Below are 137,677 nucleotides of genomic sequence, written 5' to 3'. Positions count from 1 at the left end.
TCGTTTCTCCTTGAAGTATTGGAGATGTTTCTGAAATGTGCCTCCTCTCTCAGAGGTGATGGTTGGGATGGGCTTTACTCCAGAGGAGATCAAGGACGCTTTGCTCAACCAGAAATACAACGAGGTCACCGCCACCTACCTTTTGCTGGGCCTTAAGAACGAGGTGAGCCGGACTGGCCTGGTCTACAGGGGGCGCAATCACGTACTGTACCATCTTTTTACCTCATCTTTCTGAATTTCTACTACTATAATAATACGCTTTACCAGCGTTTGCCGTCGGTGTGTGGAGAGGCTGACTCCTGGTTTGTTGCTGTGTGTCGTTTTAAAGGATGGGAGTGAGTCTCGTTCAGCCAGCAGCCTGTCTCTGGCCAGGGTGCGGCCCAGCCCCATCACCAACGGACCAACAAGCACCCCTCCGCCACCGGCTCCTCGTCCTCCTCATCGTCCTCAGCACAGCAAGACCCCGCGCAGCGCCTCCACGTACCACCGGCAGCGGAGACACAGCGACTTCTGTGAGCGGCGGTGGGGGGGGGGGGGGGGGGGGGGGGGGGGGGGGGGTGGAGCGCCGGTCCGGCGTCAGAAAGCGCCGCGTCGAGTCTGCGCGCGAGGGGCCCCGCTCGCTTCTTTACTTACGTTCGGTCTCGCGTTGCGTCGCCTCCCCGCAGGTGGGCCCTCCATGCCGGTCATGCACCCCAAGAGGAGCCCCACCAGTACGGGGGAGAGGGAGCTGAGGGAGGGGCGCATGCCCCCGCGGAAGGCCAGCTGCAGTGTGATGGGTAGTCGGAGTCTGCCCCCCTCCAGCCCCATGGTTAGCAGCGCCAACAACCCCAACAAGTCGGAGATCCCCGACCGCCGCAAGGAAATGACCGCGACCACGGTAAGACGGGAGGGGAAGTGAGGTCCGACGAGAGGTTCCGACGTTGTTATGGGACCGTGACGGGTTATGGGAGTGTCGCGATTCCGCTATGTTTGGGTTTCCAGCCTCAAGCCTGACCGGTTTGCCCGCTTTTCAGAACAACATCCCTGGCAGCGCCATGACCCGCAGGAACACGTACGTGTGCACCGACCGGTCCAGCACCGACCGACACTCCTTGCTGCAGAACGGCAAAGAGAACAGGTGACGGCACCTCTCCTCGAATTGGGAATTCAGTTTGGGTTTTCTTTAAGATTCAAGATGTTTTTTATTATTTGTCACATACATGATTATACATGGTACAATATGCAGTCAAATGTATTGTTGTACCTGCAACCACTTAAATACATAAAATGATACTAAAAGAGACTGTATAAAAATAGAAAGAAATTAAATTACAAGAAATAAAATAGAATAAAAGGGTTAGGTTTCTTGTCAAAGCGCTTGGCTGACGTTGCCTTCCTCTCTCTCGCTCTTCCCTCCCTCCAGCTCCCTGACCCACCGGCTGCCCCCGGCCTCCCCCTCCACCCTGAGCATCTCCGGGGCGGGGGCCTCCTCCTCCGGGGAGCGCTGTCGCCTGACCCGCGGCTCCACCATCCGGAGCACCTTCCACGGGGGCCAGCTGAGGGACCGGGGCCCCCCCGTCTACTCGGCCCCCCCCACCTCCCCGACCCTGTCCCACGACGCCAGCTCGCTCCCCCACGCCCGCAGCCGCGCCACCTCCAACCTCTTCACCAAGCTCACCTCCAAACTCACACGCAGGTAGGTGCTGTGCTCCCCCCCCCCCTCCCTCCCCCGCCTTCTTTTTTTTCCTTTCGCAGGCTAAGGGCCGGTTCCGGAAGTTTCTCCGGGCCTCCGGAGCTGTGGGTGTGAGAGTGGACGGCAGGCTCAAGGGCTCTGGCCCGCGCCTTCCTCCTGTCTCCTGGATGTCCCGACTTCCCTTAGCCTCAGTCGTAATCACATATGTCTAATCTAATGAAAAATCTCTCTGCCTTATCCTCGCCTATCAGCCTCTGCTGCGCTCTTCTGCACCGCCCCCCCCCCCCCTCCTCCTCCGCGATTCAATTATATTCTCTCTCTCTCTCCCCCTTTGTCTTTTCTCTTCCTGTCTTCATCTCGTCCCCCTTCCTCTAACTTTCTCCCCACTAGGGTCAATCTTGACCCTTCTAAGCGCCAAGGCTCAAACAAATCAGTCTCGGGCTGTACTCTTCCACAGGGATCAAAAACAGTTAGTAAGTTCCAATGTCTCTAGCTTCTCTCTGCCTGCCTGCTTGTCTGCCTGCCTGCCTGTCTATCTGTCTGTCTGCCTGCCTGTCTTGCTTGCCGGATATATAGATCTGTCTGTCTGCCTGTCTGCCCTGTTATGCAGTCATATTCTTATGAAGTCTACATTGCTGGCTATTACTTTGCATACATGTACAATACCATTGAGACCGTTCTCACCCTGCTCATGTACCTCATGCGTTTTTTCTTTTCATATCGAATGACAGGCGGCCATTTCTATTTTGCGTGTACTGTAATGCACAGTGAGGTGTGTGTGGTGGGTGTCGTAAAACCAGTACATGTAAATGCTGCTGTCCTTTCAATGTGGGTTAGTATGAAGACACACGGTATTAAAAAGTGCACGTGGCCATCTTAACGTGAGTGAGGCTGGATGTTGTTGTTTTTTTTCGTTTGTATTCCCTTTTTTTTTTTACTACTTTTGAATGGCATCACTGTTTGTGCACATTGGTAATAGGTGATGACTCACTGTGCATTATGTGCGAACAATGCCGCCTTTATCATGCTGTTTCCTCTTGTCCACAGGGTCACAAATGAACCTGAGGGAGTCAGCAGATCTGCGCTCACAAGGTCAGCACCACTGACTGCGGCAACATCACATGACCTTCAGATTCAGAACATTGCCACCCAGGCCCTCAGCCGATCAATAGGGGTTTTTATAGTGACCAAACAACCACAACTATACCTTTGATCTAATGGATGAGGGGCAATCTGGACAGTGTGCCGGATGTAGCCAAATATTCGGGATAAAATGTGACTCTATGGGTCGAGTTAGAGCGAGAATGGTCTAAAGGAAGCAAAGGCTTCATCCAGCAACTCTTTAGCATATCAGCGGTCGGGGGGGGGGGGAGGGGGAGGCGGGGGCAGGCAGTTTCCCTGCCTCCAGATCCACCTCAGTAACAGCACACGTCTCCATCAAGGTTGACGATTTCCACAGCATTGCCACTGTCGCTGTCTAAACCCGTGCTTTCATGTAACGTCGCCCCTTTTCCCCTCTCCGTCCCCCTCTCCGTCCCCCCGCCCCCCTCCCCCCCAGTCGCCATTTACCTGGGCATCAAAAAGAGGCCGAGCCCCGGGCCGTCGGACGTGGCCGGGATCTGAGAGGAGGCGGGCGGCGGGACCCTGCGGAGGTGGTGCTGGCTCTGCGGGAGGCGGCGCGGGGCTGCGGCTGCCAGGTCCGCCACGCCGGCCCCTTCCTGCTCTCCTGCACCCGCGGGGCGGCGGGGGGCCGCGTGGCCTTCGAGGCCGAGGTGTGCCACCTCTCCACGGGCGCCTCCGAGACGTCCAACGGGGTGCGCTACACGCGACTCTGGGGGGCACCGCTAGCTTTCCGGGACATCGCCACTCAAATCTCGAAGGACCTCGAACTTTGATTTTGGGGGGGGGAGTGTGTGGAGGAGGATGAGAGAGAAAAAAAAATTATTCACGGAGCAAAGTGGGGGCATAGGGCTGGACCCGTCAGAAAACAATTCCCCCCCCACTTTGTCTTTTCGGTGGCTATAACCTCCCTTCCCCCACCCCTTGTCTGGCCCCCACCTTCCATTTCCCCCCCCTACGCCACAAGGACTCCAGCCCCTTCCCCTAGCCCCCCTACTCTGTCCTCTTACCCCCCCCCCACACTCACACACACACACACACACACCGGACCTGGAGAAGGAGGGAATCCAGCGTGGTCTTTCTTTTACGTTCCACGAGCCATAATGACAATTACTTTGAATTAGTGGTAGTCATTCTTGTTTTTTACCATCTCCACCTCCACCTCTACGTAAAAACATTGCTGTGTCTCGGTATGGTTTGTCGGAGCCACTCTGTGTCCTGTGCCACTGTGCGCGCTCGTTCCTTTCCCTCCCTCTTTGACATTGATACCGATGAAGTGATTATCCAATGACTTTTTGGGTCACCTGTGGACAATATGCACAAATGTGGAGGCGGTCATCGGTTCAACAGGCACCACGAAAGGTTGCTTTGTTTAGGTTTTTGTGCACACCTTAGGATGGATCGGATTGGATTATTGCCAATGAAGACAGTGTTGACAGGGCTTTGAGCCAGCCAATCAGAACCAAACTCTTACCCTGGTTTAGCTGTGACACGATCGACTAGACAAGCTGGGCGGGGTTTGCCATGAGCGCCTGTCTATTTTCCTACTAATGTGTTTGACAAATATGAAATGGAAAATGTAGATGGTTGATTAGTGCATTACGTTAGTTAAGATACACTTTGGTGCAAGAATTTATCTTATCCTTCATTTGCTATCAGCTCCAACAGTACCAGTGCAGATATTATTGCAGTCAATTCATAATTACTGATACTACATTTTTCATATGCATACCATGTTAGCAACCTGTAGTTTTACAGGTCTAGTCATTAGAATTGAATCCATGTTGCAAGGGCTGCCCATATCTTAGGAAAGAGCACATTGGCCGAATCCCATTACAGAAACCCTCTGATTGGCTGGGCTCAATGTCTGTGTTAGCCGTGGTCATTCTCAATAAACATATCAGACCATCTTTATTAGCATTTGTATTTCAGCCCAGTCCAGCCTTCCATGGGAAGGTTATGCCCCTTGATTCTTTAATCAGCAGAGATGCAGTCATGGAAAAACCTGCATCGTTGTCAGCGTAGACCGTCGTATTTGAAAGTCCAGTTGCTAAACTCTTGCTGGGTGGTGACCGAAAGGGTAACTGTTCGATTTTTGCAACTCTACAAGCAGCTCGTTGCAGAACATTCCCCTTGAATGCCACTTGGCTATGCCAAAATGCAAATCTGTCATACTTCACGGCAAAACTGGGAATAAGTCGTCATCTTTCCAGCGCAATGCGATGAAGTTCACTGCAACTTCGGTTCGGTTCCACCCCGTGCCATGTGACTAGTCTTCATCCCACTACATCTGAGGTGACGCCAACAGTGTCTCGATGGGGCTACGTGTCTCCACAACTCCACTCCAGAGGATACTCCCACTGTTCCACACGAAACACACACATACACACACTGTGGCCTGCTCTGGTGCCCTGGAGGGCTTTGGTAGCGGTGGATCCAATGAAAATGGGCTGTCTGGTCTGTTATGGATTCTTGTGGGTGGTGAGGGAGGTAGTGCACAGAAACAGAGTCAAACTGTTGAAAAGTCACCGAAGGCAGTGTAGACAGTGCTTTTTCCTGTTTGTCCAGCTGCCTTTGAAGCTGACCGTCCCCTATGCCTTCATACAGTACATGTTCAATGTAACAACAAAACAAAACAAAAGACAAAAAAAAAAAACGAAACAATACGAATTTCTATTCCCTCTCCCTAATTTGAGTGAATTATGTACTGTGATATTTAATGTAGGCTACAAAAGTCCACAATTTATGGCTGGTGATTTACTGTTATTGCTCTATCTCAGTTGTGGCTTTGCTCATGGTGATCCTTCACGTCTACGCCGTCCTCACCCCCTCCACTCGACAGCGACCACGCCTCCAGACCACCGTCACGCGCCCCATTTCGAATCTCCCGTCCGATACGCCCCCCCCCCCCCCCCCCCCTTCACCATGAGCGTTTCGCTTTCTCACGCCTGTTAGTTTGAGATTTATCCCATTTTCGCTTGAAAAACACTCTCGACTGTCAGTCACCCCCCGCTCACGACGTCACGCCATCGGACCATCTTTCTGAGCTCGCCTGGGTGTCGCTTGGTCCGCTCTGCCCCTCTCGGCAACGCTCTTTAACCCTTGTGCTGCCTTCGGGTCACATGACCCAAAGGTTCATAACGAACCATCGTTGTATTTAGACAATTTTACCCAATACAAAAACAAATAAAAATAATTTTCTTTTAACCTTCGCAATGTGGGGGGTCTGAGACAGCCCAACGGTTAAAAGAAAATGCTTCACTTTGTTTTTGTATGCGGTAAAGTTGTCGCAATACGACTGTGGGTCACAATGACTGATGGGTCAGAATGACCCGAAGATAACACAAGGGCTAACTGTACCCGACATCCCTGAAAGGGAGCAGAGACAGACCCAAACACACACCGGGAGTCTCAGTCCTAGTCCTACTCCCTGGACGTTCTCATTGTGGTGTATATTAGCATTAGGTAATATAGACCTCAATGCACTTTGCTTTGACTTGAATCAGCTCCTTCCAGTGGAATCTTGGTTAATACCCAAATTAGCCACTGGAGGGTGTCAATGTCTTAAATGTGAAACACTTCAATTTGTGGATATTTGCACAGGTACTTTATTTATTTTTTAGAATAATAATATTGTTAAAAAACAGGATTTATATCAGTCAGTTTATGGCTGTATATAAAATATATGAATATAGTATATATCTTAGAGCTCAAGGTTTATTTATAGCTAGATCAAGGGATGTAATTCTAGTTTAAAGCAGTTTCTGTCAATGACAATGGGCAACAATACCGACCTGCAATCCTGCATGACTTCAGAGTTTGGGTTTAAGGGGAAAAAATGAAAATTATTCTCACCAATGCGTGGATGCTTTATGAAGTAAAGGTGCAGTCCGTTTTTTTGGACATGAATACTAACACAATGAATGTGTATCGGGTCTTTCTCCCTCACGTATACAGATGGCAATTCAAATGATTTAACCCCATCTTGTGTTCCACAGAAACTTGATCTATTCAGAAAATGACTTACATATTTAACTCTTAAGAAAAAAAGGTATTTGGGATGTTTCTAAATGACGTTCAAAGACTTGTATTTGAAAATCTAGCCAAATCTTTACCTTTCAAAGTGATTAATGAAAAAAACTCATTGGAATTCTCACCAATCCTGATAGACTCTGATATCAAAAAGCCTTGGGTTGCATTCAAGCCATAGAGATGTTGGTTTGGGTTTTTACTGATAGCAAGTGAGCATCTAATCACTGAGTATTTCAATAAAGATCGCTGAGGTAAAGGGAAAACGTGTTTTTAGCTCCTACCCTTGGAATAAATGAATTGGCATTGTCTCCAAATGGACCATAGAAGTCTTATCAGACGCACAGGAAGATTGTTCAGTATGTTCATAGTACGTATATGGAGAGCCATTGTGTCAGTGGTATCTAAATGGTTGTTGGTTACAGTATTCTTACAGGGGGCTCAGTATTAAAGTTATGTGCACTGTTATCCTGGAGCAGAATTTTGGAACCTTTGATGTAATATGCAATAGAGGCCAATGAGACTGAAGTAGACAGACTTTGACCCGGTGGCTTACTGCTACGCCCTTAGACCCCTCAGAATCAACCTGTAATGTGAGATTGATTGGTTTTGGTATACAGATATGTGAGAACATGGAGCTAATGATTAATAAAATTCACAGATGTTGCAAGTGTTTCTCCATTTTATTTCCTGTCCAGTCAATAATTCCATCAGCTTTCTGTAATTCAGCCAACAGCACATTGGAAGATAAACTGTACTAGTACCTTCAAATATCAGCAATAACCATGCCCTGTGAACGATAATCAGTAAGAAAACCATTGATTTCTTTGTAATGGTTGCTATTTTTCTGCATTATATGAAATATTCTGCTGCGATGGATAATGTTAATATGATTAAAACTCTTAGCCCATGTGTATCACCGATGCAAGAACAAGAGAGACCATGTTGTTTTATGGGGGCCAGTTTATTGAATCAAGTTCAATGATAACTTTTTACAACCAAAATGCAGGTGATGCGTGAAAAGTCGGAAGGAAGAAAAGATGAGGAAAAAAAAGAAGAATGACACGGGAGAGAGAGAGAGAGAGAAAAAAAATTGGGAAGGAAGAAAAAGAGGTGAAACAGGCGAGAGTCTCTGGTCGAGCCATTTCCTCTGCGCGCGGGTTGGTTTCGCTTGATTGCACTTTATTGAACGATACAAAAAGAAAACAAGACCAAATGTCCCTCTCTACTTCTGGGCGGGGATCATGCCGTCGATGGCCTCGCCCTTCTCCAGCTTCTTCTCCATCTCCACCATCAGCTTGACACCATCAACCACCATCTGGACCTGGTCCACCTCGGAGGAACCCAGACGATCGGCGTTGGAGATGTCGAACACTCCACCCACGGAGGCGGTGTCCACACCACCTAGGCGGAAGAGGGGAGAGGGGGGGATGAACTCATGCCTTCTAGAACTGTGTGTGTGGGTAGGCGCGTGTGTGTGTGTGTGAGCGTGCGCCAACCTGTTCCGCGCTTCTGCAGACGCAGCCTGCCGAGGATCTCGTTGAACTTGGCGTGTGTGCTGAGTTTGGGCAGCTTGACGTGGACTCCGCCGCGCAGGCCGGTTCCCAGGTTGGAGGGGCAGGTGAGCACGTAGCCCAGATGCTCGTTCCACATGAAGCCGTGGTTGTGCTTCTTGAAGATCTCCTCAATCTGCCGGGACGAGACCCAACAACCTCTCGTCAACGCTCTGAACACACGTCACGGTGTCTGTCCGCTGGTGTCTGGCGGCGTTTTTTTGCGCCCCCCCCCCCTCCCCCCCGCGCGCGAGAGGGATCGTTTCCTGCTCACCTTGGTCAGGCCGACGCAGAAACGTCTGAAAACCTCCTTCATGTTGCCGCCCTGCTCCATGGAGATGACGCGCAGGTGGTCCTCCTCGTTCACCCAGACCAAGAAAGATTTGTTGTCGTTGTGCCTTGATGCCAGAGGACATGGAAAGGTCGTTAGCGCCGAAAACACAGAAGCGCCACGTCTGAAATATTGGTGCGAAGAGTCGGACGATCCGATTTCGCTGTGCTCACCAGATTCCTCTTGCGTCGGGCCAGTCACGGGCCATGCCAGCGCCCAGCAGCAGGGGAGAGACGGGCTTGTCGAACAAGAAGTGGTCAGCGATCAGCTGTTCCTGCTCGGCATCTGTCATGGCCTTCAGGGGGTAGTACTTTCCCTTGAACTCACCATCCAGGCTGGCGAGAGCTGGGGAGAAAACGCAACGACAACAAAAGCATCACATCTTTTCCTGGTCTTCCCCCACCTCTTGTTTTGGTGGCCATTTTGTTCTACAAGGCCAAGAAACCCATTTCAGAATTCACTCGTAGACGCTGGATTCGTTCCCCCTCCCCCCCCCCCCCCTCGTGCGTGGATGTCTGACTGTAGGTGGACGCGGCGCTCACCCTCGACGGACAGCTTCTCCACCATTCTGCGCTCGCCGCGGCTGTTGTGGGGGGGGAGGGTGTAGCCCTTGATGCTGCGGCCGGTACGCACGCGGCTGCTCAGGACGTAGTTGGGGTCCAGGTCGTCACCGCCCTACGCAGAGGGGAAAGAAAACGTTCTTGTACGACCTGCCGCACAGGGAAAACCATCCACATTCCATCCAAACGAATCGGTCTGGTCTGGGTGACTTCTGCTAATCTGTCTGCGTTGGTGGGCGTCTGCTAAATGGGCGTCTGCTAAATGACTACAAAATGACAAAATGGATTTTGGCATGTTTCTTAAAGGGGGGGGGCCCGTCTCTGGAACCTACCTTCAGGTTCTCGAAGTTCAGGTCGGTCTTGTGCTTGTCGGTGGGCTTGTATCCACTGTGACGGTCGGAGATGATGGGGTCCAGCAGGTCCTTGAAGATCTCGTAGGACTCCTCGTCACCAGCCACGCAGCCGACGGTCATGATGAAGGGGTGACCTGAGGACAGGAGGACGGGAGGAGGGGAAGAGGGCCGTGGGGGAGATGACGTTGAGATGTCAAACGGTGTCAAACGAGCAAGACGACTGAGATGTAATGTCGCGCTGTAATGTCGAATGCACGCGCGCCGAATTGGACGGCTCGACCCCAAAAACGCGGCACTTTGTTTGACAGAGCGCTGCTGTGTTCGCCCGACTGCCAATGTAAAGGCCACAGCTTGGCTGTCGCCGCTTGGCTCGGGGTTCGTTCTACACCCCGGTCAGTCACAGCTAGGGCCTGATAGAGAGGGATTTCTCGGTGACTGTCCTGAAACCTCTCCGAGCGTCTCACCAGGGTTGTCGACTCCGGTCTGGATGATGTCATCCAAAGTGAAGCCGCTGGAGGTCTGCTTGTCCCTCAGCTTGGCGTACATGTCCTTTGTCAGCACCTTGGCCATGTGATTGTTGTGCTTGGTGAGGTCAGGATACTCCTCCTCAACTTTGAAGTTGAGCTTGAAGTTGTTGTGGGTGTTACCGAAAGGCATGATTGCGTTTCTAACACTGCGGAGACGGGGAGAAAAACACACAAGAGGGAATTAACTGTGAGCTGATCGAGAATTCGAGATGAGTTTTTTGGGGGGTTCGTTTATTTGGTAACGTATGTCCCTTTGGACCTAGAACACGGAAACAGTCATTAGTCTCTGGGAGCTTCTGCAGTGTACGTGCAGGCCTCGGGACAACATTCGAAAAGGTTTCGAGGGATACTCCTTGAAACAGCTGCAACAGAACAGGATGAATACTCGTCCCTCAGCCTCGAAACACTTGCGTCACTCAGATTCCAAGCCCACTGGATCAAATGTCCGTTGGGAATAGATAAACCAGGCAGAGACACGTGGTGCTGGTATTTTTAACACCCGCTGCCCTGCTCCCTACCATACCTCCCACAGATCACACATATAGTATTTCCGGGCCCTATCTTCCACCCGCTTTGGGTACACACCCTCCGCCCCCCCCCCCCCCCTCCCACCAGTAAATGTGTTCCCCATCGCTGTCGACATGAATCTGCTGTGTGCGTTCACATACCCTGTGAATGGGTCAAATAGCCCTCTCTAAAGACCTCCATCTTCAACAGAAATCAGTCTAGCCCTCCTATCAGCTTCCGATGCTTCCGTCATCCATCACCTCAACCGCTTTGATTGGAGGACTCTCTCCATTGCTCCCTTCAGCTTCAACGACAGACAAACCATTGGTCACCTTTCTCCACATGCAACGTCCTTGCCGTTTGGGAATTATTTACACCTGCAGTCGTGTTCACGTTAATAAGTTTTTTTCAGCTTAATGCATTGGCAGGGTATGTCGTTTGTCAACCATGTTTTTTTTTAAGGTTTGGCATTTCAGTTCTGTTAAAGTCGGTGTTGGTTTTCGGAAATCCATCGCATGATTTTAACAAACCATTGACCTGCAAAGTAATGGCTTTACTTGCAGAGTAATCCTCAGACTATCAAAGAGCCACTTCTGCATAATGTATTTTGAATTCAGGAGAACTACATTCCTTAAGGTTTCATGCATAATTGTCCCAGTGGCTTTGATGTCCAACACCCATTTAAAGAGAGCAACACTTCCCTAACTCAAGACAACCAACCCCTGAGACCAATCCCAGTGGGATTGAGAAACACCTGTCTGTACATCTCCGTGTCTGCGGGAGTGAACCTTCAGTGAGTCGTGAAACCTCCTGAATCAGCCCGATCAGAACGGATTCATGCCATAAGGTCAAAGAGGCCAAGTCAGTCTAACATTTCACATTGCACAGGTCTCACATGTGTTAACAGTTACGGTCCTGTTCTTCTCCCCTATAGATCTTGCCGTAATCCAACTAAGCGCATCGATGTTACATAATATACAGTGTACAATATGCGATAACAGTATCAAGTGTCGTTTTTTGACACTTATGCAGAATCCCTTGCGTTTTCACTTCATCTATACATCTTCCCCCTCCTTCCAAACACACATTATTATTGGAGTTCAATTCAAGAAAAAGTTCAAACAAATATGTTTTACCTGCACACAAGACAAGAATTGAATTAACAGTCCTTGGGTTCAGATCCTGTTCACCAGAGGCAATTTAGAGGTCACCCAGCTTTGTCGGTCTTCGCTCTCTGCTTATATACTGGACAGACACGCAGCCATTGGCTCGCGTTTTAACACTCACTGGGCCCTCATTGGCCAGGGGCTGTTTCTGATACTTGGTTTGGTTTACGAAAGGCCAGGATTTACATCTCAGTCATCCAAGATGGAGCCTGCAGCTGCACCCTCACCTCTCTCACCCCTCTCACCCCCTTGCCCCATACATAGCTCCTGTGGAGAGACGCGAGGGCGTTTTCAGAGAGGGGAGGGGGGGGTGTTAGGGAATGGGGGGAGTAGAGTAACAGCCTGAAAAAAGCTGAGCAAGACTTTTGCCAAATGCAACTGAGAACAGGGGTTCATGTTTGGCCCCAAGGGTTGGAAAAAGTTAGTATTCTCTCAATGAATACTTTGCCGACATGCAGTCTCTTTCATTTATATGTATAGTTATTTAAGGCAACTGAATCAAAGGTCTTAAAGATGTCCAAACGAATTATCCGGCAGACCAGGTCAAACAAAAGCAAAAACAAAAGATTTGTTAAAAGACATCGGTTTCTCATAATTGTGTCTCAAGTTTGGCGCTTTCTCTTCATTATTGGGTTGTTGTCAAAGCAAGTCTAAAGCATTGTATTGTACTGTGTTGCTACTCGTCCAGTTTCCATGCCGTGTCTCTTTAAACAACGAAAACATACTGATCTCTTGGCCATGGAACAAATATGTATGTATGCGTGTGTGTTTGGGGGGGGGGGGCGTGTTATTAGAATGTTTTGGGAGAGGGGGCTGGCTGTGCCATGATGATCCAGATTTGACAGACTCCTCCCTTAGAAAACGGTAACAACCCCCTAAAAAAGCCCCAGTCATTTCTGCGCCTTGACAGACAGTACAGGAACAGCAGCCAGCGAACCATCAAGCTGTTCTACAATAAGACAAGCAACCATTGTCTTTGAATGACTTTGGAAAGGACAAGTGCCAGACCTTCATCACAGGTCACCTTAGAAGAACTAGACCAGATTTGGGAAAAATGATGTCATGCTGCTTTAACAAGAGCTGTCAAAGCCCTTGATGAGAAAGAAGACTTAATCCAAATCTCTACCATCGATCAAACAGCACTACATTCTTCTGGCTTTCCTTGATGACGGACTCTCCGTGTCTGTGACTATCCTTTCCTTCATTGGTGGATAACATAAAAATGCAGATTTCACGTTCAAGAAAGCGCCACGACAGCACCCGAATGGATGGCAGAGTAGGGCCGTATTGAAGACAGTTTCATTGCCATTTTGTTTGGATCAAGTCTTCTTTCATAGCACATGACCTCCTGATATTTTCACCTATCGTATATTGCTTATCTTGCACCCGTGGTCTGGCACTTATAGGTTAACCTATGGGTAGAGTGGCCTGCATGCCTGTTCTGTGTCTGCAAAGTCACTCTCAAAACACAATCGAAATCATGATAATAAAGACTATGTTCATTTAGCAGACAGGCTTATCCAAAGCGCTGTATGGACCAGTGCAAGACAGAATTGAACGACAGTATTGAAAACATCATCATTCGTGGCAATTCCATGGCTAAAGCGTTCACTGTCATCAACCCTTTGACCCTTTTGGTGTTCAATTCCCACGTGTTGTGAAAAGCGTATTTTGGATCAGGTAGTAAGATTCAAGATTCAAGATATTTATTGTCATGTGTACAGTTAACAAAGTTACTCTGGACAATGACATTCTTATATTGCAATGTCCTCCTTCCACATAATTACAATAAAACACTAAAAAGAGAGAAAATATCAAAATATATAGTCAGAATAAAATAAGGCACAGAAATGAAATGACAGTTTTCCTGAGTGTTTAAAGTGCACCGTGCGTTATTGCAAATATTGCAGGTAGAGTTGGTGACATGAAGACACAGCAGCAGTAAGTCAGAGTTCAGGTATGTGTGTGTCTGTGTGTGCGTGTGTGAAGTGGGGCTGTTTACATTTACATTTAGTCATTTAGCAGACGCTCTTATCCAGAGCGACTTACAGTAAGTACAGGGACATTCCCCGAGGCAAGTAGGGTGAAGTGCCTTGCCCAAGGACACAACGTCAATTGACACGGCCGGGAATCGAACTGGCAACCTTCAGATTACTAGCCCGACTCCCTAACCTGTTTTGTTCACAAGCTGGAGGGCCTTCCTGTCCTGGGCAGTGCAGTGTCCATACCACACTATGATTGATGTGGTAAGGACGCTCTCGACTGTGCCTCTGTAAAAGTTGTTGAGAATTTTGGTCGGCATGCCAAATTTCCTCAGCCTTCTCAGGAAGTACAGCCTCTGCTGGGCCTTTTCCGGGATCCAGAGTATGCTGTGAGCAGAGTGCGAATTATACAATGACAATCGGGGGGGGGGGGGGGGGGGGTCAACTTCTTCTCCAGGGCGTGTATCGACGCCCCTCGACCTGTTGTTTTTACCTCTTTTGGGGGGGGTCCAAGTCTTAATTAGCGGGGTCAGACCCCCCCCAAACCCCCCCCTTAATTCGCACCCTGGTTGTGAGACCAGGTGAGGGTCCTCGCTGATGCGAGTTCCAAGGAATTGAAAGGTTTTCGCCCTTTCCACCTCGGTCTCACCCATGTACAGTGGTGTGTGCTGCAATTTCTTCCTCCTTGGGTCGATGATCATCTCCTTGGTCTTGCCTGTGTTCAGGGGGAGATTATTATTAGGACACCAGGCCACAAGTTCCTCCACCTCTCTTCTGTACGCTATCTCAGCCCCACCAGTGATCATTCCAATGACCGTAGCATCATCTGCAAACTCGATGATACCGGTGTTTTCCTGGGAGGCGTATGTGAAGAGGGTGTACAGTAGCAGACACTGGTGGTTTATCTATGCACTGTCTTGTGCGTTTACTGAGGTTTCAAAGTCAAGTGTAGAGACACAGGCAGACTGTGACTGTCCAGGAAGCGTTCGGAGCGGTGAGGGCCTTGGCAGAGACACAGCCTAGGTCAGCGCTGCCTTGCGTTCCTGCCTGTCTGTGGGGCGACCTGGCGAACGGGAAACCCCAGAACACCTGCGTGCCGCAACTGTCTCGTCCAGTCCCACCTGTCGCCTCTCCATATCTGTTCCGCGTTCGGGTGTCCTCCTGTCCTTACTAAGTGTCCAGACTATGTGTACAAGATGTTCCCCCTTCCCAGCCCCAATATCCCGCCTCGCAACATTCTCATGTCACACTCATCCCGAGACGACCGCTTCACGTCAGCCCCCTCACTCTCCTTCCACGCTGCCTCCCACCCAGCTCACACCGTTGTCAGGAGATACGAAGGGGCGGAGTGCGGGCTTGTCACGGTGCCCTTGCCCCGAATCGACACCCCGGTCTCCTGTTACCCAGCTGTCTACCGCTCGTTCTACTCCCGAGCGCGGTGACACGTTTGTCTCTGTCCCCACGGCTCTGTGACTTTCGAGCCGCACACACCACGATTCACCCCCCCCATTCGACGCACACTGCGCACCAAGCGTCCTCACAGTTCAAGTCACTTTATGACGACTCAGGAGGGCACTTGTGGCGAGTGAGTGCTTTTCGATGTGTCCCTCTCGCTCGTCGATAAACGGCGGCCGCGGGTTGAGGGGTTGGGAAGCCGTCTGAGTCGTTGCGTCTGAGAATGAGACTCCTGATATTGTGGCCGCAAAGGATTTACACACCGCAGTTGTCAACCTCCGAACTAGGACAGTTACGTAACAGGGCTGTGATATGATGCATGTGAACCAGCGGACCTTCTTGTCACAAGGAATCCCTGAAAATGAATCTCAGGAAATGGAACCCCCCCCCATAGCTCAGGCCACAGAAATTCTCTCACCTCACAGTTTGGACTGCTCACAAGCAGACTGCAGATGCTTTGACTTCCTCGTGTTTGCCCCAAACTTGCAAACAGACCCATGGTCTTCCCACACTGAAAATCCTTAAGTTATTCTGGATGACTGCACTCAGATAATGGGACCTGGGGCAATCCTCATATTTTAATGGGTGAACCACAATCTGTTATTTTGTGCTGCCACCCCTGTGAATGCTTCAGTGTCAGGTGATATCTTGTCACCAATCAGTCTGTAAAATCTGATTTAGCAGGAGCTCAGTTTAAATCCAATTAAAATACTCGCTCTGTTTACCAAACACGTACGGGGCTTCACTGCTTACCAGCAGATATACCCTCTGCCCATACGGTGAAATGATCGTCATGTGTTCGGTTCAGTGTTGTCTTGGTCAGTGTACTATCCATACTGCAACAGAGGGAGTGACTAGTTAGTTCACTCCCCATCCTCAAAGACAGGGGATAAGTAGGAGCCAAGAAGGATTTCTTTGTAAGGATATATTTGCTCCAACTCTGAAATGCGACGGAGGAAACGAACACTGGTTCTCAAGGCCAGTGAGGGTCCTCACTTGGAATGCGCACGCCTTGACCCCTTGAGATGTAGCCATGTCGACTGCATGGTGGCAACCTGCGCCTGACACCCTGAAATACCGTTGGCCTTTTGAAACCTGACGCCACACACTATGTGAGTTTTAATGTGTGAAGGAGTTTAAGGTGGTGGGATTTAGGAGTGGGATGTGTGGAAGATAGATTTGGATAGATTTGGATAAATCAATGAAATGTTTGACCCCTTTCATTGGACACCCAGAACCATGTGATCATAAAATGCTGTCTTTTTTAATCGAAAACAGAAACCTGAGTAAAAAACACAAATCAAACAGCATCCACCAAGCCAGCAATATCTATTTTAAAAGGTCCTAAGAGTATTTTTACTACGTCACCCACGTGTAAAACCTTTCCACCTGTCTTTTCAAAATAGACAAAGACTCAAATGATGGACTGGAAACACTGAAGTTGTGCTCCTTCATTCTAGTTACCCTTGGTGTGGTTGAGGTCTGTAGAGCTTTAAGCAATTCGGCATAAACCTCATGTTGTTGTTTTTTACAAAGGGTGTCTTTTTTTTTGACAAAATAAACAGTGGACATATTTACTTAGAGGCAACAATACAGTTGATACAATGTGTACATAGTCATGTGCCAGACAATTTTTTAAGTCATGGTTAGCTAACCATATACAAATCTTTTATTTAGAAAAATCTTTATTACTCTTTCACAATATACGTTTCAAGAAACATAGGTAACACTTATACACTTGTAAGACTAATAAGTGAAACTGGGGCCAAGAATAAACTAGATGCTTACTGACAAATGGTGACAAACATACTATTACGATTTAACACATGCTTTCCCTATGTTTCACTAGCACCACAATAAGCGGTCCCAAAAACATTTATTTTCCTTTCATGCAACCCCTACATCCCATGTCAGTGTCATTCCCAAATCTGCGGTTTGCATCTTTACAAGTGTACGGCCTCTAATTCGACGAGAGAAACTCGTCTCGGTCAACAATAAGAACGTCAATCTCATTGAAGACTGAGACATTCGCAAAGAAGGATCAATGATGGAATGCAGCAAAGTCGTAGTACTAAAGCACCACTGAAACTACAGATGTCGGCAAAAACCTGAGATTCATTTCGAGCCTTCAGTTTGTGTGTTGACCTTTTCTACTGAGAGTCCCGGTTGATGGTGCGGATGGAGTGCTTATCTGTATGGGGCGTGTCACTGCCTGGTCTCCCCCATTAAAACCAGATCTGGCGGGGGTCACGTGTGGTAGGGAGACTATAATTATAACTGGCTTGCATGTCTATCAGCACCCACCTCAAGCTCTGCCCTCTGCCCACTTAAACTCGAGATCAAATTTCATCGAGTCAGTTTGTTATTTGTACTCCATCTACGAGAAAGAAGTCAATGTGAACCTGTACTCCCAGTAGCTTCATTTTGGCTTGTATTGTCAGTATTGTAAGTATTGTCGACACGTTCGATAGGTAACATCTCCATTTAACATTGCACACACATGCCACGATACCGTATGTCACGGGTATCTTTAGTGGGCTGTGTTTTATGGGAACTTTTAAAGCAAAATGGCGTGACGGCATGCAATACAATGACCACCTGTCCATCATGCTAGCACAACATGTATGTACAGAATTCTTGATGTTAGAGTATTTGGTTCTGCTAAATAATGTGTCATGGATATATTTAAATGCAAGGACGGGTATTCACGTCAAGTATTCCACCCTGCATGTGCTTCCACTTTGTCACCAGAGATGTCATGTCCTGCCCACACCGCATGTATTTTCTTCAACCCAACCTGGCACCGCTCCAAGTTGCGAAATGGTTTTCCTTGCCCCTTTTCAAAGGTCAGAGGTTACGGTCTGCATGATGCTTCATGTGTTTAGCTGTGCTCCAGTCATATCACCAAAGCATTCTCCAGTCTCTCCAACGCAGTAAGACATTGGTTCTCAATTGAATAGTAGCAGGAATATCCCACGTCAACCCGCTATGAAAGCCTTCTCGTTGCTAACCACCAGGCCCAAGTTAGAAGTTATAAAGCTAAGAGGAGATTCCCTCATCCACCCACACGAGAGCTCATGCTCTCGTGTGGGTTATTCAGCTGTCTCGCAGCTTTAATGGATCAAACCGTGAACCCCACTCAGTCAGGGGTCACCCCTAACTCACACCACAGACTACAGAATGCGGAGCTACGACTAAGCGTAGGGCAAGACAACTGGTGTCAGCTGCTCCATGGGGCATTGTCAGGTGAGAGGTGAGGGCAAATGTGATCCGTTATTAACAGCCCCAAGGCAACTGTATGTACATGCCTTGCCTACAGTTCACACATGCTCATGTACCCTGACTTCTGTAGGGTTTTTTCTTCAGAAGGATTTAGTCAAAAAGAGAGTCGGAGACGGCATATCTTTCAAAGTCAAGGTGGCTTGATGGTTTATTCAGCGATGCAGTACGTGGTAGCGTAAGACACAAAAAGCAACTTTCACACAAGACACATCCTATTATATAGCCTGATATGAGGAAAATCTCCTGCCCTGCATGATACTATTTCACAACGTTCTTCCCCTTACTCCCCAAGGTTCGTCATCCTGTTATGGGTCCTACATGTTTGTCTCCTCGCTCATCTGTCAAGGTCAGCTCGACCTGCCACTCTTGAGTGAACCTCGATCTCAGAACCAGAAGCAACCCAACTCAAGGCCTTCAACTCTGAGTGTTCCCACCTGTTACCCCTGGCAGATCCCTGCATCGTTGTCCTGGGAAGTCCTGTTTGTCTAAACTCCTGAGCCCATAACGGCCTCACTTGAGATACGCACACACATAACAGTCTCATTACCTGACAACTCCCTGGGCCCCCTCTCTCATTCCAGAACATTCTCTGGACCCTGGCACCATTTCTGCTGTTGTCCTCTTCTCAACCTTCCAAACCCCTGCTACCACATTCCTTACTTGGGACTAGTTCCAGGATGTTTCTGCTGTGCAGATCCCACAGCCCAAACCTAAGCCTTTCCTCCTGACCACTGAGTACCCCACATGCCTGCCTACCTGCCCTATGATCAATAAACCACCACACGTACACACGTACACACTGGTAAAGGGAAAGTACCTTGCATCGCACCACTACCCTGACTAACACATGTAGCCTCATGCTGTGCATAAGCACAAACCAAGACAATAAGAGACAAGCCCGCACAAAGCACTCTATTAAACATTGTTATCATACAACTCATTGCAGAGTTACCAACCTTAGCTTTTCCCTCAATGAAAAAGCTTTGGCGTAGGCTCGACACATAGACACAGTTAACACTTTAACCACACGCATACAGTTCAAACAGAGACAAAGGTCTAGGATCGGATAGTTGTCTGTTTCACTGTGGCTCCTTTCCAACGATAGTACCATACTGTTGCCATCAACAGATTTGAAACACCTGTATTTAATCGAAGTACTTGTCACAAACACTTGTGACGGTACAACATTATAGATTGCGATCATACGCTACCTTCTCTACTGACTGAATGTTTCCTTTCTTTTGGGAACTGGTCTTCTGCTACCCCCTCTGCTGCCCCTGTCTCTCTATGACAGACCTTATAGGGTATGGGGCTCTTTCAAAGCCACTGGCAGCTGAACGATAAATTACCTTGCATAACACACCCGTGCGCACACACAGACACACACAGCACATACAAAGCACACTGGTAAAACGGAAAGCCACGCGCAGACGGGCCTTTCTTGTCATAAATTCAGCACTGTGATTGCGTACTGTATTGTGATCGTCATAGTAATTATAAGCATTTCACTGGGAGATGTTTCGGCTTGTGACGTGCAGCATTCCATGTTTCAGTGATTGTTGAAGTTGGGCCTGTGGGTCTGTTGCCGTTGGGACCCGCAGTACCCTTAAAAACACACAAGGTGGAGCTATTTCCAAAGTAAGCAGCGGTCATGGACACAAACAGGCCCAGCAAGTTGTCAGTTGCTTAATTTTGAGGCTGAGAAAGGGCCGACGGCTACGTCAAATGTGTCGAGTCTGTGTCGACTAAACAACCTTAAAATCAATCAAAATAAAATCAACAAACGGAAGTAGCAAAATCCGAACTTCTCGACCTTCACTAGAAATGCAAGGGAGATTTATTTTGAGGTAGCGTCGAACGGCCCAGTCACTGGCGGCCACAGCGAGGCAGCAGGGCTAGGCTGTCCCCTGGTGTCTCTTCTGGTGCAGGTACAGAGTGCCCAGGACGCAGAGAAGTGTCACCAGACCAGGGACAATACCTCTGAGGGCTGTGTGGTGTCCATCACCCACTACCTACAACTCCCAACAGAGAGATGAGAACCAATTGACCATAAAAAGGTTATCTCAACAAACAATGCATTCACACTGCCTCTTTAATATATATATATATATTATATACGAACCATCCTCTTTTTGAGAATGCAGTTGACTTCATCCCCCACAGTTCTCAGCTGGTCACTGCATGGTAAACTGGGCTCTGGACACTCCCCTACAGGACACTGAGAGTAGTGCAAGCTGACATGATCCACGATCCCCTTCAGAGCCGCTCCCTCCACTGGCTCCCAGGTTGATCGATGACAGTAACAGATGACAGAAAATTAAACAGATATTTCTCACGGCGATACATCATGATATTCATCGCCACCTTCCACAGGGACCCGTACACAGAGCAGACCATTTACTTACTCTTCGGAGATCTATACTCAAGCATCTAGTTTTCAAAGGAGCTTGTGTGGGTTTCATTTCGGTCTCTTATGAGGAAGTAAGCTCGCTGGCACTTACAAGATGCATAATCAATAACTTGGCAACGTGGCTTATCTTATCATCAGCACCACTATCAAGTAACGAGAAGCATCTTTGAACTCAACCAATATGGTTTATGGATCGGGTATTAGTGTATTGTTATAGATGACCTCACCCCGCCCATCTTACTTATTTCCTGTGAGGGAAGCTGGCAGCTGTAGGAAAGGCCACAAGTGTCGGAGTGGGTCCCAACCTCACGGAGGACGCGACTAGGGACTGTGGCTTTAAAGCCCCTCCCGTATGGGACACTGTGTGGGGGGCTCTGCGAAGGCTGCCAGACCTGTGAGCCATGCTGAGAACTCCACGTATCATCAGTCTTCCTCTGGGATCTACACACTACAAAGGGGGAAAAAACGTTTTCTTTCAGGTGTTGGAGACCATCCCTGTAGTAACCCCTGTCCCATGAGATCGACGTTAGTTCCTAATTTGCGTAAGGGATCAGAAGAATATAGATGCATGGCTGCAGACCATAACATCATCCTTTCCTGAATGAAATTCTTAAATGAAACAGTCAATCTGTATGATTTTCTTTGCAAAAATATGTTCTGATTTGACTACCTCTACTTTACGAAAGAATTACAAATAGGTACACATAGGTCCTTCTGTTTATGATTCGTTAACTTCCATAGCTTACTTATTCTGGGGACAGAGGAGGGGACCGATTTGGGCCGCAGGTGTGCCATTGTCAGGTAAGTCTGAGTGCCTGCATCACAGGTACCTGACTGGAACACACCTCTTGGCCAAATCTGTCGCTGTTGCTGAATATTCATCTGAGATGCAGAGGTTCCATGGCTATTCCTCTGGTAGCCCGCTTTACAATTTTCTCCTCCCATGCTTGTTTTCTTTGCAAGGTAGCCTGTGCGTTGACCTGCGCTTAAGTGATCCCCATTGACTATCCTGACATTTACTACGTGGGGGCCGAGGCTTCTGAGATGGAAGTCACAGCTTCCTGGGCATTTGGAGTCGTCGATCCTGGGGTTAGTCCTGGAACACAGGTGGACAGCTGTGCCTACGTCGATCCTGGGGTTAGTCCTGGAACACAGGTGGACAGCTGTGCCTACGTCGATCCTGGGGTTAGTCCTGGAACACAGGTGGACAGCTGTGCCTACGTCGATCCTGGGGTTAGTCCTGGAACACAGGTGGACAGCTGTGCCTACGTCGATCCTGGGGTTAGTCCTGGAACACAGGTGGACAGCTGTGCCTACGTCGATCCTGGGGTTAGTCCTGGAACACAGGTGGACAGCTGTGCCTACGTCGATCCTGGGGTTAGTCCTGGAACACAGGTGGACAGCTGTGCCTACGTCGATCCTGGGGTTAGTCCTGGAACACAGGTGGACAGCTGTGCCTACGTCGATCCTGGGGTTAGTCCTGGAACACAGGTGGACAGCTGTGCCTACGTCGATCCTGGGGTTAGTCCTGGAACACAGGTGGACAGCTGTGCCTACGTCGATCCTGGGGTTAGTCCTGGAACACAGGTGGACAGCTGTGCCTACGTCGATCCTGGGGTTAGTCCTGGAACACAGGTGGACAGCTGTGCCTACGTCGATCCTGGGGTTAGTCCTGGAACACAGGTGGACAGCTGTGCCTACGTCGATCCTGGGGTTAGTCCTGGAACACAGGTGGACAGCTGTGCCTACCTCTCTCACAAAGCTGTCATTCCTATGGGGACTGTTTTCGAGACTAGGGTCGTTAAGGTCCCTTTGACTGAAGTTATTCTTCCCGTACTTGTCCTTCTCCGGCTGATTCCTCTTTAACCAGTGAGATCCGGGGTTTGTATATCTACGGGATGGTTTGGATATCTACGGGATACACTGCCATATTAGGTGGGGCATGGAGAGGATGTTCTGGCACTTAAATAAATGTTCTCAGTATTAGGATAGTTCATCTGCCACTGACAATTGTGCACTGTCGTTTTGAACTAAAAAACATCGCAAAGTTATTCAGGACAGCTTTTTAGAAAGTGGCTCACCCAAACCAAGGACAACTTTTTTCTTTTCAGAATGTCTTCCCTTAGCACGTCTAAAACTCATCGCTGTTATAGGCCATTAGGTTACTGATTTGGTGAATATGGTTCTCTTCGTCAACAAGACACGTATCTATTGTGACGCTTTTGGTCGGCACTTCTGTTCAAAATCTGATAATGCTCGAGTACTGATAATGATCGTATCAAACATATCACAGAGCCCTGCGGTTTGGAGAATAATGCGACAGTCAGTCAGCCACCTACAGTGGTGCTACTCAACTAGACAAGTTAAGTAAACTTCGTGAACTAGTTAGCTAGTAGTTACATCGTTTATGCTATTTGATGATCCAATGATAGTCTTATGACAACGTAGTAGATTTGTTTGAATTGTTAATTTAAAAAAAGAGGAAATAATGCATTGTAGCCGATAGACTTGAGTAGGCCGACTTCTTGCGCCGCTCCTTTGTGATAAATTCCTGCTTTCGACACTGTCACACTACACAAACAGAGATTAGAAAAATGAGTAGGATAATCTGGGACAGCCCTCAAACACTAAAGAGGGCCACTTTGTAGGCGTCATATTACCCTTTTAGAAACACTGCAAGTGGCTCCTGTCCAAACAAGATGGGAAACTAATCCATATTATTACAACCAGGGTGGACTGCAATGGTTTACTGATCGACCTCCCCCAAAACACTATCAAGCAGTAATCTATTTGCAGCAGCTATAATACCAAAACGAAGAGAACTGTGCACATATAATTAGAGACCTACACTTGCTTCCAGTTAGCTACATCATTGAGTTTAAAGTAGGCCTTGTGCACAAATGACTCAAGAGCTCAGGACCAAAGTACATGTCAGCTTCTAGAATATAAACCAAGCAGTGTGCTTAGATCATTGTGCTACCGCCACAAACAGGGTGAGGCAGTTTAGGTAGCCTACCACTGCTGGAACCAGTTCCCAGAATCAATCGCAGTCCCCTACTGTTACTAAAGTCTAGAATGAAACCGTGCTCCTCCGTGCTTTTGACTAACGAAGCAATGCTGTTCCATGTTGTTTTATGTGTGCTTATATTAATGCAGCCTATTAATTTGAATTACAATGTGGATGAAATGTGCTATACAAAGAACTTGCTTTGCCTTGCCTGATTGTCTACATTGCACGGTGAAACGCCTTTTTCCAACTGGAGGGAGGGTCCTTATTCTAGGAATCCTATTGTTATTTAAAGATATAATAGAACAAGCCTATCATGAAAATATAATGGATATTATTAACAGTTAAATGTGTAGTTTGTGAAAAGCCTCAAAAGAATTGGGGATGACAAACTAAACAAAAAACACAGTTTGTTACAGGATTAACTATGTTAGTGTACTGTACTTCAAACACACACCAAATTGTTTTTGTGCATTTGGGGTTGTGGTCATTTGAAATGTCCTTTTGAGGTTTTTCCATAAACTACACATTTAACTGTTAATAATATCCATTGTATTTTCATAAAAGGCTTCTTATATATAATATCTTTGGATATGTATAACCAACTTACCATACAAACAATAACTTATCATAACATTTTAGCTACTTTTTGCTCAAATTGAAGGCGACTTTATTTTATGTATATTTTATGTGGTAAAGCCATTATGTAAAATTATTCCCAATACAACAATTCTAGCTTTTTTTGCACAATCCCCAACCAATTTGTGTCTTCATCCACATGGAGAAGCCATTTTTATTGTAATTTCATTTTATATGCTATATTTAGATGTAGCTATATATTTTTTAAATAAGGTAATTGCAGGCATCTGGTAGTCAAGGCATCAGTGTCAATATTGCAACACGTTTGGGTGGGGTGGTGAACGGACTTTCATGAGGGTGGGACATGCAATGATAAAAAGCTGTCTTTAGCACTTCCTGGTCCACTTTAGAACACGCCATCAACGCAGCGGCGACATTATGGCCGACAATGAATGGAAAATAAGATGTCAGAACGAGTGGAACATCACAGGCATATCTATGCCCGACTCCGTGGACTGGAAGTTCGTCTATGAAGCGAAACCACTCGGCAGAAATTTGTTGAGGAACCCGGCGCCTCACGGTAGTTGACTACGTCACTCCTTTCTGTACTATGGCGATCCACAGTAGTGGAATCGAAAGAATAGATTGAAGGACAGATTTATGGAGAGCTATCAGGCTGATGACGGTGGCAACCCTCCAAATATAATTCAGATCAGATCAATTGCAGTTGTAACGCTGGTTGTTGTGAACTTGAATACTGAGGGAAGTTAAATTGTTGCCACATAGCCTAGTCACAGTTCTTATCTTAACACAATCAGAGCAAAGTTACGACATTCATATTATGACTGTTGCGGGGATCTGAATTTGTCAATATGCTAGTTGAAATTCTTGCTCAAAATGTACTTTCACATTATCCTAAACCTACCATAGCGTTTCACAGTACTCATTACTACCACTAGGTTTACAACTCTATCCTATAGATTACGTATAGGAAGGAGACAATTCACAGAAACGTTGTAAATTCCTTTTATCTACTGTGCCTTTACAATGTGTAGTGTACACTACACATTGTGTACAGTGTACACTACACATTGTAAACTATAGATTTTCCCCACCCAGGTGTGACTCATGACAGCCTGCCTCCTGAGCCTGAACTGACAGGCGTGCCTAGAGATGAACCTCCTCGTTCAGAGCCAGAAGGTGAGTCAGCAGACATCCTTTTGCATTCCAATAATCAACAAAGAGTGTTAATGGAAGTTTTGAACATTTGACGGTGACACATTGATTAACACTGAATGGCATTTGTGGTCCATCCCAATGACACTAGGTGACTACACTGGCTGGACCACCAGCGTAGAGGAACTTCCCTATGACAACAGTGGCATACCACCAGGGGTTGTGGTCTGTTACATGCCTCAGTTCAGGTGAGTAACACTCAGCTACTATTGGCATTCAAAATGGCTACCCATCTCAGTCTATTTTTCACAGGGATCTTGGTATGCCTGTCCACAGTTGGTTTACCCTGGAGCAGAAAATTGACCTGAAGTCTGAAGGACTGTGGGATGAGCTGTTGGATGACCAGCCTGACATCCTTATACAAGACAGGTGGGTTAGACAGGCATCTATAAAGTGTAGATAAATACCAAAACCTCTTTACTTAATTACACCCTTGGGGTTAATAATCATGCACAGCCACACCCATCACCCTGGTCTTGTTTCCCACTAATATTTGCTATAGTGTTATGTATGGTGTATTATTCGTTGGTAAATACAGTCAATAATATGAAGGGCTAAGGCTGAAATTTTGTTATTTAGTTACACACACATGAAGCCTTTATGAAGTTAGCTTGCCCCATACTGAAGATGCAAATTTTTAAAACATTCATGGCCTCGTTAAAATTAACATTACAGTTCTGCAATAGTTCAAAAACTAATAAAAAGCTGTCTTGAGTTCTTATTTCACTCCTTGACAAAACCACAAAATCGTGTTTTTCTAAGGTGAGTCCCTCATTTTGATCTTGTAGGTATGAAGAAAGTCAGCTGCACGAGTCCATCTACCAGCTGCATGTAAAGTTGCTGGGAGGAGATGGTCAGGTTATCTCAGAACACACAGCCAGCCCCAAAGAAGACCTCAGCACCTACTCTCACACCTGGAAAGAAGTATGCATTCGTAGTATTGTTTCACACTGACGTAAAATCTTTTGTTTGTGTTGTTCAGCCTATTTGTCCATTTGTATTGTGTGTTGTGTTTTGCTGATGTTACATGTTCTTAACTGTCTGCAGCACCTTTGGATTCATCACATTGTGTTTATCGTTGTGTTGTTCATATTTTCGACCTGTTTTCTGTGTCTGTTTAGGTGTCGCATGTCTTTTCAGGGTATGGAAAGGGGGTGAGGTATGTCCATTTCCTGCACAGACTGAAGAATAAATACATGGTGGAGTTCTTCCCTACTTTGGTCACAGGCAGCTCAGTCATCGTCAAGCCAACCTAATCCAGCAGCGATTGACTGTCTGACTAAAGTATACACTGTCAAGTTTGTACTGATTGTCAGCGAGGGTGGAAACATATCTTTTTAATTTGCAAGATCATTTCTTGCAATTTTACGATTGTTTGAAAATAAAGAACAATTGCTGCACATATGTTTTTATTCTGTAGACTTTATTGTTACCGGCAATGCGCAAAAGCAAAGTTGCAGAAGGTAGTCGTATTTTATTACCACCAACAGAGGGGGTTATAGCAGTCACATTAACTGATATCTTTGATTACTCTTTGCTAGTGTCATTCACTCAAAAAACAGCATTTATTGCTTATCGTTGACAAGGCTTGGAAGTTATACAATTGATATCACAAGAAAAACTCAGCACAAGTGATACATATATTGCACATTAATTTAATGTGCAGTGTGTGTCATGAATGAATGATTTCAGATAAGCGTGACAAAAATCCGTCATCTGCTCATGTAGCTAATTGGCTGTACCAATTCGGGGGGTAAACGGGGGGCTGTGCCCCCCGTTTACTTTGGACCAATGGTGATGTAGAATTTCGCAGTTGCGCAGTTCAGTGTGTGTACGATCACCCACATGGGATTCAGCATCTGTTCGGGAATATGAGTGAACGTGCGTCTGTGGGTCCAGTTGTATGTTGAGAAGGGGACAGTTTTAGCGGGGACTTGCTCAAGAGTGTTTCTGAAATAATGTCAACTTCAGGGCGAGTTGATCCATAGGCGTCAAGGTAAGACCAGATATTTGGGAAGAAACACAGGTAGGCTACCTGACAGCGGACAAGGCGCTTTAGAGGACCGTTATGTGTTTAATTGCATATACACACACAATGTTTGGAGTTTGTCGGGAGTACGAAAGTGTAAACGTAACAATTATTAAGGAAGTTTACTTCATTTGAAAAGTAGCATATATGCTACTTTTCAAATGAAGTAAACTTCTCTTTTGCGTCTCTAAGCAACTGTTGGGCATCCTTTAAACAACGCAAGAGGCTGACAGTTACTGGATGAGTAATCACGCAGAACATGTATTTTATTCTGTGCAGATGTTTCACTAGATTCACATAGATTTAGATAAAAGTGTACTTCAGTTTTAAAGGCCTCTGTCCTGGCCTCTGTCCTGTTCATTTAACTTACAATGAATTCTCTACATTTAATGCGTGTGAGACTTAACAATATGGTCATGTTGTTTAGGTCATGTTGTTTGTACAATTATTTTGTAGCTAAACACTTCTACTCTGGTTCTAAGTGTCATGAATAATATAGTTAAAAAGCCTCTTAGCAGCGTGCAATTACGCTTGTGGGTTTCATCTGGAGATATAAAAGGTATCTTGTTGTGTGCAATGTTTCTTTGGTCCTCTCTCTTGGAGAGTTCTTTACACATAAAGTTAGAGTTCTGGGTTGACGGTTAAGCAGGGGAATACAAAATAATCATCTTTGGACAGAGTAACTGATTGTACAATGACCCAGCCTTCTCCTGTACCTGCCTGGCCACCGGCCCACCAGCCTGTCAGAGGTGTTGAGCTGTGAGAGATGAGGCGTTGACTGTACATTCATCCCCCTTAGAGCCGAAATGCATTGTGTTTGATTACACACGTGCTATTGCAGGCCTCTCTCTTGTGTCAGTCTTTAGCGCCACGTCAGACTAAAGAAAAATAAAGAACTAAAGCTACCATTTTCCAAAGTTTCTACCTTTTTTTGTATTTTTGATTGTTTCAATCTCAATCTAAAACAAACCGTCATAAAGAGACACATCACCTTGGATAACAAATATAAAATCCCACGCCATTTAGCAGGCCACATCCAATGAACACCGTCTCACTCTAAAGCACTCTTCTCACGGTCAACGGTATCAAAGATGCGATGGGCTTCGGCAGCTAAACCTAAGTCATCTATTACAAAAGCTTCGTGACACTCATCCCGAAATGTGACTCTCATATGTGTGTCAGCACAAGTAAACCAACGCTCCCTCATTGTATGCATGCATTGACACGTGCCCGCCTGATTGACAAAGGAGCAGAGGGAATGGATACAGTGCTATACCTTAGGTCTCACTGCCTTCACTCAATCAGTAAGACTGCGTATTCCATAGGACCCGACAGACTGCTGCCACGGTCACTCGGAGAACGGGGGTTTCGATCAAGTTTACGTGAATGTTAATTCATCGTTGTAGTATACTCCCATCCGAAAGCTGCTTTTTCCTATGCGAGAGGAAATAGATTAACAGTTGCTGCTACCAACAGCTGGTATTATGAACCGTAATTAAACCGAATTAAAACCAGTGATATATAAATATTGTTAATTGTCTGTGGGAAAACATATCTGGATTCCTGTGGCTTTGAACTTGAATGGTGGATGAACTTGGAATGATGCCTCAGCTTATTACAATGTGGACAAAGCAATGCTTCCTGTTAGCTAAGAGGAGTGCCAGAGTGATTGGGAGGACTCAGTGCAATGTGTTGCAGCACTCAGAGTGCACTAATGGCTATTAAAACATGGTGTTCTCACACAGCGTTGATGTGTGTGTGTATGTGTGTGTGTGTGTGTGTGAGAGAGAGAGAGAGAGCGAGCGAGAGAGCGAGTGTGTAAGCTAGAGAGAAACTGTTTTGTTTTCATTGACACACTCCTGTATAGCATTGTCAATGTAGACCTACTGCCTGCCTCTGCGCTTTTTGTTGAACACTTTGTTGTTCTGACTGGGTCTAAAGAGTAGCCCTGAATTGAGAGTGGCTTGGAAAACAATAAAAGTCATGTACAGATCTGAGATGATACAACTAGACGTTTACAAATCCTTTTTTTTTATAAGGATATACATGGCTACGTGATTTATTTCCACGTGGTGCTAGTTTTGGCCTGTTTTACCCATACCAAAGCCATTTTTTGGTGTCTGTGTGAGATTGATGTCCTTGCAAACTCTTCAAATTCTCTACAAATTCTCTCCGTCACATCAAACACTGTCTGCTGTATTATCTTTCGGGGGTCCCTCGATATTATGAAAACTAAAGTCCAGATTTATGGTTCGGTACGCGGCTATTCTGCCCAGTCACCATTACCATTTCTGTGCAGTAATTGATCTAACCCTACCTGTTTTTTTTGTTACTGACTTTTTGTTTCAGTTGCAGTCCTGAATATTGCATAACTGGTGTCTCTCTCAGACTGTAGAACTGCACTGAAGTTGAGAATGCTGCTCCTTCTAGGATGACTGGAGCACCAGTGGCCGGGCCTAGGGTTCTCACAGGAAATAGAAACCACAGGAGCCGCTGTCTTCTGGCTGTCAGTGGTTTGTCTCGTGACCTCTTTCTGTCCACCTCGCCTCTGCCCTCGTGGACACCGGTTATCCATTAACCTCCGAAAGACACGTGCCGAGTAGAAGTGTGGCACGGTTTGGACACGGAGAGAAGATGGCCAGGAAGAGATAGCGAGAGACGGGTCTGAGAGATGCTAAGGCAGTGCCAGGTTACGTGGCTGAACTGGAGTGGTGTCACTCGCTAAAGAGTTTAGTCAAGGTTTTTTTTCCGGGGGGGGCGCTAAATCAGTGATTTGCCTCAGGGACAGTAGCTCTTTGGAGGGTGAGGCAGGGCTGGATGCCGAGTCTATGGATGGGGCTTTGTGTCACAGTCGCAAAGTGTGGTTACGGTCTGTCTGTCGGCCTCTCTGTCTGTCTCTCTGTCTGTCTGACTATCTGTCTGTGCGGCCCGAGGAGGATTCATTTACACTCCTCTGGTTCCGGGACAGGTACACACAGCAGCGAGCCTCAGTCCCCACGTTACTTATTAAAGGGTAGGATCTCTTTCCTTTAATTCGTTTAACTGCAAACAGGCAGACTGTCTAACTGCCATGATTTGTGTGTAACTCGAACTTCTGTCATTACGCGGTAACCACGCCTGTTGTTTTTGTTTGGGAAGATGAGTCTCCATTTTGCAGTGCCCAGTCGTTTGTACCGAGCTCAAGTACTTTGAGGTCATCAGGGAGGCGTGTGTTCCGTGAGATCTTGAAAAGATAAGGATCGGAACGTGCTAGAAACGGTGTTGTCTTTGAGCCGGATGTGAGCTGGTTCAGAGAGCACAGTGGATTTGTTTTAGCCAGACTGGAGCCGTCATTCTTTAGGAAAACTCCAATGAATGGGGTATGCTGCCACCTGTGGCACCTGATGTGTCAGGTTAGTAAGAGAGCCTGTAAAAAAATGACAGAGCTGGTACATATTGTACAGTTTGTGGCTCTTGTAGTTTATACATTCAATCCTATTTTTTATTTTTTTGGGAAAACGTATTTCGTTTTTCAGATAATCAGTTGAGACACCTGCTCTACTTTTTTGTTGTTGTATTATTTTCATTCATGTCTATAATGAATTATTTGCATCAACACAAACAGGTACTTAAGTGCCTTCAATCTTTAATAGTATCCTATCTCTCTTTCACTCTCAGTTTCTTTGTCTAACCGTCTTACTTTTTCGGTCACTTATACCTGCTGGTTCTCAGAATCGCCTCTCTTAGCTGCCACTCTCTCTGTTCCTTTTCCATGTTCTTTGTCTCTTTCTGTCACCTGAACCTGCCGGCTCTTTCAAGTAGCATTCCTTATTCACCGACTCTTCCTTTCTTTGTCTCCCTGTGTTTCTCTCTCACCGGAACCTGCTGGTTCTCAGACGTAGCCTTCACCTACCTGGAATTCCTTGACACATGGCAGAGAAAGGACATATATTAAACAGTGACAGGTGTTAACTCTCATTTTGCCCGTTGCCCGCTATCGGTGTAAGTTAATCTCAGGCAATCTCTTATCGGTGGCGCTGACGGACGGGAACGGTGTCGTCGTGGGTAACAGGAGAGGAGCTGTCGCCCCGACACACAGCTCAGTGTCATGCTGCAGGTAGTCGAAGTGTCCAGAGCACTGACACCTCCAGTGGTACTGCCGGGGGGGGGTCAGGCGCCTTCTCGGACCACCCCAGGGTCCTAGCTGTAGAGGGAGACCCAAACTAGAAGGCTGAAAAAGTCAAAAGCAATGACATTTCAGTTGTGACACATAAGAAAATCGCACGTAATCGCACGTAATTTGTAATTTCGCACGAATATCTAAAGCCGGTGATGCGGTGCAGTGACATCGCGCACGGAATATGTCTGTCGTTCGTATAACAAAATGTGTTTTTTTTTAATGAAAATTAGGTGTTCAGTTTCAACCCCTTCCAATGTAGGCCCCTTGCAGGAGGGAGGCCTCATCTGTTGGGGCGGAGGGTCGAGGGTTAGGATTAGGAGAAGTCATCTCGACGTCAAAGGCTCTCCCCCTAAAAGGCCATGCGTGGTGCTGAGCTTCTCCACAGCTGTGAGGGATAAGCACTTCCTGCATCCCTGCATAGACATGACTCCATGGACTACCATCACTTCCTGCACCCCTGCATAGACATGACTCCATGGACTACCATCACTTCCTGCACCCCTGCATAGACATGACTCCATGGACTACCATCATCTCTGATTTCCAACCAGGATTGCCTAGTAGGTGGGCCCAGGGGTTTAAGTTATATTTAGGGAGAAGCATTAATAATGCAGCCCGACGCTGCAGCTTCTTGATCAGCTAATGCTCATTTATAGGCTCCTGTCACCTACAGTTAGGCTGGAAAAGAAATCCCCAAATTTATAGCCACAAAGCAAACAAATGAGATCAAATGTGATCAAGTGTGAGTCTCTCTTAACAGCTGAGAATACCCTTTACAGGGCTGTACATACTTGCTCGTTTGAGTGACTGTTCACAATCACTGTGGGTGTCCCCTCACCTTTGGGAGTTGAGTTCCTTCCAAGAAATTCAAACAAACATTCCCAGTTGGAAAATGTCCTCATGTCACACGCACACGGGCTCGAGGTCTCCGTCGGGCTCGGCCTCGCTCTGTTACCTGTGCGGTGTGGTCGAAGTGTCAGATGGGAGTCAGATGGCTGAGCGGTGAGGGAGTCGGGCTAGTAATCTGAAGGTTGCCAGTTCGATTCCCGGCCGTGCCAAAATGACGTTGTGTCCTTGGGCAAGGCACTTCACCCTACTTGCCTCGGGGGGAATGTCCCTGTACTTACTGTAAGTCGCTCTGGATAAGAGCGTCTGCTAAATGACTAAATGTAAATGTAAGTGTGAGCAAGGGGTTGTTTTGTTGCTCCTGTGCCCCCCCCCCCCCCCCCCCCATCAGTGAAAGAGGGCCCTCTGTCTGAGGCCGCAGTAACCATAGCAGACGTTGGAAAGTGAAATGCGATGCGGTGGCCCTTTGGGCCACGTTTATCAATCACAACCTCTTAATGAGCTGGCTGGAGCACCGGACAACATCAATGATGCAGCAGTCTGGTGTGTGTTACCGCCGGCAACACACCAACAACAACAAAAAAGACGGTCTCATCTGTGCAGGGGCCTGGAGGGTCGCCAGGCATTATTCTTTCTTCCTATCATACACACTTAGCCACACTCTCACTTACACGCACGCACCCGAGTACGATGTACTCGGGGGGCGCGTGGCGCATCACCGTTCACCCACGCGGCTTTGGACTAAGCTTGGACTCACATTCGATGCGTGTGACTTTCAAATGCGCCGACTTTTGCGCACTTCTGACTCACATGCTATGTACAGTAACGTACAGTAACTGCTTTACCTTAGCAGTCGCCGCCCACCCTGGGAGTACGTTGTGTTTTCGAAGATTGAAATAGTACTTCTACACATTCTCACGATGAAAGGACTGTTGCAATCTTGGAAATAACCCTAAGGAAATCTTATTTGTGGTTTTTTATTGGGCCCCAGGCATGGGCTTGGTCCCGTCATGACTAATTGAACAGTAATAAGACCTTAAGTTCTCAATGAATAAGATATGGTGCCACACACACCACCCCAGGGTTACCGGTGCAGGCTCGCTAGGGGGGTCATTGACACAGGTGACCCTATAGGTAGCCTTGTCTTAGACCCCCCCCCCCCCCCCTCCCCAACACAGGAAGTGCATGTATGGAGTCCACGGTTTGCAACCGAGGAGGTTAGCATGTTTTCTCGCGCGTTCGTTTTCTTTTCTCGCGGTTTTTAACGCAGTTTGCGTAGTGTGCTCACTCACTCACTCCCCCTCCCTCCCCCCCGCTCTCCCTCTCTCCCCTCCACCCTTCTGTCGCTCTGTCTGACCGGACTGTACTGTTCTATTTCCACTTGTTGGGTATTTAGCTAGGATGCTGATGCAGTAACTGCGTCTAGACTGTTACACGATACAGACAGGGAAAACATGCGCTGGCACACTGACACATCTTTTTCTCTGGATCATTTTCATGTTTGTAACGAGAGAGCCGAATGGCGTAGTTCTTGTAAATTCCATTAGCAACTGACGTCTCCAACATGGCTACCAGGATGGCCTGCTGTATATTTTCTTTTTGCCTCCTTCCCACGGAGGGTCCCTTACATGATTCAAAAAGGCATCAATCAAGGCTGAGTCATCTTGAATTCATTAGCAGCTAGCTTAGGATGCAGCCTTGCGTAGTTCAGCCCAGCACAACGTGGGCGACCCTATGCGGGCCGCGTAGAAGATTCATAAGCGAAGGCGTCTGAGATCTTCAATAGAGTAACAGCGGAATGAACGTTGATCGAAAGAAACCCAAATTATAAATCATTAGAAAACAGAGTCGGTTCTATCCTAACACTTCTCCCCCTCTCTCTCTTTCTGTGCCTCTCCCCCACCCCCCACCCCCCCTCAGGATAGTCCTCTAATACAGCTGTTTCAACGGGGACCCCAGACATGACTATACTCCCGCAGAGCGCGGGACCTCTCTCCTTCTCCGCCTCTCTCCTTTTCCTCATACTCCTGCTGCCCCACCCGTGCACGCCCTCTTCCCAACCCCAGGTGGTGCTACGGGCGTCGCCCACACCGGTCACCCAGACGGTCAACCAGACGGTCAACCAGACGGTCACCCAGATGGTCACCCAGACGGTTAACCAGACGGTTAACCAGACGGTTAACCAGACGACCCAGGCGGTCGGCAACTCCAGCTTGTCGGGCAAGCGGACCTGCACGGACAAGGTGGTGTGCCGGCCGGGCATCCTGCTGCCGGTGTGGCTGCCTCCAAACCCACCTCTGGGAGAGCAAGCCGGGAGGGCCATGGTCTACTTCGCCTGCCTCATGTACATGTTCCTGGGCGTGTCCATCGTCGCCGATCGCTTCATGGCCGCCATCGAGGTCATCACCTCTCAGGTAGCCCCTCCCCTGTGTTTCTCCCTTCTCTCCGTTGTCTCCCTCCGACGCTTTTCCCGCTTCGACCGCGATTGCGCTCACCAGCCTGGGGGTTTTTCCTCCGTGTCGTTGTGGTTGTTAGGAGAAGGAGGTGACCATCACCAAACCGAACGGGGAGACGTCGGTGACCACGGTGAGGATCTGGAACGAGACCGTGTCCAACCTCACCCTCATGGCCCTGGGCTCGTCAGCGCCCGAGATCTTGCTGTCCGTCATCGAGGTGATTGAATGAGGGCTTGAATGAATGAACGAATTCCCTTTTTGGTCATCGTAGGTTGTAATGTGCGAGGGCAAGTGAGGTCGCGACCCTGACCTTTGTCCTCTGAATGCCAGGTGTGTGGGCACAACTTCCACGCTGGGGAGCTCGGTCCGGGCACCATCGTGGGCAGCGCCGCCTTCAACATGTTTGTGATCATCGGCATCTGCGTGTGGGTCATCCCCGACGGGGAGTCCAGGAAGATAAAGCACCTCCGCGTGTTCTTCATCACCGCCTTCTGGAGCATCTTCGCCTACATTTGGCTCTACCTCATCCTGGCCGTCATCTCCCCCGGAGTGGTAGAGGTGCGTGTGTTTCCGTGTGTCTGTTTTGCGTGTCTGTTTTGCGTGTCTGTTCCGTGTGTCTGTTTGTGTGTCTGTTTTGCGTGTCTGTTTTGCGTGTCTGTTCCGTGTGTCTGTTCCGTGTGTCTGTTTTGCGTGTCTGTTTTGCGTGTCTGTTTGTGTGTCCGTTCCATGTGTCTGTTGCTATGTCTGTTGATGTGTCTGTTGGCGTGTCTGTTGGCATGTCTGTTGACGTGTCTGTTGACGTGTCTGTTGACGTGTCTGTTTTGCGTGTCCGTTCTGTGTGTCTGTTTGTGTGTCCGTTCCGTGTGTCTGTTGGCGTGTCTGTTGCCGTGTCTGTTGGTATGTCGGTTGGTGTGTCTGTTGGTGTGTCGGTTGCTGTGTCTGTTGGCGTGTCTGTTAACGTGTCTGTTGACGTGTCTGTTTGCGTGTCTGTTGGTGTGTCTGTTTGTGTGTCAACACCGTGAGACGTCGTCACGCATATGGTTTGACACGTGGGTTAGATGTTGTCAGTGCGTATGTTTATGTCGTGTTCATACCTCAGGTGTGGGAGGCTCTGATCACCCTCCTCTACTTCCCGGTGTGCGTGATCTTGGCGTGGATCGCCGACCGGCGCCTCCTCTTCTACAAGTACATGCACAAGCGCTACCGCGCCGACAAGAGACACGGCATCATCGTGGAGACGGAGGGCGACCTGGCTCCCAAGGGGCTGGACGTGATCATGGAGGGCAAGTTCTCCGACGGCGGCTCGAGTCCCGTCAACTCCTCGAGCGTGACGGTGTCCGTGCAGACGGGGAGGGAGCTGGAGCAGAACCGAGAAGAGGTAGGTGGGAGATATGAATGAGAGGGGTCAGATGCAAAGGGGTCAGATGGCTGAGCGGTTAGGGAATCGGGCTAATAATCAGAAGGTTGGTCCGATTCCCGGCCGCGCCAAATGAAGTTGTGTCCATGGGCACTTCGCCCTACTTGCCTCGGGGGGAATGTCCCTGTACTTACTGTACGTCGCTCTGGATAAGAGCGTCTACTAAATGACTAAATGTAATTGTAAGGATGAGAGGGGAATCGCATTGGGAATCATCTTCTATATCACATTCCCGTTGTATCACACACACGTTATTTCTTAGGGATGAGAAAAACCTTTTCAAACCGAAACAAGAAAGTGTTTTTTTCTTCTTCCGTTACACAGCCAGAGACGAAACTCAAAAAAAGTCGACGCCGTTTCTGTAATGTCGTTGTTCTGGCTCGATGCTCCAGGTGGTGCGCCTGCTGAAGGACCTGAAGCAGAAGCACCCGGAAAAAGACCTGGAGCAGCTGATCGAGATGGCCAACTACACGGCCCTGGTGCACCAGAGGAAGAGCCGAGCCTTCTACCGCATCCAGGCCACGCGCATGATGATCGGCGCCGGCAACGTCCTCAAGAAGCACGCCGCCGACCACGCCCGCCGCGCCACCGCCGCCGCCGAGGGGGGGCCCCAGGAGGTCGACGACCGGGCCACGTGCGCCCACGTGTCGTTTGAGCGTGCGCAGTACCAGTGCACCGAGAACTGCGTGACGCTGAGCTTGGGAGTGGTCTGTGAGGGGGGGACCGGGCAGAACACGTTCTGCGTGGATTACCGTACGGAGAACGGTTCCGCCAACGCCGGGGCCGACTTTGAGTTCGGCGAGGGAACGTTGGTGTTCAAGCCTGGGGAGAGCCGCAAAGAGATCAAGGTTAGGAAGGGTGGAGACAGGAGAGAAAGGATAGTGCTGGCATCTGTAGGGAGTCAGGTGGCTGAGCGGTTAGGGAATCGGGCTATTAATCAAAAAGGTTGCCGGTTCAATTCTTGGCCGTGCAAATTTGACGTTGTGTCCTTGGGCAAGGCACTTCACTCTACTTGCCTCGGGGGAATGTCCCTGTACTTACTGTAAGTCGCTCTGGATAAGAGCGTCTGCTAAATGACTAAAATCTGTATCTGGCAAAAGAATGGCCCTTTTGAGTCAAAAAATCTATACAAATGTGTCTTTGATTTGGTGGGATGATTTCAGATTTATATTAGGATTATATTTCATTATATTTGTAGGATTAAAGATGGCAATTTAAGCAGGAAGTCAAGTTTTTTTGTTTGTTTAGTCACATAAGTGTGGTGTGTCCTGCGATCCCTAGGTGGGCATCTTGGATGACGACGTCTTTGAAGAGGACGAGCACTTCTTTGTGCGTCTGCAAAACCTACGGCTGGACGAGGGTGGCAGCGAGGTTGGGGCGGGAACGCCCCCGCGGGGCCGCTTGGTGGAGCCGCTGTTCGCCACGGTGACCATCCTGGATGACGACCACGCGGGTATCTTCACGTTCAGCCAGCGCGTGCTGCGCGTGAGCGAGAGCTCGGGCGTCGTCGTGGTGACGGTGGCGAGGAACTCGGGCTCGCGGGGCACCGTGGTGGTGCCGTACCACACCGAGGACGGCAGTGCCCGCGCTGCCGTGGACTACGAGGAGACCAAGGGGGAGCTGGAGTTCACCAACGAACAGACGAGGTGAGTTGAAACAGCCGAAGGGGAGAGTCTTCAGGGCTTTTTGGCAGCCATCTTGTTTTCATTATGTTTGTTTCGATAAACTGGAAATCGATGAGTGCACACTCTCTAGATATGTATAAGATAATTTAGTGGTTGGTAGTAAGTTGATAATTTTGGAGGTCTATGTTTATGTATATCCTCAAGGGATATAAACACAATGTTTGTCTTGTAACTGTACTTAAGTTTGTTACATTTACAGATTTGTGGTAGGCTACTAAATGGACTAAATGTGGTTATGGGAAGTGAACCCCTGAATCCTGTTGTGGGGTTATTATGGGTTGTCAGCAACTCACACAGTCTCAATCATCTGCTATTAGATTATTACATCAAATGGTAATCCCAGTCTTTATCAAGATTGGGAACTGTTTGCCATCTCTGGCTCATCCATTTCCCTGTAAATGTTCAGGCGAAAGTGCGTAGACTTTATCTGTATCCAGCCAGTAAAGTGAAAGCCATGACATTGCAAATCATGTCAGAAGAAGGTACCTAGCTAGTACAGTAATGTAGGATTCAGACAGGCCTAAAAGCTGCCATTGATTGGAGCTACTGCACTTTACAACACAATGGTACATTACAGTAACCAGTACACTATCCACAGGGTTAGATACGACATGAAACTGTAGCAATGGTTTTATTGATTTGCATCATAATACGTTTGCATGGACACACTGTGTTTGTACAACATGTGTGTGTGTGTGCTATTGAACCCTTATTTAACCTTCACTATGTCATTTTCAGTAGATAGCAGGCTGTTTGTGAACATTTCAGAGTTGATTCCTATTGTGCGTGTGTGAATATCTGTGTGTGTTTGTATGTGTGTGTGTCTCAACAGTCAGACCCTACAGGTGCGCATTGTGAATGTGGAGGAGTACGAGAAGCAGGAACATTTCTTCGTCGTACTAGAGGATCCCAAGTGGCTAAAGAGAGGAATCTCAGGTCAGTGTTGGTCCTGTACACGGGTGTGGTTTGAGTGTGTGTATTCGATTATTTGTCGATTTAGCGAGGCGTTCTCCTTTCACAAATGTTGTGGTTAGTTATAATTACAGTTTTTCACAATTGCTAAAACACATTCTTGAAACAGTCACCGATTTTCTCAAAACTGTAAACACAAAACCTCATCTTCAAGCACTATTTACAAAACCTCTGAATCCTCTTGCAAAATGAAACTTTCGCCTCAAAACACTCTTACCTGTGCTCAAAATCAAGCTTTCGCCTCAAAACAGATTTACCTGTGCTCAAAATCAAACACTGCTCTCAAATCATAAACAAAGTGATCAAAATGATATACACTATCAAGCAGTCAGTAAACAATACACAAAAAAATTGAAAACACATTGTTCAAAACATATAGTTCTGAAGGAGAAGTACATTTTTACGTAATCTCAAAACAAATTTCATATTTATCCGTCATTGTCTTTTGATGAACGACAACATGTTCTATCATAGTAGCTCAAAATGTATCAGAAATTACTACTCTGCTTTGCTCTTTGCAAATTTTTTTGTTCTTTCTCCATCCTTGTACCTCTATATAGTACTGTACCCTGCATCTCACTACTCACAACTCACTCTTGTTCTTTGTTGATATGAACCTGCAACCAGTCAAAATCTATTGAGCAGTCAGTACTGTTACTGTAACAAATGGAAAGCACAATGTTCAGGGCCATACAATTTGTTCATTGTACAGTATACAGCCTACAATGCACTGTACTACAGTATACAATACTACAGTAAAAGGGATAAAAATCTAAGGAGTAAACATGTGATCAATGTGCTTCTTCTTGTCTTTGGGCTGGGTCAGGCCAGAGCACTTCGTCGACATCACAAGCAATATTTTCCCACCTTCAACAACCTGTTTGCTCTCTGAACTGGCTCATATTGGTTGTGTCACATCATTTGAAACAAGTGAAATCAATTTTGAGTGGTTGTGTTTTGTCAATGACATGTTTTCTCTATTTGTATTTGATTGTTGCCATTTGTGTTTACCAGTATGGATGACATGTGCATTAGAGTGCAGAATGTGTTTTGAGAATGAGAATGTGTTTAGAGTTTTGCTGAAAAGCAAATGCAAATTGTGTTTTACCATGTGAAATGGTTTAAGGTATTGACAACAGACTGCACAATTAGCTACATGAGTTCAGGCAACTGAGAACTTTGTTCAGCCGATGGGTTTTAGTGTTTTAGCAATTCAGAAAAAACTGTAAAGTTAACCTGTGTCTCATTTCCCACAGCCTTACTGCTCAACCAGGGTAAGTCACAGAAATAACTCACACGCTCGACATTGCGCACAACCTCTTACACAGGAAGAATTCACATACTCGTACGTTTTAAGGGACTGATCTATACCTCTCTCTTCTGAAACAGGCAAACCCACTCCAGAGGAGGAAGAGGCCAGGAAGATCTCTGAGATGGGCAAGCCCATCCTGGGGGAACACAGCAGACTGGAGGTTATCATAGAGGAGTCCTATGAGTTCAAGGTGTGTGTGACGTGAAAGGTGCTGGGTTTGCGTGGGGGGGGGGGCGGGGGTGGGAGAGAACCGGCATGCAGGCATCTGTGCTTGTGTATTTGAGAGTGTGTATGTGTGTGAGAGAGAGAGAGACAGAGAGAGAGAGAGAGAGAGAGAGAGAGAGAGAGAGAGAGAGAGAGAGAGAGAGAGAGAGAGAGAGAGAGAGAGAGAGAGAGAGACAGAGAGAGAAAGACAGAGAGAGAGAGAGAGAGAGAGAGAGAGAGAGAGAGAGAGAGAGAGAGAGAGAGAGAGAGAGAGAGAGAGAGAGAGAGAGGTGATAAGTGTGGTACTAACTCTCCCCCCTGGGTGCCCTCCTACTCCCATCAGATTCGACAGGGAATGACTCCTAATGGCATTCTAAACCCGGTACAGTAGCTACTAGCGCTGCATGCAGTGTGAGCGCTGCATGCAGTGTGCCCTGGTCCTCAGAGAGGACCACCGCTCCTCCTAACCTCTCTCATATGTTAATATGATCCTTCTTGTTTCCCGGAAAATATAAAAAGACACTGTGTATTTTCGACATGTATGATATTTAATGATATTTGCTTAAGTAGTCCTGTGATCAAGGTGTAACTTGATTGAAGTGTCCTCTTCTCCATACCCTTCCTGATATATTTTTAAACTGAACGGACGTCTGCATGTGTCTGTGTGAAACCTTTACACGGTAAACTGTTTCTCAACGATGTCCCTGAGCTTCCTCTGGGTCTCATATCCGACCCGGATTTTGTGTCACGATAGAACACAGTGGACGAGCTCCTGAAAGACACCAACCTGGCGTTGCTGGTTGGCACTCACACCTGGAGAGAGCAGTTCATCGACGCCGTCACTGTCAGTGCAGGTCATTCAAAACTTATTTCCCTCAAATATGTTTTCCGATACACAAGAAAAAAGTTCATCTTCTTTATTATCTCTTACGATAATGCCTATAAGATTTGAATCGAGAGAGAAAAAACAGTTTAGGAAAATGTTGAACATTTACGGGTGACTATTTAATTTAACCCCCACTACCGTTTAATCCTTGCAGGTGATGGGGATGACGAGGGCCAAGAACAACGAACGCCCAACTGCTTTGACTACTTCATTCACATTGTGACAGTATTCTGGAAGATTCTTTTCGCCTGCGTTCCACCGACGGAGTACTGGAACGGCTGGGCCTGCTTCATAGTGTCTATTTCCGCCATTGGACTCCTGACAGCCGTTATCGGGGACCTGGCCTCCCACTTTGGCTGCACTGTGGGACTGAGGGACACTGTCACGGCTGTGGTGTTTGTGGCTTTGGGCACCTCCATCCCTGGTAAGTGTGTATATTTGCGTCTGTTCGTATTGTTTGTATCCTCCATTTCTCAGCTGTCTTCAAGCCTTATATTCGACAAACTCCTCACCTTGATGATTCTTTCTTCCTTCCCCTCACAGACACCTTTGCTAGTAAAGTCGCTGCCACTCAGGACCAGTACGCCGACGCGTCGGTGGGGAACGTGACGGGAAGCAACGCCGTCAACGTGTTTCTGGGCATTGGAGTCGCCTGGTCCGTGGCGGCCATATACTGGGAGGTCAAAGGGGAAGTCTTCCGCGTGGATCCCGGGTCTCTCGCTTTCTCCGTCACGCTGTTCACCATCTTTGCCTTCATCAGCATGGGCGTGCTCATGTTGCGCCGGAGGCCATCGGTAGGGGGTGAGCTGGGCGGCCCACGGATCACCAAGGTGCTGACCACCATGTTTTTCTTCGGCCTCTGGTTTCTCTACATCCTCTTCGCCAGTCTGGAGGCCTACTGCCATGTAAAGGGCTTCTGAGAGAGCATTGGTGAACGAGGATTTATTGTCAAACACACATGCACACACAAACACGAACAGGCCTACATTATACTCACACGCTACATATCCCTCACCGAAGAAACATCGTAAACACACGAGCACACAAATGCACGCACACCATCGACGACATGTTACGAAAGGTTGTGAACACTTTCCTCCGTTGATGAACGAGGAGACGGGAGGAACAAAAACATGGGAACGGTTGAAAGAAATGACAGAACAGCTCACCGAGACGACCACGTGAACACTGATCCTATAAACAAAGTTCTCAGTATCTGGGTCAGAGTCAGGCCCGAAGAGGGCTTGGATCACTTAGCTAAAGGTTAAGTATTCTACAAGATGTAAGTCACTGACTGAGAGGATTTTAGAATGGTACGTGACTACCTGGGAATTTGAAAATGTGTCTCCATATTTAAGAAGACCTCGCCTAAGGCTGGTTCGCTAGGGGTGATGATGGGACTGTTGCTTCACCCAGATAAACATTGTGAACGACAGCCTCCTCTTTCACAAGGGCCCCTCCACAGCTTTTGTATAATAGTTTTTCCTTTGAAATAATTGTATATTTACAATGTCATGTGACAAGAGGCATATAGGTACTATAAGCCTCACATGTTAAACTTGAGCTCAATACTGAAATTTGTAACATCATTCCCAAAACCACTATACATGATGATGCATGCAAAATACTAATGCAATTCTTGAGAAGCTGTTACATGAAAAGGTAATACTGTAATGTAGGTTGGAGATATAACTGGATATCTGCCATTTAGAGTGACCACTGTGTGAAGGAGAGGATTCATCCAGCACAATATGAAGACTTATCCATTTATGTATTTATTGTGTCGTTTAATGTATGTATATCTGAATGTCACAGCTTTTGTTAGCTAAATAATATTGAAATGTATCAGTTATCGCAATTATACTGAAATTGCATCACTGTAAATGTCTCGGCTTGTTTAATTCATTAGACGAATCTCAAATCGCACCAATAGCTACCTTTATTTGAACAATGCGCGCAGTGTACATTTATGATTGACGTAAGAACGCGCCCGTGCTATTTATGCTGTTTAGGGGTTTCTGCCAATAGAAACCAATGGAATTTCACTATTACTGAAGCCCCTCCTCCCTGAAACCGAAAGATATGAGCTCTCCGGTTGGCTGATGCAGGTTGGCGGTACTTCCTCTTGGTTTTCTGAAAAACGTGCTACTGACCCGAATGAACAGCTAGGCCGAAACGGGAAAGGGGGGATCGTGGAAAATGTAAGCACTTTACCATGTTTATATTAGAATTGAGAAAAAAGGCGTAATTCATCTGCAGGTAAAGGAGATTCATTCATTTTTTTAAATAATTTCGCTTTCTCGTTTCAGTGCTTGCAGCGGGCGACGGCGGACGCCAACCGGAAAAAGATTCATTCACTCGCGGAACCAAGGCGCCTAGATTAGCTAGCCTAGCTAGCAAGTATATCGGAAAGTGAGTAGCTAGCCACGGCTACCGTTGTTTATCGTGTACCAAAAATGTTTTCCAATTTCACTAAAGTCTATAAGAACATGAATAGAACATGTTTTCAACAAGCCCACAGTCGAGTCTTACGTAATTATTGTTACGGTGCTATTTCTCCTGATGTGCAATGGTCGAACAAAGGGTAACGTTATCTAGCATAGAAGGCAATGCGGCCTTGTCACTGTTATTAGCCCACGCGCACTAGCCAGTTTGGTGTCTTGGCTTTCTCTGTTGCATGTTGCACTGGTTTGCAAAACATGAATGTACTAGCTATGCGTTTTCAGACATGCAGTCACATTAGTGCTCAACGATTGCTTGTTACAGTAGTCGTGTATGCGTTCAATATAACTTAAGTTTACATTGAATGTTGTACTTAAGAACCGAAATGCGGTCTTATCTCTGAATGAATGCATCAGATGATGGAGTTAGTCCTGATTAGTTTATACAGGGCAGACCAAATGTTTGAATATGTTTCCCTTACCCGGTCAAGGTTTCAAGATGTCATACTCGTCGTCAAGAGGTTCCTCTCGCAACACCGACTGCAAGGTGTATGTGGGTGACTTGGGCAACGGTGCCGCCAAGGGCGAGCTTGAGAGAGCCTTCAGTTACTATGGACCACTACGCAGCGTCTGGGTTGCTAGAAACCCACCAGGCTTTGCCTTTGTGGAGTATGAAGATACCAGGGATGCAGAGGATGCCGTAAAGGGCATGGATGGAAAGTGAGTGGGCATGGTTTACATGGCTTTATCAATAAGTGGATGCTGTGATTGTATGGCTATCCTTGATGGAAAGTTCTTGAACCGTTCCTCCATCTTTGTGTCTAATCTTCAGAGTTCTCTGCGGGGCCCGCATAAGAGTGGAGTTGTCCACGGGCATGTCTCGCAAGTCGCGCTACGGTCGCCCCAGTCGTAGGAACTTCGACCCTAACGACCGCTGCTACCAGTGCGGAGAGAGTGGGCACTATGCATACGATTGCTATCGCTTTAGCAAGAGGGGAGGTGGCCGTCGTAGCAGGTACAGCATCCATCTTTCAGACTTCTTATTGGAAGGATCACCCATGACTACCCTTGACTGTTAGTCCATACCCATGCAATGGTAACTGGATCCGACTTGTTTTGCTTTTTAAGGTCTCGCTCTCGATCTCGCTCTCGGTCTAGGGGAAGGCGTTATAGGTCACGCAGCAGAAGCAATGATCGGTGAGTGCTACTGTGTTTTTCACCGTTTTTTTTTTTTTTCTCCGTTGTAAAATTGATCAGTAGACTTAATAAATTATGTCCCGTTTGGCACAGGGTCTAATCAATACTTCATTCATACTTAACTGCCAGACTGGCCCTTCATTCTGACTGCTATATCAAACATTTGTATTGTGTTTTTTTATCAGGAGACATCGATCCCCGTCTTATTCAAAGCGCAGAAGCAGGTGAGATTTACAAATCCATTTATTGTGGGAATCCTGAGAGACCTATTCTGGCACAATGGTAGTAGCAAATAGTTTTCTCCCCTTAACAAATATGCACCAAATGCTTTGGGTAAATTCATAATGTTAAAAAGTATAGTAGTAATTTTCTCATGAAGCTGGACCACTCTGTTTTGGTATAAAACACTAGTGTTCGACGCAGATAATGTAAGGCCAGTCTCTATACTTATGCCAGCTTTGTATTATTTATTTTTTAAATTGTCTGTTTGCCTTGCAGGTCTGCTTCCCCAGCCCGCTCCAAGTCCAGAAGTCCAGTGCGCAGGTCAAGGACACCTGTGCGTCGGTCAAGGACACCTGTGCGTCGGTCAAGGACTCCAGTGCGCAGAGCAAGGTGAGTCTTTCCCCATTTACTTATGAACCATTGATTCAGTAAAAAAAGAATCAGAATCATCTTTATTCTCCACGTAAGTTTGCACAAACAAGGAATTTATTATGACGGGAAGGTGCATTCCTGCCACAGTAAATTCCTTGTTTGTGTGAACTTGCATGGCGAATAAAACAGATTCTGAAATGAAGATGGATGGTATACATTGATAGTAGATTGCAATGAAGACGGTATTTGAAGCTTAGCGATCACATCACTGTCCCTTCTCTGCAGTCGCTCGCGCTCTCGTTCCCGTTCCCGGTCAGTTTCTCGTCCCCGGGCCCGCAACGTCTCCCGATCTCGCTCCAGGTCCAGATCCCGTTCCGCTACCCCCAAGAAAGACAGGTGAGCCCACAACTCTGGACGTTCCTTGTGGTATTGCCCTGTGGCATAAAAATCCGGTTTCAAACACGATTAGTGCTGACGCCCATTTTAGAAATGCTCTTACGCTCTACAAACTATTCGATGCTGTTTCAAGACCTGCTACAAAGGGTTTCGTTACCTGTGCTTTTGAAAATTTACATTTTTGAACGAGGAGTAGCTTAACTTGACCCAGTCTGTAGGAATGGCTACCACTCTGCCTTTACAGTAGGATGGGATACTGATGATCTGTTTTTGTACTAGTCGTTCCAGGTCAGCCAGTCCAAGGAAAAGCCCAACACCTGATGCTGACTGACCCTGGGGGAATTGCGGCACTGAGCCCTCTCCTTGGTCCCCTTACCCCATTTGCCTCAGGGCTTGAAGCCATTTTACACCGGTTCATGTTTTAGTTTTTTTTTTTCTCTCCCCATTCTATTTAATTTATCCCTTGTTTTTTTGTCATCTGGTTTTACAGCTCTTATTTGGTCTGTACATTATGGTATTCCACATTTTCATTTTGCCATGGTCATTTTAATTCTTTTCACAGGGGAATTTTTTTTCTTTATATTTTTGCATTCATTAAAAAAAGACAGTGGCCAGTGTGTCACAGCTTTTTAAAAGCTGTGTGCTGACTGATGGTGGCTACAGTAGGGTTCATTGAAGTGTACGCATCGCTGTACTAAAGAATGATTAGGGTTTTATTTTTATTTTTCAATGTAAATGGCTATCTTTTTAATAAAATGAATCTTTACACATTGTAGTAATCTGATTCATATGCTGTCTGTTCATTTCTAGTGATGTTGAGATCATGTATCATGAGTTGGATGTAATCTTTCAATGAAATAAATGTAATTGTGTGTTAAATTTGGACTAGGTGAATTTTATAATCGTCCGTACAGTTTGTCACATTTTATACTTAATTCAGAGAGATGATGGTTACTTTTAAAGCGTTTCGGTTTGATTCCTTGACCTTTTGGTTTGATTGTCCGTGGCATTGTTTATTTGAAATTATATTTCTACAGTATTTTGCATTGTAACTGCATTTCAGGAATAAAAAGGATGCCTCACAGTAGAAACACGCCTGTATACATTTTAATATACGGCCTATAATTCCTCGGTGTATTATTTAGCACCTATGAATTATTGTATTGAGGTAGCATTTTGTCTGCGTTCCATAACCCAAGAGCCAGCCTTCTTGATAACTGACGTTCGTCTCATCCAATCACCAACAAGAGAACTTTCTCGGCTAAGTTTGATTCGTCTGTTGGGGGAAATTGACACACAGGTTTCACCAATGCTTTTCATTGCAGGCTCAATTTCTCATCTCGGCATTTTGCGTTTTTGAAGGGTTTATTCGGGACAACATGGCTGCTGCGGCGGGTCGTTACTACAACGAGGGTGGCAGAGCAACGAAAAGGCAAAAAACTGAGGAAGGAGGGATGACTACGGTAATATTTAACACGCCACTCTAGTAGGACACCATAACGTTTGCTTTGTCGAATTTGGAAGCCTGAATGTTTGGGGTGTTGAGAACAGAGAGGATAGTAAACGCATAACGTTCGCAAGCCCCTATTTGTAATGGCAACAGCTAGTACTAGCTAGCCTAGCTAGGTGAGTTAGTACTGTGTATGTGAATTAGTATCCCCTGTAACGACTTTTTCCCCAATGTACATTCAACTTGCTCTACTGAGCAATTTTAATCAGACGTTCTTGGCTAGCTACACTACTCGTGTTCATCCGCGCTATTTATTGCATGCATGCTTGATTGTAAACATTCATAGATGGCTGCTAAATAGCTTGTAGCTACTGTAATGTTACGCGTTAGCGCGAATAGATGGCACTTCTCAGGACTCCAGTCTCTTCACATGGCAGCACTACTAGCTAGCAAACTAGGTAATTTTGCTGGGTGTGGTCTTGCTAGCCTAGCTTGCTATGGCTTTGATTATTCCATGTTTTTTGTACACGAGCTAAAATAATGTGCCGCCTGTTAGCTCATTTTGCTAGCTGCTAGTTTAAATGCTACTTGCTACCCCTAGTAGTTTTGGAAGCCGCTACTGTAGTTATGTAATATAACCTGGACTTGATGGGTTTGTTTGGGTGGCGTTAAGGGCCACTGCAAACACATTGTAAAAATGTGTTGAATGACAAATGTTTCCTATAATATTATTCATCACGTGCGTCTTTCTCTCCGTCAAGGACTTAACTTGTTATGCCTGTTTGAATTTGTTTTAACTATTTGTAGGAGGGCTACGACGACCCGCATAAAACGCTCCCATCTCCTGTGGTGCACATCAGGGGCCTAGTTGATGGCATCATGGAGGCGGACCTGGTGGAGGCTCTGCAGGAGTTTGGCACCATCAGGTAATAACCAATCCCTTGAGAACTCACCCTACAATTGCAAAGGTCAATGCAGCCATAGATGGCCATGCTCAATAAGAAGTAGGATTTTGCGTAGGCCTACTACTTGACTTCAAGAAGTCTGCAGATTCGACCCATCCTTCTTCAATCTCACCGTTCACCCGTCGTACATCAGCAAACGGAACTCTCACTATGCAGTCGTGTCCGGTACGTGCAGTGGTTCACCAACAAGGTCATTTCCCCTCTTCAGCTTTGTGGTCATGATGCCCAAAAAGCGCCAGGCCCTCGTGGAGTACGAGGACCTGAACGGCTCCTGCAACGCCGTGACCTACGCAGCCGAGAACCAGGTGTACATCGCGGGCCACCCCGCCTTCATCAACTACTCCACCAGCCAGAAGATCTCCAGACCGGGAGACCCCGACGACTCGCGCAGCGTCAACAACGTCCTCCTGCTCACCATCATGAACCCCATCTATCCCATCACCACGGTAATGCAAACGACGTTGCCACGCGCGTGATTTCGGTCGCCTTTTAAGATGTCGTATGATGCCTTTTTTTTTTTTTTTTTTTTTTTTTGGGACGTCATTGCTGTTGAAATCATATTTGGTTGTGTCTTTTAACCGTATCGATTCTTTGCAGGATGTGCTGTACACCATTTGTAACAACTGTGGGCCCGTACAGAGGATTGTTATCTTCAGGAAGAACGGGGTTCAAGCCATGGTTGAATATCCTTTTTCAGAGTAGCACAATTAGTGTATTCCGAAAGCCATTTTGTTATAGGTATAAGTGGTCAGGCTATAGGCTAAAGTATAATTCCTACAGTCTACACACTGTACCCAATCATTACAACTTGAATCCTTAAATGATGATCTAATATAATATTTGCCATTGTTGTTTAGCCTAAATAAAGTCAACTTCAGTCAGTATGTAAGGTGTAATTAACCAGGCAGAATATCACCACTCCTTTCTGGCGATAGACGACACATTTGCATGGACAGATTTGAATAAGAATGTATATTATGTCCTGACTGCACCAAGCTTCCATAACTCCCCTACGTTTGACTCAGTGCAGAGTGCCCAGAGGGCCAAAGCGTCTTTGAATGGGGCTGACATCTACTCTGGTTGCTGCACCCTAAAGATTGAGTATGCTAAGGTTAGTGCGTCTCTCCGTCTCCTTACAGATCCCTAAGCCAGCTACACGGGGAACTTTCAACATTCATTTCTGAGTGTTTTTGTTTTTTTGAATGTCATGCTCCGCAGCCAACTCGCCTCAACGTGTTCAAGAACGACCAAGACACCTGGGACTACACCAACCCTAACCTGAGCGGCCAAGGTACACGCACACCAACAGCCCCTCATCCCCCCCTCCCCTTCTCTCTTCCTCTGGTTCTTCTACTCTTACGGCACCGTATGGGATGGGTAGGGTCCCAGGCCTCCAGGGCTAGTGTCTCTGAATGCCTCTCCAGCGCAGTGACCTCGCCCATCGGCTCAAAAGGCCGTTCACCCGCCCCCGGGATTAGCAGGGGGTGGGAGGGGGGTGGGGCTGTGGAGGTCATCTCAGAGGCACTATCCCTGAGACGCGTCTTGTGTTTTTACATCCTCTCTCGCAACACGGCAGGCTCTCACAGTAAGGGCACGAGGAGCGACCTCCGGGGGGGGGGGGGGGGGGGGGGGCAGCCGGTCTCCAGTTCAGGCTCACGCATGTTCAGTCGTCCCGCTGGTTTATTTATTTATTTTTGACGTCAGTCGAATGCACCTCCTGTCACAGTTGAAACGCACCTGGACCCTCCCGTCACACAGGTTCTCACACTCCTCTGCAGGCCCACACAGCATGTCACACAAACTCACGTCCCCGCCCCCCTTCCCCCCCCCATGTGTTACTATCTTGAATCACTCCAGCGCAGTTTCCATGCATTTAGGCATTGCTTGGAATGCATCTACACTCATTCATGTATTTATTTATATATATATATATAAAATTTAAATGTAAAAAAGAAAGAAAGAAAAAAAAAAACATATTGGAGATTTTGTTTTGTAACTTATGCTTTTGATACATTGATTCGTCTCTGTGTGCAAATTGAAGGTTCGGGCAGCCCGTCTCTTGGCAGCTACCGTGTCTGTACGGGTGTCTCGTATATCTAGGAGGAAACAAGCCTCAGACACTGTAGCTCCCCGAGGCTGGCTGGCTGCGATCTAAGTGTCCTGTCAGCGAGGAGCTTGTATGCTAGCTCAGAAACGCAGTCAAGCCAAGTGAAGCTGCTTTTCTAGTTTCTGTACATTCTGGAACGTTGTAGCTCGAGCTTGAGAACGAGCGTAAACCCGTTGGGGTTTCTAATGGCCTCTTTGGACCTGTCTAGCTTTGTTTGTGAGATGGTGTGCTGCCGTGAGTGTCAGACTATGACGTAAAAGGATTCACTGACACATTGTCGTTTGACTGGCGCTGCAGGCAACGCACACATCCTCACAAACACACCCGTGAAAGGTCTTAATCGGCCTTTCTCGACTCGCGGCCGCAACATCTTCATCCCAAGTCTTCCTCATGTACGGGTAACTGGCGGACAAGGCGACCGAATGGCCCTCCTATCCGGCTAGGTCCGAGCGCTCGTAAAAAAAAAAAAAAAAAAATAGGTTTCCGGCTGCCCTTGTGAGAAAAGGCGCTCCCCGTGTCCTCACCGTGCACACTCACACCAGCTCCCCTCGAGCCTTCCAGCAGACACACACCAGCTCCCCTCGAGCCTTCCAGCAGACACACACCAGCTCCCCTCGAGCCTTCCAGCAGACACACACCAGCTCCCCTCGAGCCTTCCAGCAGACACACACCAGCTCCCCTCGAGCCTTCCAGCAGACACACACCAGCTCCCCTCGAGCCTTCCAGCAGACACACACCAGCTCCCCTCGAGCCTTCCAGCAGACACATGCCAGCCCCCAAACAAGCCCGACAACGAGCACCCCAAAAAAAACAACCAGCAGCCTCCACAGTATGCATCGGACACAGTCGGGGGGACACTGGAATCACACTACCTCAACTCTCAGATACTCTCCTTATCCTCTCTCCCCTCTCCCCCCCCCCCCCCCCCCCCCTCCAAGTCCACCACCACTCTCTCTGTTCCACCTCTGGCGAGGAAGAGGCCATAGTGCCGTTTGATCATGGTGAGGGACAGAGGCCAGGACCTAATGTGAGCAGACACCCAGCCATAACCACAGACTGATCTGATTACATTGATAACCACCAGTCCTCTTTACGAGTAACCGCACACCTTCCCGAGCGCTTGAAGACCTCACCCTCTCGACAGACACGACACATTTTTTTTTGTGCGTGATCGGGGGGCCCCCCCCCCTCCCAGCCCTCGGGGATCCCAGTTGTCACACACCACAGCCGCTTCAGAGAGCGGCAGAGGAGATGTCAAACACACAGCCCCGAGAAGGGGAAAACAGACGACAGCACATACCGAGACAGTGTTTACAGAAGGGCCGAGAGACCCAGTCTTTTCCGTCTCTCAACCTGGGTGTGTGTGCGTGCGGTCTTCCTACCTTATCCCTCTCCCCCCCCCCCCCCCCCTCCCCCCCTTTCGTGACGACAACACACCACGACAACACACCCGAGCTGAACACTCACGGGGCAACAACACACCCAAGCTGAACGGCCAGTGACAACACACCACGCAGATATCGACACTCCAGACGACTTAAAAAAAAACTGCCAAGCCACTAGATGGCCTATCACATCGTCAAGGGGGGACAGCTATCGTACAAAAAACAACCGGCATAACATTCGCGGCCACTTACACGAGGAGAAGCGCCACACCAAAACCCCAGGGCGGGGGGGACCACGAAGACACAAGCATCAAACACCACCGTCAAGCATACAAGCACAGAGACAGACTGATAGAAAAACCCTCATCTTTACTTTTTTTTTTCTCTCCCAAAGTTCTCTCTCCATTGATGGACTCTGGTGCTCTGCTTTTCCCCTTTACCCCCCCCCCCCCCTCCATCTCCCCTTCTCTATGCTGTTATGTTGATTTCTACGTTGTTTTTTCTCTCTCTTGACTCCGGCACGCAGTGATGCCTTTAACGCCTCCCGTGTGATGCAGGTTTGGCTCTGTGTGTCTGCGGACAGACTCCCCTCTCAAACGGTGCAAATCCCCCTCCTGCTTTGCGGTTAAAAGCACGGTAAGCTGGGAGAACCGCGCCGCCAAAACGGCAGCCCTTTTTTTGTTTTTTTTGTTGTTGGAACCCGAAAAACAAACCCAGCCCGGCCCGCTCTTATCGGAGGATTGCTGGATGTACTTTCTCTGGTGGTGGGGAAGGAAAGGGGAAGAGTGAGTTGGAGTCACAGGTGTGGAGGGTAGGATCGTTGCTGAAGAGCGCCCCCTACCTGCCCACTGCGTCCTGTGCGCTCCATGTCTGGTGCTGTAAGTACATGTAAAGACATGACTGACCTGATTGGGGGGGGGGGGGATACATGTAAATGTCTGTGTTACCGTGGTGACTTAACGTCAATCCCCCCCAAGTGAATCGTTTATCTTTTTAACGACGTTTTCAAGAAGACCAGGTTTGGAATTTCAAATGAGGAATCTGGTTGAACGTGTTGAGAGCCAGATCGTTATTGGATCTCTTGGAAACAATACAGATTTGGGGGGAGGGGGGTAGGAGAATAGTTGTCGCGTTCTATAGTCAGGAAATCATTCAAACGCGTTGGATAAAACTAGTTTGCCAACTCGTTAAGCAAGTCAGTTGTCCAGTCATGCCATAAACATTTCTAGTGGGGTGTTATTGAATGTTCTTCTGCTAGATTAACATTTTGAGATTCCAGTCCTGGGTTCTGTCATGATGTTGAGTACATGTGTTTATGACCATACAGAAGTTTGCCCAAGATGGTGTGTTGAATGATCCCTGGCACAGGAATGCTAGAGCTCATTTCAAATGTCTCAATCTTGCAATATTTGTTCTCGTTGTAGAAAATGGGTCTTGGAAGTGAGATGAAACCAGACTGCAGCAGTAGCTTAAAATGTAGCTGCTAATGTTATAAAGTTATTTTCAAATCAGCTTGGGGTCATTCATTGATTTCAATATTTAGATGTCATTTTTTAAACTGTACATGCCTGTTTTTTTTGTTGTTTTTGTTGCAACCATTATCTCCCAAGTGAAAAATGTCCAGCAGTGGTGTGGTTTGGTTGCTAGAATATTTCACTACCCTGCTAGTATCCATGTTTTGGTGTTGATGTATGTGTATGTACCTGCACAGATGCTGACGGGGAAGGCAATTGGAACAATTCACAAGGTGTGTGTGAGTTTGAGAACAAGATGCATTTGTGTCCTTTATGCTCCTGTAAAAAAAAAAAAAAAAAAATCTCCATTATGTTACATTATTTCTAGTGATGCAACAAAATGGTCTCAGGGGAACTCGAAGCCTGCAAACTTGATTCATGAGCGAATTAACACACTTTACTATCTTGACCCAACTCCTGCATGTTGATCACAACCGTTCCCTTTAGCTGTTCAGTACATGTGCACTTAGAAGTGGGGTTTGATATCAGGGGTCCAGTTCACTTGACCTTTTCTTTACCCTTTGGTGCCTTTAGATCCAAATGCCAATTCTAACAAGCGAGCAAGGCAGCCCGCCCTTCTGGGAGACCATCCTCCTGATTACGGTAAACATTCAACCCCAAACATTGCTACCAGTACGATAGCCGCAAAAGAGCGACACATTAATCTCGGATGTCTATTTGCCCGATTATCCTCACACAAGGTGGCGCTCAGGGAGGCTATCATGGCTATAACGACGAGAGCTACGGGCCCCCCCCGCACTACGAGGGACGTCGCATGGGGGCCCCCATGGGGGGCCGTGGTCGAGGCCAGCGTTTTGGGCCTGGATACGGCCCCCCGCCCCCTGAGTACGGCCCCCATGCGGACTCCCCCGTTGTCATGGTGTACGGCCTGGAGCCCTCGAAGGTCAACGCAGACAGGGTGTTCAACGTCTTCTGTCTCTATGGCAACGTGGAGCGGGTGAGTCGCAAGCGACACAAAAACAAACAGATCGACGAACAAATACTGCTTTGTGATTGGCAGGACACATGAAAAAGATGTTACTGTTTCCTGATCTGTGTTGTTATCTACGCTCAGGTTAAGTTCATGAAGAGCAAGCCTGGGGCAGCCATGGTGGAGATGGGAGACTGCTATGCTGTAGACCGCGCCATCACCCACCTCAACAACAACTTCCTGTTTGGGCAGAAGCTCAATGTCTGGTAAGCGCTCCTCACTAACGATCCACAAAAACGCAGCGCTGTCCTGTGATTTATTTTGTGCCAGCGTAGTTGCATTGATAGTTGTTGGAGTAACAGATGCCTGTGTTCTGCTAGTGTGTCCAAACAGCAGGCCATCATGCCCGGCCAGTCTTACGAGCTGGAAGACGGCTCCAGCAGTTTTAAAGACTTCCATGGCTCCCGCAACAACCGCTTCACCTCCCCGGAACAGGCGGCCAAGAACCGCATCCAGCACCCGAGCAACGTCCTGCACTTTTTCAACGGCCAGCCTGACATCTCTAATGAAATCTTCAGCCAGGTGGGAGAAAGGGGGAGGGGCTTGTGTATTAATAGTAATGATGAGTTTGATCCGTGCCGTATCAAACATTTTGTCTGAGAAGGGAAGAGGATTCTGACGTTGTTCTATCTTCTACCAGGTCTGCGACGAACTGGGAATCAAGAGCGCGTCGAATGTCAAACTTTTTTCTGGAAAGAGTGAGTGATAAGTAACGTTCACGCCAAACCCATCGTATACATGACAAAAAAATGCGTAGCATTTCCAGGAAGCCTTCTCGTCCAGTGTCAATAAATTGGACTGTGTCTCTCTTGCCTCGGGCGGGGCTACAGGTGAGCGCAGCTCCTCCGGCCTGCTGGAGTGGGAGTCCATCAACGACGCCATGGAGGCTCTGGCCTTGATGAACCACTACCAGATGAAGAACCCTAGTGAGTTCTCAAACCATCCAGCACATTGAATATTTGTAACTTTTTTATTTTACCATTTTATTCATATACCTTTACCCTCTTTCCGCAGGTGGTCCTTATCCATACACATTGAAGCTGTGTTTCTCTACTGCGCAGCATGCCAACTAACACACCCCACCGAGTATCTGTCATCCTATATCTGCATAGTGTACATTGCATTTATGTCTACACCTCCTGTATAACACATAGAAACTGAATAATGGTATGAAACTGACACTAGTTCTCATGTAACTTAAAGAATAGAAGGGTGAGAGTTTTGTATCAGTGAGTAATGTTTGATCTTTAATTTTTTAACTCCCCCCAATTTCAATTGTGTTCATTTACTTACAGTAGGCACAGAAGGGTGAACCTTGGACGTTCTAATATAAAAGTTTATTTCACGTTGACACTGCCTTTTCTTTTTTTTTAATAAAGTGAATGGTGAGCGTTGTTGTAGTGTACTGTTTTAAAAGCTTGTCACGTATAAAAAGCTGGCCATGGGGGTGGATTCATTCGAGTTGTCTGAGTACACTATGCTCACTGTCTCTTAAGGAGATGTCCGAATCTGGAAGAAAGAAGAACAAACATTACATTCTAGAGAGCTGGACTCACCACTTCAGACTGTGGGATAGCAACAATGCACCACAAAGTAGCATTAGTACAGGGACCTTCTGCCTTGTTATATAGTATTTTCTTTTTACATTTCATTTAACAGACGCTCTTATCCAGAGCGACTTACAGTAAGTACAGGGACATTCCCCCCGAGGCAAGTAGGGTGAAGTGCCTTGCCCAAGGACATTTTGCACGGCCTGGAATCGAACCAGCAACCTTCTGATTAATAGCCTTACTCCCTAACCGCACAGCCATCTGACCCCCCCTTTTTTTTTTTTTTAAAGAGTGGGGTTTTACCGGTGTCTGCCTTGTTCCACTGCTGGGCGGCCATGTAGGTCAGCTGGGCCAGACGCTTGATGCTCGGGCCGCAGCAGTTGTACACGATGAAACTGAAGAGGATTGCCGAGAAGGTGGCAAAAGTCATCTAGGAGGTTGAGACAATTTCAATGGAATTAGTACACCACAGCCTCTTGAGAAGGGAGTTTAGTACACTACAGCCTCTTGAGAAGGGAGTTTAGTACACTACAGCCTCTTGAGAAGGGAGTTTAGTACACTACAGCCTCTTGAGAAGGGAGTTTAGTACACTACAGCCTCTTGAGAAGGGAGTTTAGTACACTACAGCCTCTTGAGAAGGGAGTTTAGTACACTACAGCCTCTTGAGAAGGGAGTTTAGTACACCACAGCCTCTTGAGAAGGGAGTTTAGTACACTACAGCCTCTTGAGAAGGGCATTTTGGTTGAGGGGGAACAGGACGAAGCACACTTACCAGCATGTAGAACAGGCCTCTGTGAGGATCCAATGGGAAGCCATGCACGTGGAGGGTAAACCGTAGCGCGTAGTCACAGTAGGTACTCAAATCTACGCCCCTGCAAAGGAAAAAGAACAAACCGGAAACTCCTGCTTTACTGTGAATTCACAACACTTGTCTCCCACGACCTTCAAAAAAGCACATACTTGTTTGAGATCTCAATGATGAAGAAGTAGTCTGGAGCCTGGAGACTCTGAGCTGGCAAGTCACCGCAGGGGGAATACCTCTGGCACAGCCACCTGCAACACAGCACACACACACATCAAAACGTGAGAGGGTTCTCTCCAGACGAGCGTCTGAGAATCGACTCCACACTAACTGCGGAGGTGTAGGACAGTTCAGGGTCAGGGGAGCAACTGATACTTGATTCTGTTGGTGGTGCCATGCAGGACCACAAAACCCTCTTTGGTGACGTTCAATGACTGGGTCTCATCGGCAAACATCCAGACCATGGTCCTTGAGGAGCTGAGGAGCATGAACACACACCCAGGGGGTAGAATTGGTCATTAGAAGGTTCTGGAACCAAGTAGCTGATGCGAATAGTTTTTAAAAAAGAAACTGTTTCTACATTTCAAATGTGTGTTGTGATATTAAATGCCCCCAAGGTAACATGTTATATTTCATTTAAACTAATGACGCCGTTTTCAGAAAGTTTGCTGGCGTTTCATGTGTATCTTCAGTGCGCTTACCTGAAGTTGAGACTGTTGGACATCAGCACCTCTTCTGGAGAGAAGAGGCGTATGTTGTCTTTGGAGAACGGCCCTCCACCCACAATCTTGAAGGTATAGCTGTTTGGAAATACATTAAAAAAATTAAAAAAAAAGATATACACAATGATCCACATTCAGATACAAACATATCACGTAAAAGCAAGAGATAAAAAAAAAAAAGGATAAACGAGAGAGAGAGACGTCTCACCTCCCAAGGAACGGCTCAGACTTTCCAGAAACCATGTCCTGGATCAGGAAGAAGGGATAGAACACTGACGAGAGGAAAAAGAGGGGAGGAGAACTCGTCACGACAACAGTGAGAGACGTTCACCACGGCATTGCTCAGAAGACGGCTCATCTCAGATCCTTTTCCTCCTCGGCCCGTAGGTGCGGCATTGTCGCACGGCCTGAATATTTCCGCGTGTCTGAGTGACCTTATGAACAGAGTGCGAATTATACAATGATAATCGGGGGGGTCAACTTCTTCTGCATGGCGTAAAGTATTATTTACGATTACAGGTAAGAACGACATATAAATGTATCGACCCCCCCGACCTGTTGTGTTTACCTCTTTTGGAGGGGTCCAAGTCTTAATTATGGGGGTCAAGCCCCCCCGAAATTCGAACCCTGACACGAACCCCTTTGGTCATTTCGGCCCAAACACACATACCAATGGTCATTTACATTTAGTCATTTAGCAGACGCTCTTATCCAGAGCGACTTACAGTAAGTACAGGGACATTCCCCCGAGGCAAGTAGGGTGAAGTGCCTTGCCCAAGGACACAACGTCAGTTTGCATGACCGGGAATCGAACTGGCAACCTTCGGATTACTAGCCCGATTCCCTCACCGCTCAGCCACCTGACTCCCTGACTCCCATTTCATCCAAAACACACATAGTAACCCCTTTGGTCATTTTGTCAAAAACACACATACTAATCCCTTTGGTCATTTACCCCAAAACACACATACTAACCAGAGTGAGAATTATACAATGATAATTGGGGGGGTCAACTTATTTTCCAGGGCGTAAAGTATTATTTACGATTACAGGTAAGAACAATATATAAAGTTATCGACACCCCCGACCTGTTGTGTTTACCTCTTTTGGGGGGGTCCGAGTCTTCATTACGGGGATCAACCCCCCCCCCAAGCCCCCCCGTAATTCGAACCCTGCTTATGAATATTGTGGGCGACGATGACTAATTGAAAAAGCTCACTGTCATCGAAGAAGAAGCAGGGCATGATGGGGTCAGGCTCGGGGCAGTTGAAGTAGCGCTTGTTGAGGCGGGTGCACTGCTCCAGAGTGGTGCTGATGTCAAACGCCAGCCGGTTTCCTGGAGGACAGCCGATGTAGACAGGCACACTGTGCTGGCCCTAACAACAACCGGGGGGGGGGGAACAAATCAGACGAGACAGAAATGGAGTTACCTGGCATCATTTTCCACTTAGTACTGCTAGTTTATGTACCCTTAGTATAGATAGTCCACATATTTAAATTGTAGGTCCCTATATGTTTATTGTATGCACCTTCCTGCCAAAGCAAATTCCTTGTCTGTATAAACTTTCATGGCGAATAAATCCCATTCTGATTCTGATTCTCATGTTCCTGTGGAACGTTGTCGTTGGGGATCAACGATACCAGGAGCGGGAAACATGGTCCAGCAGAGATGTGACAAGATTCTCACCGTGAGGGCCATTCCTGATTCTGTGTCCTGGTAGCACTGCATCTCCGAGTTGCCCACCTGCAAACACAAGAACCCCCATCTCCAGACCAGTCCCCCGACAGAACATCCACGAAAGGGAGGGAGTCCCAACCTTCGCCTCACGCTGAACTAAGAGTTGCCCCCCCTTTTCTTGCCCCCCCTCGACTCTCACCTTCAACAGCAGGCTCACGTACTGCAGACGCTCCCCTGCCAGGGCCTGACCCGGAAACATCCCTCTGTCCATCACGGTCACCTGGGAGACAAAACGACACGCTTGACCCCACCCCCCCCCCGAGTATGGCTTTGAATCCGGTCGTAGCTTCGATAGACCCTCAAGCAAGGTCACTAAATCAACCGTTCAAACCCGGAGGGGATGGATATAGGAGGAAGGCCGGTGATGGCACAGGAAGTGTCGTTCGTGTTTGTGTTGTAGTGGGTTCGCTGAGGGGAGGGACCTGGTAGACTATAGCTCCCGTGTTGAAGAACTCCTTTCTGGTGACTCGGGCGCGGATGTAGTCGTCGTTTGACACCTCGGCTGAGATCCAGATGAAGTTGATGTCATTAAGATCTGAAAAAAGAAACCAAAAACCCCCATCAGCCGCCAGAGACCGACCTGAAACCAGTCAGTCCGGGTCAGACAGTTTTCTAAACGCCGCATGTGAGCACAAGGTTCTCAACGTGTGAATCGAGGAGGATCTTCCGAGAGAAGACCGCACCTCCACCACATCGGTAACAAGATTCATGGAATCCCAACCACCGTGTGCCTCCCAATTCAAGCACCCCCCCCCCCCGCGTGACACTGACCTATGGCTTCGTCCTCCACAGCGAGGTGCTCTGCCATGCCGCAGGCCAGATAGACCGAGAAGGAGAAGGTTTGCCCCCGGTCCAGGTAGATGGTGTCAGGGAGGAACCTCTCAGAGCTCAAGTAGGAGCGCTGGTAGCTCCCCATCTCCACGTTGAAGCCCGAGGACGCCACAGCGTTGCTGGCCATGTAGAAGTAGTAGTCCTGCAAGTAGAAGAAAACAATGTTCCAGAACAATCTGGTTGTGTCCTATCCAGATGGGAGGTTGGGAGACTAACACAAGCTCACCTTATACACAACCTGGTCCTTCCACCAGCGCCAGATGGGGTTGTGGACTGGGTCTCCGATATCCTGGAGACATGGCGAGCACTTGTTAAAATCCCTCGCGGAACTCAACTCACTTGTCACAAGGGGCAATTTGCATAGGCAGTTAGGAGTAGTACAGTTCGCAAGCAACACAATACAGGGGGATATGCACGTCAAATGCACACAATAAAATGCAGTACATCAAATACACGGTATACTAGGGGTGGAAATATTTTGGTACCTCACGATTCAATTCTTGGGGTCACGATTCGATTGAAAATCGATTCACAATTTTTCAAAAAAATAAAAAAATAAAAAAAATTTTTTTTAAATTTGTGAATCGCAAGAAGACTGAATCGCGATTAGAATGTGAATCGATTTCCCCCCCCACCCCTACGGTATACAGATGGGTCGTTCTAGTTCTGCATTGAGGTGCAAGGTCATTTGAGCTGCATTTAAGATTCAAATCCAAAAAGTACATCGAAAAACCCTATCGCGGGGCTGTGGGCGGGTATGGAGCGAGCAGGCCGTGGACGGGCGTCACCATGATGTAGTCCGAGTGCAACTTGAGGAGGTGGTTCAGCAGGCCCTGGTAGGTGGCCAGCGAGGCGGCGGTGTGGAGGCCGGAGAAGGCCGTCACCAGGGGGGGTCCGGCCACGTAGCTCTGGATGCGGTTGTAAATCTCCGGGTTGGGCAAGTCCTCCAGGTGCTCCAAGAAGAACGGGCAGGTGAGGGGGAAGGAGAACGCACTGAAGGAGCTGGGAGAGGAGAGAGGTGTGGATGAGGACTTTGGATGCTGGGTCTCGACAGACAGGGACAGACAGGAGTTGGTTCATGGCGCCGTACTCTAAGTGGTGCACTTCGAGGGGTGCGGTGGAGAAGAGGTTGAAGGACAGGATGTCAGGAACAGGTAGTCTTCTCTTGATCACAGAACCTTTTCCATCAGAGTCCACCGCGTAGACCACCTAAAGAGAGAGAGATGACATTAACAATAGATATTGTTTGTGTGTTTGGTGGGGGGGGGGGGGCAATGGTGTCAAGCTCTGGATAAGACTGTCTGCTAAATGACTAAATGTCAAGCTCTCAAGCAAGGACAAAAGTCAACCGTCTATCGAGCTACTCCCAGGTGTTACCTCCTTGAGCTGTTTGTCCGAGTCGTAGAAGATGGTGAGCAGCGTGTAGTTCATGGAGTAGGACTTGTGGCCCTTCATGGCCTGCAGGCTGGAGAAGGCCTGCCAGCCCAGAGAGGGGTTCATCCTCATCACCTTCCCCACCCCCTCCTGGCCCCACCACAGCTGCCAAAGCAACACGAGAGACACGGGGTGAAGGCCTGCGTCATTCCCCCGGACACGAGCGCAACCCCCCCCCACCAAGCCCAAAAGGAGCCACGCCATTTCTCTCTGACACACCACGTCCCCCGTCCCCCCGCTTTACCTCTTCCGTCTTGGTGACGAAGGCGAAGTCTCTTTGGTAGGACAGGGTGAAGTACTTGATCATCTGGTCCAGGGGGAACCCGGTGAAGAACAAGTAGCTCTGCCCCCAGTCAAGGCTGTGGGGATGAGACCAACTAGCCTTTAGGTGACTGCTCATCTAGCCCGAGATATTTTCTTTCTAAGAACTGGGGATGAAGTCGTTGAATATGGCTGTCTTAAAAATGTTTGTTTTTTTGTTTTTAAGAAGAAACCTATGCCCCTGACACACACACACACACACAGAGACAGCGCTCACGAGCAGAGTAGAGCGTTGCCCCACATGTAGAGGGAGCTAGTGATGGGGTTAAAGGTCATGCCGCTCAACACCAAAGCCACGCTGGTGTTCTCCTGCATGGTGTCCACTGCTGTGAACGAGAGGCCGCTGCCTGCACAGGCGCAGTGTCAATGTCATGTCTCACACACAACAAAAAACATGGGGAAAAAATTTAAAAAATGGGTGAAAATAAAAAAACATTGAAAGAAGGGGGAACAGGAGGGTTTACCTTTAGGAACGAACTCAGGGAAAGTATCTCCAAAGTTAAAGTTATTTTCTGCAAAACACCACAAACTGTTATTAGATTCTCATCTGTAGCATCCGTCATTGGCAATAGCCAACGTTTTGATGAGGCGTGCGGGTATACAATAACTTGATCGTTAGTACTTAATATGAGGAGGGCGTAGGCTGGACGGTTCCTTTTGCTGACGCGCTGAACGAGGACCATGTCTGTGAGGTTCTGCATGGAATCCTGGGCCGCCCATATCACCTTGCACGAAGGATCTGCGGAACACACACACACACGCACGTGGGTTCTCCTAGATCACAGGAAACAGCACACACAGCAACAGAAGGGCTTCATTTCATCGTGCATTCCCAAAGCTCACACTAAAACAGTAATGCAAATCCGGGTGCTGGTTCGTTTACCGTTCAAGAACTCGCAAGCAGTGCGTCCAGTGGAGTCCACCAACTCGGTGTAAGTCACATATCCATCTACAGGAACCAGCGTGTGGAGGGCGGGGGAACACACAAGAACACATTGAACCCCCCACCCACGGCAAAAACCATTTTTAAAGGAATATGGCAATTTTTCAAAATCGGTGACGACAGATGGTGGCCTGACCGTACACCTCGGCCCTGTAGAGGGTGCCCTTCTGCCAGCCCCCGCCCAGGATGTAGAAGTACTCGCGGCCGCGGAAGGGCGTGAACACGGGCACCAAGCCCGACACGCACACCGAGCGCAGCACCTGCTCCCAGGAGGCTGCCCAGCCCAGGAAGAGGGAGGTGAGAAGGGAACAGGATAGGACAGGCTCGAATGACAAAGACTACGTCGAGGGGGGGGGGGGGGGGGGAGGGGGTTGCAGGGGGGTTACCTGAGGGAGGGACCCTGAGAGGAAGGAGGGAGTAGTTCCCCACGAAGCGATGCAGCAGCTGGTTCTGCCGAATGAACAGCGTGCTCTCGGTGGATATGGCCTCCAGGATCATCGAGGAGAACTCCGCCTGGGGGCAGTTGAGGGAGCCGGCCCAGCAGCTCTCGATGCCCACCTGCGTGCCACATTCACAGGTTGTGGAGACTCACGGATTGGGTGTAAACGCTTCACACAGACACACACACACACACTCGCGGCCTGAATCGGGCGAAACGATGCTTCCGAACTGATCCGTCATTGACCTCGATCACGGACGTGTGCTGGAAATCGGTGGCGGTCATCAGGACGGCCTTGAAGCCGGGGATTCCTGGCAGGATGAGCACAGGGGCGCGACCCACTGTGGCCCACAGGGGGCGAGAGGGAGTGTCCAGGGAGAGCATGTCCTCCAGCACTGGCATCTACAGAAAGAGAGAGAGTGGGGGCGAGAGACACACAGAGACAGAGAGAGAGAGAGCGAGAGAGAGAGAGGTGTCTCAACAACAGTGTCCTTTGGTTGGTTGTTCCCATTTTTTGAAGACACTGGGCGTTCAAAACATTTGAGAGGCCCGTATCGAGTACTATTCTGACCCCTGTGTTTCTTGCTCTTGTGGAGCGCTGTCCCTCACCTTCAAACCAAAGGAAATTTCTGGTTTACTTCTTCCCAGGGTGCGCACAAAGCCGTTGACGTTTACTGCAAAACTGCTCACACAGGCAGGGGACACTTCACACTGACAGACTGGCATCATGCACTGCACTAATCCCTTCAGGAGGGAAGTGATGTCACATTTACACACACACACTTACTTGTTTGGAGGCACATTCTGACCCTGACCATTGGACATAACTTTAATCCTGTACACTACCGAACCATTAATAATGGGCATGGGAGCATACCAGCCCAGCTGGCACAAGTCACTGTCACAAGGGACTACAAGGGACACATGGACACACACACACACACAAAAGCAAATTTCAAATAAATGATTGATACAGTGTGACATACCATTTCTTTAAAATAAAAAGACCTATATAATAAATGATCAAACGCATACCAGTGTCGAGCAGAGGAGCTGTGTTGAGGACAATCTGCAGTCTCTGTGGCTTGAGGCGCCTGGGATTGATGGGCTCCTGGAAGGTCAGAACAATCTTGGGGGTCAGCCCAGTGTACAAAGCCTCCTGCATGGTTCGCATGGACTCCTCCTGTGGGACAAATAGAGGGTCTTCCGGATCTTTCCTATGGGACCAGTGTAAACAGACACTATCAAAGCATACAGAGCAGGTTTGTGCAATGGCGTGTTGGTACCTTTGTGTCGCACAGTAGGTCCACACGTAGGTAATATGGAAAACCATAGTAACGCTGCAGGATAAAACCAGTAGAAGTCAACCAGGATCAAACCCACACTTGACACGCAACAATCACTATAGCCAATGGCCAACCAAAATACACCGAAACTACATTTTAAATGCACGACCTGCAGCAAGAAGTGTTTTACAGTGCTCTCAGTCGGGTGCTGTTACTTACTATGGTACCCTGATGAGTGTCAACGGGCTGGTCGATCAAGGTGTCGAGGATGGCCTGTACTTTGGTGCTAAAACTCTGCACCTCTATGCCCCCTGACAGGGTGGTCAGAGGACTGTCGAAGGTGCAGGTGGATTTGGGGTCTCGAGGGTCACCAAGATCACAAAGACTTACATCCCATTGACAATCTTGTCCAAGGCCTCTCTCAAACAAAACGCTTAGGATGAGGAAAACATGAATAGCCCTCATCTGTAGTCAAGGAAGGCAAACAAACAAAACAGGACACACTTACCAAACCATTATATTCATTTCAACCGTGTGTAATAAGGTTGTTTGTTTAGTTTACTAAACACTGTCCACTGCCTTATCAAGCGTTTCTCGATACAAACGCGAGTCGCTAGCTTCTATACATTTAGTTGATTTTTAAAGATATGACCTTAATTATACTAAAACACAAGGCTAAGCCATATAAATAGCGCATATTAGACAGTTACCCATTGACACATTTTACATAGCTGTAAGAAAAAGCTATACAGTAACTGACTAAGCAAACTAGCCTAGCTAACTTTGTTAGCCTAGCTACTGTAGCTTTCGTTTGACACCATGTAGTGCTATGGATTTGCTATCGTAATGTTCCCAGCATTAGGCTAGTCATAGATTATTCAGTCGATTTCATTATAGTTGGACAAAACGTCTACTAGGACCTGCCCACTTTTCTTACAATTTCGGTCTCACTAGCTAGCAAGCTAGTTTTCACAGGTGACTTAGTGATGGCACGAGCCTAATAATTTTTTAATCTCTCACAGAGTTCTATTAGATTGGAGTAGGCCTACACTGCCGCGCGTGAACTACACGTGCAAATCAAGTAGTCTAATTTCATGGTCGAATGTGTGATCACATGGTTTGCAATTTTGACAACTAAATGCAGGACTAGGATCAGTCTAATGGATTTCAGAAAGTATGGATTCGAATTAACTACAGCTCCCAGGATGCTTAGACAGTGCCGCGTAGGTGTATCCGGTGTCTTATAACATATTACTTCCTCTCAGACAGACCGACACGAACAACCAGAGAAAGAAATCGTCGTTAACTTTTAAAAGCTGGAATCAATAGGAGCACTACGAGCGCAATTCCATAATTTTCAAAACATTCGAAGCATGTCGCTCGACGTGACTGAATATTAAATAATTCTTAAAAAGCAAAGACTGAAACGCGTAGGCCGCTCAACAAAGTTTGTACGCGAGGGCCTGTAAACAACATGTCCTCCGCCTCGCAGGCATCCTCTAGACGGCAATGGTGTTACCTTTGCGATCTGCCCAAGATGCCATGGGCCATGCTCTGGGAATTCAGCGAAGCCGTGTGCCGTGGCTGCGTGAACTACGATGGAGCAGACCGAATCGAGCTCCTAATAGAAACCGCGAGACAGTTGAAGAGCACCCATGGGGTTTTAGACGGTAGGTCCCCAGGCCCTCAGCAAGGCAAACCCAGCTCCGGTGGGCCACTGGAAGGTGGAAGGCAACATCCAGAGCGTTTAGACAGAGTTAGGGGAGAATATGGGGTATCCCCTCGCCTCCCCAACGGCCTCCACAGAGCTGAGGATGTAGCAATGTCAGAGGGGAGCAGGCAAAGCCCAAACACCAGACGGGCAATGGCTGGGGCAGTACCTTCTCTACATGGAACCATACCCCATGCTTTGATTGCTCAGGGGCTAGTGGGTGCCCCTCATGGCTTATTGGCACCAGTCCCGGGCTCCAGGGCTGGGGGCCCTCCGCTAACTGTCTCCTCTGGTACCTTAATGGGTGAGGTAGGCAGGCGTCAGGTAGTGTCGGCCATGTCGTTGGGTGTCGGGGCCGGCGCCTCGGCACTGGTGGGTCTGGATGCAGGAGTCTGGAGGAACGGGGAGGTTATGGCTGAGCTGGCAGAGAGTGCCAGGAGCAGGGCAGAGGGCTGGCCGAACCGCCCCAAAGCGGTGCGTGACGTCCTGGTGACCCTCTGCAGCTCTGCGCCGTTTAACGTGCGCTTCAGGAAAGACCATAATCTGGTGGGTCGCATTCTAGCGTTCGACGCGGGAACCGGGCCCGAATTTGAGCTCAAAGTGTTTGTGGAGTACCCCAGTGGTTCTGGAATGGTGTTTTCGGGCATCCCAGAGCTAGTCAGGCAGATGTTCCGCGACTCGGCCAAAGATGTGGGCAAAGCGGTGAACTCTGGGCTGCGCTACGTGGAGTACGAAAGGCGCCAGGGAGCTGGAGACTGGCGTGGACTCACGGAGCTGCTCAGCGATGCTGTCCGCGCCTTCAAGGAGCCTCCTATGCCCGACGTCCTGCCACAACCCTACCCGGATGCGGGCATGTCGATGGCTCCCGCCGGCCGCCAGGCTCCGCCGAAGAGCACCGCACGCAGACGCAAGGCATCCCCGGGGTCGGAGAACGGAGAGAGCGAAGGGAGGCCCATGGGAGATCACCCGGCGAGGGAGCCTTGGCCCAGAGGTGCCTACCCAGGAATGGAGCCACTCTCGGGGATGGCTGCCCCTCAAGAGGGCCCGCCTCGCTCACACAGCCAGCCCTCGCCTATCTCAGCCCTGATGGGAGTGGCTGACAGCCTGAGCTCCAGCCAGATGTCCAGAGATGGCCCCAGCATGTCAGCGGCTCATTCTTCTGCCGCTGGACGCCCCACCAGTGGCAGTCCCTCTACCGCCTCTGCAGCAGTCTCCCAGGCAGCTATGGGGCAGGGAGCCAGTGGAGGACCCAGCACTACGAGTGCCGGGGAGTCCAGTAGCGGGCCCCCAGGGGCTCTCCTCTGCTGCACTCTTTGCCGAGAGCGCCTGGAGGACACTCATTTTGTCCAGTGTCCCTCCGTCCCGCACCACAAGTTCTGCTTCCCCTGCACGCGTGGCTCCATCCGCAGCCAGGGCCCTGGAGGAGAGGTGTACTGCCCCAGCGGAGAGCGCTGTCCCCTGGCTGGATCCACCGTGCCCTGGGCCTTCATGCAGGGAGAGATCTCCACCATCCTGGCCGGAGATGGAGACGTGACGGTGAAGAAGGAGAATGACCCCTGACCCCTCAGTCTCATTGAGGTAATTTATGAGGTTAATAACACACACTGTTTCATTGCCAGCTGTTCTAGTTGTAGACTTGGTATTAATGACTTTTGTTTTCTTTTCCCTCTTCACAGCGGATCTTACAACACTTAGAAAGCACTTCCCTGATCTATCATACCTGGAGGTCAATATGGCTGTAGTTCATCACGTGCCTCTCGGGGCGCCACAAGAAAACAAAATTACCAGAAGAAATCCAGGAAGAAGGCCACAGAATCACCTTTCAGACAAGAAGAGTCATGTTTAAAGAGAGGCTGTTGACTAGGCCTTGTTTTAAAAGCCCAGGATTGAAAGCACAGGTCCGTTTTCAAAATGACAATCTCAACCGTTTCATTTGTGTTTCTATATGCTATGAATATTACATCACATACCGTGTCTTCAAAGTGAATGATACCAGTATTGTTAGCTCATTGGGTTTCAAAACCCAATTCTTTGGGCAGTATAAATAAGAATGTTAAAAATATGGCAAAAACGGCCTCAGTCTTTTAGTCCTTAAAGCCAAGATTTAAAAAAAATAAATCACATACAATGTCCCCGACGTATGCTCCTCTATTACATATATTGTATGTCAAAAATGTGAACTTACTTTCCATGGCTATGTAATTTCTATTTTTGATACAATACAAATTTATATGTATGAGTTATAGTTAGTGATAAGACCAAAGATGGCTATGTAATTTTATTGTATTCCAGCTATGTATGCTGTATTCAATGATAACCTTTGGCATCAGTCACCTGGTTTCTTTGTCACAACGTATACTTGTCTTCTGTCTCTAATCCTTACTTTCTGAACTCTCCCAAATATATATAAAGTAAGAAAATTAGTACCACATGCTTCAATTGTTAACCTACGTAATCAAATGTGATCTTAAGGGTCAACTCTATAATAAATAACTGAATAGTTGTTTTTCCTTTGTTTGCCATTTTAATTACAGACATTTAATTTACTGGGAGAGACTGTAAAAGTCTAATGAACCAGTGCTGTTAAAAGCTTAAAATCTCAATGCCAGACATGGGACAAACAAACTGAATTGGTGCAATTTATTTTCACACACACATTTATCATTTTAGACTTCATTTAAATACATCTATTGGTACAATTGAAAATTGTACCAATAGAGTATTGGTACAATAGTATTCCGCACAATTACTTTCTTTTTTATGAAACACCACAGTAAACCTTTGTAAACATTATGCACTTAGCAACACAGTATCAAAGTGCCAAGTTTGGATTACTAATTTGTTAAAATATATTTCATGCTTTTTGTATATCAGATCAAATCCATCCACCAAATTGTATAAAACATCAACCAATTTCATGTAAAAGTGTAAACAAAAACCACACCCTGACATATAGCATTAGAAATATTGCTGCACATAAAAATGCATTTCTTTTTTTGCTTTGTTCCTTGATTAATTACCATGGAGTGCATTGTTGAGACATCAAGTGAGCGGGGGGGGGGAGCCAGTGGTAAGCCTTAAAACATTTCCCAGTGAGTGAAAAGAAAATAGAGCTTCTTAAACCCCCACACCGTTGCTCTTCAGAAAGGACTACCCGTCTTCTGGAGCGCCTCTTGAGCACCTTTCAGTGTCTCTCTTTTCACACACTTCCAGTAGTCCAAGAGGCCGTGCTGAGGCTGCACCTGTGGACAACCGCATCACAATTAGTGCCCATCCGCCGATCCCCTCTCGCAGCATCATTTCCACCACAACGATTCCTGGTTCATGTAGTCTTGAAACGATGAAAGAACAACAGTACCTTCAGCCCACGCAGGACTCTTTCTTCCATCACGCAGAGGAACTCGTTGTGGCTCAGACAGTTGTCTCCGTCCAGATCAAAAATCTTGAACACAGTGTCGAGCACGTTCACTGATAGGTCGTGCCCTGTTGCAATCTTCACTGCTCGCCTAAACTGGACTGCAAAATATAAGGAGTTAAACACAGTCGATGGCTTGTTCGGACATGCAATTGACAACTGTGAGAAATGACCTACAAAAATGACTTACCAATTCCTACAGGACGATTGGCTTCACTTATCATTTTCACAGAGAAGGCAAAATCCTCCAGGTTGTTGGCGAAGAGGCAAAAAGCTTTGAACTCATTAAACGTGATGCTCTAAAATAAATAAAAAAAGACTCAGTTTGAAATCAGGGTGAGGATTCGGGCTAGGGCTAACCCTAACCCAAAGAGTTGACCCTTAGGATCACATTTGACGAACTCATTAACAATTGAAGCATGTTGTACTAATTCTATTACTTTAATAGGGTCAGGGCTTACTCTAACCCTGATTTGAACAGACATTGTCCAACATAATTTGGCCACAAACAGTGACTTTTGCCTCCAAGATGAAGCCCGTCTACATGATTTGCGCCGTCTCTTGTTGTCATACCTGGCCAGCGGGTATCCTCTTCCTCATGTTCTCCCAGTAAGCCTCGTTGTCCTCCTCGTTAGTGTAATGCAGTAGCCACTCAGCAAAGTCCTCCCTCCGCATGGTGTCCATGCCCCTGGAGAACCGCAGGAACTCCATCTCCTGCACTTCCCCTTGCAGGTCTTCCATAAACCTAGAACCAAGAGACGGACGTTGGACAAACGTCGCCGTGACTATAATGACATTGTATGACGGTGCACTATTTTTTTTCCTGTAAAAACAATTAAAAACTAAATCGGCCCCCCATCTCAAGCACGACATACACCGTAAGGACAGCATAGAATGGCATTACCAAGAACATACCACTACCAAGTTGCATTAGTCAAAATCCCTATGGAGGACGACGCCATTTCTACCTTTGAAACTCTTGATATTGAAGCTTGCCTTCGCCATTCCTCCCGAAAAAGAAAGCCTGCAGTGTTGTGTTCACACCGTCCACCTCGACAACAGGTTTCTGAAAGATGACGTCGCGTTTCAGCATGTCGTTACTACTACAGGCCCCGTCATGCAAGAAATATGCAACGCGCTCCTTTGTTTACGCCGCTCTCTAAGATGACTCACGTCTGTGGCACCTTCCGGGGAAACTCTCTCTTTTCTTTTTCCAATAATATTTTTGAGCTTAAATTAAAAGAACAGAAGGAAAAAAGAAAAGAAAAGGGGGGTGGGGACAAGTTATTAACGTGATACATTTCCGCAAAACAAAACACCTGGGGTGCATTAATCTGAACCAAGTAGTAACACATACGTACCTTCTATCTGAATAATCCATGAAATGTCAGCATTAACAGAGAACATGTCATTAATTCACTTATCAACTACCCATGTCACTCAGCTCCTTAAACCTTAAGAACACAGCAGCTAAAATCACTGCACAACAGCTTCAATTGAGGACCCAATTGAGGCGGCAGTGACGGGCGCAAAGCATTTAAACATCGTACAGAACGAGCGAACTTGAGTCTGTGACAAAACATCTCACTCGCCTCTCTCACTTGTCATGCGTCCGCCGGCCGGCATCAACAGTCCAACAGGCTTACTTGTGGCAACATCCATAATGTAATAGTGATGTTACCATTTATATGCTTTTAACCAATGTGATGCACAGGGGTAGAGTTAAACCTGAAACCTCGATTTGCAGTCAAATGCTCTAACAACTGAGCTATTGAATTCTTATCCCAAAGTCCACGAGGCATAATTATTTTATTTATCAAATAAATGTAATCGCTTGAGAGTAACCTATTAAAGACACAGGCCTACCTTGAGAAACTCTTTTTTGTCCACATGCTCATTGCCATCAATATCAAGCATTTTGAAAGCAATATGAAATCCTGTACGTGGCTCTGAAATGACAATGCATTTTTGGTGGGAGTGAAGACATTACAGGCTTTCGAGGGTGCTACCCAGGAACTTTACATGTAAATTACAGAACACATGCAGATAGCAAGTATAAAAGGGAGCATGCACGTTCATCAGCATTCTAAAGGGGAGGGGTTTAGGGCAGATTCCTGAGTCTGTCTAGAATATTTGGATGTATATATAACTTACTAGTCAAAATAGTGAGCAGAAATAGGTACTCCGTGTAGGATATCAGACCTAGAATCATAAGATTCAAATGACAAAATACAATCTTTTTCACAAACGGTACAAAATATTAAAAGAGAACTCTATATTTTAAGTCTAACCCACCGTTGTCTCCAATGGATCGGAACAGACTACAGCCTGCCTTAGCCTGCGATGCACATGCAAGCATTTTATTCATCTCCTGCAAACGTTACATAAACAGTATGAGGAACATATCAACGACTTTCCATTAAGCTTTCTTTCCCCAATATGCCATCTACAAAAATATTATTACAACACTCACCTCTTTGGTTAAATTTTTCTTTTGCAACTTATCTGCAAGCACAATTAAGAGAAAAAGTGAAGGAAGAATGACGATGCAGAACACGTCCTAGATGCTTTGTCAAGGCTAAATTAGTAGTTTGTTTGAAGTTTAAGTTTAGAGTTGACAAGTACAAAACTGATACAACACAGAACTGCGACCATGGGTATCCTCATCAAGAATCTTATGGGTTCATACTTACGGTCCACATTCTCCAACATCACAGAGAATAGGAAGTCTCTTGGAGTCATGTAAGGTTCTCCTTCATACATCATGGAGGCAAATTGGTTGAAACGATACCTTCTAGCTGACATTTGGGGCACTGTTGCTTCCTGATAGTGCAATATAAGATAGACAAAGATAGTTTGATGAACATGATAGATCAACTAAACGACAACATTATTCAGCTAGATACTGTCGGACCCAGGCCACAAATCCAGGTCCGGACTGATTGATAAGTTTGCTACATCGATAGCTCGAATGATTCATTGGCATTGGCTACTAACTAGCAATAGCCAATAGCCATTAGCACTGAGATAAATATGTTGGCACACACTCTTTTACCTCCTCTGCGTGTACGACGAATGGCAAAGCCGTCCAGCTATGTTCTTTGTGAAGGTACACTAGTCCACTTCCAATCAGAGACCCCAATATACCAGGTCCCAGGGCACGACGGAGAGTCAAAGTTCTTAACGTCCATGGCCTCTTAAGAAAGTTTCGCAGAACAATTGCAACTCTGCCCAAACTGGCCATTTTAGCTGAGTCTAGTGGCTAGCTGAAGTCGTTCGGCTGTTTTGTTTGGACACACCCTCCTCCAGTGGATTGTGGGATGTACCAGAGCCCTCTGGATGTACCTAGCAATGACCCTCAAAACTATTTTATGTAAGCCATCGGCTAGCAGCTAGCAAGCTTTATTTTTAATATGGTATTGTATGATTCGATCGCTTTAACGCCAGTTGGTCATGCTCACGTACAATACAATGGTAGAGAATTGATAATGACATTTGGTACGGATCATTGGACCAACGCAATGTCAATCTTGTGTTCTGGTTATCGATTGGTTAAGGAGGACGTCCTCCCACGGAGCATCCTTTACGTGTTTTGCCCACGTACAGATTAGTTGCTTGGAAAAACATCCGAAAGAGGTTAAATTAAATGATGTAAAAGATCAAGATACCACCCAAAGGACAACATAAGCAAGAGCCCACCCTTCTCTGCCCCCCACACCCCAACACTACTTCACACGCGCTGTCCCTCCTTGCGGCCCTGCAGGTGTTATAGTCATTTAAATGAAAAATCTAGATATAATTTTATAAGAGCTCAATAATAATAATAATATGACACTGAGATTTGATTACGGTCTACTTTAACCAATTTCTCCTTTTTATATTTGGATCAAAAACAGGATTGGCAACCTCCTCTCCCTCTATGGATCAGCTTCCAATGGTACGATCACGTGATCCACAAATTGAAAAATCACACCAACAACTGACAATGTTTCGTAGTTTTACTTTAGGTAATAACAAGGAATGTTTGAATGTATGAATCAATGTATGAATGAATGGTCCAATCAGAATACTTTGGGCATGGTAGATGAGTCGTATGGTCTCAGCCAGAGTCTCCTGGACCTCGGCAGATCCCCCTGAGCTGCCTGGATCGCAGAAATTAGGAGCTGGAGAATCAAATAGGAGATGGGGAGAGGGAGGGGCACAAGAGCACAAACAGACACGTGACAGGTAGAGAGAACATGGCTGTAGTCATGGTCATTTGCTGAGTTGTACATGATGTGAAGCAGGTGTGTGATGGATGTATTCAACTGATTGTCACTAAGGATTCGTCATTGAATGGCTGATGGAAGTTGTGGTGTGGTCTCCTCCTTTTGAGCCTTGGGTTAAATCTAACTCCATTTTGTACAGTTTGCAGGAACGGTGGGCTAGGGGTGAAAAAGTAATGGGGTATGGGAAAGTGGAAGGGGAGAGGGAACTGTTATTCTGAGAACCACAATGAAAAGGAATAAATGCTGGTTCCCAAATTGATTTGTAAATGCAAGAAGCAATGTACTATGAATATAAGAATAATATTAAGACTAGATAGGATAATTTGACAGAGCAAGGACACATTTGGATTCAGTTCTGCACATTCTGAAATCCAGGGACACTTGTGTAAATGTAATAAACATATAATAAAGACAATATTAAGGGATGAACAGAGTTTATGAGACATTACCATATTTCATATTTCAACAGACAGATATTGGCAGATGTTACTCCAGTCAATTCAATAAACAAATCAGAATTAAAATGTACATTCTCAAAAGACATACATTGAGTTGTGCAGACTTTGTGCAATACTGTATACATGTAAATGTCTTATAGACCCTGCGTCACCACTAGCGTTTTACACTGTGCAATGGGGCAGTGCTTTAGTGCAAAACAAAAGTTGCATGAATTTTTCGTTTTCACATAATCAATTATTTATATATATATATATATATATATATATATATATATATATATATATATATATATATATATATATATACTCGCACCTCTGTTGAGAATTGGGAGTTGCTGGGATGATTTTTAGTTTTTCGTTGATCGCTATAAGAGGGCTACAGAATACAGCATAAAAACACTTTATTTGTCCCGACATACTGTACACAAGCAAAATGTTTTGAGCTTTACTGATACGCGTTATAGCCTCTAAACAGAAATACCGTTTTTAAAAAGACCAGCCCTTCAGTTGACGTCTATCATTGACTTGCTTCCCTAATTACAGAACTTAAGTTCATTACCATTCCAAGATGGCTTTATGAATATTATAAGGTGTGGAAGACATAGACATTTCTTTTCTTTATACAAATGATAAAAAAAGCAAAGAGGAGACAACAAACGTTAAATACAAGGAACCATTTTGTTTTGAGGCTGTATGCATGTTTGCATAATGATGTCATCATGCCTGTTTTATATTGGATTGTAACACCTGAATTGTGACTCGTAAAATGTATCCCATTTGATAAAAGCACCAAAGCTTAGAAATTGGAATTGGAGCACTTGGAGCTGGTCAGATGGTTCATGATTTCTAATTCCTACCACAGATAATCAACAATGCTAACTTATGATCACGCAAGCGTTGTAATGAAAGCAGAGATCAACTAAGCAACACATGAATCACTCACATTGTCTTGCTCATGTCAAGCACTTCAGATTTTTGAGACACTAAAAACAGGTTAAGACAGTGAATTCAACACCAGGACGAGTCTCCCATAGTATGTATTACTATCTAGAATACATCAGTTTTCCACAAATCCGTAGATGTAGATGAGTCTGTGTCATATACATTAACTTTTAGGTCAAATTTGCATCAGAAATTAAGGTTTACACAGAGAAACAATGTCATAGCAGCAAGGTATAATGTAGGTATTCTAAAGGTACATTGTCACACTGTATCTCATAAAATAAAACACAAAATCACTAAATGTCTTCTAACCCAGTCTGGAAGTCCAGAGCGTAATGCTGCTTTATGTTTACAGTAAGTCTATGCCTAATCAAACAATAAATTATTTTGTATTTTTTGATGTAATGTTGTTGTTCTGATCTTGTAGTTAGAGAAGTACTTTAATGGTGGTGTTGGATAATTAACAGCAATGGCAAATAAGTATATTTCTCTTTACAGGCCATACAGTAATACAAATGTACTGTCAAGTAAGACTTCATTCTGGAAGGACGTACATTCAGCAAAAGGACAATACAAATAGCTGATTGAAAATACATTTTCTGTACCTCTTTACGTTAACATGGAGCAATATGGTGTGGAATGGTCTCTTTAACCATTTCAGTCAGCTTAGGCTGAAGCACACAATATAACGTGGATTGCTGTTGTCACATTCATGGTCACTGACTAAAAGTATCATTCAATGTTGTTTTGCATTACACATTCCATCATTTCCATATTCATACTACCTAGATCATGTTTGTCATTATTGGAGTTTGTTGGTTAGCAAACGGAAGGGAAATACAATACACTACTCACAAAACTGTAAAAAGTAGTTGTATAACAGGACCAAGGGAATTATAGGAAAACAAATCCTGCACAATGGCTAGGAAACCTGTGTGAGAAAAAAAGCACATAAATAAAGCATACCAACAGTATGAATTGCATTGCCTTTCTTTGTTAAACATGTGTAAAATGTCACTTGATACTGGTGTATGTATATACACAAACTTTTAATAGTCACTCCTAATTTGCATATTTATTTTAATGGTATAAACAGTAATATTGTGAATTTCATTTTCATTTTTAATACTAATATTTAAATCTTAACCCAATTAAGTCCAGATAACCTTTCCATTTTCCATCAGAGCATAATTATGATGAATTGGTATTGTATACATACAAAGATTCAATAGCTGGATCATGAATATTTTTACATAAACCCTCCTCTAAATGAAGTCCAATTGGTTTAGTCTTCAAACGAAAAAGAATGGGATGGAGAAGTAGTCATTGTCAGATTTTTGGTGAACTCATTTTTGTCAAACTATATTCTCACTTTTCTAAACCACCCATATAAAATATATTGCAATTATATTATTAAAAAAAACACACAAGAATAGTGTTTAAATTTGTCTTTCAGATCAAACTTTACTCATACACCCTCTGGTTGTCATGTTTACTGCAGAGATAAAGCAAAGACCCCGGAAAAATGCCTCTCTCCCATTTTAATATTACAGTCCAAATTCAAGACTGTCCATCGTCTCACGACATGAAGGCATACGTGTAAAAGGTGCACTATACTAGACTATATCATGCCAGGCTCTTCTGATATAATAAGTGTGATGTACACACAGGCCTAAAACGACAAGTGTTGTTGAGCATTCTTAAATAGCTCTGGGGTTAGAGTATTTCTGAGGTTAGAGACATTGGTTAAATCTGTTCTCCTGACCTGGGCCAGATGGCCATTAATCCCAAAAATATGAAGAGAAACATGTGTTGATTTATTTCCATTAATTCAACTGAGTAGTATTAGCATTCCATTATGACATCATGGATAAGAACTAGCTGTGTGACTTTTTTTAAAAATATCAACATGATTAGCATACACAGATAGGTTTGAAAGTGTAGAACTGCAAGCTATGATGAAGGTGACAAATCATATAATTTACAACTTGTTCTCGTTTCCTTTCTCTCTCTCTCAAACAAAGAGAATAAATAAAAAAGTATATTGCTTCAGAAAAAAAGCTTCTTTTTTTAAATTGTGTGAGGCATTTCATTCACCACTGCTTGGGTTTTCTAGACAGAGCATTACATTATCCGTCATAGGTGTATATACATCTGTATATATATATGTATATATACATATATATATATATACTGTATATATGTAAAGATGCTGTGAATCAATAAATAAGTGACTTTTACTAATTCCAATGACCACATGGTGGCGCTGGTCCATCTCTGGCCATCCTCCAACCTACCAGCAGGGGGCATAATGATGTATATCGCCTAGGTGAGGGGGAAGGGCTGAACTAGTGGTCTGTCACAGTTATAACAGGCAGTCCCAGGAAGCCACAGCTCAGCAACATGGATAGACCGAGAGAAGACATGCACATACCTGTACACACTCTCCCTCCATCTCTCCCGCTCTCCGCTTTCCGGAGTCACAGGGTAAAGTTAGAATGGGTTCGGACAGACGGATGGAAGCTGTCCTCCACTCCAAAAAAATCTGCTCATTTGCTCTTCCCTGACGTGCTAGAGCCCCCCGCCCCCCCCTCTCCTCTTTCCCCCCTGTCGGACGTATCTGCCTTTTCGGAGCCCTCGGCTTTCTCTGACCTCTCCTTCTCGGACCTCTCCTCCTCCTCCACTCCCAGCTCAGATCTCTCTGACCTGGCGTCGGCGTCGCCCTCAGATTTCTCCTTCCTTTCCGAGCGGTCAGGATCCGTTGACGAGGTGGTGGGCTTCTCCCACTTGGCGATCTCCTCGTGTTCGGTTATACTGGTGGTGATGTTGTTTATCCACGCTTTCAGGTCCTCCTTTTGAAAGTGACAAACACAAGAAATTATCATTTGAACGGAAAATGTGTCCAAGGACGAAATGATTGACACACGGCACAAAAGGACATGTTTAACACAAGACTTCTTACCTCATCCTTAGCGTGGAATATATAGTCATTTCCATCATTCTTTCTGTTAGAGAATACAAAAGAGAACACTTGAATAACATTTCGTGGCATGTTTGATATTTCAAAACATGGCTTTCAAGCTTTGCCTGGCGCTGTTATATCTGGATGCATATTATACGATTCAACGTGAGACATTTTGAACCTTACTTGAGAATGAAGACATATTTCTTCTTCTTGTATCCGTTAGTGATGTCACATGTGCAGAGGCTCAAGTCGAGTGGAGCCTCCCCGTTGTAAGGTGTGGTGGTGTTCTTTGCGTCCTTGTAGAACACAATCTCTCCCTTGGATAACACGCAATACAGGTTCATCCAGGTCTTACTGGAAAATAAGAAGTGACGGCATACGAATGAACAAGGTGTTCCGTAGACACTTGTAGGGGCCTTAGTGGCATTTACCATGATGATGGGATTTAGAAGGAAAACTAGACATTTTGTATGAAATCGAAATGTTTGGGGATAACATTGATGACATTTTTAATGAAAGGATTTCCACACAATCACTCAATAATCTTGTGTAATAATGTTGTTCAGACAGAGAAGAAGGCGCAAAACAGCGTTTTGATTGGACTGTGACATCGAGACATGGATAATAATCCACGGCTTTCTGTGTTCGGTGAACTTTGACCTGTAACCTTGGTGTGTTTACCTGTTCGGACTCCTTTCTTGGCCCTCAAAGTCGTGTTTGCGGTAAAGGAAGCCTTCATTGTGGGCAGTGTGCGAGGGCGGCTGGTTGGCCGCCTGGGCACTTTGGGCCGGGGCTGAGCGGGAACGCCTTGTCTCCTCGGGCTCCTTCGGACGGGGTCTCCTCCGGGGTTTGGGTCGGTCTCGGGCGCGAGGGCGCTCGTAGCGGGTCACGGGGGCTGAGAGGCTGCTGGACGGTCTTAACGGCTCCCCTCGAGCCTGCCAGAGCAACACGGTAGTTTCAACAGACAATGGAGGATAGCAACTTTTAACGCGAGTCTAAAATAAAACGAAGAAACACTTTGTATTTAGGGTTGCAATGAATTATAAAAGACCAAACAGCGCTGGGGGGGAAAAAACGAGTGTGGATGAAGTGCTGTGGATGAGATGACTCACTTGTGCTGCCTCCCTTTCTTGGATTTGCTCTACAATCTCTGCCATGGTGGATCTCTTCTCTCTGCAATGACACAACCATGAGTCACTCAAACAGGGAATAGAATCAATACATCACCTTGAAAATCGATGTCTTTGGATCACCGTGGCCAGTGCTGACCAAACAAATAGTAATAACCGATTTTGTAATGAACATTTAAAAATTTGCTGCCGCAAACAGAATGCGGTGGACTGCTGAGGCACTGCCTTTCCCCCTCGCGCTTACCCTGAACGTTTGTCCGAGCCTTCCTTGGCCGACTCCAGATCGCTCGAGTCCTGCCTCTGCAGCCTCTGCTTCCCGCTCCCCTCCTGCTCGCTCGACGACTGCCTCTCCAGGCGCCTCCGGTAGCGCTCCTGGCGCACGATCAGGGGCAGCTCGTTCAGACGCGCCTGGATCTCCTGCTCGCTGGAGGTCTGGCGGCCCAGCTTGTACTCCCTCTCCCGCCTCAGGTGGTCCATCTGGGGGTCGGAGCGGCTGCCGCGTGGGTCCCTCTGGAGCCTGCCGTGGAGGAGCTCGAGGCTCGACTCCGGCCCAATCATGTCCATCATGGGGATGTCCCCGAACTGTTCTCTCTGCGCCCTGCTGGCCTCCAGGAGGGGATTCACGGCCTTGTGGATGTGATTTATCCGGGGCTGCATGCAATCAGCCTTTAGATGCTGCCACGCGTACGCCATCTTGGGGTCCATGACCCCACCACTTGGAGGTAGGTAGCCAGGACTACCACTGCCATAATGATTTTGCGCAATGTAGCCTGAACTGCCTATGCCACCACTGCTCTGGTAGTTTTGAGCTATATAGCCCGAGCTACCCATTCCTCCACCACTCTGATTTTGCGCTAGGTATCCAGAACTACCCATTCCTCCACCACTCTGATTTTGCGCTAGGTATCCAGAGCTTCCCATTCCTCCACCACTCTGATTTTGCGCTAGGTATCCAGAGCTACCCATTCCTCCGCTATTCGGTATCTGCGCCAGATAGCTGGAACTCCCCATACCCCCACCACTCTGATAATTTTGTACAAGGTAGCCTGTACTACCCAATCCCCCACTACTTTGATGCTGTGCCAGGTAGCTTGAACTACCCATACCTCCACTACTTGGAGGAATTTGTGCCAGGTGGCCCGAACTGCTAATGCCTCCACTGCTTTGATGGTTCAGTCCAAGATAACCGGAACTCTCCACAGCTCCCCCAGTCTGCTGGTTCATCCCGAGGAAACTTGAGCCATCTACCCCTCCGGCGCTCGGTTGGTTCAGTCCAAGGTAGCTGGGACTGTCTCCCCCTCCTCCAGCCTGATGTGTGATACCAAGGTAACTGGAACTATCCACCCCACCAGTGCTCTGATGGTCCAGTCCATGGTAACCTGATCCGTTCATGACTGGGGAGTAGCTGGCCATGGTTGGACCCAATCTCGAGGCTGCAGGGGAAGCAACTAGTTCCAGACTGGACTGCTTGGGCCTGGGTTCAATATGTACCTGAACTGTCTGCCTCAGCAGGGATGAGGTAGCAGGGGCTACAATTGGAGTGAGACAGGATGAGGGGAACATCCTTCGGCTGGACAGCGGGGTGGGCCTGATCAGTTCTTCCTTCTTCTTCTCAGCCTGAGAAACAACATTTGGGGGACAAATTCTTAAAATGTATAGGATTGTGAAAGAAATTGCCCCCAAAAAATTAAATAATATGTATACGGACAATGTATACTATATATAGTAAATCGGGTTAACCTGATGGGGAAACAGTACACACAAGTCTTGTAATTGACTGAATTATACTGACGACAATATGCTTATGATTATTAAATATATAACATTATATGTAGGTATATTTTGACTCATAGCTTTATATTCTGTATTTATATGCTGACGGTATCTGGCTATGAGAGAAATAACAGTATTTTTAAGTTAATCTTATTATTGGTGTATATTTGTATATATATTTACATACAGACAGAGAATCCGATAGATATAGGGCTTCAAATAACTGTCTTGGAATGCTATTAAGGGTCTTAGTGATACGACACACTGAATCCTTAAAAATGTTGTTGGCTCCATATCTAATTCCTGCACATCACCAGAATACATTACCACCCAACAAACTGTTAGGTCACACAGCATGTCTGTTTCTAGAGCTTACATTGGAGAGCTGTCGCAGGGAGCTGAAGCGCTCCTTCCATGTGACCGCAGCCTTGCGAAAGGCCTCATGGCGGAGGATGAGCTGCTCCACTTCATCCGTCTGGGCCTGGGCCTCTCCCCCTCCGGCCTCCCTGGAAGTGATGAGGGGCTCCTTGGCCTTCAGCCAGGCCTCTGCCTTCACCGTCTCCTGGGCAAACTGGAACATTTCCTGCTCTGCAGGGATGAGACACGCACGGCCGTTCACCGGAGAGCATTCACTCAAGATCAGTATATATATATATTTTTTTTGGTACTTTTATGTGTTTTCTTAGCATTATCGCTGCGTTATGCCACGTTTGTGCATACGTGATTTCTTTTCAAGTCAACAGACAAATGATGTTCGAGCCACAGCTAGCATGTGCGGTGTCACGTTAGCGCTAACGAGGAGCTAAGCATGCCCATGTAGGACAGGTTCGCCTCACATGACAAATCAAAACGTAAGAACACTTTTTTTTTTTCCTTCAGCGAGAGCCCCTCTTCCATATTTAAAATTCTGCAGTGTGAACGGCAGACTTGTGCACCGCGGTGCCTGTGCAGTGAGTCACTCACTGCACTGAAGCTTCTCCTGATGTTTGTCCCATTTCTCAGCGAGCTCCTTCTGCTTCGCCAGGAGGCTGTCCAACTTCTCTTTTATCTGCGGACACAGTCGGGTGGCATTCAAGATCACACAATGTATCGCCGTACTGTTTCGATCACTTCGTTTTTTCGATTGTTTTGGACGAGGGGGAACCGTGCAAGATGAATTTTGTGTTTTGTTTATGATTCGGTGCGCGTGTGTGCGGTTGTATTGGGACACACCGTGGATAAACTGTGGTTTGGCTGCATACAATATGTGTTGTATGTTAGCCTGACCTCGTCGGCTGCAGGGTTGCCCGCGGCCAGCAGTATCTTGCCCAGATCCGCACACTGCTGAATGGTCTTGCTGCGGCCGTCCATCTTGGCTTTCAGCTCCTGGTGCTGTTTGACCATCCCCTCGAGAGCGGCAGCATCTCTGATTCAGGCCAAGACAGTCAAGAAACAGAGAGGATGACACAATGCAAATGTTTTCTGCCCTGTGAACGATACATGGAGGGCCGAGCAAGGGTTGGAAACAACTGAAAGCCAAGACTGAAAGAAAAGAGGAGTAATATTAAGTCCATATCTTACAATGGACTCATGAAACATCCTTATTTACAGTAAACCCCTATTCCATGGAACAAAAAATGTCAAATGAAATCCGATCAGGGTGACAGAGTGGTCTACTTTTCAAACGGGCAGTGATGAACTACTGCATGTACAAGACAAAAGGAAATCAGTTTAACTGGGGAAATAGTTGCTGAAATAGATTAAATAATGTACTTTCCTATCTGAAAGTCAAACGTCAATGAAAGGTGCTCACAACCAAACAAACCAAAGTGTTTTGTGTTGCGCCATTCCGCGCTCTCACCTGGCGTCATCTCCTCCAATCTGGCCACTGATGCCTTCCATCCACATCAGGTGCTCTCGAACCACTGAGAAAAACTGCACCTTGTCCGTCACCGAGGTCACGTGCACGCGACTCGCCTCGCAGGACACCAGCAGCTCCTTCCAAGCCAGCATCACTTCCTGCTCCTTGGTCATGATGGCCTCGGCCTTCTCCCCAGCGTAGATGGTCCTCAACTGGGCAGCGTTCTCTTGCAGATGCCTCACCTGTACCACGACAGAGAGCTGGAGTTAGACTCATCTTTACAGTATCTAGTTAAGTCCAGGCCCCTTCAAATTCATAATAAATCAATTTGGCTGTGGATCCGTATTAGTACTCTCGGCATATACGGCACACGACACCTAAGAATTCATCGGTTTGTTATGCCGAACGCCGACAGGGTGTGTTTTGGGTGGAGTGAACTTCAACGTTCTCAAAGTTCTCACGACGTCCCGACGCCCTTTATGGACGGGCGGCGTCACAGCGAGTCGGGACAGCTCACCTGGGAAACTAACAGCTGGAGGGCGTGCTCAAAGGAGTGCATGAGCCGCTGCAGCGTGGCGGGGTTAGCGATGCTGGCTTGGCATGCCCTCACCTCTGGCAGTTGCCTCCTCTTTCCTGCGATCTGAGCCAAGACCTACAACAACATAGGACAGCGACGTCACAAACCCCTTTCGGAAAAAAATGGATTCCACAAGCTTAGCTGCTCGACTGTTTTATTTTTTTTACTCGACCGCCAGCTCCAAACGTTTTTTTGCGGGTTCCGGTCGAATCTACTGTCGTGCCGGCTTCGTACCTCTTTGCAGTCAGTGAAGAACTTGTGAAGCTGGTGCGAGGCAGCCAGCATCTGTCCACGAGTCTCCATCAACTCCAAAAGGTCGGCCCAGGACTCGTTCAGCCCGTCCTTCCACTCGGCGATGGTAGCGGCGTCCGCGTGGCCGCAGTCGATCATCTCGTTCACCATCTTGTTCACCGATTCCATCCGCTGCTGGCCCAGGGCGTTGGTCTCGGAGGAAAACTTGATGAACTTCTCCTGCAGCATCTGAAAGTCGGAAAGTGGTATTGCGTCATCCTCCGCGTTTCCTTTTTGAGCTCGTGAGATTCCTTTCGAATCCATTTACATTGCGGATGATTCTCTGGAACTCTCAAGAAAATCGACATCACCAGGTCTTGTAGAATTATAGAACTATAGTCTAGAACTGTAGTCTATAGAACTTCAGTTATTGAGTTAGCTCTTTTTTATCTTCCGAGAAGGACTGCAAGGACTTACCGTGACATGCTCAAGGTCGTCCCCCAGCTCAGTGGAGCTGGCCACCGCCTCGCGCTCCGTGATCCACTTCTCCAGATCCTCCACCTCCCTGTTGAGCTGGAAGAGCCAGTACTGCTGCTCCAGCTTGGTCTTCCTCTGCTCCATCATGTCCTTCAGAGACACGTAAAGCCGGTCTATGTGGGCCTGTTGCTTGGTGATCTGCTCACTGTCCAGGAAAGAGGGGGAGAAATGGAGCATCGAGCATCAAGCATCATCAACGCCACGGAGCGGAATTGTTCAGAGAACACGTATATCAAACTTCTCAGTTTTAAAAGCAGGATATTTAGATACAATGTCGAGGGGGTGCGTGGGTGCCTTTGTGTGTTTTCATGTTTTTGTTGCGCGTGTCTGTGTGCACCTATCAGGGTGTCCGAGCTCCAGAAGTCGCTGGCACTGCTGTGAGAGGCCGCCCACCGCCTCGGCGTAGTTCTCCACCGTGTGCTCCAGAGAAAGGTGCTCTTTCAGAAGCTGCAGGGTGCTCGCCTCGTCCTACAACGACACGAAGCAGGGACTTGGAAAGACTCGCAGGGCAACTCGAACAGCTCATTGGTACCCTCGAACGTGGAACGAGGCAAGGCCCGGCAAGTTTGTTTGTATAGCACATTTCAACAACAAGGCAAATCAAAGTGCTTCACATAAAACCATTAAAAGCATCCAAACGTAATGCAGGGGCGAACGTGCGCGAGAAAAAAAAAACGCAAAACGCGGCCTTACCGTGCCTTTGTCCTCGTTGATGAGACGCAGTTTCTGCACCGCCAACGAGGACTCCACCTTGGCCGCCTCGCTGTAGTACTGCTGCGCCTGCAGCACGGCGTCCAGCAACACCGACCGCCTCTCCGCCTCCAGGCGCAGCACCTCCCACAGCTGGCGCACGTGCCCCGCCCCGTCGCGCACAAAGTCCACCTCGGGGGTCCGTAGCGAGGCGATGATGCCCGCCCGGTCCAGCACCTCCTCCACGCGCGCCCTGCGTCCTTGAAGCTCCCGTTGGAGCGTCTGTGGGGACCGAGCACAGAAACGGATTCATGGTTAACTGAGTTTCAATACAGCTCAGAAAGGGGGGGGGGGGGGGGGAGTGTACTGTGTCGAAACCGCTCCTCCTCAATAGCTAACCTGGTTCTTCTTCACATGCTGCTGTGCACTCTGAAGGTTGTTCCCATAATCCTTAGAGGAAGCCAGGGGAATTCTCTCTTGGATCCACAGCTGTGAAAACAAACGCAGGTGATGAACAGCCATTCATCTCACCGATCTGAGGCGTCTTTTCTGTATGCACCTTTGGCCGTACAACAACGCGAAACGATCCGAACGGCCCTGATCATGCGTCGACGCATGTCGACGCATGCCCCTTGAAATGGAGGTTCTTTCATTCAAATGGAGAGTGAAAAAATCTGTGAAGTGAAACGGGGGAAGGCGGGTCCCCCAGGGGAAAAAGCACACGACGTGTGTCACTCACGATCTCATCCTCCAGGTCCTGGGCGACCTGGTGCATCTCCTTGGAAGCCAGCAGGATGCGGCGCCTCTCCTTGAGGGGCTCGATGAGGCGGACGATGCGCGTCTCCACCACGCCTGACTGCTCGCCCCCTTCTCCGTCGGCCATCGTGAGGCCTCGCTGGGGGAGGCTTACCCCCTGAAAGCCTCCCAGGTCCCCGACGTCCTTATAAAAGTCCCCTATCTGGGACTCCATAGTCTGAGCCCGACGGGGGAGAGAGGGAGGTCACGTTAGAGACCGTTGAGAGATGGCCTAGCACACGGCACATCCGATTTCAAGCCCTTTCAGCTGTTTTCCTATGTGAGTGTATCAATATCAGGTAATACATTAATACATTATACAATACATAATACATACATTAATCTCCGGAAAGTTATTTAGGTTTAGGTAGCGTAATAACACTCACATGACGGAAGGCAAAATTAACTACTAGCGCGAATGAAACAGATTCCTATTGAAATTGCCCCAACACGTGAATGTGTATTTAAATTTGCCGACCAATACGTCCTCATACCGTCATGAAAGCCGGCTATCGCGATCCCCCCCCCCCCCCCCCCCCGAGACACACCTGGAATTTCTGGAGCTGCTCGTTGAAGGTGGGCAGGTGATGTGCCTGCTCCAGTTGTGGGGGCTGCTGCTCCAGGTGGGAGAGCTGGGTGTCCAGGTCCGTGTAGCTCTTCACCGCCGGCTCGGGCTTGTTGTTCTCGAACAGCTGCCGGGCCTTGGCCTTGGTGGTGCTCTCCAGGTCGGACCAGCACTCCCGGATCTCCTCCAGCTTCAACTGCACCACCGACCTCAGCTCCGGCTTCTCCAGGATCAGCTCCTGACCCTCCTGGAGACGACGCGAGCAGGGAGGGGGGGACAAGTGAAAAACGCTTTGTTTGATGAGTGTGCTTTGCTTCCGTCGTTATTCGAAAGGTCCGCTCTCTCCATTGGAATGGATAAATGTAGTATGAGCCCCGCCCCCCTCCCTCCCCTTCCCCTCACCGATTGGCTGGGGGGTCTGTTATTACCATTGCCATGAAACTATGAAGTCACTTAACTGTACTGTTTACATTACATAAAGTCATAAACAACCATATTTCTTAGCTGAGTGATTTTTATGCCCCTCTGGACATGCACCCAAGTTAATGTCAGCCTTCCCTTCAAGGGATATTAGTTGCTGGCCGAGACGATTGTGACAACGTTGAGAACTGAAATGTACAGAATCCCATTACTAACGGCTCCTTGGCACAGAATGCCGCCTCATATTTAAATAAATAGTAGTTGGAACAAGCTTTTAATTCTTTTTTTTTTAAGTATTGTCTTCTGGTACTGTTGAAATACATTCAATCTAACAACTCAGCGGTCCTTATTAAATATTGTCCTTTAAAGTCACCAAAAATGTATTTGTCTTTACAGCACCTTTCATTGTGAACAAAAAGAGAAACTATCACTTTGACCGTCAATGTTACAGCTGGTGAAAAATAAAGACCCTTGAACTTATAGAAGGGTTGAAACTGTGCAGAGACTTCCTGAAATGTTTAGCAAAACACAACTATAGAAGGTTTCAGATTCTCGTTCCTAAAATCAATGTTTACACATGGGCACGGTCAATAGCCCTATCCCAAGGGCCCTAGAAAGGAAGCAAGTGTAGCCCCAATCTTAGCCCAAGGATGACCTACAAAATCACGCATGGAAAGTCTATTAAACCCCCTAGTCAGTCCAAGCAAAACCAACAACTGTGTTCAGTTTTCTTCAAAATCATAGTCTTTGTACAGAACGTGAACTGGATGAGGAGATGTGGAGATCAAAGCTTGTGGCGTTTTTACTCAGTGTCAATGAAGCTCTCAGTGGCTCCATTCCAAGTCCCTGAAATAGAATCCGAGCAGTCTCCGCCCATTCTTAGATGAAGAACAGGAGGTGTTTCCTATGACAAGCTATTATATCAGACAGATCATTGTCTGTTAACATGAAGGACCACTGAATGTCAGCCAGAGAAATCTCTGGAACAAACTTGTCACACCGTGCCAGTATAGACCTTTCCAACCATAAGTGTTAGTGTCTCACTAATGTTAAAACTGTTTTTTTAGACCTTCTGAAGAAGAATCTGGACCAATGCGTTCTGACGATGCAAAATGCTAACAATCTCCTGCACCCCGCTGGGTCCCTGTTTAGGAGGATAATGAATAGTCTCATCCTCGCATCCTGCCTTACCTCTGCCCCTGTGTCTCTGAGTAAACGTCGGACGATCCTGTGGCTTTCATAATGCAGTGCTGCATTCCTCCACTTGGCACGGCTCTCTAGCTGCTGCTAGCGCTCTCTCTCTCTCTCTCTCTCTCTCTCTCTCTCTCTCTCTCTCTCTCTCTCTCTCTCTCTCTCTCTCTCTCTCCCTCTGTCTTATTTTTTATCTGCCTTTCTCGCCCTCTCTCATAATGCAGAGCCAGCAAAAAAAACAGGTCTCTCTCTTTCCTGGCTTCTCTGACACAGTGAAAGGAGAGGGAATTGAAATGAGCGTGGGGGGTGGATCGAGTAAAATAGAGAGCACTGGGGAGAAGGGGGGGGGGGGGAAGACGAGAGGAAAAAAATAGCAGAGATGAGGAAATATAGGAAACAATGCAGGGCAGTTGATTAAAAAGGATCCAAGGTGGGACCAACAATACGTTGCTCCAGAAATCAACAGCTACACACTTTCACCCGAGCCAATTCAAATTCTGCAGGCTAACACACGCTTGCTGACACAGCACGGCCAATGTGGACAGCAACGTCAAGGGGCCCTGCCAACATTTGTGTCATACGTGCAGGAATAACCTTCATTGAACGTCATTTGCAATTTAAATGCATTTCCTGTTCACGTGTATTTTTTTAACACACACATCTGTCTTAAAATAAGAACGTTCATTCCGGTAAGAATAATTCCATGCACGATGTGCTGCGTATGCATCCTTACTGGAAGTTTTATCCCTGTAATCCCTTTTATTCTTTTTGATTTACTTCTAGGCATCACAATGGCCTCTTAGGCACCTTACTTCCTACTTTATACAACCAAAAAAACATGAATTACAGAGAATGTGAATAGCTGCCAGGCGAATTTCTAATATTGTTCAATGCCAAGACTTGCATGCCACCCTATGGAAAAACAACCCGCAAATGGGTGTGAACATTGGTAATATTCTAACGATGACCAGTGAGAAGGAATACACCACACCTAAAGGATTTGGCTTTGCATTCTCACAGTGTCTGACAGTCTGAGCGTCCCTGTGGACAGATAGGACAAGTTGACATGTTTACAGGATGCTGGACTGCGAGGTTGCTAAAGCTTGGCACAAGGTCAGATGTAGGCAAACCCCCCCGAGCCCTCTTTTGAACAAAGAAGATTCCTCGGAGGACCGAATGTGTTCGAGACACAGCCTGGACCTGGAGCGCCGTGTTCGAGCCTGTCGGCCAGGAGGGATCGAGAGAGAGAGAGAGAGAGAGAGAGAGAGAGAGAGAGAGAGAGAGAGAGAGAGAGAGGGAGAGAGAGAGAGAGAGAGAGAGAGAGAGAGAGAGAGAGACGGAGCGAAAGGAGGAGGGAGCCCATCCAAAAGGACACCGAGTTCTCCAATCCCAGCAGGACGCAGTGTCATCTTTTCCCTTCCGGTCTCTCAGGTAACAGGGGAGAGATGGTGGCCGCTTAGCTCAAGTCCAAAACAACACGAGGTGTCTGTGGAGCTACCTCGGGGTTCTGGGGCACGACGACACAAAGCTGTTGAGGAATCACCAACAAGTCAAGCCTTGTGGACGAAACGAACAGCGGACAGCCATCGTCTGCGCTCAGTGTCCATTCTTTCAAGGCTTTCGAGCTGGTATCTGGCATGAAAGGTTAAACAAATACGCTGATGACTCAGAAGCAGAGCAGTATCCCTTTTCACTCCCTTTTTGTTTTGAGCTGAGTTGTCATTCCAGGGGGACAACCTCGACCATGTTGCCATTAGCCATTTGTACACTGACACGACAAGCAGAGCACACTTCATGATGAGCCTTAAACAGGAAGGAAATGTACGCTACTGGAAATATACTGTACATCTTTCACAGGTCTACAACTAGATGTATTGCATCAGTTTTACCAGGAGATATCATGGTAATGGTGGTGGTAATCCTAGACCGTGAAATGGAAGGAACAAATAACTAAACCATGTCGATTCTGTGGATTTTCTCGGCTACATTTGGGAGCTATGGAAGCATCAACATTCTTCTATGTTCATTTATGGATCTAAAATCAACTGCCATATTACAATACAACAAATGTGAATTATCTCGTGGATTGAAAATCGGGGCCCGTTGCATTTCCTGTTTGTCTTTGGTAACAAATCAGAACCTTGAGAACCATCAGGCTCCTTAAGAATGTTCTACAATTGTACACTGCATGAGGCCTTTGACAACACATGGACCAGGCCAGTGATCATGTGACCATTTTTACACATCAGGTTTGTTAGCACAAGCTTGTACAGTTGCCATTGGTTGATACTGACATTTTTTACTTCACCATCACTATCTCACATTATCATCTAGGATTAATGAAATGAAGCATTACTGTACTCTATTTCAATTTTTTTCTAAAATAAGTACTCATGAATTATACATCAAATTATTAAGGTTGGCATGAGGTTTTCAAACAAATGTTGCCATGCCTAAACAAATACACTGATTTACATATTATTTCAGAAAAAAAACAAGTGCACCCACAACATATCTTCAAATCATTCAAATTAAATAGGCTGTACGTATGGCTCATCAATGTGCAATACTTCTGTTAGAAGGTAATGGCTTTTTAGTGTTTATGGATTTCATGAGAGAATACATGATGACAATGACATTCTGTAGACTTACTGTCTTGTGTTGCATTCATATTCTTCCATGTTACTGTTAGTTCTTTACAATCCAAGTCCAAAAGAGCATCTATGAAAGATATTAGCCACGTTCTAAATTCTGTAGCTCAGGCCATATTCTATCTCAATAGAATGTATTGTAATTGAGGCAGTGAATTGAAATCCAAAATGGGAAGCCATGATTATTCTAGCTAACAATAAGCTAACATCAAAAAGCTCATGAATATGGTATGAGATCATGCTGACGACATTTCAAATTTCAAATTCTTAGTTTTATATCTGTTTAAAAAATATTAGACACCCAATACCTCGTTAGTTGAAATGAGGACTCATCCAATTGACTCAAACATAGATAGTCTATGGTTTGAAGCACAAGAAACTGAAAGCCTTGTGTATTGAAATGAATTGTGTTACAAAATAAAAGAATATTGGGAATCCACAAGCTTCAGATCTCACTGATTGCAATGGAACGTTCAATGCCAATAAACTGTGGGCAGGTGTCTGTGCTCTTTAACGCAGCCTCTCTCCATCCTGGTCCTCAGGACACCCTGCCATGCATGCTTTAGATGTTGCCCTCTTCCAACACACCTGATCCAAATGAATGGGTCGTTATCAGGCTTCTGCTGAGCTCGAAACATCTAAAACGTGCAAGGGGTGCCGAGGACCAGGATTGAGAGAAGGCTGCTTTAACAGAACAATCTGGGATTCTAACTGACGGCTTACATCTTGTGCGTTTCAGTGGGATGTTTAGGGCACGAAAGCCTGTTTTCTGACAAACACATGGAGAGCAGGAATACCCAATGAAAAGGGAAAAAAATATCCCACCATTCAGCAGGTCCAGCATCGTGGCAGTGGCACGAATGCCTGAAGGCATTTTTCACGGCAATTCGAAAAGACAGTCCCCCCTCTGCACCACTCAATATAGCTGTTACTGTAACCTTGAAATCTGTACATCCTTTCGCAAACCATCACAGGAACGTTGGTTTGGGGTGTCTTCATGGCACACCACTTCACCGAATCAATCTGGACCACGCCAACCATCATCCCCACCACACCATCTCCATCATGTGGTCCGTCGTGCATAGTAGCCCCCCCCCATCATTCACCTGCTCTGACTATCTGACCTCCATCCTCCTCCCCCCACCACCTCCAGCCTCCCTCCCCTTCCTTCCCCCTTGCCCACTCACCTGCTCGATCTTGGCCAGCCATTCTTTGTTGCGGGCCAGCTCTGCCATGAAGGCCTGGTGCTTCAGCCACTTCCTGTGAAGGCGCTGGGCCTCGTCCCGCGCCGTGTCACGGGCCATAAGCATCTTCTCTTCCACCCGCTGTCCCCAATCGCTCAGCTAGGGGAGACAAAAATAGCCACCATCAGGAGCCCGTGCCCGAGACAGCCACCCTTCTCTCTCTCTCCCACTGGACGTCCTGCCTGCCTCTCCTAAGCCAGAGCCCCCCTCCCGGTTCTGCAGGGGCCCGGTTACCTGCTCTGTCACCACCCACCCCAACCCCCACCAGACGCCCTTTCTGGGGAAGAAAAAAAAAAATAAGACAAAAATCGAGATAAGCACCTCAGCACCAACAGTGGCAGCGACGGTAGCTCAAGCCCTTCCGCTGGATTGCCCCTAGGTCCTCATGTCCTACTGCTTCACGGCTCCTGCAGTCCTGATGCTGCAGTGCCTGCTCGACAGTCTCAGAAAAAGGCAAAAACAGCCAACCAAATAAAGGAAACGCTCCAATGACAACACCGGCAGAAAGCGTCACAGACATCCGAGGCTCGCTTCGGCTTTGGTCATTCTCTGTCCCTCAGATTAGAATCCAGCTGTTGACCGATGTGTGGATGTCGAACGGCCAGACGGTTTGAGCCAGAGGCGAAACCAGAGCGTCCAGTGGTCCGGGACAATCCGTGATCTTGCCTAATGATGCCGTGGTCAAGAGGAGGAGGTGGAGTGGGAGGAGTAGGTTGAATGGGATGCAGAGGCAGTGCAGAGGGGGGGTGGTGGAGGGGGGGGGGGGCAGAGAACATAGGCTGTCCGGTCTCGAAATGCACCGTTGCCACTGCTGCAGAGACGCTCTCGTAGCGGTTGTGTAAGCTGTGCGATCCTAGATCCTCTTCCAGTTCCCTCTCCTCGTGTCCCCCACACAGATCAGACGCGGCTGGTGCATGCTGCTGCAGTCCTTGGCTCTCAGCTACGCTCCTCTTGTGTGAGGGTGGGTGCGCGCGCGCGCGTGTGTGTGCAATCACAACCAGCACTGCAGTGCTGGAGCAGGGAGAGGGAGAGAGAGAGAGAGAGAGAGAGAGGGAGGGAGCCGGGAGAGAGAGACAGAGAGAGACAGAAGGAGAGAGGGAGGGAGGGGGAGAGAGAGCAAGGATGAGAATATGGAACAGAGAGCCTAGGAGGAGAGAGAGAGAGAGACAGAGCGAGCGAGCGAGCGAGAGGAGGAGGAGGAGAGGAAGGGGGGAGAGAAGGAAGGAGAAGGGAGAGGGAGTGTATTGAAAGAGAGAGAGGGGAGAGAACCAGCGAAAGGTGGAGAGAGCCTGCGTCATCCTTCAGTGTCACCAGGGACATTTCTCTGCACTAGAAATGACTGCACTCGGAGCGGGAGCAGGGTTTTGGAGGGAGGGGGGAGGTGTTGTCGTTGGGAAACAGCTGAATGAGAGGGGAAGAGAACGTGCGACCACATGGGCCACAGTGCAGCTGACTGATTCGGATCACTGTTCAATCTTCCTATTTAAAGGGGCCCGCAAGCATTTGAATCTCCTGCTGCACATACCTCTTTGGTTATAAAAGGGTTGATGAAATTATTTTGGGATGCAATCGTTTTTTTTATTTTTTTTATACACCTTTTGTAATACACTTTTAAGTAATTTGATTACTTGCTTTAGGGAGGCAATGCAATACAATTGCTTGAACTACATATTTCCATAAGATGATCATTCAAATTTGATATTACATCATGAGTAATAAGGACTCATGCATGTCAAATCTAATTCGCATAATGTCTTGAATTCAGAAATATTTTTATTTATTTAAGGTTTTAGGTTGGAATGTTTTGGAAAATCATCTCTGTGCCATGAGTTAAATAATGTTTTAAAAGTAAATCAATATGCATACTTATTTATATATGTACAATAAGGTCAATGAACCAGTCTTTATGTACCAGAAAAGATGTATTTGAGAATGTTTGTGTGAGTTCAGCAAATTTGATATAAATCCCACAAATGCAAATTTGATGAATGCATTAAAGACTATGATTAATAACAAAACTTGCTTTTGCTAAATATTTACACTTATACTATTAAACTTTTCCTTCAATGTCCTAAGAACTGTATCTGGTTACCACAGTGCCACTAGAGGGCATTCTTTTACAAAAGGTGTATATGAAAACGTTGACTTAGTAAAAAGGTTCACATGCAAATACTCATATTTTTTCAATAACAGACAAAGACAAGGGACAAATGGTTGCTGTCACCTGTTTTAGAACCGAGACAATGTCCCTTCAATTCGGATGAAGAGATTATTAGGATCAGGGTTCCTTGAAAAGTTTTCACATTCTTATGTTGTAGACAGACTGGTTGGAGGAATTTGCGATTCAACAAAGAAGACTGCAGTAAAAAACAAAAAATACAAATAAGAAAGCGAAACTTGTCTGTGGAATCAGAGTTTCAGAAGGTCTAACTAAAAGTGACTGACGGTAACACTATGCCAAAGGCTACATGAGGTCACGATCCCCAAAGAAGTATTCTGACAAGTAGGACTATAATTACTGATGATAATCAAATTGCTACATTATGTAATTCACTAAGCACTTTCCTTCCTGAACTATAAGTACTCAAGTGTCTACCTGCTAAATTAGTTTCTAACATGTGACTGACACAAAATAAATCGTTGACTAATTTTTGACAAAGAAGCGAAGCCTTGTTCAGGCACGGCACTCGGGCAGCGCACGTCATCTCGCGGATCAACCAATATGGCGGTTAGTGGAATTGACGCACGGATACATGTACACTCACCCTCAGTTGTTGTATTATCATGCTACTGCCCCCCCTCCACCATCCCCCCAAGTTGTGTGTGTCATCAAGGGGGATTTAGACTTTATTTACAGGGAGCACTTCCCTTATACACAACCACTCGGCCAAAGTCAAACCTACTTCCATGTGTATGGTTATTAATAAACTGTCAAATCAATACGTGAGTGTCTTGACTGAAATGGACTTCAAACCGTTTACAACATTCATTCTTAAATTGTGCATTTCATTCTAATCTTACTGTGATACATGTAGTGTCTACAAACCCTTCACAATTGTCTCTGGATTAACCAATAAAGACAGGCTTGTAAAAATGTAAAGATTCCTCTGCAAAGAAAACTTGTTGGGCAAATATACAGGCAACATGAAGAACAAGTTGTAATTCTCAAAACTAAATATCCCAAACATTTTTGTTTAAAACTTGTTAATACAAATTACTGACAAAGACCAAGCTTGGGCCTGTGTAGATGTGCCTTTTTGTGTGGGAACTAGCCTTAAGACACTTAACCTTGACCATTGGTTGTAAGGCTCCAAATGGATGCCTTAATGACAACCCAGCATAATTACTGACTAGTCCTGGAGAGGAATGCACCAAGAACATGCAAGACTACGTTTTTGACTTCCCTGCTCAATGTTTTATTCATGAGCAGACACATAAAATGTGAAACTATGTGCCTGGATTCACACTTCATACAATGGACTACAAACTGTACCATGATGCCTTGATAGTGGTGAAATGAAAACACTTATTTGTCCTACCAGGCATTCAGCTGGTAGGCATTCATTAATTTACTGCTAAATATACCAGATAAATAATTCATCACCAATCACTCAATGTTTGCTTTTGTTTGATATCAGAATGTAGGGCAGGCAAACACAGGGGGGGTGGGCATTCCTATAAGCCCAATGTGAACAGAAGTAACTGTTAGACATGTCTTGACATTCAAGTACCCCTAGATTTGCTTTTTAGCTACTGAATTGTAAATCACTGAGAGGGGTTTTGACTACACACTGCTCTGCTCAGATTAGGGGAGTTGAAGACTGTTAGTCACCCAACAGAACGAGACCCAGCCACTGCCTCGCACTGACGCATCAAGCAAGGATGCCCTCATAACTTGGTGACATGACTTAAAGGTGACAATAACTTTGCCTTCCTCACAAAAATACACTGAGCCTGCGATGACCAAATATTATTTTACCTCCACAGGACACAAGGTTCTTACCAGGAGGGCTTTCTAATGTTTTTTTTGTCAGTCTTTGAAGAAGACCTGTGTTACCATGGCAATCAACCAAGGAAAACAACGGCGATGTCGAAGTTCAATATTCTTCAAAACAAGTCCATGATTAATAGTCAGCATTCTGACAGACATCCTGAGGATGGCATTTTCACTGTTGAGTTGTGTGCACTGAAGCTCCCTTGGGCGCTTTTTCCACCCAACATTTCAGATTTTATGGCCGGTGTGCTGGCTGAAAGAGATTACAGCAGCCAAACACGCGTAATTGCCAGTAATTTCAGACAGAATGATTCACAATGTCGAGCATCATTATTGTAACCTGGCCCCCTTTCACATGTTGTTTAGAGCATGTTTGAACCTTTGATGTCCTAAGACCAGGCCAAGCCTCGGCGTGGGCACCCCTTTCCTTCGGCTCTTCCTCGACGAGATCCCTGAATTCGGAACCTGGCACATCACGCCCGTGCCTTGAAAACGGACAAAGCCACAGACCACAGGGTTGATTCCTTACACAGTCTGGGTATGTCTCAAAGGCGTACTCTCTCTCCGTTCACCAGGGAGGAAAAAGTGAGACTGTGAGTCAGACACAGGCGGGAGATCCTCCCCTTTATGAGTCGGTCTCTGATGCAAGGAATGACACCATCGACCTGACAGGCAGCGTTTCGGCAGTGACAGTAGACACTGAGAGAGATGGACAGAGACCTGCTGGATAAGGATGTTGAGAGTCGGCGAGGAGACAGCTCACTGCATAACCCTCTCCAGAGTCCAAGTATCCACTGAATTGCCAGCGGGAACCGAAAGGAATTCTTTCGAGATGAAACTCAGACTATTGTAATTCTCTTCATGCAGTAGAGATTCAGTTCCTTCTGTTCAAGGAAGTAAGACAGTCATCCATCTAATCAAAAACTCTGTCAGAAGAACTGAAAAGACTGTATGATATTTGTATACAGTGCACTGAGCAGTGCTATAAACAAAAATAGTTGTTGGTAAAAGGGTCAATAAAATAACTTGGTATTTAATTAGTGCACTTTCTAACATGAATCATGGAAGAACCCTCCGACAAGGATTGGGGTGGGAGAAAATGGAAGTGCATAGATAACGGGAAGCTCTCCCTTTGACTGGAGGCTTTTTATTGAGGTGAGAAAATTCCACAGCGGACGCCAAAAACATGCATTAACATACCACGGCAAAGCCAAGGTTAGCAAACCCAGACCATACTCACTTATTACCCTTAACTACCCCTTTGGAAATGTACATCTATAATGTTTGGCACACAGACCTCTAATAACGAGGAGGTAACAACTAGTCATTATGAGGGTTTGAGCAGGAGATTTACAAATCTTCGGTTCAGTGGCGTTGGGCAGGTTCCCCTCGCTTGAAAATGGTTATCCCGTCAAGGGCATGGTGAGGTACGCAATAAAGGCTCGTGATTTATTCACGGCGGCCGATAATTACTGGTGTCTTGTCACCTGTCAAAATGTATGGACGGGAAGACTCTTGGGCTACGGTCTTCATGCTCTCTACACCACGGCTGTAAACGTGACGTGGCTGTAAAGACATAAATCAGAGATTTTGTGATGAGGCCTACTCATCACAAGGAAGCTCCAAAAGATGTGGCAAAATTAAGCATAAACATGTTTTTCAGTTATGAACGCGCATGCAAAGTATTCAAAGAGAGATAGTCTTTTGTGTCCGAAAGCAACCGCTTTCTGACTGCTGTGGTTTAGTTTAGTATCTTTCATAATATCTCGCACACGACAGGCATTCATAAAAAAGACATTTGTTCATGTTTGGATAATTTACATTGATAACTTCATGTGAAAACATTTAAAGTAAACTTACATTTTGAAAGTGCATCCACTCAATCTAGCAATGTAGACCTTTATGGTTGTGTTTTCAGTATAAAGAATTTAGATGCGCCTGCCCAGAGCTTATATTTTCGTGCTGCAGGTTTGGTGAACCACATTGGATGTGATTGCCCTACTGCAGGTTTTTGTTACCTACCATCATTTTGAATTTAATTTAGAAATAACAGTACACGACCTTGAACAAATGTTCAAATTGAATAAAAATTTGAATCATTTCCGATTTAGACACACACTGAACACAACAAAATGTCAACAACATATACTGTAGATAGTTCTAAATACTTTCCCAAGGCACTGGAACTCTTCTTTAATCTATCAATGTTGGTGTCTTTCAGCTCCAACACGTCCAAGAAAGAGCAAAGGAAGAAAGTCATGTTTCTCAACATGAGGCCTGCCCTGCCCTTTAGTTAGCTGACCCAATGCACCTTGCCAGAAGCCTCAGTTAAAAGGTCAAAACAATCACCTTTCACTGTCCAGCAGAGGAAATTGCACGAAGGTCTAAGCAGCACAACCAGAAAGGTTCCCACATGCAAGACATTTCCAATTTATACATTTTATTTTACACTTAATTCAATCTTGTTGGAAGTCATTTATCTTGTTTTTGAAAGACACGTTTCAGCATTGGCGAAAGTGATTGAATCTGGATTTTTCTTTTAGCTGTTTCTGAGTAGAATACTATGGCTAACTGTAACCGCTTAAGAACCCCATTCAGGGTGAAGTGCTTTAATGTCCAGTCGCGCCCCCAGACATTTTTCATAGGGGTGGCCAGATGGGGCAAGCGAAAATCTTGGGATGGCACACCAAAATCGAAAGACATAGCCTAACAATAATTTTGAAAAGCGTCAGCCTCAAAAACACCTAGACAAAAAGCGCATATAGTATTTAACAGAGCTGCACTGATGTACCATAGCAAACAATGGGGTTGTAAGTGCAATGATTAAAAAATACGCTCTCGGTGTGATCGGACCGAATTGCCTAAGTTAGTAATAAGCTACTCTCTCTAAACTGAAGTAACCTTTCGTTTGTCTAAATTAGCTAGCAAGGTAAGACAGTCAGCCCTCCCAAAATACAGAATTTAATTAGCAATTAATGTGCAACTTGTGTTCAAAATAAAATTATACTGAAGTTGTTCGACATTTGTACAAAATACCACCTGGTATTGATATACCACACAGTTATTGACCCAAGCAAAAATAGATCTATGTCTAAAACATTGTCTTTTAAAATTTAGTTTTTCGGAAAAATGGTGCTTTCACCCCTGCTCTCCCCCACTAGATAATTAGACTAACTACTGTAGCTAACCAACGTAAACAAGGTTGCCTACTGTAAATAAGTAATTGAAAATTCTAAAACAGTTTATTGAATATGGCCTACTTATTTTCTTTAACTTGGTATCTGCACTTAGCAGCGTCCAACTGGACGACAATAAGCTCCCTAAGCTTCTATGTACCGTTAGGCTATAGACTGCCTTCTCACCTGGCCCAGTGCAACCTCTTGTGGGGGGAGGGGTGACACAGGGGTGTCATGATCAGAGTGTGGAGATACGTGACGTGACAGGATCTGAGTGTGGAGATAGTGATCATGTCAAGGCTTCACATCCGACACGTCCGTGTACAGTACTATGACCCATCTGTGTGTCTCTGTGTGTCAAAGTGAACCGTGAGGGCACGGAAGGTTTATCTACTGTAACATTGTGAACGTCATTTTGTTGAAAGGGTTTGGTCATTTCCATTGAGGCTACTGCGTTGGTGCTAGTGGCGAGTGTGTGTTCGAGTTTAACTGGATTTCGTTGGCTGTGGTGTGTAGGGCTGTGTTGTGAAGACAAGTTGCCCTTTCAGTGGTGTAACTGGGTCAGTTGATGTTTATTAGAAACAGTTCCGTTCATGAGTCCTATGGGCCTATGATCAAACCTTACAGAGCGTACGTGAGGGAGGAAGTAATTCCGCAAGAAGATGAGTGAAGCAATGACACTTGGTAATTGAAAAGTCACGAGAACTCGTTTAGTCTCGTCTACATATATTTCCGTGATCTTCTTGATTGTTCTGTCAGAGCTTTGGGGATTTTTGGTGTCTTCGAAAGCCTATGTCCAATAATTCCAGTTTTGCAATTGACCATATACTGCAAAACTATCCACACACCGACCATGTTTGGCAGTCAACTGAATTTTTTTTAATTCTAACTCTCACGGAATTCAGAGAAACACTTTCCAAACTGCAGATAAAAAAGGGGGAGGCAAACATTACCCTGATAAGATCGACAGTTAAAGACAAACAGTGAGGTTCTAATTCTAAAATATTTGCCCTCATTTTTCTCTGCCTTTGAAGTTCAGACAGTGCTTGGCTCTTGTCATTGGGTGCAGCCCAGGCCTGATTTACGGGGGTGTGTTTGAGGGAAGCTCCCCTAAATTACACGGCTCTTAACCAGCGCTGAGAGAGAAAGAGAGGGGGAATCGTCACTCTGGAGACAACTAATTGCAAGGACAAATCTTAGCCACGGAAGATAATACCGTTTCCCTCCCTTCCTCCACATATATCCGAAAAAAAAGAAAAACAAGCACAAGGGAAATCGGCCAATCTGTTGAATGTACAATTTGTCATGGACATGCAGAGACTAATTTTCATGCGACGCCCATTAAAACTGAAAAATGACTGGTTCACGGGGAACTGAAGAAAGGTGTCACAGGTGACGTTGGCAAAGTAATTGACTGTCATCAATGTATCTGCAAGTTTAAATGGAATTTGACCCAACAGAACTGACGCTATACGAGCCCCTTCCTGGACCCAAGGGGAGGTATGTAGGCTCAGACACCGCTGGTGATAGCACAAATGGCTAATCTCCGGTGCAAACATTATGAGGATTACAGAACGACTGACAAAAGAAAAGAACGAAAAAAAACAACCTACGAGGCAGGAAGCAATTTGTGTTCTCATTGGGGAATGAAAGGCAAGAAAAATCAATCGTCATTCCAAAATGAGTACTTTGCTTCTGCGTCTACGCATTACACTGACACAAAGTGTTGAAACACTTAAGAGATCCTGTAAGGGATGAGAGGGAGTCTGAGGCAAGGAGAAGGAGGAGGAGGAGGAGGTGACAGCGCTGTTTTGCCTGGAGGGCACCCATAAACCTGGTGAGAGAGAGCGCACCATTCCTCACCGATGACTGTACCATGTGACTACAGGTGCTTTATAAAGCCGGGCTGTCCCATCTCGCAGAGGCATAGGTGATCACAGGACGCCAGAGGAGTCAGGCAGGAGGAGATCAGGGCTGTCGGAACAGCACATACCACCCGACAGCCCCGCGAGACGAGAGGCGGATGAAGGGCGGGAACCCCGTAGCTCGCAAGGCAGCCACAAGGATCGACCTCGTCGCCTCTGAAGAACGTCGGACTACTCGACAGAGACAAGGGTTACAGAGCAGTCGCGCTCGGGCGAAGATGAGCTGTAGCAGTGTCGCCGGGTCTGAGTTCTCCGAGGAGGAGGTGGAGCTGGGCATGCTGGGTCCCGGGGAGGACGAGGAGAGCGACTGCAGCACCAAGGGGCCGTTCCTGGACAGCGAGGGCTCCGCCTGCAGCCCCGGGGAGCTGGAGGAGGGCCAGGCCAAGAAGCGCAGCCGCCCCGTCCGCTCCAAGGCGCGCCGCGTCGCCGCCAACGTGCGCGAACGCAAGCGCATCCTGGACTACAACCAGGCCTTCAACGGCCTGCGCGTGGCCCTGAACCACGACCTGAGCGGCAAGCGCCTGTCCAAGATCGCCACCTTGCAGAGGGCCATCAACCGCATATCGGCTCTGTCGGTGTTCCTGAGCTCCAACCCTCCTAGCAAGTCCTGCAGCCACTGGGAGTGCCACCGGCCCACCGGAGGGCCCTCGGGGATGGGGGCCTCACGGCTCGACCCTTCCAGGGTTAGGATCCCTCACGTGGAGACGCAGAACTACAACGTCCCCTGGCCCACGACCACGTCTCATCCGATGCAGGGCCAGCCGGACCCTCGCAGGCTTCCCGCGGAAACACATCTCTACACGGACGGCATGGGCTCCCCCTGCCCCCCTTCGCCGCACTACCCCTGCAACCCCTCCGAGAGCCAGCTCTACGCCTCGCACGGACACTGTGGGAGCCCCCCGGACCGGCCGCCCAGCCCTGTGAGGTACGCCCAGGTGGTGGGGGAGGGGCTGGGCTACCAGCCAGGAGTGTGGGCCTCCTGTGCCCAGGGCTACATGGACACTTTTGTGGAGCCCGCTCCAGCCATGAGTCTGCCCTGGCAGATGGGCTACCTCCAGGATCCAGGTCCACAGTACAGCCTCCCCTTGCTCTGACACACAGGTGGGACCAGACACATCCAGCACCGTCACCAGCAAACTGTCCAATGAACTCAGGGGAAGAAAAGACTGATGTGAGGTTCCCGTGTTCCAACTTCTCTGAAATCAAATCAGTATTATCTCAGGGCACACCAGAGACATTGATCTAAATGTGCTTTATGCTACTGTACATGAATAAAATGGCAATCCAGACTGTCGAATGTTCTATGAAATTGCTGTTAGTACCTACTTTTTAGAAATCATAAATCCGATGAATGTACCTTTTATCCATCTTAGACTTTCAAGTTTACACTTTGCCTTTGTGGTTTATCGAGTCAGAATGGGTGAGCACAGTGGAAGGTGCACACAGATTTAAAAGGTGACTTTGAGTACTCAGTATCACTAGCCTCTATCATAACATGTCAAAAACCTCAAATGTGGGTCAATGGAATTGTATTATGCGAACCTGTAATGATGATATAGAGTTTATTTACTGTAAATATAAAGTTTTTTTTTACTTCCTAATAAAACGTTTCAAAACAAATACACAATTTCCTTCCTTTGTCGTCATGTTGTTGATTATCGGCATAGAAATATCAAGAAAACATTGCACGCAATAAACATGAACAACAAAACGCTTTTGTGTGCCTGAGAAACAGTGTGTGTGAGTGAATGTGTATTTATGTGCATGCATGTCTTTGATTATAGCCCCAAGGGGCTCAACTATCCCGGGTCCCAGATGACAAGGGTCTCTCGGAAGAAAAATGAGTGGGCTTGTCCATTCTTGTCATATTTCCAAGACAAGAAAAGCCAAGGTGCTGTTTACATGCTAAAATACATGCAGGACCAACACCGCCTTCTCTGCTCATGAGAAGGGGCCAAAATCAATGAGGAATGCAGGATGGAGAACTACCGAATCCGCTCGTGTGCACTCGCAAGCCAAAGCGTAGGTTTGTTTGTGCATTCGATGGCTTCCCTGTCTAGTGTGTGTCAAGTGATATGTCTACAACACTGTCCTGGGCTGATGACACTCTGGGAAACTATTAGTTGGCTTCAGAACAGAACAAAAAGCTTTGGGGCGTGAAGTTCAACAACCTCCCTCCCCCCCCCCCCCCCCTCCCCCCCCCCCCCCTCCCCCCCCAGTCTACCTGCACATGTATCCACAGCAGCCTGTCCTCCCCTACCGAAAAGTATGTCATGGAAACAGCTTTAATATTAGACTAAAGGACCACGGCCAAGGACAGATTTATGGAGGCTCAGGAAGGAAGCCCATGCCCCGTCATCAGTGCGGTGAAATCCCCCCGCTGCCGGGCTCCTCCGGCCCCCGCAGGTGGATTGGGGGGGTTCCAGGCTGTTTGAACACCATGGAGGTCTGCCGGGGAGAGGCCCTGGGCTGGGGCTCAGGAGAGCCTCCGAAGGCCTCGCTGTGGGACTGAGCGGTCTGCCGAGGAGCAGGGGGGGGGGGGAGGGGCGGGCGAGAGACGAAGGGGAAAAGGAGCGCAGGCGAGCGACAGGGGAAGAGGAGGAGGACGAGTATGAAGGGGAAGAGGGAAACGCTTTCTCCTCCTCAGACGTGAATCACTGGAAAACCTTGACTCACCAGCCACCTGAGACACACTTGACTGACAGATCTCAGTGACGGCATGTCTCCCAAACCCGCCTTTCGTGGCGACCCTCCAGGCCCCCCCTGTACCTGCCTACCTGTTTACTTGTATGTGACGGAGGAGAGTTCACCGTTGGTGCCCTGTGGTAAACCCAAACTCCCTTGCACAAGAAACAGTTTGTGTGCAGTACCTCAATGAAATCGATTCGAAATCTTTTAGACAAAGTTGAGAATCGCACGGCTCTTCCCCAGTTGAAACATTTTGAGAGGATTTTCCGAACAAAAATGTATTTTTCATGGCAAACATTTGAATTAAAGCCATGTTTTGAACCTGAATAGGAAGCCTACCAAAACATATCAGATTTTAGCGGCCAACTGTAACATCATATTCACTAGAGGGCAGTGTCCACTTACTGTAATAAGTGACCTGTTAGGTTTTGGTTAATCAAAACACTTTAATTTCAGATTTATTTTTCAAATCTTAGCTCCAGACCAGGCTTAATCTCTGTCTGGGGATTCAGCGAGTGTTGATGCAGAGCCAGAGCATTCACAATAAGTTCCTCATGTCCTGACTCATTTTAAGGTTTACCTCACTTTTCAGACATAAACCTATCAACGATGCATCTCTCTCAGGCTGATCCGCCTCCATGACGCCCTTCTGTCAGAACACTTAGAAAAACAAACAACGAGCTGAGAAGAGTCTGTGTGTTGTGTACCCGTGGATATGTGTGTGTGACAAGGATGTGAATCACCCATTCCTTCTGTCACAGGAACGCAAGGACCCGGGTGCACGACGCCTATTCATACACCGATTCATTATTTTTCTCACGTGAATAGGGTAAAGAATTTACCCTTTAGATATCACCATGAAAATTACTGAGTTGATTACTTGCATTAAGACAAACACAAAATGTATTACAAGTTTTTATTTATTAAATTGTTTGTTAACATGGGCAAACGGTGCATAATCTAATTAGGTATGTGCTAATTTGCATAAATAGGCTACCACAACAGATCTAAACGTTGGGTATAGCCAGGTGAAAATGTCTTGTTGAATCTTGTTGACATATAACAGTAAAATACATAATTTTAAGGTCTGAATGGAACCCATTTAGGCTACCCATGAGCATTATATACAAGGCAGGAAGAAGTACTTTAAACCAGCCTTTATGAATTATTATTGCAGAGATGGGGTTTGGGGCTGGGTCGTTTCACCAAAAATAGTCGTACCACAGCTCAACACACATCCAGATGTTCCCAATAAATTGTAGTTGATCACCAGGTTTTAATGTAGGTTGAATAATCCATGTAGGAGAAACAAAAGGAAATCTTTCTTCCTTGAGTGACAGCTTAGTGACAGTTGATTGACAGTTGAGTGGACCGTGAATCTCTGCCCCTAATGGTGACATTTGTTTGCCTCTATAGTCTTTTACTGTAAGATGTCAACAAGATTCTACAAGACATTTTCACGTGGCTATAGCCAATGTTTAGATATGTTGTGGTATTTATGCAAATTAGCACATACATTATTATGCAGCGTTTACATTTACATTTATGCATTTAGCAGACGCTTTTATCCAAAGCGACTTCCAAGAGAGAGTTTTACAAAAGGTCATAGGTCACTGATCATAAAAACGAGATAGCCCCAAACATTGCGGGTAGCAAACATTGCGGGTAGCCGCTCTGGATAAGAGTGTCAAACATGAAGCATACATTGTGTTGCGTTTGCTCATGTTACCAAAAAAACGGAAAAAAAAACTTGTAGGCCTAATACATTTTTTGTTTGTCTTCATTTAAGTAATCAACTCAGTAATTTTCATAGTGATATCTAAAGGTTAACATTTTTTGCCTATTCACATGAGAAAAAGAATGAATAGCGTATGAATAGGCTATATTTGGGTCTTTTTCGAAACTTTCCCCTAATGGGATTCTTCCCTTACTCAGGACATAAGGATACCAAATAAGTTGAGTTTGCTTCTGTTGCAATTTGTCCTAGATTGACCCCCATTTTGACTATCAGGCCAGAGACCTGCTAGCAACTGGCACATCAACTCAGCCAAGGCAACAGCCTGATCATGGATTCCAGCTTCAATTGAAGCCTTGATTACCGTATTTTTCGGAAATAGAACCGCGTCTTGGAAATACAGTGACTTGATAAAGTAGGCAAATGGCTAGTAGAACATAACATTTCATAATAATTTCAGTAAATCAGACAGCTGCAAGACCCAGTGAAATGTGAGCCAAATGAGCCATATAAACGAACGACATTGGCTAATTCAACTTCGGCAGGCTATCAACAGGATTTGCAAGCTAGCTAAATTTATAGGCTACTATATCTCAAATAATTTTGTAGACATAACAATGCATTTTGCCACGCATTGATTACTATCCACAACCGAAGTGTGTTAACCCTTGTGCTGCCTTCGGGTCACATGACCCAAAGGTTCATAACGAACCATCGTTGTGTTTACCCAATTTTACCCAATACAAAAACAAATTAAAATAATTTTCTTTTAACCTTTGCAATGTGGGGGGTCTGAGACAGCCCAACGGTTAAAAGAAAATGCTTCACTTTGTCTTTGTATGCGGTAAATCTGTCGCAATACGACGGTGGGTCACAATGACTGATGGGTCAGAATGACCCGAAGATAACACAAGGGTTAAGGCATGCTGTAGGATCGCCTGTAGCCCACTTGTGCTTTGCTTGGTATCATTGTTCCCATAAGTGCGGCATATATTTCAGTGCGGGTTAAAATCCGATTTACAAACACAAAGCTCCCATTCTGGTGGGGTTCGGGTTATAGAAAATGAGGCTTGTTTTCCGAAATATACTGTATGAATCCAGACTTTTTGCAGGTTCTCCTTCTACGAGGATTTGATGCCACATTTATGTAAAAGATGCTAAGAAAACATGAAAGTACATACCAAAGTGCCCCATGTATAATTGCCAGTTGATTATGGAACAGAACACTAGAATTGATTTAGTTGTCTATATTAGCAGTTCCACTGTGGAACACTAGATGCTGACAGAGGACTTTCGAAATCAGTTTGTCACGGGAAGAAACATGGCAGGCAAGTAACCAAAGCAACCAAAAGGTGGCGCCATCACACAAAATGACACTGCCTGCTGCTGATCACCATCCGGGAGTTTGGAACTGTGGAGAGGAAGAAAATCTGATGTCGAGCCAGAGGTTAGGTTTAAGCACCCTGGCACCCGTGTGCATGGTAGTGCCAGGCAGGCAGCATGGTGCCTCTGTCATGCCCTTCTCTTTGCCCACCACAACTGTTCCACTACCTCAGTGGTCCCTCACACACCATAACTGATGGATGAGGCGGCTGTTGTTCGAGGAGGAGGAGGAGTTCGGGGGAGGAGTGCCGCGAGGGCCAAACCCGAACTCTGTTAACTCTGTAATCTGTTTCCTAATGAAAGTAGACAGGGATAATCATTTCCCAGGCTGTCCTTCAGCCCTGCTATCCAAGAGCAAAAGAACCCCCAGCCAAGATCCAACAACTTGAACTTCCATCACTCCAGGCGCCGGCCGAACAGGGGGGGGGGGTCCTGTCTTGCTTCTCTCCGCTGAAACGGGAGTGCACATGCGTACGTGTGCGGGTGTGTTGTAGGTGGAAAGGCCCTCGCCAACAGCCACACCAGCTTGTTTCAACCATCAATCTGTGTGTTATCCTCCTCCCGATCCTCCCCTCCTGTCACACGGTATTGCACAGATCACTCAAGACAGCCGGTCAATAGTCTCAACACTCGGTCATGTCACTTCGGGGGGGCGGGGCGCTAGGGGAGTTTTCTAACATGGCTGATGGCGAGCAAACCTCTGGATGGTTCCATGGTCGGGATGGAGGAAGACGGCAGCAGCTTGAGAGAGTTATGTCTCTCGTCGTGATGGGGGTCGTGTCCTTTGATAATGGGAAATGGTACAAGCTTGCCTCGGCCTGATGAGTTACTCTAGGAGGCTGTGACATCTTTGGCCGTGACATGGCCGCTGTGGTAAAAATAGCAGCAGTGCTCAGGTGATCCTGAACGAGGGAGGACAGGTACAGCGACCCAGACCCAGACCCAGACCCAGACCCAGACCCAGAACTAAACCCAGACCCAGACCCAGACCCAGACCCAGAACTAAACCCAGCCCCAGGCCCAGACTCAGGCCTAGCACAAGGAAGAAGGCAGCAATTGCAATAGATGGTGCACTGCTCCGTGAGTCTCGAATACAGACCCAGGCTTTGCATGCCGAGACCCAAACACAGACTTTATGACCCAAGAGACAACCAGAACACCAAAGACTCCAAAGACCCAGACCGTGACAGTGTTTGTGTAGCTTTGAGACTCGCTCAATGCAGACGTATTTCTCTCTGTTAACAGACAGAAGGGCACAAATGGGAAATCAATCTTAATGAACACTGGACATCCGGCTGGCCTGTGTCATCCATGGTGACTGTTTACCTTCATCTCAGCTGCCGGCCTGACCTATTCCTAATTCCAGCCGATGTCTTCTTTCATTGCCCATCTCTCTCACTTTATCTACTTTGGTTATGACTCATGTTTGCCAGTGAGTCAGTACAATGACTCAGCCTATCCACTTCCATCTCATTTAGATATCATCTGGCATTATTTTCCTTGAAGCACCCCTAACAGAATGTAATAAAACCGGAGGTATATGTGAAATAAGGACTTTTGACTGAGCATCCATACGAGATGATAATTGTTAGGAGCCGATAAAATCGAATCCGGTGAAGAGACCAGCGCCTTTATTAAACAATAGAATGGGTGGAGAGTCCTCCTGGACTTCATAGTTTGCGAGGTGTTTTCAGGCTTGACGGAGAACAATTAAGTGCTCATATTGTTCACTCTGCATTCCTGCGTGTCTGCCTGCTGACTTTGGGTCCCCTATTGATTACCCGTCGACAGTGCTCTGAGGACAGAAGGCCTCAAATGAAACTTCCATGACAAGGGTTAGGGGGGGGGGGGGGGTACAAACATCTCCGAAAAGGTCAGCCCACAGACTAGTCAAAAGTCTCACATTTCAAATGCGCAGAAGCGACTGTACGTTTGACTATGAGGTCGTGGGTAAGTTTCCCGTGTTTCGTGAGTACTTTCTTTTATTGCTAGTCATGATTTAGCACATTTCAGGCTCTGCCTAAATGCTATCCTCTAGTGCATGTAAATATTTTTTGGTTGAGTCCTTTAGCTAGTGTAGACACTAGCCCTCCATTCCAAAAGAAACACACAAAGAAACGCTGATTGTATTGTTTAAAAGGGATATAAATTACAAAATAATTTACTCAAATCTAACAGCCAATTGTAAGATTCACTTCAGATTCACGGTCCTGCAGCTTAAGACAATACAATGTGCCAGAAGGATGTATCAGAGTTAATGCAAGCGTTTTTCCAACTCCAAAATAAACCACCTTTAAATTTAAAGGTGGTTTCAAGTTTGTCTTAGACACATTAATGGTTTACCATGCACTCCCTGATTTTCAAGGTGGATGATTACTAGATTTAACAGTCTACAAAAGATTTCCCTTTAATTGACAATGGCTAAACTGTCGCTCTGGATAAGATGATGTCTGATAAATGACTAAATGTAAATGTAACATTGGAAAATAACTTGATGGCTCGATTTGAAAGAAAATCCATGTTTAAAAAACAATGTTTTTTTTGTTTGAGGGGGTGGGTCAGCTTGACCAAGTGAGTAACCCTAACCTAATTTGCTGTCCACGCAGGAGACAGAGCCCACTCTGTGAACTTTGAGAAGGCACATGCTCCCCATCACTGAAACCTGCTAATAGAGTGGAGCTACCTAATTGTGGAGAGCAAATTGGTCTTCTCTCAAAATGTTATCTGTATGCTAACACTGGGCACTTCTCAGGAATATTAAGCGGCACCTCGTTAGGCGAGTGAACAGGCTTGTTTGGACGGGCATTTTCGGTGGGCGGCTCCTAATTGTTTCATTTTCTCCCCCTCTCTCGCAGTCTCCTTCGAATAGATTGATTTTTTCCAAGGGGAAATTGGTTCGTAAAAAAACATCCATGGGAAGAGTGGAGGTGGCGAGAGAATATCAGAGAATACCAGGGATGAGAGAACACGATTGGGCAAAAATGAGAGGAGTGGGAACGGGAGAGCACATAAATGCAGATGGGGGGAGGTAAGGAAAGGGTGTGACGCAGAGACAATGGAGAGAGGTTGAAGGAAAGGGGTGGAGGGGGGGGGGTGTTAGTGAGTGGTCAGTAGAGGAGTGTATCTGCAGCAGGAGCTTGCTTGCTCACAATACATTAACTTTCACATCTCATATATTATCGCATCTCCAATCTAATTTCTCCTCCGAGTAATGCGGTTAGAAATATGAAAGTCTCCCATCTCTGTGGGCAAATGTAATCTCCATCTGTTCAAGGTTTTAACCAGCTCGTGGTCACATCAAAGCACATGAACCTCACTGATGCCTGAGATCATGCGGAGGACCTTAATTTGGCCATGCCAAAATAATGTATATTATCACATACACAAGCTCAGTCAAATTAGTCTCCTTAGGGAAAGTCGGAAGAAAAGAATATGCTGTAATTGAGAAATGAAAAGAATAGGAATCAGTCATAGATAAAGCTGAATTATATGCCTGACTGACTTTCCTGTGTGTTCTCGTGTCTTTGTGCAGCCACGATATACAATTTAATCAATTCTGTCTTCTGAGTCAAAGAAACTGAAAGAAACGCAAAAAGGCAATTACTGTGGGAGAAAGAAAAAAAATTATAAGGAGAAAGAATTGAAACTCGGCTGTCATAAAAAGATGGATTAGTTTTGGTGTATTAGGTAATCCAGACAGTCAGCATAAATTAGGTTAAAAAAAGAAAGAAATGTTTTTGTTTTTTGTTTGAAAATAAATACACTGAGTGAAACATATTCTTAGATAAAGCCGTAGCCGCAGAACCATCCATGTAGAAGTAAACTGAAGAGCAGCAACGCGTTTTGTAAAAACTAAATAAGATCATCATAGACGGCATGTGGGGGATACGTGTACAGTACATATGTCATGTCTCAAAACTGACCAATGCCTTTCCCACTTTGACTTTTGATGCTCCATACTTCAGGGCCGACATGTGTTTCTAACACGTCAAATCATTTAAACAATAGGATGAATGACTCACCATTACTCACTCACCACTGAATAATAAATGTTAAGGCCTCAAAGTAGCCTACATAATTTAACGCTCTACAGTTGAGGGCTATAACCCATTGTCCCGAAAGCACAGTAGATGGCTATTACATGCCCATGTCTCCTTGAGTTACTGAATGACTAGATGATGTTGCTTCCCAGGGAGACAGTCCAGCTTCAATGGACTACACTTGAAATTCGATTCTCATCTCATCTCTTTCTTTACGCCTCCGTTGTGCTGTAATTCTCGCAGAAGGTGCACCGACATGCCGAGCTTTTGCTTGATTGATGCCATTCAAACACCACAAGCTTGTCCTCATAGACCAGTCAATCGTGCTGATGGGTAAATACATATCTTGACTAAAACCTCAATCATTTTTAAAGGCAACCTATTCCATTATCGTACACGTATCGACATTCCCCCTGAAGCAAGTAGGGTGAAGTGCCTTGCCCAGGGACACAACGTCATTTGGCACAGCCGGGAATCGAACTGGCAACCTTCAGGTTACTAGCCCGACTCCCTCACCGCTCAGCCACCTGACTCCCTATCGGACTTTTCTTCACACCTAACTCTCCATTCCTCAACACCATAGACTAATTATTTTCCTCATGGAGGTGGAAGGTTTACTGTATGACCACCCTCCACTAGATCAAATGTCCCTCCTGGACGCAATGAATGCTGGATACCTGGACATTGCCAGGGATGGATCAGGCATGCCAGAAGATTCGTTCCTAGGTGTATTGCCTTAGATGACATAAGATGTGATGTGGATGAGAACCTATGGCCAAATGCATGAGATTATAGTAGCATTCCTATTATATCTGTATCAGTGGATAGTGTGTATACAAATTCTTGTATTCTGGAATTAGTGAAAAAAAGAAAGACAGATATACAACATATCGAAGCATACTGCATCATGTCTGATTCATTCCAGTAACATATATTGCTGTGAATTCTAAACAGTAGAGAGGTGTCCTTGTTTTACATATATGCTACCTGTTGTTAGTGATTTTTAGATAGGTATGTTTGTTGGCTGTCAACCTTTGCTAGTTTTATGGAAGAATTAATTGATTTGAGACATGTATGAAGTGATTTGGTAGTTTTAGTGCATTTTGAATGTGAAATGAACTGCTGTGCCGAGCTGAAAGTTGGTTAGGAGAACTGTGTGAAGAGTTTTGAAAAAGTGACCTAAGTATTGAGAAATGTGTCCTATAGCGACTGTAAAAAACGGTAACATCCAACTTCTGGGTACCTCAGAAGGTTGCAGAAGCCTCATGGCGCTCGTCACACTGATAATTGTGAGTCACATGGCGTTTGGTAAGATACCGTTGCCCATTGAGATGACTTTTGCACACACATCATTTACAGTGGGTGGATTGATAAGGCTGAGAGGAACAATTAGCACCACCTAGCTAGGAAGGTTAATGTGGGATGTCAGGAGCAAAATGAGGCCAATTATTCAGTGGAGGTCGTAGGGCAGAGGGGCTAATGATCAGTGAATATATTACATTTCTCATTTACACAAAGTCATGAAGCCATAAACTCATTTTTAGAGCAATTTAAAATGGATGGCAAAGGTACCGTTTCAGGAAAGGGATCCTTAACACTTTGAGATTGTTTTCACAAATATCTATATCTGGCTCACTTTAAATTATACTAAAAAAGACCCATCTACTTGGTATACGAACCACTGCAAAACAACAGCGAGCAAAGGCAACCTCAATTCATTTTTCTTGGCAGAAAGGTTTACTTTTAGCTATGCTAGTGTTAATTCAATCTTTATGAGTTAAGGCCGTGGTTAAGTAAACCACGGTAATGAGCAACATTAGGCTCCCCCCAGAGAATAGATTATACATGAGAATATAACAGGGTCAGAAAGTCTAGAACAATGTAGAATGTTATCAAGCGCTGTTGACTTAATTAAACAACTCTTAAAATAGGACATTAACATTGAGAACACCGGCACACTTTCACAGAGTTTCTAAATCAAATCAAATTTATTTGTATAGCCCTTTTTACACGCAAGAATGTCACAGAGGGCTTCACATACGCCCATAGAACTGCCCCTCAACCAACCTAAACCCTCAAGGATGGAGTGAAGCAGCTTTGGGGAAGTTTCTCATTCCAATAAATGGAAATAAACAACATTGCATACTATAGCTTGTTGAAGTTAAAAATATTCAACTCTATCGTCACTGTTGCAGTTCAGATTACTATCATATCTAAATTAAATTCATATGATTGATCAACTATCCATCGGTGATATGAGATGAGCCCCCCCAAAAACTAGTTTCACCATGTAGGGCACACTATTACTGTAACATAGTAAAAGAGGCAGGCAATCACATATCAATCGCAATGTCAGGTGGGAGTCAGGTGGCTGAGCGGTTAGGGAGTCGGGCTCGTAATCTGAAGGTTACCGGTTCGACTCCTGGCTGTGCAAAATGAGTGTCCTTGGGCAAGAAACTTCACCCTACTTGCCTCGGGGGAATGTCCTTGTACTTACTGTAAGTTGCCCTGGATAAGAGCGTCTGCTAAATGACTAAATGTAATGTAAATGTCAATGGTTAGATAAATCCCACTTGTCTGAAGAGGACAACCCAGTGAATAGCATCGGTGTTTACCGTTTTTCACAATTGTTAACCCACGAAAAGCAAAAAATCGGCACTATTTTCACAACCTTCACTTCATGTACCAATTGCTCGACCCAATTTGGCACTACTTCACACTCCCTTATCTGCGTTAGACTGACTTTCCTTGTTTACACACTGACGTCAATTACACATCACCTTGTTGGCAAAACACGACACACCATGTTCAGTTGTTGCACACACTTCTCAAGTAAAGTCTCAAAGCATCAACCTACAACACACAACTATTCAAATCTCTAAACAATCAGGTCTGGTGAGCAATTTGCGATCAGGACTGCAGCATAAAAAGGGCCTTGAGCCTCAGTTTTGTTTTGTGAACAATGGAGAACTTAGAACGTATCGACAACCAGAGAAGGAGAGGGGTGAGAGAGAGAGGAGGAGGAGGACAAGGAAGAGGAGGACAAGAAGGAAGGGGAAGAGGAGGAAAAGTAGGAGGAAGAGGAGGATGACAAGAAGGAGGAGGAGGAGGAGGAGGAGGAAGAGGAGAAGAAGAAGGAGGAGAAAAAAGAAGGAGAACGGTCGTCTCTAATGAGATTCGGGCCACCGTGGTTGACCATGTGCTCAACCATGGTTTGAGCATGAGGGAGGCTGGCCAGAGGGTCCAACCACATCTCAGCCGCTTCACAGTTGCTGTGAAGCGGCATTCTAAAGGTTCCATCATTGGAACCTTTAGAATGGAGAACAGGTATGAATTCTATTACCTTGTGTACTGAAATACTGCATATCAATAGAATACAGTGTGCTCACAGTATTTGTATTTCGCAGGACTGAAAGAGAACCACACCATGGAGGAAGAACACACACTTTCACAGCCGAACAGGAGACTGACATTGTGAAAATGGTTTGTGAAAACAACACTATCACACTCCGACAGATACAAACCAGGATCCTGGCTGACCATGCCACATTCAGAAACATCCAGACCGTCAGCCTCTCTACACTGTACTGTGTTCTCCGTAGGAATGCCATGCGGATGAAACAAGTGTACAGGGTCCCATTCGACCAGAACACAGACCACATCAAGGAGTTACGGCGAGAGTTTGTGCTTGTAAGTCCCATACATTCAGCACTGACACATGCATGTACAGTATTGTACCTGTAATCCAATATTGTTCCTTTTCTACAGTGTCTCACTGTAGCCCACTGTGTTGACCTATCTGTGTCCATACTATAACTTGCATTATCATGCTGTTTGTTTCAGCAGATCCAGGAGCACAACACAGCTAATGAGCTATATGAATACATAGTCATTGATGAGGTTGGATTCAACCTGGTTAAGAGGAGGCGCCGGGGCAGAAATGTCATTGGCCAGCGCGCCATTGTTGAGGTCCGGCCAGCGTGATGGGAACATCACTTTGTGTGCTGCAATGGGTTGAGCAGGCCCGTTGACAGTACTGTACTGTTCAGAAATAAAACTTTTTTTGCTAAATATGTGTGCTGTTTTATGTTTGACTATGAAAAAAGTAGGCCTACACTGAGACATTTTACAAAAGGAGAAATGGCTCATTCTCCAGTCATTGTCATTCATATGGTGTGTTCCATTTCTATAATTGTGTTTTCGATTTTGCACTACAGTGTGTTGTGAATGCTTGGTAGTGTGCAGCAAATGCTTAGTTGTGTGTACTGTAATGAATGATATGTGTGTGTAATTTGAAAATATGGCTGTGTGTACCAAATGAGAACACGAGTTACATTTTGTGAACCTGTAAGAGATTTGATGGCAAAGAGTCATCTTGCAAAGGGAGAGTCAGGTTTAGCATTTTGTGTGTGAGGTTTTCAGTTTTGTGTGTGCAGTTTTGAGAAAGCCGTTATTGTTTTGAGAAACGTGTGTTAACAATTGTGAAAAACTGTAATAATTGATGATCCACTTTGAATCATCTTTCCTTACTTCCTTGAATGAAAAATATATACTTTAAAGGATGCTGTTCAATATATCACACTGATGGAAAAAAAGAAACAATATGCTGAATTGGAAATATGTTAACATGTTATAGGTTTTCACCTTGTAAATATTGCATTGACACAGCACAGGAATGTGTCGTTTTGTCTCGGGTTATGTTTGTATTTGTTTGTATGTATCTGTTGGAGCCGTGTATATGTTGTTTTTGTTCATATAATACCCTTATCGTATCGATTTTATTGTACACCAGGTGTGCGGGAGGTGAGGATGAACTAGTGTGCTTGGTAACACAAACACGTTTCAACCATGCCTGTCCATGCATACATGTTTTGAGGTCATTATCATAAGAAACTAACGCATTTGAATTACTCAGGTCGTCAGTGGCATATCGTTTATCCTTTGCATTTGCCATTCCAACATAGATATTTTGAATGCAGTGTGGTGTTCCATTTCCTATTTTTTAAGATGGAACAACTACACCATCATGAATAAATGATATGGATGGAACATACAGGCCAGAGTTTCGTAAAGATATCATTCTTATCAATTGGAGCATATACTGTATCTCTAAGGTGTCTCACGTCTGCAGAGAAACCTTCTGCATTACTCTCCAGACAGAAGAGGAGGAGAGCAGCCAGGGTTTAGAAGGAAAGGGAGCGTTGAAAAATAATAGCACCTGTCACATGACACACTGAATAAGGGGGGCACACCCGAATCCCAAAAGCGCTTCAGAGAAATACAGTTTTAATAAACTCGCCTTCCCACGTAATCATATCTTCTTCATGGAACGCAGTCTTGCGGACTGGAGATATTTACCACTGGGGGAAAGCATTCGTGTGGAATTGAGTTCGCATACAGCCGACTGAAAGCTTCATCCTTGGGCCTTTCTTTGTGCACAGACAGCCGGGCTGAGAGGGCAAACCGGGAGTCGCCTGTTTATTGGAGGCTGCTGTATTCGAGCCTGTCCATTAGCAGACATGTTGTGTGCTCAGACAGTGCCACTTGAGAGCGGACAGCTCCAACACCGAACGCTCGCGTGGAAATTGGACTTCCTTCCATTGTGCTACGTCCTCATTTTAATCATGCGAGGGAGAAAGGGAGGGAACAGATTTCCAGGAAATAGAACTCCTATAGCAAATCCATCTAATGTGCTGCTTGTTCTTTCATCTGCATGGAGCGCAGTGAATGTGCCTTTTTTATGGAAACTATTAAACTGCATTTTACAGTGCCCCCCTAATTTCATCCATCTTGCACAATAATTTACCTGACATTTTTATGAAAAGGTTGTTGTTTATATTGGGACCACAGTATAGTTTTTATGGACACAAATTTCAGATGCCTTATCCATGAGGATGAATTCAACCCATTAACTAGAGACTTTCTTTTATTTGAACCATGGTCTCCAGTTCCATACGTTGTACTACGTCTTCAGTAATAAACCCGGGCCATCTGGGAATTCCATTTGTCCTGTGACAGATCATCAATCTGTCAGCAAGAACTGTAGATTATCCGTGGAGCGCGAAGTGGCTTGTGATGAATGGAGGAAGTAACAGAAGCGTCCGTTAATAATAATCATTAACAGAGCATGCCGGTGTGGATGCCGTGCAATTAAATGCTCGTCTCTTAGCGCTGTAAACGGAGATCTCCGGAAGGTTCCCTCAACTGGGATTGTGTACACTGTTTACACTGCACGGTATAGAGATATACAGAGAAGAGACATGCAACAGTGTCATTGTTATGACATATTGTAAACACAGGGGCCAGTTTGTGTTAGCATCCAAAGGAATCGCCCTGGCGATGGCTCATTCCGGAAGCTGCGTGGCTTTGTAAGGGAGAAGGCTAGGAAGGCTAGGAGAGATAAGTGCAGCGAGGCACTTGAAGTGCTTGAAGGGACTTCAAGCTCCACGGTTCCCATAGAGATACAGGGTTCTGTTCCATTCTGGGATCTGTTCCTTGGAGACCGGAGAGAAGCTGCTTGTGGGTGTGATATTGGTTGATGTGGTTGTTCCATCCCACATACAGCTCCAATGATATCAAGGAGATTGTACAGCCATGGGAGATTGTATGGAATGTGTTCAGTTGTAAAGATGCACATTGAAACAGCAGTGAGAAAGCTACGGACAGATCTAGATTTAAAAGCTGAGCCTGAATTTCATTCAAAACCCTTTGACAGGAATTCAGATGCTGACAAAAAAATCCATCCTTGAAACTTAAACCTGAAAGTTGTAAACTGTTTTATTTTCATTTTGGTTTGCCAAAATATTCTACTGTGTTCACACGAACACCATCTCTCAGCAATGTTGTAAATGGATGAACTATTCCAAATGACTTAAGACCGATCTTTAAACCAACTGTAAATGTACACAAAAACAAATCATTTGATAGTAGATGGAAAAGACAGGAAAGTGATTAAGATTAGGTTAATTACTTTCTTATTAATTTTGGATTAAGGTAGTGAGATGGATTATTCTAAAATGTGTTATTCTGTTTAGTGTTAACTTTAGACCAAAGGTGTGAGTAAAAAAAAAAGATGTTGTTTGTTCATTCTTTGTGAAACAAGGTTGACTACTTATTTCACAGCAGCTTTTTAAGAAGGCTTTCTGATTTGGCTTCTGATCCGTTTTCCTGCCTGACAAGCCCAGCTTTGACTGCATGTCAGCATCAGGCAGAGACCTGCACAACATCCATCATTCCCCCTGACAGATATGACAGAACCAAAGGTGGAGGCTAGGGGTGTGTGTGTGTGTGTGTGTGAGCAAGTGAAGAGGGGGGGGAGCAATTAAGCAAAGCCAAGCGCCCAGTGAAGAAAGGATGAAAGTATTTCCTCCTCCTTAACATTTCACATAGGTGAGTGGCTGCCAAGATACCATGAATGAGTACTCATCACCACAAACTGCGGGCCCCTGCAGATATAACCCTCATCTAGACTTGCAAGCAAGGCCATCGTATCTTCACAGAAACGAGGGAACAGAACAGTCATCAGGCCACTTAAATGGACCAACTATGTGTCTCTAAAATGTCCTTTCTTCCATCAAATGTGTCGGAATAATGCAGTTTAATGTCGGATTAATGGAATTGCCATTACGGAGTAAAGAAACTTACCTCCCCATCAAGCACTCGGGCCCAACAAAGTAATGGAAATGAAAGAGGATAGAGTCACCATAGCCTCACATCATAGACTGATTTAGCGACGGCTATAAAACTGTCGAAAGCTATAAAAACAGACCTTTTCATATCTGAATCATTCATTTCGTCCCTGTTTCACTCATCTGTTCGTTTCCCCCCTTTCCTCCCGTAGTTCTCGACTCGAAACAGTAATTCGGGTCACAGTGGGTTCGAAAACCCACTGTGACCCGAACAAGGCACTATCTGTGACAGCCACGTCAGGATCAGCAACAACCAACCAGACAAACAAACAAACAAACATATGCTCCACCAGTCAAAGCACAGGAAATGAGTTTTGTGTATTTCTGCCGTTTGCTCAGAAACCTTTATGAGATATTGTCCCCCAGCAAACCCACCCGCCGTCATTCCAACACACGAGTTCAGGACGAAACAACAATAAAATCCAATCTCCTGATTGAAAACAACAGCGAGGAAATTAATCATCAGTCTACAGGGCCAGCGCTGCGCTCGGAGTCAGGTAAGTGTTGTTGTGGGTGCTGGGCCGTGTTAGCACGCGTGTTACGGCGTTTCCACGGCTCTTCTCATCAGCTGTAGATCATCTCAACCGCTCTCTCGTGACCCGGCTCGTAAATCAGATGCTGATCCAGGAGATGGAGAGCGCCGGAGGGAGACGTCTTCACTTCCGCATGCGCCTTCGCCTAGCGTCACTGCTACAGCGCTTACCGGAGACCTCTGGAGCGATTCATCCCCAGCCTTCCACGGTCGGTGACTAACTAACCTGTGGTTTTCCTTCAGGAACAGAGTTGTAACTCTAAAGGGAGTCAGGTGGCTGAGCAGTTAGGGAATTGGGCTGGTGATCTGAAGGTTGCCAGTTCGATTCCCGGCCTGTCAAATGACAGTGCCTTGCCCAAGTGTCCTTGGGCAAGGCACTTCACCCTACTTGCCTCGGGGGGGAATGTCCCTGTACTTACTGTAAGTCGCTCTGGATAAGAGCGTCTGCTAAATGACTAAATGTAAAATGTAAATGTAAAGGGAGAATCAGAGAGAGCGTATTGCTGCCACCCCAGAAAAAGAAAAACGGATCATGTTATAACAAGATGTGTATCATGTTATATGTGATACAAACTTATCACGTAAACATATTGATCTTGTTATAACGTGAAACGTTTCACGTTATAATGTGATACAAACGCATCTTTGTTTTCGAGGGAGGTGAGCAAGTCATCCTATTTGGGGGGATTTTACTCGTATCTGGGGAGAGTGTTTTCATTTGAGGGATGTTCTCATATTAGTGGATGTGTTTTGAACTTCAGGGCCACCGTACTCCCGTGCCCCTCCAGCTGATCATTGAGTAATGATGCTCCCTCCAGAGGGTCGGACTCTGGTCGGACTCCTTCTTCCTTCTGTGCAGCTCAATGCATTTCCCTAGCAACCTTTATAATGTACGTATACTTATACTTATGCTCATTCACCGTGCTCAATCAAAGCATAATCTCGCCATGTCTCAGCCCAAGCATGAAGTACTTAACCAAGTCTTGAAATGAGCCATGTTCCTCAATGTATCCCTTCTCAGCACACCGGATACGTGATAAGTGTGTAAACATCTTGCTACAACAAGAAACACATCACGTTATAAGGTGATGCTGATCCGTTTTTCTGTTTCTAGCGTGGCTACCGTAGACCTACGCCGCCATAGGTCTAAGGTGGAGTCAACAAAGCATGTTTGCTCTGGCCTTCTCCAGCGTACCTGCTCAGTGCTGTGAGTATTTCCCCTGTGCGTCATCTGCGGGTTCAATTGCTTAGTAAATTGTTTTGCGCACATGTGTATCGCGTCGGTGATTACCCCTGTGTGTCCCCAGCATTGAATCGCACAAAACAAAACACGTGTGTACAAAGCAATTGAACACAGGTGACACACAGGGGTAATAATACACAGAGCATAATAATTAATTTCCTATTCCTCTTTCCTCTTTCTTGGCTGCTGCAAGGCTAGAGTTTTACCTTTGTACCTTTGTAACCTACCTAGTTATAGTGTTACGATTGTCAGTTAAAGGAAACCGACATCGACAGATTTGTAGCAACAATCTCCATTCCTTGCCTAAGCGGTCTACATTTACATTTAGTAATTTAGCAGACGCTCTTATCCAGAGCGACTTACAGTAAGTACAGGGACACAACGTCATTCAGCACAGCCAGGAATCGAACCGGCAACCTTCTGATTACTAGCCCAATTCCCTAACCGCTCAGCCACCTGACTCCCTAACACACGGCGTCACCAAATGAAGTTTCACCTCCTGCGATTCCAAACATCTGTTCTTCCCGTCATTTATTTTCCTCCCCCTTAAATCGATAATCTCGGGCATCATTGGCTCGAGTGCCTCCCTGCAGTCCTATCCCTCCTTCCCAAACAGGCTTCTTCTCGCTATCAATCTCTTAATTATAAAATGAAACACATTCAACCCCTGAGTGCCTTACACACCCGTTCATTATTGGACCTAAGCCCATTAGTGTGTTGTTTGCGGGTGAGGGCGAGAGGTGGTGGTGTGTGTGTGTGTGTGTGTGTGTGTGTGTGTGTGTGTGTGTGGGGTTACAGTTTGCCCTTTGTGATAAAAAAAAAACAGCGAGGCCCTCTCTAATTAGCCACCGTGGACATGGTGCGCAGGTCTCCAATCCCTCTTCCTCATTACCTTTGCCGGGCAAGAGCTTAAGTTTCTTTCACCTCAGGTTTACGAACGGCTTCAGACAACAGTGGCTCAACTCGACTGGACTGCAATGAAAGATGCTGCTCTCACAGATGGGGCTGTTGCCACGACACTGGTCGGTCCAATTAGGATGAAAGAAAAACGTGTGTTGCAGCACGTGACGCGTCTCCTCGTAAAAACCCAAGGCGGAAAAAAAAAGGCATCGTGGTGATTTAACGCCGCGCAAACTGCCAGCAGACGGGGAGACAAAGCTCCAGAAGGCCAAGATCTACATGATTCGAAGGCTTTTAAATGGACCGAAAATCACCCGGGCGGAGCACTCACACACACAGGCGGAGGGAGAAAAGTGGCCCCATTTGGGGGGAACCAGGTCTATCATCCGTCCATTTCGATTCCTCTCAGTCCGACTCTGCGCTCCCGGCTGCTGGCAACCCGGAGCGGCAGGCGTGGCGGCTGAGCCCGAGGGGAAGATGAAAAGGCGAGAAAGACATGGCGCGAGAGTGATCCCCGACGACTCAGAGCGCCGGCTCACGCAGCGGGCCGTCTCCGAGATGAATGAAGAGGATCTTCTTCATGCATAAGTCATGCGGTGTGAAGTATAAACACTAGGGGCTATCTCTCCTCCTCTGAAGTGCCCGTGAAGGGTTCGACGAGGGAAGAGAGAGGGATAAAGGGGAGAGAGAGAGAGAATAAGCCTCGGCCCATTGTTTTCTTCAGAAACATGTTCTTCACCGCCTCTCTCCAGGAGTCTGAGGTCCACGCATGAACCGAGGACATTTCGCTGTTGTGCGACGAAGCACGCTGCATGTAACACAGATATGGGAAAGGGTTTGTGGGTTCTCAACTGATACTGGCGCTCCATTCCTGCCCATGAATGGTGCTGAAGAGCACCCGAGCACACCGTCGACCCTGCAAGGACACTGGTGTCCCTGTGCCAGTGTCGCATCAGCCCTCACATACCACCAGACCAAGCTTCGTCTTTGGCCTTCTGCCTTGCGAGATCTCTCTCTCTCTCTCTCTCTCTCTCTCATCAGTTCCACTCAAGAACGCGAGCTATTCCACAGCACAAGTGGATGGTTTTCACTGAGGACTAAAGTTGATTCTTGCCTCAACTGTGCCTTAAGGGTAATTTGCTTTCTAATGCTTCAGGTTTACATGAAATGTTCCCATGTCTAAAGCCACCACAACAAAGAAAAGCTACTTTATGTCAGCCCATGCAAGACAGATGACAGGGATAATATCTCTCACCAGCACTGGGTGTCCTATTTCCTCCAGTGATTACTTAAAAGATGAGTGAACCTGAGAAAGCATGTACAGCAAGCTGATTGTGTTTTCAATCCTCAAAGCCTCAACTCCGCAGTCATCGGAGTGCCTTAATCCAGTTTATTCCCCAAAGGCGGAGGATGGGGGGGGGGGGAATTTCTCATAATCAATTTCCTGATTGTTCTGTGACCTTGGCCGAAGCAGTAATGGTATTATTTTTGACTAAGGCATGTGTGCAAGAGGCCCTGTTCCTCCAGTCTGGACAATACGAAACAAGGGGTTTAAAAGGGATCTTTTTCAAACGATTGGGTAGGATCATTCTGACCTTGTTCAACTCAGAAGAAGATACACTGTTGACAGGCTGTATGGAATTCTAAAACCAAGAAGGTAAGGGGTTGAGGATTTCACCTTTAGATTTTCCACGTGGGGGAAAACCACACATCTACGGCTGGATTGAAGAGGTCTGGAAATCTTCTCAAGTGGCTTGCAAGGCTACTCATCATCCACACCATCTAAATCCGACAGACACAGCTTCCGTGCAGTGTAAACCACTGTTGTGTCATCCCACAAGTTATGTCATGAAACCCTTTTCTTTTCTCGCAGGCCTGTGTCGTAACACAGCAGTTCTTGTCGTGGCTAGTAGATAACATCTACAGCAGCACCACAGGGCACTTGAAACCACCCATTGCAAAGAAGCCATGGTAAAGAAAAAGCACAGCTTGATTTATCGTGCCGGCAAGGGGTTGGTCGATGGTCTGGCCACCAGGCCAGTAAAAACGCCACTCATTCACTATCTCCTTTCAGACGCTTTACAGCTAGGTCACATCTGACTGTGTTGCAGTTTCCATAAAGTGCTTATGTCAAATGGGCAGGTGACTGACTTCTGAACAAGGCTGAGATAATGACTGAAGGCATAGCATGGTTCTCCCCAGTCATGGGAGTGTGAGTCCCATGACTGGTGGGGGACTGTCATGGGAACAGAAATTGAGGTAGAAATAATCCCAACCCCTTTACATGTACAGACATGTTGGCTCCCTCCAGAGAGAATGGACAAGGCCCAGTTTTACAGTTACAAGAGCTCCCGGCAGGATTTGTTATAAAGTAGAGGACTGAGGCAGATGTCAGACAGAAAACAGGAGAGATTTGTAATTCCCAGATTCTCGTTTATTTTTTATTTTTTACTGTCTTCGTTTTAGTAATCCATTCACGGGCAGCGTGCTTAGGGAGAAAAACTTGAGAATTGCAATTCGTTTGACCAAAATCCACACTGTTCTAGACAGACATGTAGCATACAAATTTAAAAACATTGAACCTCACCTGTACAAGAATGTCCAAGGACAGCTATGAAAGAACAGCACAGCTGCCAGGTGAAAATAATTTGGACTGAATAACGAGATCCTTTGACTCCAACTGTGTATGACGAAACAACAAATAATGCGAACTGGAACATTTGTGTGTGCTGTAGCGTGGTTGTCGAGGTGCGTGACTGCGTAGCATGGATGTTAAGGTGGATTACTGTGTTGCAAGATGAAAACGTCAGTTGGACAAAGCATTCTTTAAAGCTCCTCTCCCTGGAACACACTTCCTGTTTCAATCAGGGAGATTGACGGCATCTTAAGGTTCAAGACTACATTAAAAAACCTTTATTTTTAGTGAGTCTTACACTAAACTCTACAAACCCGGTGGGAATCTTACCCTCGCTGGTACTGTAACTCCTCCTCCACATTCTCTAACTCTCTCTCTCTCTCTCTCTCTCTCTCTCTCTCTCTCTCTCTCTCTCTCTCTCTCTCTCTCTCTCTCTCTCTCTCTCTCTCTTTCTCTCTCTCTCTCTCTCTCTCTCTTTTTGACTTTTATCGCTGTTGTTCTTCCTGCATAATTGCATTCAGCCTGTGTTCTGCACCTCTCTTTAAAACCAGCCGTCACTGAAGGACGGGGATTTTTCACCAAAGTACTCCTCCCAAGGCTTCTCCCAGAGTTTCTCTCTGAGTATTTCTTTGTCGTCTTTGAGGGTTTTAAACAGGTTTGGGTCAGTTCTATGGGGCATGCGTGACACCATTGCTTGGGAAAAGGGCTATATAAAAAAAATGTGATTACACTCCATACAGGAGAATAACAGCATAGCAATCAGAGGTGTTGCAAGTGTCTTGCATGCCTTGCACATGGGCTTTTCAGCTCATAGAGCATTCTGTTTGACTCTTAACAGGGTGTACTCTAACCAATACATTGGTGCCCCAGATGCATATGTAATATCTTCATAGGAATTCCACCCATTTCCTGAATATTAGTGCAAAATTATACAAGGATTTGCTTTAATGGTCTGTTAGATATTCTCAGCAATTTATGGGGCTCATGCCATTTGAACAGAGCAGGAAGTAAAAGTCATGCATGCAGCTAGGATTCGTCAAGTGTAGCTACTGTAGGCCTTAATGGCCTGACGGTAAGGGCAGGAGACTGACACGACATGTCGCTGTCCATGGTGCTGCTGTCACATTTCCAACTGTCGTCTACAATCAATCAGCGCATCCTTTTATCATGGTCGGCCATCCCATTTTCACATCGATTGTAAACATTCAAAAAACTACTGCCAAATCTATGGACCATAGATTTGGCAGTAGTAAAGGCGCTGACCACAGAAGGATAGCACGGCACGGTGTCATGAAAATGGCAACCGCTTCTTGTGATTAATAAGCAGCGTTACAGTACCCTACGGAATGTTGGGTTATGATCACTTGTACAGCTAGGGGACATGTTTTCCCTGCACGGCTCAGGGAGTCTCTGACGCGCTGGGATCGCCAATGCAAATGAGTAGGCTATGCTCCCCCTTGATTTCCCTGGCTCGTTTATAACGCGCTGAAACGGAGAGTGTCGAAGAGACCGAGAGGAGAGAGAGAGCAAGAACGGTTATATAACTACCTTTCGGGAGAAGACAAAAATCAAGATGGTTTAGGTCTTCAACAGAAGTGAAGGTCGATCCCATCGCCGGATTCGGCATTGACATTGGTATGCTGTTCCGAATGATGTAACATCGAAGGTAAACAGATTTACTCAGATTTATATCCAGTTCACAGTGATTTGAAGCTGCGTGTTCTCGGGCAGATTCTGCATTAATATGCGTTGTTTTTTACGTGCAGACTACATCGACCGTGCACTCAGTTAGAAATGGTCAAATTCACACGCAAATGTATTTCCATGAATACAATTCAGTTGTAGTTTATTTCTTACATATTCCTTTTAAATAGTTTTAGAAGTTGAAGTCCCCACAAGTCTACAATAACCTAGTATAAAGAGACCGTTCTGTGTGCAAACTGTTGCTTCCATCCGCCAGAACAGTTATTCATTCCAGTTCGTATTCTACAACGAGAACTGTGTGTGGTGGACCCGACGAAAGTGAAATAGAGGGAACTCAGTATTCTCTGACATGTTGTCAGATCATGTTGTTGTCCATTGTGCTGAATTTGCTGCGATATGACAAACAATCAGAACCAGTTTGGAATTTTCAGCAACCAGTTTTCAAAGACGCCCAAATGGTTTATCAATGCATATTTCAAATATTATAAAGTAAACAAACCGGCAAAATAATGCTTGCACTAAGTCTTCCGTTCAATCCTAAGAATTTCTCATCTCAACATGAACGCTGGAGGCTATTCCCAGGACAACACATTCAAACCATCATGCATCACATCATTCTCGGTAGCTGTCTGTCGAACCAGTATAGGGAGAGGTCCAGAGGGCACTTAGATGTTCAGCAATCAACAACTGAATGTTCCCCACCGACTCCTTCCCTCTCTCACCCATCCAAAGCTACTGTACATTAATCTTTTAAAACATGTAGCACCAGATATGTCTGCTAGAATAATCCTTTTTCATTGGATTCATCCATAAATAGCACCGTTTTACTTCAAATATTCACTTCTGCAGTGAGAGCAGACATAGCTTAAAGACTAGACAGATATTAGTACTGTGCAGTGTGACTAATATTATTTGACTGTGCTTCTGTAATGCTCTGGGAATGGGCCACAAATGCTGTGTGCGTTTCAATGGACATGCATCGCTTTCTATTTCACAAACATTTTCAAACTTCTCATTTTGAGTGGTTTGGTCAATTGTTTGTAATTGGTAGTCATGGTACAAATAAGAAAACATGAGTAACCATACGTAAACATGGTTCAAACACCTCATCCATATTATACTGGGCTGGGTTGAGACATATTTCAAAGGAGGCCCAGTATTTATTCAAGTGGGTTTTGTGCTTCTCTCTCACACTGGGATATAACCTTCTACTCGCCATCGCTCACAGAGAAAAGTCAAACAGCACATTGTAAGGAAAATGACTTCATTCTCCAAGACAGAATCTCAAGCCCATATGTCAACAGAAGCTGTGGGTCTAATCCCCCGCCCCCACCACTCCCAGCCCCCCCCCCCCCCGCAGTCTTTATTGTGCTCGTATACAAAGAGGAAATATGCTCTGCCATTTCGAATATGACTAGCCTCTGTTTGTGCTCCAGGTCTTCCCCAGCTACTCAGCTCAGGGTTTTTTCCGCTGACCGTTGCCGTGGAGATTACTTCCAACTCCTGCTCCGCTGCGAGCCATCCGAGGAATCTGATTACCGCCGCGGCCGCTCTCGGGGTCCTCGTATACGGAAACATGCGGAGAGAGAAGCGAGTTTTGGCAGCTTAAAGGCAGCGTGGCGCTGATCGTCGAGGAGCACCCCGGAAAGGTCAGCATGAGGTTAGACTGACGCTGCGATGAGGCCGTAGAACCCCCCCCCCCCCCCCCCCCAACCGTGGAGTGGCACGTTTCCGAGGGGTGACGGTGTCAGCCAGCCAGCCAAGCCAAGCTAGCGTGGGCATGGCAACACCCCTCTACAGACTGCGCTGCTTGTTACGGCGGGCCCAGATGCTCCTCCTGTTCCTGGGCATCGCCTATCTGATGGCGGGGAGCATCCTGCTTCTGCAGCGCTCCGGCGTCCGCGGGCCCCAGACGGGCCCCGGGAGCCTCCCTCCACCGCTGGCTCTGCCCGCCCCGCCGACCCTGCCGAGGGCCCCCGCCCTGGGCGTCAGGGCGCGCTCCGGATGGGAGGCCTCCCAGGGCACGTCGGGAGTGGGCGTCAGGAGCGGGCGCCACTGGCCCGCGTCGCGGAACGTCGGGGTTCGGCGGCTGCACCGTCGCTGGTTCCACGGGGTGGCCCCGGAGAGCCAGGAGCAGAGAGCTGCTCTGCACGGGGGCCGAAGACATAAAGGTAGGACGCTTCAGCTGTTCCAAACCCTTGGGGTTCGCCAGCTTAGCACAGCGAATGTGCGCGGCGTGGCTCAACCCGCACACAAACACGACACAGCTCTCCTGATCCAAATGCCGTAATCTGCTTGTGCGTTTGTCGCGGTGAAAGGGACCTACGTCGGTTGCTTCCTGCACGAAGCCAGTCAGCGAGCCCTGGGAGGAACGGTGTTGTACGACACGCGCAAAATGACCAGCTCCTTGTGTCAAGACACCTGCTCCGAAAGGTAATGCGTGCATTCCCCCCCCCCCCCCCCCTCCCCCGATGAATGTCGCCACACACGACACGCAGCTTGAGTGAATTAGCCCATCTCAGTCATGTTGATGAATAGGCCCCTGTGTTTCTCCGTGGAGCCAGGTGGCTGGGTGAAAGCGGGGTGGTGGCGGTGGTGGTGGTGGGGTGCGGTGGGTGGGTGGTGGAGGAGAGGCAGCAGTTTGGAGGACGGTGAGAGAGAGGGAGCGGTGGAAAGCAAAAATAAACATCTCCTGTTTTCAATCTACTGTTCCATCCGTCAACAATCCGCTTTGCTTAACCATTAGGGGAGTGGGTCGGGGGTCAAGTTTCCCCAAGGCTCGGTATTGTTGAAAGGTCCCTTTTGTGCTCTTGTTCTGTGGTGGTTTTGTTGGGAGGGGAAAGCTCAGCGTTTCCTATCTCAACTGAATTATATCCTGACCACATCCAGACAACAGCAAAAACAACAACAAGATGATTACCACTGGCACAGAACAGAAGAAGCCAGAGGAATCAATGCAGCATGATGGGGCAGGGGGTTATTTCAAACGCCAGCTCCGCTGGGCCTTCCCTCCACCCATATGAAGAGAGGAGTCACGCTTTCAGCTCCAGCCGTAGAGTAAAAGTCCGCGCAATTTATAGGAAGCTCGAAGCAAATATAAAAAGGTCACTTTGAATAGTCCTTCTTGACAAATGAGAGAGAAGAAAGGAGGAAGGAGGGGAAGAAAAGGGTGACTCACAATGCCCTTGAGGTGTAAAAAAAAAGGGCTAGACTTGATCTCGCCCCAGCCCCATTCTTTGTTTTGGTGGTTATTACCAACCTCTACTCAGTGTTCCAACAATAAAAGCAGGCAAACAAACATATGGTTGAGGGGAAGGTCAATGCTGCGTTCCATTGAAGCTGGTTCCAATTAAAATATTTACAAGTCCGACATTTAGCTTGCGTAGGCAATCTGGTATCTCACGGGACGAGTTAACGAAGGGCTAAATCTAGCCTGTGGTTACAGACAGCCTAAGGCTACTCCTGACGGTTAGACTGTGTGTGTGTGTCTGCCCATCTCCGCAGTGGTTACAGGTATGCCGGCTTGGAGTATGGGTCCGAGTGCCACTGTGGCAACCGCATCGGTAGCCCGCCGGCCGCGGAGGAGGAATGCAGTCTGGTTTGCAGGGGGGAGAGGGCGACCCCTTGCGGAGGGGTGGGGCGTCTCTCGGTCTACAAGGTGGAGGAGCAGATCCCGGGCCACAGGAAATGTGAGTGAAGTCATCTGGTTAACCGTCCAGGACGTGCTTTACTTCTGCATTCATGCGACCGAGTATATGCACGCTGCCGTCCGGATGCTATCAGCCTTTTATAGGTGGATATAAATAGATTCCCTTGGACAACAATGGCTCACTGTGGCTTTTTGGCGCGAGAATAACAAATGCCTTCCTGCAGAAAATGTCTCCTGTGAAGGTGTGGCTGGCGTTGAAGGGGTTTGGCCTGATGTCTGCAAACCGTTTCTCTTTTTCCCCTTTTAGTCCGAAACGTCCGATACAGTGGCTGCTTTAAGATTCCAAAGAACACCACCAAGGCCTTTCCGGTCCACTCCCTCCAGCCAAATCTGACTTCACAAGCCTGCATAGAGTCCTGCACAGATAAGGTTTGATTTCCGTCCCAACTGCACGAAAATTACTGATCCATTTATTTCATTTTTCACTATCCCGGTTTCGCAAATGTGAGGCACCATCGATCAGAGGCTGTCTCCGCTCCCCGGAGATGGAAATGGCGTGCTCTCTGAGATGAAGCTTCTGGAAGACTATATGGCTGTTTAAGGTTTAATGTGTCTGTAATGAGAAATAGATGGGGTCTAAGATCAGTCTTTCACTCTGGATGCTCCTTTATGATCCTGATACCAAAGGAAAATGGACTGTATAAAAGAGCACGCTGCCTGGTGATATTTTGTGACATACTCTGTTTGATCCGCTCCTGTGTGCGTCTGTGTGTGCGACTGGCTGTGTGTATGCTTTTAGCGTGTCTACTACATGCCATTTTTTTTGTACTGACGTCCTCGGTCAAAATGGTTCCCTTTATATGTCACAGTTGAAGTTCTGTACAAGTACAACAAAAAAAGAAATCAAACTAACAACATGCATTAGGGCCCGGGGGATTCAAAATGCGAGAGGAAACACGTCCAGCAGAGATCGAGGTCACCTGAAAGGAAACATCAAATCTCTCAAACCGCCATCGGCACGACTGCGAAGCGTCTGCGGCTTAAAAGAGGGGTCTCCCTGTGGGCTTCACTAATGCTTGTGTTCTGCAGGAGTTCCCGCTGGCCGTGATACGGAGGCCCCACTGTCTCTGTGCCGGGGCAGCGCCCCTGCTCAGCCTGGGCCAGGCCCTGGAGGACCAGCTGTGTGAGCAGGCGGGTGGCCTCGACGCCACCCCCCAGCCTCAGTGGGACTACTACCAGGTCCACCAGACTCCTGTGCTTGGTGAGGGAGATTTTTTTTTCCGCGGAATTCCGGAAATGACCGTAACGACTATGCGTGTCGCGTTCGCTTTCAGCGTGTGCGTGTGGGGGGTCAAACGCTTAACCTGTACGTGGCGAAATGTGGGCTGTGTCAGACTCCAGGTGCAGAGAGCGCATGTTCCTGCCTCAGCGCTCCCGAACCCTGGTGGCTCTCTCCAGCTTCCCCGGGGCTGGCAACACCTGGGTGCGTCACCTGATCGAGCTAGTGACGGGCTACTACACCGGAAGCTTCTACTTTGACGGCGCACTCTACAACCAAGGTAACGCTGCATAGTGCTAGCATGAAGGGCTTCGGGCGCGATGCTTTTGACAAATAATGATCCCTTTAATGGGAGGCGACGGCTCAGGGTTTGTCGCGTGTCGGAAAATCCTTTTGTTCTGTGGGCGTCAGGGTTCAAAGGGGAGAAGGACTACTGGAAGAGTGGCCGCAGTATCTGTGTGAAGACCCACGAGAGCGGCCCGCGAGAGATTGAGATGTTCGACGCGGCCATCCTGCTCATCCGCAACCCTTATCGCTCCCTCGTGGCTGAGTTCAACCGCAAGTGCGCCGGACACCTGGGCTATGCGTCAGACACGCAGTGGAGAAGCAAAGGTGAACGACGTGAGCTGAGGGAAGGGGAACTCGCGTTGGGGGTTACACTGTGAGAAAGGATCCATCCATTTCCATTTCACCAAACCGTTTGCTATTTTGAAGTTCCCCCCCGTCGAGCTCCATGACTGAAGGCTATCCTAACAGATCATGAATCATGGCAACTGTTCACACATCAATTGTCAAGGCTACAAAGATGTTTTGAAATTGTGCCCCCGGAAAGGAGAAATGGAAGCTTGTTTTGAGGATCTTCCGTGGTGACATGTACTTTGTCAGTTCTATAATAACACTCTCTCGCACTCCTCCACACACTGGCCCCCTGTGTCCTTTGACATGTTCTTTTCTTCGCTTCTCCTCAGAGTGGCCCGAGTTTGTCGACAGCTACGCCCCCTGGTGGTCCTCCCACGCGCTCAGCTGGCTGCGATTCGGCCGCAGGCTCCTGGTGGTGCACTACGAAGACCTCCAGAGGGCGCTCTTGCCCCAGGTCCGCCTCATCAGCTCCTTCCTCAACGCCAGCATGACAGAGGAGCGGCTGATATGTGCCCGCGGCCACCAGGAGGGCCACTTCAAACGCTCGGGAGCGCAGAAGCCCTCCTTCGACCCCTTCACCCCTGAGATGAGGAGCGCCATCGACTCCTACATCCGCTCGGTGGACCAGGCCCTGAGAGGCAGGAACGTCAGTGGCTTGCCGCTAGAGTATTTACCCAGATGATGAGACGTAGCGAGGAAGAGGAGCCCGTAACCCCATACCACGTCCGATGAGGGAGAGGGGGGACGCTTTCTTGACACCGAAGCAGCGTAGTCACCCGCATCCTGGGCTGCGATTTCTTTTCGCCAAAACGGAGGCTCAGAGTGACCCTCTGCAGCATGAACACAATGACTGAGGTAATTGGACCACTGTCTCCCCTCCACTGAAGCCATTGGGCCAGAGCACCGGAGGGGACTTAAGAGGCCCAATGAGATCAGAGGGAGCCCAGCTGCCGAGGAGGGCGGAGACCGGGACGGCACATTTTTCTCGGTCCCCGGAGGAGTTGGGAGCGTGGAGCAAGTGCCTGACTGCACAATCAAACCGTGTAGAACAAGAGGTTAATGTGACCTCGAAAAGAAGTCATGTGGAATTTGTCTCTCTGTTCATTATCAGGTTTCGTCAGTAGGGATTTGTCAACGGAAAATGTGTACCATGTCACCTCATTGCTTTTGTGTCGATTAAATCCACATTCTGTTTGGTTTGATGGTGTTTTTCTCTCAACTGGTTTGTTGATTCGGTTCTGGGTTGTGGATACAGCAGTTGGTTCAGCTACTACAGGTCGGGAGGCACTTGGTGGATTGCAAGTGCTCTCCAGCCTGGTAAACTATGACTCAGGGCGAAGTGCTGTTAGGTGGCATTGTACAACCTCTTCTCTGCGAATGACAATGAAATCATCTACAATAGGAACGAATGGAAAGGCTGCGTTCAAGCGCCGGGCGGCAGCATCTGTTTAGATAGATTACTGGCACTCATGGAACACAACAAAAACAAACTAATTAGAAAATAAATATGGACTGAGAGTTCTATCTGTTTGCCGTTGTCTCACTGATGGCGGGAAATAAAGAATTTCAGACAAGGACAGAGGGAACTAATCAGCTCACTGAACCCTGCCTTTCCAATTAGATTGGGATGGTGTTACACAACATTTGCATACCCGGTTGGGCTCTGAGCCACAAACAAAAGATTGAAATCATACTGTCATCAGAAGCCAAAATACTAAATGGTCTTTGGACAGGTCAGATATTGATATCTGCTCATTCACATTTACATTTAGTCATTTAGCAGACGCTCTTATCCAGAGCGACTTATAGTAAGTACAGGGACATTCCCCCGAGGCAAGTAGGGGTGAAGTGCCTTGCCCAAGGACACAACGTCATTTTGCACGGCCGGGAATCGAACTGGCAACCTTCAGATTACTAGCCCGATTCCCTCACCGCTCAGCCACCTGACTCCTCATTCAGTGGTCAAGTGTAACACTACCAGCCATGGTTGACAACCCATATGCTATAACTACTTGTCTGCTCAATCAATGGGTTTGTATATTGATTGAACCTGACTTCTCACAGTCAATGTCAAGAAGACAGCAAATTGTATGAAACAGATATTCGGGATTTTCTTTGAGCAGTGTGGAAAAGCCTCAAAAATACAACAAAGTTCGGACATAAATCCAACGGGAGGTTTAATATCTGAGTAACCCTCCCCACAAACTTTGGCAAAAAAAACCTTTAAAAATTCTAAATAGATCACGCATCTATTGAAAAGAAACGTATGAAAGACAGCTCTCAAAGGAATGCTCATTATAGGTGCAATGTGAAAAATGCAAATGAAGGACTTCCAAACGGTGTTTCCCTGATAAAAGCTCAGACGGCTCTTAATTGCCCGAGCGACAAGCGTATAGGCCCGTCAGGTTGATTGCCTTATTTACTTTAACAGGTCTGTCTGCCATCTTTCCGATATTTCCCTCAATTCTCTCTCTCCATCTCTGACAGTGTGAAAAGGGTTCAAATACAAGATTTAATAATGATGCACTGCCATAAGGCCCCCCCCCCCTGTGTGGTGGCTGCCAAACCAGTCTATTGGACTGACAGTGTGTCTCTGTTGAGCTGACATACCAAACGGAGACTCCATCTGCTAAATAACATGTGACAGTGGAACCCAGGGGAGTAGTCAGTCATCGGGTGACAACAGCACACTGACTGCACTCAGTCCACAACTCCTTTCTTCCTCCCCATAGCAGGAATCATACTTTCCATTGTCAATAGAAAATTGGTGTTGCTTCCCCAGTTCTGGCAGCTTGACAACCTAACTATACGCTGTTGCTCCAATGTCGTTTCTCTTTCCTCTCATATCTTCTCATTAACAGTTACTGTACTTTCGATTATTATTATTATTATTATGTTTTCCTGTCCTGAATATACAAATCAATCATATTCCACACTTCTCCTGCTCAGTGTGCTCCTGCTCTGCCCATTTTCCTAGATACTTTAGATACTCTTCAAAAACATGGTTTCTAGCCTGTTAATTGCACCACGGCAAAGCCCACTATTTCAGCAGCGAACCAGACAGGTAAGGAGTGTCTCGCTTTTCTCCGCCTAAAAATTCACGAGTTGCCAGACCTGCGCCTTAACTACTCATTCACCGCACTCAAACACGTCTAATAGCAATAATGTATTCATGAAACTCGGCTTGTGCCCCAACAGGTCTATTTTTAGCTAATCTAAGGGCCCTGTGAGACTCAGCACAGCCGAGTTACTACTGGTTAGTGGCGGCAGCTAGAGGCGAACGAGAGGAGGAAGAGGGTTTTTCAGGAATCCAACATTTCTCCTTCCCCGACTTCCCTCTCGGCCTGGGAAGACACATCAGTATGGTTGCGGCGAGACAGCGAATACAGACACAATCGTTAAACTGTCAGAGAAGGACCGAATCCCCCTGCTTTGTTGCTCCGAGTATCATCCCCAGATGGATTGGTGATAAAACACTTTAATGATAACATTTCGGGATGTGGAGCCGCCTGGGAAGTAATGTATGCCTTACGTGAGCGGGGTTCGGATGGTCTCTCTGTGAGATGTCAGATTGCAATGAGTTAACAGCACCACAGATCTGAGCCAAATGCCCCCGAGGACGGTCGGGATTAATACCGCGGCTTCTCTCCTCAAAGAATCAAAGAGTGAAATGGATTCGTTCAGTGCATCGAACTAATGGCACAATGCATCTTTAGTCTCGTCTGATGACAGGAGAGGAAGGCCATTCTGATTCGTCTAATGAATCCATCCCCAAGGGAGTGGGTGCCAAATGCAGTAAATCATAATCAGAGGACATTGTGTAGGATTAGTCTCTGAAAGAGAATGATTGCTAATCCATAACAAGAACAAACGTACAGTACACTAAGTACAAGGTCCACCCTTTGTCACTGCAAGCTCAATGATCTTTGTCTTAAATGAACATTAAGTCAATATCAATCCTCCTCTATTTAAAAGTAGATGCAACCACAACAGCGGTGAAACGCTGAGGTTTTTGGAAGTGTTTTCTCTGACAGTGTTTTGCCAAAAGGCTGTGAATACACTTGTCCACACAGCCATCAGAGTTTTGTAAAGACGGTACATTTCTATTGCCATGGTTTTCCCTTGTCTTCTGCTCATCCGGTAAATTCAGTTAATCTACTAATGGAGCTTGGGCAAACCCCTTATGTTTTACAGCCAGTGTCTGGCCATGTTTAGACAAGATAAATCAGAGGTGAGCCGATAGTGACCTCTTAAAATTGGCCGGATAATAGCTCAACTTTGCCATTTAACACACAGATACTTGGTCACATCTGGATTGAGAGAGATATTTCACCTTTTCATAGTTCCTCATTGTAAAGTCATCACATGAATCTGCCAGTCGATTTCTCTCAGTTTGATTGCGAGTTCGTCCTCCTTGTATTTTAAATATACAGTCATATTTTACTGCTCTATATTGACATTTCTCAACATCAACCTTTCATTACAGACAGAACTGAGGAGGAAGTGAAATACCATGGTCAGACATCCTGTCTGAATCTTTGAGCACTGAAAAGACTTCTCATTCAAGCATTGTAAAAAGTTGGCTCGCTCGATGAGAAAGGAAACAAGCTATTGAATGCCATGGTGACATGGTGGTCTTTTAAACCATTGTCATATTTTGGGGGGCATTTCATGCGCTGCACATGTTTCTTTGTTCGGGTGAATGGTCTCATTATGGAGATATCGAATATTTGTGTGAAACTTAGCCTAATACATTACTAAAGATTCCAGAGATAAATAAATAAAGTTGTTGTTTTTGGATTAAACGTTCCGGGTTGTAAGAATCGTGAGAAAACTCGGTTCCCCTTTAATAGCCTTCCTTAACCCTCGTGCTGCCTTCGGGTCACATGACCCAAAGGTTCATAACGAACCATTGTTGTGTTTACCCAATAGGGGATTATCACGCTTCCGGGTTTCATGGGCGGGATTTGTCAACTTTGTGCATGTCCACTTCCGGCGCAGTTCAACAATGGCTGAAACGAAGGCTAGATGTCACTGCTCTGTTCCACTTTGTAAATCGAACAAACAACGCCAACCCTACTTAAGTTTCCATGGATTCCCGACTGAATTGAGTCTAAGGAAGAAGTGGATTAAAGCGGTTCGCCGGGATGAGGGGCCAAACTTTAAAATAAAACAAGGTAGCACGTTTGTTTGTAGCCGGCACTTTAGTGAATCAGACTACACTAACGCTACAGGTAGTGCTAGCAGGCTAGCGTTACCTGACGTGGCTAACTTTACCAACCGAGGTCGCATCAAGCGTCTGCAAATCGGTTCTGTGCCCTCCCGTTTCCAGTGGAACAACTGGGGACTGCCAAGAAGGGAGTCTGCTTATAAAAGAGCATCAACTCGCTTAGGCCATGACGTTTGTCCAGCCCTTCCTCTGGAGCAGCCCCTACCATGTGAGGAAGAGGCGATGGAGGAGGTCGCAGCTTCGGTGGTGATGACAGAACATGATTACGGTTCTGCTCTTAAACCAGGTATGTCAGTGTTTGCCGGTGTTCTGAAATGTTGGACTACCTCCTCATGATGACCTACCAGCTTCATCACAAGTACAAACATTGCATTTTATATCTTACTTGATTAAACGTAAAGGTGAATATTGAGCTATAAAAAGCTATTTCATGTAGCTTTAGAGGTCCAAAAAACTTCCAATATGCAAGTCACAGACAAAATCTGGGTCAGATGTTTTAATTTTTTCTCTCCTCTCATACAGGTGCACTGGATGCTGCTGCTGCACACATACAGCAACTGGAAGACAAAATCAAGGAGCTGACAACAGAGCTGTCACAGCTGAAAGTGGGTGAAGTGCATTTTCACCGATTTTGTGTCTCAGACAAGGACATCCTTTTTTACACAAGATTCACGTCAAGATATGTTTTTTGTCACTTCTGGGAGGCAATTCAACCATCTGCCTCCATGGTGGTTTATTGGTCGAAAGCTCAGAAAAAGGGACAAACATTTGAACCCATTTCTCCCAGTCCAACGCGTAGGCTGCAACTGGTTGATGAGTTTTTTCTTTTCTGCTGCAGAGTTGCTGCAGGCCTGCAAGAGAAGGTGCTGGCTGACATGTTTCAGGTCAGTGTGTCCACTGTCTCCCGTGTTGTTATAACGTGGGCCAACTACCTTTACCTGCTCCTTGGCTCCCTTCCCATCTGGATGAGTAAACAGCAAGTCAAGAACACCAT

The 137,677-nt window shown here is 46.6% G+C and overlaps 14 protein-coding genes across 21 annotated transcripts in view; 9 read left to right on the top strand and 5 right to left on the bottom strand.

Annotated features, from left to right (window-relative positions):
- mark4a (MAP/microtubule affinity-regulating kinase 4a) overlaps nt 1-3,421 on the top strand; it is a 13,907-nt gene extending 10,486 nt beyond the window's left edge. Inside the window, exons 9-16 of the mRNA XM_062453058.1 lie at nt 54-163; nt 329-512; nt 666-877; nt 1,014-1,117; nt 1,403-1,675; nt 2,063-2,145; nt 2,720-2,764; nt 3,231-3,421. Of these exons, the coding sequence (XP_062309042.1) occupies nt 54-163; nt 329-512; nt 666-877; nt 1,014-1,117; nt 1,403-1,675; nt 2,063-2,145; nt 2,720-2,764; nt 3,231-3,295 (1,076 nt within the window). The 3' untranslated portion in view covers nt 3,296-3,421. The remainder of the gene's footprint in view (nt 1-53; nt 164-328; nt 513-665; nt 878-1,013; nt 1,118-1,402; nt 1,676-2,062; nt 2,146-2,719; nt 2,765-3,230) is intronic.
- A 4,344-nt stretch (nt 3,422-7,765) lies between these two features.
- On the bottom strand, nt 7,766-11,945 carry ckma (creatine kinase, muscle a). The gene is made up of 8 exons (XM_062453162.1): nt 11,788-11,945; nt 10,082-10,290; nt 9,597-9,751; nt 9,247-9,379; nt 8,878-9,049; nt 8,648-8,771; nt 8,320-8,509; nt 7,766-8,224 (listed from the first exon to the last, which is right to left on the bottom strand). The coding sequence occupies exons 2-8, from the start codon at nt 10,272-10,274 to the stop codon at nt 8,046-8,048; spliced, it is 1,146 nt and encodes a 381-aa protein (XP_062309146.1). The 5' UTR covers nt 10,275-10,290; nt 11,788-11,945; the 3' UTR covers nt 7,766-8,045.
- A 9,201-nt stretch (nt 11,946-21,146) lies between these two features.
- LOC134013551 (uncharacterized) lies at nt 21,147-22,715 on the bottom strand. The gene is made up of 3 exons (XM_062453057.1): nt 22,705-22,715; nt 21,693-22,618; nt 21,147-21,394 (listed from the first exon to the last, which is right to left on the bottom strand). Exons 1-3 carry the CDS (start codon nt 22,713-22,715, stop codon nt 21,147-21,149), a joined length of 1,185 nt encoding a protein of 394 aa, XP_062309041.1.
- Nucleotides 22,716-24,889: 2,174 nt separating this feature from the next.
- On the top strand, nt 24,890-27,168 carry nccrp1 (P1, F-box associated domain containing). Its single transcript, XM_062453850.1, has 6 exons — nt 24,890-25,112; nt 25,652-25,732; nt 25,860-25,956; nt 26,045-26,137; nt 26,557-26,692; nt 26,890-27,168. Exons 1-6 carry the CDS (start codon nt 24,971-24,973, stop codon nt 27,022-27,024), a joined length of 684 nt encoding a protein of 227 aa, XP_062309834.1. The 5' UTR covers nt 24,890-24,970; the 3' UTR covers nt 27,025-27,168.
- A 436-nt stretch (nt 27,169-27,604) lies between these two features.
- On the top strand, nt 27,605-43,577 carry LOC134013680 (sodium/calcium exchanger 2-like). Its single transcript, XM_062453309.1, has 13 exons — nt 27,605-27,764; nt 34,723-35,216; nt 35,338-35,475; nt 35,589-35,816; nt 36,358-36,636; nt 37,068-37,523; nt 37,957-38,321; nt 39,193-39,296; nt 40,589-40,606; nt 40,722-40,834; nt 41,603-41,702; nt 41,889-42,158; nt 42,278-43,577. Exons 2-13 carry the CDS (start codon nt 34,764-34,766, stop codon nt 42,652-42,654), a joined length of 2,901 nt encoding a protein of 966 aa, XP_062309293.1. The 5' UTR covers nt 27,605-27,764; nt 34,723-34,763; the 3' UTR covers nt 42,655-43,577.
- Nucleotides 43,578-43,808: 231 nt separating this feature from the next.
- On the top strand, nt 43,809-47,141 carry srsf7a (serine and arginine rich splicing factor 7a). Of its 2 annotated transcripts, none has more exons than XM_062453475.1 (9): nt 43,809-43,935; nt 44,044-44,146; nt 44,667-44,895; nt 45,008-45,190; nt 45,304-45,372; nt 45,558-45,596; nt 45,871-45,984; nt 46,252-46,362; nt 46,642-47,141. In XM_062453475.1, the coding sequence occupies exons 3-9, from the start codon at nt 44,675-44,677 to the stop codon at nt 46,691-46,693; spliced, it is 789 nt and encodes a 262-aa protein (XP_062309459.1). In that variant the 5' UTR covers nt 43,809-43,935; nt 44,044-44,146; nt 44,667-44,674; the 3' UTR covers nt 46,694-47,141. The 2 variants fall into 2 exon arrangements, with proteins under 2 accessions (XP_062309459.1, XP_062309460.1); XM_062453476.1 differs by having other exon boundaries at nt 45,008-45,192; nt 45,318-45,372.
- Nucleotides 47,142-47,678: 537 nt separating this feature from the next.
- Nucleotides 47,679-56,168, top strand: hnrnpl (heterogeneous nuclear ribonucleoprotein L). Of its 2 annotated transcripts, XM_062453387.1 has the most exons (14): nt 47,679-47,825; nt 48,620-48,738; nt 48,986-49,223; nt 49,375-49,460; nt 49,792-49,888; nt 49,996-50,068; nt 53,981-54,016; nt 54,318-54,386; nt 54,485-54,741; nt 54,859-54,980; nt 55,095-55,296; nt 55,415-55,473; nt 55,594-55,700; nt 55,789-56,168. In XM_062453387.1, the coding sequence occupies exons 1-14, from the start codon at nt 47,742-47,744 to the stop codon at nt 55,845-55,847; spliced, it is 1,608 nt and encodes a 535-aa protein (XP_062309371.1). In that variant the 5' UTR covers nt 47,679-47,741; the 3' UTR covers nt 55,848-56,168. The 2 variants fall into 2 exon arrangements, with proteins under 2 accessions (XP_062309371.1, XP_062309372.1); XM_062453388.1 differs by lacking the exon at nt 53,981-54,016.
- LOC134013674 (cation channel sperm-associated auxiliary subunit gamma-like) lies at nt 56,052-65,954 on the bottom strand. Of its 4 annotated transcripts, none has more exons than XM_062453295.1 (30): nt 65,861-65,954; nt 65,060-65,305; nt 64,841-64,894; nt 64,590-64,737; nt 64,342-64,465; nt 64,164-64,236; nt 63,801-63,956; nt 63,502-63,673; nt 63,252-63,389; nt 63,056-63,121; nt 62,795-62,911; nt 62,637-62,684; nt 62,390-62,519; nt 62,096-62,210; nt 61,795-61,956; nt 61,508-61,626; nt 61,206-61,419; nt 60,644-60,706; nt 60,358-60,559; nt 60,009-60,121; nt 59,726-59,806; nt 59,536-59,592; nt 59,068-59,224; nt 58,057-58,120; nt 57,828-57,926; nt 57,502-57,603; nt 57,285-57,377; nt 57,097-57,196; nt 56,628-56,754; nt 56,052-56,283 (listed from the first exon to the last, which is right to left on the bottom strand). In XM_062453295.1, exons 2-30 carry the CDS (start codon nt 65,303-65,305, stop codon nt 56,228-56,230), a joined length of 3,396 nt encoding a protein of 1,131 aa, XP_062309279.1. In that variant the 5' UTR covers nt 65,861-65,954; the 3' UTR covers nt 56,052-56,227. The 4 variants fall into 4 exon arrangements, with proteins under 4 accessions (XP_062309279.1, XP_062309278.1, XP_062309280.1 ...); XM_062453294.1 differs by having other exon boundaries at nt 65,778-65,952; XM_062453296.1 differs by lacking the exons at nt 64,164-64,236; nt 64,342-64,465 and having other exon boundaries at nt 63,259-63,389; nt 65,778-65,952.
- Nucleotides 65,955-66,009: 55 nt separating this feature from the next.
- LOC134013703 (interferon regulatory factor 2-binding protein 1-like) lies at nt 66,010-69,054 on the top strand. Its single transcript, XM_062453374.1, has 2 exons — nt 66,010-68,129; nt 68,228-69,054. The coding sequence occupies exon 1, from the start codon at nt 66,315-66,317 to the stop codon at nt 68,109-68,111; it is 1,797 nt and encodes a 598-aa protein (XP_062309358.1). The 5' UTR covers nt 66,010-66,314; the 3' UTR covers nt 68,112-68,129; nt 68,228-69,054.
- A 123-nt stretch (nt 69,055-69,177) lies between these two features.
- Nucleotides 69,178-73,353, bottom strand: micu2 (mitochondrial calcium uptake 2). Of its 2 annotated transcripts, none has more exons than XM_062453405.1 (12): nt 73,022-73,353; nt 72,660-72,792; nt 72,440-72,471; nt 72,262-72,337; nt 72,121-72,168; nt 71,833-71,915; nt 71,140-71,196; nt 70,935-71,032; nt 70,540-70,711; nt 70,157-70,265; nt 69,910-70,067; nt 69,178-69,793 (listed from the first exon to the last, which is right to left on the bottom strand). In XM_062453405.1, the coding sequence occupies exons 1-12, from the start codon at nt 73,208-73,210 to the stop codon at nt 69,692-69,694; spliced, it is 1,257 nt and encodes a 418-aa protein (XP_062309389.1). In that variant the 5' UTR covers nt 73,211-73,353; the 3' UTR covers nt 69,178-69,691. The 2 variants fall into 2 exon arrangements, with proteins under 2 accessions (XP_062309389.1, XP_062309390.1); XM_062453406.1 differs by having other exon boundaries at nt 72,660-72,789; nt 73,022-73,350.
- A 1,633-nt stretch (nt 73,354-74,986) lies between these two features.
- sptbn4a (spectrin, beta, non-erythrocytic 4a) lies at nt 74,987-93,308 on the bottom strand. Of its 2 annotated transcripts, none has more exons than XM_062453274.1 (20): nt 92,565-93,308; nt 92,187-92,342; nt 86,721-86,984; nt 86,117-86,350; nt 85,777-85,866; nt 85,381-85,659; nt 85,025-85,155; nt 84,628-84,832; nt 84,154-84,399; nt 83,860-83,994; nt 83,343-83,584; nt 82,715-82,907; nt 82,466-82,550; nt 81,879-82,090; nt 79,974-81,346; nt 79,712-79,772; nt 79,281-79,534; nt 78,783-78,953; nt 78,597-78,639; nt 74,987-78,486 (listed from the first exon to the last, which is right to left on the bottom strand). In XM_062453274.1, the coding sequence occupies exons 2-20, from the start codon at nt 92,307-92,309 to the stop codon at nt 78,184-78,186; spliced, it is 4,644 nt and encodes a 1,547-aa protein (XP_062309258.1). In that variant the 5' UTR covers nt 92,310-92,342; nt 92,565-93,308; the 3' UTR covers nt 74,987-78,183. The 2 variants fall into 2 exon arrangements, with proteins under 2 accessions (XP_062309258.1, XP_062309259.1); XM_062453275.1 differs by having other exon boundaries at nt 82,769-82,907.
- An 8,080-nt stretch (nt 93,309-101,388) lies between these two features.
- On the top strand, nt 101,389-102,762 carry bhlha9 (basic helix-loop-helix family, member a9). Its single transcript, XM_062453452.1, has one exon. It carries the CDS (start codon nt 101,437-101,439, stop codon nt 102,430-102,432), a length of 996 nt encoding a protein of 331 aa, XP_062309436.1. The 5' UTR covers nt 101,389-101,436; the 3' UTR covers nt 102,433-102,762.
- Nucleotides 102,763-125,496: 22,734 nt separating this feature from the next.
- wscd1b (WSC domain containing 1b) lies at nt 125,497-132,651 on the top strand. Its single transcript, XM_062453385.1, has 9 exons — nt 125,497-125,848; nt 127,323-128,057; nt 128,205-128,319; nt 129,391-129,575; nt 129,843-129,964; nt 130,625-130,796; nt 130,930-131,094; nt 131,226-131,426; nt 131,783-132,651. The coding sequence occupies exons 2-9, from the start codon at nt 127,667-127,669 to the stop codon at nt 132,133-132,135; spliced, it is 1,704 nt and encodes a 567-aa protein (XP_062309369.1). The 5' UTR covers nt 125,497-125,848; nt 127,323-127,666; the 3' UTR covers nt 132,136-132,651.
- A 3,794-nt stretch (nt 132,652-136,445) lies between these two features.
- Nucleotides 136,446-137,677, top strand: part of LOC134013550 (uncharacterized) — a 1,908-nt gene continuing 676 nt past the window's right edge. Inside the window, exons 1-2 of the mRNA XM_062453056.1 lie at nt 136,446-136,969; nt 137,206-137,677. The exon at nt 137,206-137,677 is cut by the window's right edge and continues 347 nt beyond it. Coding sequence (XP_062309040.1) covers nt 136,462-136,969; nt 137,206-137,677 — 980 coding nt within the window. The 5' untranslated portion in view covers nt 136,446-136,461. The remainder of the gene's footprint in view (nt 136,970-137,205) is intronic.

The sequence above is a fragment of the Osmerus eperlanus genome, chromosome 27, assembly GCF_963692335.1.
Source record: "Osmerus eperlanus chromosome 27, fOsmEpe2.1, whole genome shotgun sequence".
NCBI classification, from domain to species: Eukaryota; Metazoa; Chordata; class Actinopteri; order Osmeriformes; family Osmeridae; genus Osmerus; species Osmerus eperlanus.
This window is presented reverse-complemented; position numbering and strand designations above follow the sequence as displayed.

What these genes read in the sequence shown, in the direction of transcription:
- LOC134013703 (XM_062453374.1), top strand. Translation starts at nt 66,315, where the DNA reads ATGTCCTCCGCCTCGCAGGCATCCTCTAGACGGCAATGGTGTTACCTT.
- srsf7a (XM_062453475.1), top strand. Translation starts at nt 44,675, where the DNA reads ATGTCATACTCGTCGTCAAGAGGTTCCTCTCGCAACACCGACTGCAAG. An exon ending in TATTCAAAGCGCAGAAGCAG is followed by an intron (nt 45,597 to 45,870) that starts GTGAGATTTACA and finishes TTTGCCTTGCAG; the next exon opens with GTCTGCTTCCCCAGCCCGCT. An exon ending in ACTCCAGTGCGCAGAGCAAG is followed by an intron (nt 45,985 to 46,251) that starts GTGAGTCTTTCC and finishes CCTTCTCTGCAG; the next exon opens with TCGCTCGCGCTCTCGTTCCC.
- ckma (XM_062453162.1), bottom strand. Translation starts at nt 10,274, where the DNA reads ATGCCTTTCGGTAACACCCACAACAACTTCAAGCTCAACTTCAAAGTT. An exon ending in GACCGGAGTCGACAACCCTG is followed by an intron (nt 9,752 to 10,081) that starts GTGAGACGCTCG and finishes TCCTGTCCTCAG; the next exon opens with GTCACCCCTTCATCATGACC. An exon ending in TGAACTTCGAGAACCTGAAG is followed by an intron (nt 9,380 to 9,596) that starts GTAGGTTCCAGA and finishes CCCTCTGCGTAG; the next exon opens with GGCGGTGACGACCTGGACCC.
- LOC134013674 (XM_062453295.1), bottom strand. Translation starts at nt 65,305, where the DNA reads ATGAGGGCTATTCATGTTTTCCTCATCCTAAGCGTTTTGTTTGAGAGA. An exon ending in TCTCAGGGTCCCTCCCTCAG is followed by an intron (nt 63,390 to 63,501) that starts GTAACCCCCCTG and finishes TGGGCTGGGCAG; the next exon opens with CCTCCTGGGAGCAGGTGCTG. An exon ending in GAGGCCTGTTCTACATGCTG is followed by an intron (nt 56,755 to 57,096) that starts GTAAGTGTGCTT and finishes TCAACCTCCTAG; the next exon opens with ATGACTTTTGCCACCTTCTC.
- micu2 (XM_062453405.1), bottom strand. Translation starts at nt 73,210, where the DNA reads ATGGCCAGTTTGGGCAGAGTTGCAATTGTTCTGCGAAACTTTCTTAAG. An exon ending in GATGTTGGAGAATGTGGACC is followed by an intron (nt 72,472 to 72,659) that starts GTAAGTATGAAC and finishes TTGTGCTTGCAG; the next exon opens with ATAAGTTGCAAAAGAAAAAT. An exon ending in CCCCGGAAGGTGCCACAGAC is followed by an intron (nt 71,033 to 71,139) that starts GTGAGTCATCTT and finishes GTCATCTTTCAG; the next exon opens with AAACCTGTTGTCGAGGTGGA.
- nccrp1 (XM_062453850.1), top strand. Translation starts at nt 24,971, where the DNA reads ATGGCCGACAATGAATGGAAAATAAGATGTCAGAACGAGTGGAACATC. An exon ending in TCCTCGTTCAGAGCCAGAAG is followed by an intron (nt 25,733 to 25,859) that starts GTGAGTCAGCAG and finishes CAATGACACTAG; the next exon opens with GTGACTACACTGGCTGGACC. An exon ending in ACTCTCACACCTGGAAAGAA is followed by an intron (nt 26,693 to 26,889) that starts GTATGCATTCGT and finishes GTGTCTGTTTAG; the next exon opens with GTGTCGCATGTCTTTTCAGG.
- sptbn4a (XM_062453274.1), bottom strand. Translation starts at nt 92,309, where the DNA reads ATGCTTATGGCCCGTGACACGGCGCGGGACGAGGCCCAGCGCCTTCAC. An exon ending in GAGCTCGGACACCCTGATAG is followed by an intron (nt 84,833 to 85,024) that starts GTGCACACAGAC and finishes TTTCCTGGACAG; the next exon opens with TGAGCAGATCACCAAGCAAC. An exon ending in TCAGGAGAAGCTTCAGTGCA is followed by an intron (nt 82,091 to 82,465) that starts GTGAGTGACTCA and finishes TCATCCCTGCAG; the next exon opens with AGCAGGAAATGTTCCAGTTT.
- LOC134013680 (XM_062453309.1), top strand. Translation starts at nt 34,764, where the DNA reads ATGACTATACTCCCGCAGAGCGCGGGACCTCTCTCCTTCTCCGCCTCT. An exon ending in TCTTGCTGTCCGTCATCGAG is followed by an intron (nt 35,476 to 35,588) that starts GTGATTGAATGA and finishes TCTGAATGCCAG; the next exon opens with GTGTGTGGGCACAACTTCCA. An exon ending in TTCACCAACGAACAGACGAG is followed by an intron (nt 38,322 to 39,192) that starts GTGAGTTGAAAC and finishes GTGTCTCAACAG; the next exon opens with TCAGACCCTACAGGTGCGCA.
- bhlha9 (XM_062453452.1), top strand. Translation starts at nt 101,437, where the DNA reads ATGAAGGGCGGGAACCCCGTAGCTCGCAAGGCAGCCACAAGGATCGAC.
- wscd1b (XM_062453385.1), top strand. Translation starts at nt 127,667, where the DNA reads ATGGCAACACCCCTCTACAGACTGCGCTGCTTGTTACGGCGGGCCCAG. An exon ending in CGGGGGCCGAAGACATAAAG is followed by an intron (nt 128,058 to 128,204) that starts GTAGGACGCTTC and finishes TCGCGGTGAAAG; the next exon opens with GGACCTACGTCGGTTGCTTC. An exon ending in CCACCAGACTCCTGTGCTTG is followed by an intron (nt 130,797 to 130,929) that starts GTGAGGGAGATT and finishes GGGCTGTGTCAG; the next exon opens with ACTCCAGGTGCAGAGAGCGC.
- hnrnpl (XM_062453387.1), top strand. Translation starts at nt 47,742, where the DNA reads ATGGCTGCTGCGGCGGGTCGTTACTACAACGAGGGTGGCAGAGCAACG. An exon ending in CAGGAGTTTGGCACCATCAG is followed by an intron (nt 48,739 to 48,985) that starts GTAATAACCAAT and finishes TCCCCTCTTCAG; the next exon opens with CTTTGTGGTCATGATGCCCA. An exon ending in CCCTAACCTGAGCGGCCAAG is followed by an intron (nt 50,069 to 53,980) that starts GTACACGCACAC and finishes GTACCTGCACAG; the next exon opens with ATGCTGACGGGGAAGGCAAT.
- LOC134013551 (XM_062453057.1), bottom strand. An exon ending in CTCCTCTGTCCCCAGAATAA is followed by an intron (nt 21,395 to 21,692) that starts GTAAGCTATGGA and finishes CCCCCTTTGTAG; the next exon opens with TGTGTAGATCCCAGAGGAAG.